The sequence below is a fragment of the Apodemus sylvaticus genome, chromosome X (genome assembly GCF_947179515.1).
Source record: "Apodemus sylvaticus chromosome X, mApoSyl1.1, whole genome shotgun sequence".
Taxonomy (NCBI): domain Eukaryota; kingdom Metazoa; phylum Chordata; class Mammalia; order Rodentia; family Muridae; genus Apodemus; species Apodemus sylvaticus.
The window spans coordinates 20,699,784-20,843,962 of record NC_067495.1 but is presented as its reverse complement, the minus strand read 5'-3'; the positions used below and the strand labels follow the sequence as shown (position 1 = coordinate 20,843,962).

The following is a 144,179-nucleotide window of genomic DNA, read 5'->3' as shown; positions in this document are numbered from 1 at the left end:
TTTCAGGTGTGTCATTAAGCTGGTAATGTATGCTCTCTCCATTTTCTTTTTGGAGGCACTCAGGGCTAAGAGTTTTCCTCTTAGCACTGCTTTCATTGTGTCCCATAGATTTGCGTATGTTGTGTCTTCATTTTCATTTTATTCTAAAAAGTCTTTAATTTCTTTCTTTATTTCTTCCTTGACCAAGATATCATTGATTGGAATATTGTTCAGTTTCCACGTGTATGTTGGTTTTCTCTTGTTTTTGTTTCTATTGAAGACCACTTTTACTCCATAGTGATCTGATAGGAGGCATGGGATTAGTTCGATCTTCTTATGTTTGTTGAGGTCTGTCTTGTGACCAATTATATGGTCGATTTTGGAGAAGGTACCATGAGGTGCTGAGAAAAAGGTATATTCGTTTGCTTTAGGATAGAATGTTTTATATATATATATATATATATATATATATATATATATATATATATATATATATATTAAATCTAATTGGTCCAAAGCTTCAATTAGTTTCATTGTGTCCATGTTTAGTTTCTGTTTTCCTGATCGGTCCATTGAGGAAAGTGCAGTGTTGAAGTCACCCACAGTTATTGTGTTAGGTGCAATGTGTGCTTTGAGCTTTAATAAAGTTTCTTTTACGAAAGAGGGTGCCCTTGCATTTGGAGCATAGATGTTCAGGATTGAGAGTTCTTCTTGTTGTATTTTTCCTTTGACCAGCAAGAAGTGTCCCTCAGAAGTCTCTTTTGATGACTTTGGGTTGAAAGTCAATTTTATCTGATATTAAAATGGCTACTCCAGCTTGTTTCCTGAGACCATTTGCTTTTGAAATTGTCTTCCAGCCTTTTACTCTAAGGTAGTGTTTGTCTTTGACCCTGAGGTGTGTTTCCTGTAAGCAGCAAAATGTAGGGTCCTGTTTATGTATCCAGTCAGTTAGTCTGTGTCTTTTTATTGGGGCATTAAGTCCCTTGATGTTAAGAGATATTAAGGAATAGTGATTGTTACTTCCTATCATTTTTGATGTTATTTTTTAAATTTGATTGCTTAACATCTTTTGGGTTTGATAAAAGGTTACTATCTTGCTTTTTCCAGTGTGAAGTTTCCCTCCTTGTATTGGTGTTGTCCTTCTATTATCCTTTGTAGGGCTGGGTTTGTGGATAGATATTGGGTAAACTTGGTTTTGTCATGAAATATCTTAGTTTCTCCATCTAAGGTGATTGAAAGTTTGCTGGATATAGTAGTTTTGGCTGGTATTTGTGTTCTCTTAGAGTCTGCATGAGATCTGCCCAGGACCTTCTAGCCTTCATAGCCTCAGGTGAAAAGTCTGCTGTGATTCTGATAGGTCTTCCTTTATATGTTACTTGGCCTTTTTCTCTTTACTGCCTTTAATATTCTTTCTTTGTTTAGAACATTTGGTGTTTTGATTATTATGTGACGGGAAGTATTTCTGTTCTGGTCCAGTCTGTTTGGAGTTCTGTAGGCTTCTTGTATATTCATGGGCATCTCTCTCTTTAGGTTAGGGAAGTTTTCTCCCATAATTTTATTGACGATATTTGCTGGCCCTTTAAGTTGTAAATCTTCACTCTCATCTATGCCTATAATCCTTACGTTTGGTCTTCTCATTTTGTCCTGGATTTCCTGGATATTTTGGGTTACAAGCTTTTTGCATTTTGCATTTTCTTTAACTGTTGAGTCCATGGTTTCTATGGAATCTTCAGCATCTGAGATTCTTTCTTCTATCTCTTGTATTCTGTTGTTATTTGCATCTCTGTCCCCTGATTTCTTCCCAAGGCTTTCTATCTCCAAAGTTGTCTCCCTTTGAGTTTTCTTAGTTGTTTCTACTTCTGATTTTAGATCCTGGATGGTTTTGCTTAGCTCCTTCACTTGCTTGTTTGTGCTTTCCTGTAATTCTTTAAGAGATTTTTGTGTTTCCTCTTTCATGACCGCAGCCTGTTGACCAAAGTTCTCCTGTATTTCTTTGTTTTTTGCGTTTCCTCATTATTGGCTTTTGTATTCTCCTGGATTTCTTTCAATGATTTTTGTGTTTCCCTTGCAAGGGCTTCTAACCTTTGATCTATGTTCTCCTGAATTTCTTTAAGTATGTCCTTCATGTGTTCCTGTACCAGCATCATGACCAGTGATTTTAAATCCAAATCTTGTTTTACTGGTGTGATGGGGTATCCAGGACATGCTGGTAGAGGAAAATTGGGTTCAGATGTTGCCATATTGCCTTGATTTCTGTTAGTGACATTCCTGCGTTTGCCTTTTGCCATCTAGTTCTCACTGGTGTTAGTTGGTCTTGTCAGTGCTGGACTCACCAGTGTAAGCTGCCCCTTCCCAGGTGGCCTCTGGCGCACTGTTTACCTCCTGCACTGCCTGGAGACAGGGTGCTGTTGCCCAGGCTGTTCAGATCTCGAAGCAGTCACCCGAAGGCTCCCGCTGGGGCCCGCTGGATTCACGGAGCACACCGACTTCTCCCAGCTGGCCACCCTGAAGCCCCTCTTGCCTCTTGCAGGACCTGGAGATGTAGTGTTGCTGCCCAGGCTAATCTGTATCTGGAAGCGGAGAGAGCTGAGGGATCCCGCCAAAGGCCTCAGGACTGGGACCCAATCTCTGGGCCACAGGAGCAAGCCCTGTTGTGAGCTCCCAGAAGGCCTCTGGGTGCACACCGGGTCTCCCACACTTCCTGGAGACTGAGCGCTGTGGCTCTAGGCGTTCAGATCCCAAAGCAGGCACCCAAAGGCTCCCGCTGGGGCCCGCTGGATTCACAGGAGCACACCGACTTCTCCCAGCTGGCCGCCTGGAAGCCCCTCTTGCCTCTTGCACGACCTGGAGATGTGGTGTTGCCGCCCAGGCTGATCTCTCTCTACCCCATTTTTAAGAGTGTTATTTTGTTTCCTGGAGTCTAACTTCTTGAACTCTTTGTATATATATATATCGGATATTAGCCCTCTATTGTGAGGTTGGTAAAGATCTTTTCCTATTCTATAACTTTGTTTTGTCCTTTGCCTTGCAAAGCCTTTTCAATATTATGAGATGCAATTTGACAGTTCCTGATCTTAGATCATGAGATACTGAGGTTCTGTTCAGGAAATTGTCCCCTGAGCCCATGTGTGCAAGGCTTTTTTCCCCACTTTCTCTTGTATTAGATTTAGTGTATCTGGTTTTATGTGGAAGTCTTTGATCCATTTGGACTTGAGCTTTGAACAGGAAGATAAGAATGGATCAATTTGCTTTCTTCTACAAATTGGACATGAGTAGAATAGCATCAATTGTTGAAAATGTCTTTTTCCCAAAAGATGGTTTTAGTTCCTTTGTCAAAGATCAAGTGACCAGAGGTGTGTTGGTTCATTTCTGGGTCTTCAATTTTATACCATTGTTATTATACCTGCCTATCACTATACCAATACCATGCAGTTTTTAATCACTATTGCTCTGTAATACAGCTTAATGTTCAGGATACTCATTCCCCCAGAAGTTCTTTTACTGTTGAGAATAGTTTTCTATATCCTGGGTTTTTTGCTATTCCAGATGTATATGAGAATTGCTCTTTCTAACTCTATGAAGAATTGAGTTGGAAATTTTCTGAGGATTGCACTAATTGTGTAGATTGCTTTTGGCAAGATGACCATTTTAACTAAATTAATCTTGCCAATTCATGAGTGTGGGAGATCTTTCCATCTTCTGAGATCTTCAATTTCTTTCTTCAGAGACTTGAAGTTCTTGTGATGCAGACCTTTAACTTGTTTGGTTTGAGTCACACCAAGATATTTTACATTATTTATGAGTAATTTAATGGGAGTTGTTTCTATAATGTCTTTCTCAGCCTGTTTATGCTTTGAGTATAGGAAGGTCACTGATTTGTTTGAGTTAATTTTTTATCCAGCCACTTTACTAAAGTTGATTACCAGGTTTTGGAGTTATCTAGTGGGAGTTTGGGGATCACTTAAGTATTCTTTCATATTATTTACAAATAGTGATATTTTGACTTCTTCCTTTCCAATTTGTATCATTATAACCTGCTTTGATGTCTAATTTCCCTAGCTAGAACTTCAAGAACTATATTGAACAGATAGGGAGAGAGGGTTAAGCCTTATCTAGTCCATGATTTCTGTGGGATTGCTTCAAGTTTCTCTCAATTTAATTTGATGTTGGCTACTGGTTTGCTGTATATTGCTTTTGCTATGTTTACATATGGGCCTTGAATTCCAGAGCTTGCCAAGACTTTTAACAGGAAGGGTTGTTGAATACTGACAAATGCTTTTTCAGCATCTAATGAAATGATGATATGGTTTTGTCCTTTGAGTTTACTTTTTTTTTTTATTCGATATATTTTTATTTACATTTCAAATGATTTCCCCTTTTCTGGCTCCCTACTCCCCGAAAGTCCCATAAGCCCCCTGCCCTCCCCCTTTTCTCCCATCCACCCCTTCCCACTTCCCTGTTCTGCTTTTGCCCTATACTGCTACACTGAGTCTTTCCAGAACCAGGGGCCACTCATCCGTTCTTGTACCCCATTTGATGTGCGGATTACATTTTGGGTATTCCAGTTTTCTAGGTTAATAACCACTTATTAGGGAGTGCATACCATGATTGATCTTTTGAAACTGGGTTACCTCACTTAGTATGATGTTCTCCAGCTCCACGCATTTGCCTAAGAATTTCATGAATTCATAGTTTCTAATGGCTGAATAGTACTCCATTGTGTATATATATACCACATTTTTTGCATCCATTCTTCTGTTGAGGGATACCTGGGTTCTTTCCAGATTCTGGCTATTATAAATAGGGATGTTATGAACATAGTGGAGCATGTATCCTTATTACATGCTGGGGAATCCTCTGGGTATGTGCCCAGGAGTGGTATAGCAGGATCTTCCGGAAGTGACATGGAGTTTTCTGAGGAACCGCCAGACTGATTTCCAGAGTAGTTGTACTAATTTGCAACCCCACCAGCAGTGGAAGAGTGTTTCTCTTTCTCACATCCTTGCCAACAACTGCTGTCTCTTAAGTTTTTAATCTTAGCCATTCTGACTGGTGTAAGGTGAAATCTCAGGTTGTTTTGATTTGCATTTCCCTAATGACTAATGAAGTTGAGCATTTTTTAAGATGCTTCTCAGCCATCCGAAGTTCTTCAGGTGAAAATTCTTTGTTCAACTCTGTACCACATTTTTTAATAGAGTTATTTGGTTTTCTGGGGTCTAAATTCTTGAGTTCTTTGTATATATTGGATATTAACCCTCTATCTGATGTAGGGTTGGTGAAGATCTTTCCCCAATTTGCTGGCTGCCAGTAGTATAGGATAGCTAAAACTATTCTCAACAACAAAAGAAATTCTGGGAATCAGTATCCCTGACCTCAAGCAATACTACAGAGCAATAGTGTTAAAAACTGCATGGTATTGGTACAGTGACAGGTAGGAAGATCAATGGAACGGGATTGAAGATCCAGAAATGAACCCACACACCTATGGCCACTTGATCCTCTACAAAGGGCCTGAAAATATCCAATGGAAAAAAGATCGCCTTTTCAACAAATGGTGGTGGTTCAACTGGAGGTCAGCATGCAGAAGAATGCGAATTGAGTTTTTTTTTTTTATGTAGTGGATTACATTGATTTATTTCCATATATTTAATTTTCCCTGCATCCCTGGTATGATGCCTACTTGATCATGATGGATGGAGGTTTTGATATGTTCTTGCATTATGTTTGCAAGAATTTTATTGTGCATTTTTGATTCGATATTCTTAAGGGAAATTGGTCTGAAGTTCTCCTTCTTTGTTGAGTCTTTGTGTGGTTTGAGTATCAGCATAATTGTGGCTTCATAGAATGAGTTAGGTAGTGTACTTTGTGTTTCTATTTGTGGACTAGATTGAAGAGCGTTGTTATTAGGTATTCTTTGAAGGTCTGATAAAATTCTGCACTAAACACATCTGGTCCTGGGCTTTTTTTCCATTGGGAAACTTTCTCTTTTCTTTTTTTATTTGATATATTCTTTACTTACATTTCAAGCGATTTTCCCTGGATCCCCCCTCCTTGAAAGTCCCATAAGACCTCTTCTCTCCCCGTGTTCCTGAATCAACCCCTTCCGACTTCCTTGTCCTGGTATTCCCCTATACTGTTGCACTGAGCCTTTCCAGTACCAGAGGCCACTTCTTCCTTCTTCTTGGGCATCATTTGATGTGTGAATTGTGTCTTGGGTATTCCAAGCTTCTAAGCTAATATCCGCTTATAAGTGAGTGCATACCATGAGTGTTCTTTTGAGACTGGGTTACCTCATTTAAGATGATGTTCTCCAGCTCCATCCATTTGTCTAAGAATTTCATGAATTCATTGTTTCTAATGGCTGAATAGTACTCCATTGTGTATATACACCACATTTTCTATATTAATTCCTCTGTTGAGGGACATCTTGGTCCTTTCCAGCTTCTGGCTATTATAAATAGTGCTGCTATGAACATAGTGGAGCATGTATCCTTATTACATGCTGGGGATTCTTCGGGGTATATGTCCAGGAGTGGTATACTGGGGTTCTCCAGAAGTATAATTCCCAGTTTTCTGAGGAATCGCCAGACTGACTTCCAGAGTGGTAGTACCAGCTTGCAACCCTACCAGCATTGGAGGAGTGTTCATCTTTCTCCACAACCTCTCCAGCACCTGTTTTCTCCTGAGTTTTTGATCTTAGCCATTCTGACTGGTGTGAGGTGAAATCTCAGGGTTGTTTTGATTTGCATTTCCCGGATGACTAAGGATGTTGAACATTTTTTAGGTGTTTTTCAGCCAATTGATATTCCTCAGGTGAAAATTCTTTCTTTAGCTCTGTACCCCATGTTTAAGGAAGATAATTGGTTTTCTGGAGTCTACCTTCTTGAGTGCTTTGTATGTCCTGGATATAAGCCCTCTGTTGGATGTAGTGTTGGTAAAGATCTTTTCCCAATTTGTTGGTTGGCATTTTGTCCTTTTGACAATGTCCTTTGCCTTACAGAAACTTTGTAGTTTAATGAGGTCCCATTTGTCAATTCTTGATCATAGAGCATAAGCTATTGGTGTTCTGTTCAGGAACTTTTCCCCTGTGCCCATGTCCTCAATGGTCTTCCCCAGTTTCTTTTCTATTAGTTTCTGTGTCTGGTTTTATGTGGAGGTTCTTGATACTTGGACTTGACCTTAATACAAGGAGATAAGAATGGATCAATTTGCATTCTTCTGCATGCTGACCTCCAGTTGAACGTTCTGAAACCAATAGAAACTTCTATTAGTTTCTGTGTGTCTGGTTTTATGTGGAGATTCTTGATACTTTGGACTTGACCTTAGTACAAGGAGATAAGAATGGATCAATTTGCATTCTTCTGTATGCTGACCTCCAGTTGAACCAGCACGATTTGTTGAAAAGGCTATCTTTTTTCCACTGGATGTTTGTAGCTCCTTTATCAAAGATCAAGTGACCATAATTCTGTGGATTCATTTCCAGGTCTTCAATTCTATTCCATTGATCTACTTTCCTGTCACTGTACCAATACCATGAAGTTTTTACCACATTTTCTTGATGTCAGGGATACTGATTCCCCCAGAATTTCTTTCACTGTTGAGAATAGTTTTAGCTATACTATTTTTTTATTTCAAATGAATTTGAGAATTGCTCTTTCTAATTCTATGAAGAACTGAGTTGGGAATTTTGATGGGGATTGCATTGAATCTGTATATTGCTTTTGCCAAGATGGCCACTTATATTAATCCTGCTGAACCAAGAGCATGGGATATTTTTCCATCTTCTGAGGTCTTCTTTGATTTCTTTCTTCAAAGACTTGAGGTTTCTGTCATACAGATCTTTCACTTGTTTGGTTAGAGTCACACCAACGTACTTTATATTGTGTGTGAATATTGTGAAGGGTGTCATTTCCCTAATTACTTTCTCAGCCTGCTTACCCTTTGAGTATAGGAAGGCTACTGATTTGCTTGAGTTACTTTTATATCCACTTTGCTGAAGTTGTTTATCAGCTGTAGGAGTTCTCTGGTGGAGTTTTTTGGGTCACTTAATTATACTCTCATATCATCTGCAAATAGTGATAGTTTGACTTCTTCTTTTCCAATTTGTATCCCTTTGACCTCCTCGTGTTGTCTAATTGATCTGGCTAGAACTTAAAGTACTATATTGAATAAATATGGAGAGAGAGGACAGCTTTGTCTAGTCCCTGATTTTAGTGGGATTGCTACAAGCTTCTCTCCATTTAGTTTGATGTTGGCTTCTGGTTTGCTGTATATTGCTTTTATTATGTTTAGGTATGGGCCTTGAATTCCTGTTCTTTCCAAGACCTTTCACATGAAAGGATGCTGAATTTTGTCAAATGTTTTTTCACCATGTAATGAAATGACCGTGTGTTTTTTTTTCTTTGAGTTTGTTTATGTATTGGATTACATTGAGGGATTTCGGTATATTGAACCATCCCTGAATCCCTGGGATAAAGCCTACTTTATTATGGTAAATGATTGTTTTGATGTATTCTTGGATTCGGTCGGCAAGAATTGTATTGAGTATTTTTGCATCGATATTCATAAGGGATATTGGTCTAAGGTTCTCTTTTTTTGTTGGATCTTTGTGTGGTTTTGTTATCAGTGAAATTGTGGCTTCATAGAAGAGTTAGGTAATGTTCCTTCTGTTTCTATTTTGTGGAATAGTTTCAAGAGTATTGGCATTAGGTCTCCTTTCAATGCCTGATAGAATTCTGTATTAAAGACATCTGGCCCAGTGCTTTTTTGGTTTGGGAGACTGTCAATGACCACTTCTATTTCTTGAGGGGTTATGAGACCATTTAGATGGTCTGTCTGATCCTGATTAAATTTTGGTAATTGGTATCTGTCTAGAAAATTGTCCATTTCATCCTTATTTTCCAGTTGTGTTTTGTGTAGGCTTTTGTAGTAGGAACCGATGATTTTTTTAATTTCCTGTGTTTCTGTTGTTATATCTCCCATTTCAGTTCTGGTTTTATTAATTTGTATACTGTCTCTATGCCCTCTGGTTAGTCTAAGATTTTGTCTTGTTTATTTTTTCAAAGAACCAGCTCCTGGTTTTATTGATTTTTTTGTATAGTTTTTTTTGTTTCTACTTGGTTGATTCCAGCCTTGAGTTTATTTCATGTCATCTATTCTTGGGAGTATATGAGTCTTTTTGTTCTACAGCTTTAAGGTATGCTGTTAAATGGCTAGTGTATGCTCTTTCCAGGTTTTTTAGAAGCTACACAGAGCTATGTGTTTTCCTCTTAGCACTGCTTTCACTGAGTCCCATAGGCTTGGCCATGTTGTACCTTCATTTCATTAAATTCTAAAAAAGTCTTTACTTTCTTTATTTCTTCCTCGACAACATTATCATTGAATAGATCATTGTTCAGGTTCCATGTGTATGTGGGCTTTCCCTGTTTTTGTTGTGTGGTTATCTTCTTTTGGGTTTGTAGAAAGAAGGCTAATTTCTTGCTTTTGATAGTGTGTAGTCTCCCTCCTTTTGTTGGTGTTTTCTATCCATTATCCTTTGAAGGGCTACACGTGTGGAGAGCTGTTGTGTAAATTTGTTTTTGTCATGGAATACCTTGATTTCTCCATCTAGGGTAATTAAGAGATTTGCTGAGTACAGCATACTCAGTTGGCATTTGTGTTCCCTTGGGGTCTGTATGACATCTGCCCAGGATCTTCTGGCTTTCAGTCTCTGGTGAGAAGTTTGGCGTAATTCTGATAGGTCTACATTTATATGTTACTTGAACATTTTCCATTACTACTTTTAATATTCTATCTTTGTTTAATGGATTTGACATTTGAATTATTATGTGACAAGAAGATTTCTTTGTTGGTCAAATCTATTTGTAGTTTTATAGGCTTCTTGTATGTTCATGGGCATCTCTTTCTTTAGGTTAGGGAAGTTTTCTTCTATAATTTCATTGAAGACATTTACTGGCCCTTTAAGTTGGAAATATTCACTTTCTTCTATACCTGTAATCCTTAGGTTTGGTCTTCTCATTTTGTCCTGGATTTCCTGGATGTTTTGGGTCAGGAGCTTTTTGCATTTTGCATTTTGTTTGACTGTTGTATCAATGCTTTCTATGCTATCTTCTGCATCTGAGATTCTCTCTTCTATCTCTTGTCTTCTGTTGTTGATGTTTGGATCAATGACTCCTGACTTCTTTCCTAGGTTTTCTATGCCCTGAGTTGTTTCCCTTTGTGATTTCTTTATTGCTTCTACCTCCACTTTTAGATCCTGGATGCTTTTGTTCATTTCCTTCACTTGTTTTGTTTTGTTTTCCTGTAGTTCTTTAAGGGCTTCTCCCTGTTTACTTGTGTTCTCTTGTATTTCTTTAAGGGAGTTATTTATGTCCTACTTGAAGCTGTCTATCAGCATCATGAGCTTTGATTTTAAATGATACCTATGGTCACTTAATCTTTGACAAAGGAGTTAAAAACATCCAGTGGAAAAATATATCCTTTTCAACAAATGGTTCTATATCAGCTGCCAGTTAGCATGCAGAAGAATGGAAAACAATCCATTCTTATCTCCTTGTACAAAGCTCAAGTCCAAGTGGGTCAAGGACCTCCACATAAAACCAAACACACTAAGGGGAGCTGTGGAAGGAGAGAAGCCCCGCGGCCATATTTGCTGCCTGCCAGGAACAGAAAAGGATCACTAGGTACTGTACCACCCTGAGCTTTAGATTTCTGGTGGTGCAAACTGCCAGGGGTCTGCCTGCACTCAGGAACTGAGCACATAGGCAGGTTTGTCTACCAGCCCACCTGGCTCAGGGCCCGTGTCCTGCCCAGGGGGCTGTGGAAGGGGAGAAGCCCCGCAACCATATTTGCTGCCTGCCTGAACAGAAAAGGATCACTAGGTAATGTACCACCCTGAGCTTTAGATTTCTGGTGGTGCAAACTGCCAGGGGTCTGCCTGCACTCAGGAACTGAGCACGTAGGCGGGTTTTGTCTGCCAGCCCTCCGGGTTTGGGGCCCGTGATCTGCCCAGGGAGCTTGGAAGGAGAGAAGCCCCGCGGCCATCTTTGCTGCCTGCCATGGACAGAAAAGGATCAATAGGTACTTTATCACCCGGAGCTTTAGATTTCTGGTGGTGCAAACTGCCAGGGGTCTGCCCACATTCAGAACTAAGCACATAGGCAGTTCATCTGCAAGCCAGTCTATCGCAGGACCTGGGTCCTATGTGAGAATCAGCAGAGGGAGTGACCCCTACCACAACATCTTCGCTCCATAATAGAGCAGAGAGAGAGCACCTGGTTAACCTTGACAACGTAAGTATAACATTGCTTGAGGCAAGACAGAGAAGGGCTCCAAAGGCACAAAAGAGGAAGGGACCATATCAGTAATCTGTGCCAGAAGAAACGCAGTCATCCAGTGTTGCAGCGATAACCTTAAAGATCCACAGTAGGTTGAAGCAGCAGCCAGTGACAATAAGACCATCTAACTCCTGGGAGAACCAGATGGCTAAAGGCAAATGCAGGAACGTTACTAACAGAAACCAAGGCGTTATGGCAGTATGTGAACCCAATTCTCCAACATTAGCAAGTCCTGGATACCCCAACACACCAGAAAAACAAGATTTGGATTTAAAATCACTGGTAATGATGCTGGTACAGGAACACATGAAGGACATACTTAAAGAAATTCAGGAGAAAATGGTTCAAAAATTAGAAGCCCTTACAAGGGAAACACAAAAATCATTGAAAGAAATTCAGGAGAATACAAAAGCCAATAAGGAGGAAATGCAAAAATCACTTAAAGAAATACAGGAGAACCTTGATCAACAGGCAGAAGTCATGAAAGAGGAAACACAAAAATCTCTTAAAGAATTAGAGGAAAACACAAACAAGCAAATGACAGAACTGAGCAAAAACTTCCAGGATCTAAAAACAGAAGAAGAAACAACTAAGAAAGCACAAAGTGAGACAACTTTGGAGATAGAAAACCTTGGGAAGAAATCGGGGACCATAAACGCAAATATCAAAAACAGAATACAAGAGATAGAAGAAAAAACTCAGATGCTGAAGATACCATAGAAGCCATGGACTCAACAGTTAAAGAAAAGGTGAAATGCAAAAAGCTTGTAACCCAAAATATCCAGGAAATCCATAACACAATGAGAAAGCCAAATCTAAGGATTATATGTATAGATGAGAGTGAAGATTTACAAATTAAAGGGCCAACAAATATCTTCAACAAAATTATGGAAGAAAACTTCCATAACCTAACGAGAGAGATGACCATGAATATACAAGAAGCCTACAGAACTCCAAACAGACTGGACCAGAACAGAAGTACCTCCCATCACATAATAATCAAAACCCCAAATGTACTAAACAAAGAAAGAATACTAAAGGCAGTAAGAGAAAAAGGGCAAGTAACATATAAAAGAAGATCTAGGGCGGTGACGCCGGCAGTGCAGCAGTGGCTGATACAGCTGAAGGGCCATCAGCAGTGGAACCAAGGCGACACAGGGTCCAGTTAGGCCCTGCGCCCACGACCACTGACCTTCGCTGACCAGCCGGGCGGCAAGCAGCTGCAGTTATGCAGCACCTTTCACTGCATGGAAGCCACTTCAGAACTCGGCCTCCCTCCAGTCAGGAGAGGCTCATCTCCATCTTGGTTTCGGACTCAAGAGACATCGGACAGACTGAGGTACATAAACATAATCCGAGGCCAACACTGCGGGGGTCTGAGCCCGACGGGCGTTGGCCTGCACCCAGGCCCTGGGCTGTTCAGGGGGCCATCGGGGTGCCAACCCAGCCAGGAGGTTTTTTGCCTGGGCCTGCGTGCGCGCCGCCATTTTGCCTGCAGGACGACAGAGAACTCTGGCAGGCAGACCCGTAACAGGCATAGCCTGAGGCTAACAAAGCAGGGGTCTAGGCCCCAAAAGGCACAGGACTGACTCCAAGAACTGGGCGGCTTGGTAGGCCATCTGTGAGTCAACCCGCCCAGGAGGTTGTTAGCACAGCAGACTCTCCCTGCGCTTTCAGGGAGCACGGGCGCGCACGTCCGCCATCCGGATCACCTGGCAGACCCAATTAACAGTCATAGCCCTAGGGGAACTTTGCTCGGACCTTGACCTCCCAGGCTTTTGCCTGGACTCAGGGCCTGGGCGGCCAGGCTAAACTTGTGTGCACCAGCCCGGCTGGGGGATCCGCTGCCCAGCAGATTGAGAGGAACACAAGGGAGGTCACAGCAGCATACACCGTTGGCGCTCCCTGGGGGTGCACACAGGCTCCATCTGGTCCACAGGCACAATCTGGGACAAGGCCTCAGGCAGAAGCCCTCAGCTCAACTCTCTCCACTTCCGAATCCAGATCAGCCTGGGCGGCCACACCACATCTCCAGGTCCTGAAAGAGGCTAGCGGGGCTTCCGGGCAGCCAGCTGGGAGAAGTCGGTGTGCTCCAGTGAATCCAGAGGGCCCCAGCGGGAGCCTTTGGGTGCCTGCTTCGGGATCTGAACAGCCTGGGCAGCAGCACCCTGTCTACAGGCAGTGCAGGGGGTAAGCTGTGCACCAGAGGCCAACGGGGAAGGGGCAGCTTGCACTGGTGAGTCCAGCACTGACAAGACCAAGTAACACCAGTGAGAACTAGATGGCAAAAGGCAAACGCAGGAACATCACTAACAGAAATCAAGGCAATATGGCAACATCTGAACCCAAATCTCCTCTACCAGCATGTCCTGGATACCCCATCACACAGGTAAAACAAGATTTGGATTTAAAATCACTGGTCATGTTGCTGGTACAGGAACACATGAAGGACATACTTAAAGAAATTCAGGAGAAAATGGATCAAAAGTTAGAAGCCCTTGCAAGGGAAACACAAAAATCATTGAAAGAAATCCAGGAGAATACAAAAGCCAACAAGGAGGAAACACAAAAAACACTTAAAGAAATACAGGAGAACTTTGATCAACAGGCTGAGGTCATGAAAGAGGAAACACAAAAATCTCTTAAAGAATTACAGGAAAGCACAAACAAGCAAATGAAGGAGCTAAGCAAAACCATCCAGGATCTAAAATCAGAAGTAGAAACAACTAAGAAAACTCAAAGGGGGACAACTTTGGAGATAGAAAGCCTTGGGAAGAAATCAGGGGACAGAGATGCAAATATCAACAACAGAATACAAGAGATAGAAGAAAGAATCTCAGATGCTGAAGATTCCATAGAAACCATGGACTCAACAGTTAAAGAAAATGCAAAATGCAAAAAGCTTGTAACCCAAAATATCCAGGAAATCCAGGACACAATGAGAAGACCAAACCTAAGGATTATAGGCATTGATGAGAGTGAAGATTTACAACTTAAAGGGCCAGCAAATATCTTCAATAAAATTATGGAAGAAAACTTCCCAAACCTAAAGAGAGAGATGCCCATGAATATACAAGAAGCCTACAGAACTCCAAACAGACTGGACCAGAACAGAAATACTTCCCGTCACATAATAATCAAAACACCAAATGTTCAAAAAAAGAAAGAAAATTAAAGGCAGTAAGAGAAAAAGGCCAAGTAACATATAAAGGAAGACCTATCAGAATCACAGCAGACTTTTCACCTGAGACTATGAAGACTAGAAGGTCCTGGGCAGATCTCATGCAGACTCTAAGAGAACACAAATGCCAACCAAAACTACTATATCCAGCAAAACTCTCAATCACCATAGATGGAGAAACAAAGATATTTCATGACAAAACCATGTTTTCCCAATATCTATCCACAAACCCAGCCCTAAAAAGGATAATAGGAGGACAACACCAATACAAGGAGGGAAACTTCACCCTGGAAAAAGCAAGATAGTAACCTTTCATCAAACCCAAAAGAAGTTAAGCAATCAAATTTTAAAATTAACGTCAAAAATGATAGGACATAACAATCACTATTGCTTAATATCTCTTAACATCAATGGACTTAATGCCCCAATAAAAAGACACAGACTAACTGACTGGATACGTAAACAGGACCCTACATTTTGCTGCTTACAGGAAACACACCTCAGGGTCAAAGACAAACACTACCTTAGAGTAAAAGGCTGGAAGACAATTTTACAAGCAAATGGTCCCAGGAAACAAGCTGGAGTAGCTATTTTAATATCAGATAAAATTGACTTTCAACCCAAAGTCATCAAAAGAGACCCTGAGGGACACTTCTTGCTGGTCAAAGGAAAAATACAAAATAAGAACTGTCAATCCTGAACATCTATGCCCCAAATGCAAGGGCACCCTCTTTCGTAAAAGAAACTTTATTAAAACTCAAAGCACACATTGCACCTAACACAATAATTGTGGGTGACTTCAACACTGCACTTTCCTCAATGGACGGATCAGGAAAACAGAAACTAATCAGGGACACAATGAAACTAATTGAAGCTTTGGACCAATTAGATTTAACAGATATATATAGAACATTCTATCCTAAAACAAAAGAATATACCTTTTTCTCAGCACCTCATGGTACCTTCTCCAAAATCGACCATATAATTGGTCACAAGACAGACCTCAACAAATATAAGAAGATCGAACTAATGCCATGCCTCCTATCTGATCACTATGGAGTAAAAGTGGTCTTCAATAGCAACAGAAACAACAGAAAACCCACATATACGTGGAAACTGAACAATACTCTACTCAATGATACCTTGGTCAAGGAAGAAATAAAGAAAGAAATTAAAGACTTTTTAGAACACAATGAAAATGAAAACACAACATACCCACATCTATGGGACACAATGAAAGCAGTGCTAAGAGGAAAACTCATAGCCCTGAGTGCCTCCAAAAAGAAAATGGAGAGAGCATGCATTACCAGCTTAATGACACACCTGAAAGCCCTAAACAAAAAGAAGCTATTTCACCCAGGAGGAGTAGAAGGCAGGAAATCATCAAACTCAGGGCCAAAATCAATCAAGTAGAAACAAAGAGAACCATACAAAAAAATCAACAAAACCAGGAGCTGGTTCTTTGAGAAAATCAACAAGATAGATAAACCCTTAGCCAGACTGACCAAAGGGCACAGAGAAAGTATCCAAATTAACAAACTTAGAAATGAATAGGGAGATATAACAACAAAAACTGAGGAAATCCAAAAAGTCATCAGATCCTACTACAAGAGCCTGTACTCAACATAACTGGAGAATCTGGAGGAAATGGACAATATCCTTGACAGATACCAAATACCAAAATTAAATCAGGACAAACCAGACCACCTAAACAGTCCCATAATGCCTAAAGTAATAGAAGGAGTCATAGAAAGTCTTCCAACCAAAAAAAGCACAGGACCAGATGGTTTCAGTGCAGAATTCTACCAGACCTTCAAAGAAGAGTTAACACCAATACTCTTCAGACTATTCCACAAAATATAAACAGAAGGAACCCTACCCAATTCCTTCTACGAAGCCACAATTACGCTGATACCAAAGCCACACAAAGATCCAACAAAGAAAGTGAACTTCAGGCCAATTTTCCTTATGAACATCGATGCAAAAATACTCAATAAAATTCTTGCCAACTGAATCCAAGAACACATCAAAACGATCATCCACCATGATCAAGTAGGCTTTATCCTGGGAATGCAGGGTTGGTTCAATATATGGAAACTCCATCAATACAATCCACTACATAAACAAACTCAAAGAACAAAACCACATGGTCATTTCATTGGATGCTGAAAAAGCATTTGACAAAATTCAGCATCCTTTCATGCTTAAAGTCTTGGCGAGAACAGGAATTCAAGGCCCATACCTAAACATAGTAAAAGCAATATACAGCAAACCGGTAGACAGCATCAAACTAAATGGAGAGAAACTTGAAGCAATCCCACTGAAATCAGGGACCAGACAAGGCTGCCCACTTTCTCCTTATCTTTTCAATATTGTACTTGAGGTACTAGCTCGGACATTTCAACAACATAAGGAGGTCAAAGGGATACAAATTGGAAAGGAAGAAGTCAAACTATCATTATTTGCAGACGACACGATAGTCTACCTAAGTGACCCAAAGAACTCCACTAGAGAGCTCCTACAGCTGATAAACAACTTCAGCAAAGTGGCAGGTTATAAAATCAACTCAAGCAAATCAGTGGCCTTCCTATACTCAAAGAATAAGCAGGCTAAGAAAGAAATTAGGGAAATGACCCCCTTCACAATAGCCACAAACAGTATAAAGTATCTTGGGGTGACTCTTACCAAACATGTGAAAGATCTGTATGACAAGAACTTCAAGACTCTGAAGAAGGAAATGGAAGCAGACCTCAAAAAATGGGAAAACCTTCCATGCTCATGGATCGGTAGAATCAATATAGTTAAAATGGCCATTTTGCCTAAAGCACTATACAGATTCAATGCAATACCCATCAAAATCCCAACTCAATTCTTCACAGAGTTAGAAAGAGCAATTATCAAATTCATCTGTTACAACAAAAAACCCAGGATAGCTAAAACTATTCTCAGCAAGAAAAGAAAATCTGGGGGAATCAGTATCCCTGACCTCAAGCAATACTACAGAGAAATAGTGTTAAAAACTGCATGATATTGGTACAGTGACAGGCAGGAGGATCAATGGAACAGGATTGAAGATCCAGAAATGAACCCACACACCTATGGCCACTTGATCCTCGATAAAGAGGCTGAAAACATCCAATTGAAAAAAGATAGCCTTTTCAACAAATGGTGCTGGTTCAACTGGAGGTCAGCATGCAGAAGAATGCGAATTGATTCATCCTTGTCTCCTTGTACTAAGCTCAAATCCAAATGGATCAAGGACCTCCACATAAAGCCAGACCCTCTGAAGCTAATAGAAAAGAAACTGGGGAAGACCCTTGAGGACATCGGTACAGGGAGAAAGTTTCTGAACAGAACACCAATAGCGTATGCTCTAAGATCAAGAATTGACAAATGGGACCTCATAAAATTACAAAGTTTCTGTAAGGCAAAGGACACCATCAAGAGGACAAATCGGCAACCAACAAATTGGGAAAAGATCTTCACCAATCCTACATCAGATAGAGGGCTTATATCCAATATATATAAAGAACTCAAGAAGTTAGACTCCAGAAAACCAAACAACCCTATTAAAAAATGGGGTACAGAGTTAAACAAAGAATTCTCACCTGAAGAACTTCGGATGGCGGAGAAGCATCTTAAAAAATGCTCAACTTCATTAGTCATTAGGGAAATGCAAATCAAAACAACCCTAAGATTTCATCTTACACCAGTCAGAATGGCTAAGATTAAAAATTCAGGAGACAGCAGGTGTTGGAGAGGGTGTGGAGAAAGAGGAACACTCCTCCACTGCTGGTGGGGTTGCAAATTGGTACAACCACTCTGGAAATCAGTCTGGTGGTTCCTCCGAAAACTGGGCACCTCACTTCCAGAAGATCCTGCTATACCACTCCTGGGCATATACCCAGAGGATTCCCCACCATGTAATAAGGATACATGCTCTACTATGTTCATAGCAGCCCTATTTATAATTGCCAGATGCTGGAAAGAACCCAGGTATCCCTCAACAGAAGAGTGGATGCAAAAATTGTGGTATATCTACACAATGGAGTACTATTCAGCCATTAGAAACAATGAATTCATGAAATTCTTAGGCAAATAGATGGAGCTAGAGAACATCATACTAAGTGAGGTAACCCAGACTCAAATGGTGAATCATGGTATGCACTCACTAATAAGTGGTTATTAGCCTAGAAAACTGGAATACCCAAAACATAATCCACACATCAAATGAGGTACAAGAAGAAAGGAGGAGTGACCCCTGGTTCTGGAAAGACTCAGTGAAACAGTATTGGGCAAAACCAGAACGGGGAAGTGGGAAGGGGTGGGTGGGAGGACAGAGGAAGAGAAGCGGGCTTAAGGGACTTTTGGGGAGTGGGGGGGCTAGAAAAGGGGAAATCATTTGAAATGTAAATAAATTATATCGAATAAAAAAAAATTTAAAAAAAAAAAGAGATACTAAGAAAAAAAAAAAAAAAAGACCTATCAGAATTACACCAGATTTCTCAGCAGAGACCATGAAAGCTACAAGATCCTGGGCAGAGCTCATGCAGACTCTAAGAGAACACAAATGCCAGTTGAGACTACTATACCCAGCAAAACTCTCAATTACTATAGATGGAGAAACCGAGATATTCCATGACAAAACCAAATTTACACAATATCTTTCTACAAACCCAGCCCTACAAAGGATAATAGGGGGAAAACACCATTACAACGAGGGAAACTATACCCTGGAAAGAGCAGGATATTAAGCTTCTTTCATCAAACCCAAAGAAGATAACCACACACATATAAGATTAAAATCAAATATGATAGGAAGCTATAACCTCTACTCCTTGATATCACTTAACATCAATGGACTCAATTCTCCAATAAAAAGACATAGACTAACAGACTGGTTATGTAAACAGGACCCTACATTTTGCTGCATACAGGAAAAACACCTCAGTGTCAAAGACAAAAACTACCTTAGAGTAAAAGGCTTGAAGACAATTCTATAAGCAAATGGCCCCAGGAATCAAGCCAGAGTTGCCATTCTAATATCAGATAAAATTGACTTCCAAGTTAATGTCATCAAAAGAGACATAGAAGGTCACTACTTGCTGGTCAAAGGAAAAATCCAACAAGAAGAACTCTCAATCCTGAACATATATGCCCCAAACATGAGGGCGCCCTCATTCATAAAAGAAACTTTACTAAAGCTCATAGTACACATTGCACTTAACACAATAATTGTGGGTGACTTCAACACTCCACTCTCACCAATGGACCTATCAGGAAAACAGAAACTAAACAGGGAGACAGTGAAACTAATTGAAGCTTTGAACTAATTGGAGTTAACAGATATATATATATATATATATATATATATATATATAGAACTTTTCATCCCAAAGCAAAAGAATATACCTTTTTCTCAGCACCTCATTGTACCTTCTCCAAAATAGATCATATAGTTGGTCACAAGACAGACTTCAACAAATATAAGAAGATTGAAATAATCCCATGCCTTCTATCAGATCACTATGGAGTAAAAGTGGTCCTTAGTAACAGTAAAAACAACAGAAAGCCCACATACACATGGAAACTGAAGAATACTCTACTCAATGATACCTTGGTCAAGGAAGAAATAAAGAAAGAAATCAAAGATTTCTTAGAATTTAATAAAAATGAAGGCACAACATCCAAAAATGTATGGGACACAATGAAAGCAGTGGTAAGAGGAAAGCTCATAGCTTTGAGTGCCTCCAAAAAGAAATTCGAGAGCGCATACACTAGAAGATTAACGGAACAACTGAAAGACCTGGAACAAGAAGAAGCTAATTCACCCAGGAGGAGAAGAAGACAGGAAATCATCAAACTCAGGGCTGAAATCAATCAAGTAGAAACCAAGAGAACCATAAAAAGAATCAACAAAACCAAAAGCTGGTTCTTTGAATAAATCAACAAGATAGATAAACCCTTAGCCAGACTAACCTAAGGGCACAGAGAAAGCATCCAAATTAACAAACTTAGAAATGAAAACGGAGATATTACAACAGAAACCAAGGACATTCAAATAATCATCAGATCCTACTACAAAAACCTGTACTCAACACAACTGGAGAATCTGGAGGAAATGGAAATATTCTTCGACAGATACGAATTACCATAATTAAACCAGGATCAAATAGACCATCTAAACAGACCCATCACCCCTAAAGAAATAGAAGGGGTCATAGATAGGCTTCCGACCAAAAAAAAAGCAGAGGACCAGATGGTTTCAGAGCAGAATTCTGTCAGACCTTCCAAGAGGACTTAACACCAATACTCTTCAAACTTTTCCACCAAATAGAAACAGAATGAACCCTACCCAACTCCTTCTTCGAAGCCACTATTACGCTGATACCAAAACCACACAAATATCCAACTAAGAAAGAGAGTTTCAGGCCAATTTCCCTTATGAATATCGATGCAAAAATACTGAATAGAATTCTTGCCCACCGAATCCAAGAACACATCAAAACGATCATCCACCATGATCAAGTAGGCTTAATCTCAGCAATGCAGGGATGGTTCAATATAAGGAAATCCATCAATGCAATCCACTACATAAACAAACTCAAAGAAAAAAACCACATGATCATTTCATTAGATGCTGAAAAAGCATTTGACAAAATTCAGCATCCTTTCATGCTAAAAGTCTTGGAAAGGACAGGAATTCAAGGCCCATATCTAAACATAGTAAAAGCAATATACAGCAAACCGGTAGCCAACATCAAACTAAATGGAGAGAAACTTGAACCAATCCCACTAAAATCAGGGACTAGACAAGGCTGCCCCCTCTCTCCATATCTTTTAAATATAGTTCTTGAAGTCCTAACTAGAGCAATTAGACAACATAAGGAAGTCAAAGGGATACAAATTGGAAAGGAAGAAGTCAAACTATCACTATTTGCAGATGATATGATTGCTTACTTAAATGACCCCAAAAACTCTACTAGAGAACTCCTACAGCAGATAAACAACTTCAGCAAAATGGCTGGCTATAAAATCAATGCAAGCAATTCAGTAGCCTTTATATATTCAAAGGATAAGCAGACTGAGAAAGAAATTAGGGAAATGACTCCCTTCACAATAGCTACAAACAGCATAAAGTATCTTGGGGTGACTCTAACCAAAAAAAGTGAAAGACCTATATGACAAGAACTTCAGATCTCTGAAGAAGAAAATCTAAGAAGATCTGAGAAAATGGAAAAATCTTCCATGCTCGTGGATTGGCAGGATTAATATAGTTAAAATGGCTATCTTGCCAAAGGCAATCTACAGATTCAATGCTATCCTCATAAAAATCCCAAACCAGCTCTTCATAGAGATAGAAAGAGCAATTCTCAAATTCATCTGGAATAACAAAAAACCCACGATAGCTAAAACTATTCTCAACAGTAAAAGAACTTCAGGGGGATTCAGTATCCCAGACTTTAAACTTTACTACAGAGCAATAGTGATAAAAACAGCATGGTATTGGTACAATATAAGGCAATCTGATCAATGGAATAGAATTGAAGACCCAGAAATGAACCAACACACCTATGGTCACTTGGTCTTCGACAAAGGAGCTGAAAGCATCCAGTGGAAAAAAGATAGTCTTTTCAACAAATGGTGCTGGTTCAATTGGAGGTCAGCATGCAGAAAAATGCAAATTGATCCATTCTTATTTCCTTGTACCAAGCTCAACTCTAAATGGATCAAGGACCTCGGCATAAAACCTGACACACTGAAATTAATCGAAAAGAAACTGGGGAAGACCCTGGAGGACATGGGCACAGGGGAAAAGTTCCTGAATACAACACCAATAGCTTATGCTCTAAGATCAAGAATTGACAAATGGGACCTCATAAAACTACAAAGTTTATGTAAGGCAAAGGACACTGTCAAAAGGACAAAATGTCAACCAACAGACTGGGAAAGGATCTTCACCAACCTTAAATCCGACAGAGGGCTAATATCTAATATATACGAAGAACTCAAGAAAGTAGAACCCAGAGAAACAAATAACCCCATTAAAAAGTGGGGCACGGAGCTAAACAAAGACTTTTCACATGAAGAACTTCAGAGGGCTGAGAAACACCTTAAGAAATGTTCAACATCATTAATCATTAGGGAAATACAAATCAAAACAACCCTGAGATTTCAGCTCACACCAGTCAGAATGGCTAAAGTCAAAAACTCAGGAGACAGCAGGTGTTGGCGAGGATGTGGAGAAAGAGGAACACTTCTCCACTGCTGGTGGGATTGCAAGATGGTGCAACCACTTTGGAAATCATTCTGGCGGGTCCTCAGAAAACTGGACATGTCACTTCCTGAGGACCCTGTTATACCACTACTGGGCATATATCCAGAGGATTCTTCAGCATGCAATAAGGACACATGCTTCACTATGTTCATAGCAGCCCTATTTGTAGTAGCCAGAAGCTGGAAAGAACCTAGGTGTCCTTCAACGGAAGAATGGATACAAAAAATGTGGTATATTTACACAATGAAGTACTATTCAGCCATTAGAAACAATGAATTCATGAAATTCTTAGACCAATGGATGGAGCTGGAGAACATCATACTAAGTGAGGTAACCCAGTCTCAAAAGATCAATCACGGTATGCACTCACTGATAAGTGGATATTAGCCTAGAAACTTTGAATACCCAGGACATAATCCACAAATTAAATGATGTCCAAAAAGAATGGAGGAGTGGCCCCTGGTTCTGGAAAGACTCAGTGCAAGAGTATAGAGGAATTCCAGAACAGGTAAATGGGAAGGGGTGGATGGAAGAACAGGGGGACAGAAGAGGGCTTAGGGACTTGCAGGGAGTGGGGACCTGGAAAAGGGGAAATCATTTGAAATGTAAATAAAAATATATCAATAAAAAAACCAGGCACACTGAAAAAATAGAAAAGCAAGTGGGGATGAGCCTTGAGGACATGGGCACAGGGGAAAAATTCCTAAACAGAACACCAATATCTTATGCTCTAAGATTAAGGATTGACAAATGAGAACTCATAAAATTAAGAAAGTATTTTCTCTTTTCTTTTTCTTTTTTTCTTTTCTATATTCTTTGTTTACATTCCAAATGATTTCCCATTTCCCAGTTCCCCCCTCCCCATAAGTCCCATAAGCCCTCTTCCTTCCATCCATTCTCCAATAAACCCTCTCCCACTTCTTGTTCATCAGTAATAAATATCCATTTTATATAATCAAATTAATTTTCTTTTTTAATTTATTGAATATCATTTTCATTTACACTGCCAATTGTAAAACCTTCCCTGATTTCCCCACTCCTGAAAGACCCCCAACGCCTCCTTCTACCCCCTGCCTCCATGTATATGCCCCTCCACCAGACACACTCCCAACCCACCCCCTTGGATTTCCCTTTGTTGGGGCATCTATTGAGCCTTCACCTGACCAAGGACCACTCCTCCCACTGATGCCCAGAAGGCATACCCTGGCACCTTTTTGATGAGAACTATGCATACCCCTTGGTTGATGGCTTAATCACTGGGAGTCAGGGGCATCTTGGTGGCCAAAATCATTGTTCTTCCCATGGTGCTGTAAACCCCTTCAGCTCCTCGAAACCACCCTCCAGCTCCTCCATTGTGGACCCCACACCCAGTCCAATAGTTGACTGCTGACATCTGCCTCTGTATTTGTAAGGCTCTGGCAGGGCTCCTCCAAAGACAAGCATGGCATGCTCCTTTTGGTATACACTTCTTGTCATCCATAGTCGTGTTGGGGTTTGGTGACTGTTTATAGGATGAATACCCAGGTAGGGCAGTCTCTGGGTGCCCTTTACTTCAGTCTCTGCTCCACACTTTGTCTCTCCTATTGCTCATGTGAGTATTTTGTTTCCTTTCTCAGAGGAACCAAAGCACCCCGACTTCAGTCGTGCTTCGTCTTGAGCGTCCTCTGCTGGGTGAATTGTAACTTGTTTATTTTGAGCTTTTGGGCTAACATCTGCTTATCAGTGGGTGCAGACCATGTGCTTTCTTTTGTGATTGGGTTACCTTGCTCAGGATAACACTTTCTAGTTCCAGCCATTTGCCTAAAAATTTCATGAATTCCTTATTTTTAATAGCTGAGTAGTACTCCATTGTGTATACATACCACTGTTTCTGTATCCATTTCTCTGTTGAAGGACATCTGGGTTCTTTCCAGCTTCTGGCTATTATAAATAAGGCAGCTATAAACATAGTGGAGCATCTGTCCTTATTACATGTAGGAGCATCTCCCGGGTATCCAGGAGTATAGCTGGATCCTCAGGCAATACTATGTCTAATTTTCTGAGGAATTGCCAAACTGATTTCCCGAGTGGTTTTAACAGCTTGCAATCCCACCAACAATGGAGAAGTGTTGCTATTTCCCCACATCCTTTCCAGCATCTGCTGGGCCTGAGGTTTTCATCTTAGTCATTCTGACTGGTTTGAAGTGGAAAGTCAGTGTTATTTTGATTTGCATTTGCCTGATAACTAAGGATGCTGAACATCTCTTTAGGTGCTTTAGAGCCATTCAAGTTTTCTCAGTTGAGAATTCCCTATTTAGCTAGTTTTCCCATTTTAAATAGTTATTTGACTCTCTAGAGACTAACTTCTTGAGAACTTTGTATATACTAGATATTATCCCTCTATCAGATGTATGGTTAGCACAGATCTTTTCCCAAATTATTGTTTGCTATTTTGTCCTATCGACAGTGTCCTTTGCCTTACAGAAGAAGCTTTGCAGTTTTATGAGGTCCCAATTGTCGAGTCTTGTTCTTAGAGCATAAGCCATTGGTGTTCTGTTCAGGAACTGTTTCCCTGTGTCCATGTGTTGAAGATTCATCCCCACTTTCTCCTCTATAAGCTTCAGTGTGTCTGGTTTTCTGTGTAGATCCTTGATGCACTTGGATTTGAGCTTTGTGCAAGGAGATAAGAATGGGTCGACTTGCATTTTTCTGCATGCAGACCTTCAGTTGATCCAGTACCATTTGTTAAAAATGCTGCCTTTTTTCCACTGGATGTTTTTAGCTCCTTTGTCAAATATCAAGTGAGCATACCTCTGTGGGTTCATTTCTGGGTCTTCAATTCTATTTCATTATTCTTCCTGCCTGCCTTCATACCAATACCAAATACTTTTTGTGACTATTGCTCTGTAGCAACGCTTGAGGTCAAGAATGGTGATTCCCACAGATCTTTTGTTGTGGAGAATGGTTTTTGCTATCCTGGGTTTTTTGTTATTCCAGATGAATTTGAGAATTACTCTTTCTAGATCTATGAAGAATGGAGTTGGAATTTTGATGGGGATTGCATTGAATCTGTAGATTGCTTTCAGCAAGATGGCCATTTTTACTATATTGATCCTGCCAATCCATGAACATGGGAGACCTTTCTATCTTCTGAGACCTTCTCTGATTTCTTTCTTCAGAGGCTTGACGTTCTTGTCATACAGATCTTTCACTTGATTTGTTAGAGTCACACCTAGGTGTGAATTATTATTTGGGGGTATTGTGAAGGGTGTCATTTCCCTAATTTCTTTCTCATCTTGTTTATCCGTTGAGTAGAGGAAGGCTACTAATTTGCTTGATTTAATTTTATATTCAACAACTTTGCTGATGTTGTTTATCAGCTTTAGGAGTTCTCTGGTGGAAGTCTTGGAGTTGCTTAAGTATACTATCATATCATCTGCAAATAGTGATATTTTGACTTCCTCTTTTCCAATTTGTATCCCTTTGTCCTCCTTTTGCTGTCTGATTGCTCTGTCTAAGACTTTGAGTACTATATTGGATAGGTAGAGAGTGGGCAGTCTTGTCTGGTCTCTGATTTTAGTAGAATTGTTTCTCTCTGTTTAACTTGATGTTGGCTAACAGTTTGCAGTATATTGCTTTCACTATTGTTACATATGTGCATTAGATTCCAGATCTTTCCAAGAGTTTTGTCATGAAGGGATGCTGGATTTTGTCAAAAGTCTTTTCATCGTCTAATGAAATGACCATGTGGGTTTTTCCTTTAGTTTGTTTATGGAGTGGATTACATTGATGTATTTCCATATATTAAGCTTTACCTGCATCCCTGGGATGAAGCCTACCTGATCATGGTGAATTATAGTTTTGATGCATTCTTGGATTTGGTTGGCCAGAATTTTGTTCAGTATTTTTGCATCAATGCTTACAAGGGAGATTGGCCTCAAGATCTTCCTTGTTTTTTTGGTTTTTGTTTTTTTGGTTTTTTTTTTGTTTGTTTGTTTGTTTGTTTTTTGTTTGGTTGACGTATAAGCATTATTATGGCTTCATAGAATGAGGTGGGTAGTGTTCCTTGAGTTTCTATTTCATGGAATAGTTTAAAAAGTATCTGTATTAGCTCTTCTTTGATTATCTGATAAAATTCCCCCACTAAACCCATCTGGTCCTGGGCTTTGTTGTTGTTGTTGTTGTTGTTGTTGTTGTTGTTGTTGTTGGAAAACGATTAAGGACTTCCACATGTTGACCCATGTTCTCCTGTATTTCTTTAAGGGATTTTTGTGTTTCCTCTTTAAGAGCTTCTAACATTTGATCCATATTTTTTTTGTATTTCTTTAAGGGATTTTTGTGTTTCCTCTTTAACGGCTATTACCTGTTGACCCATGTTCTCCTGTATTCTTTAAGAGAATTATTTATGTCCTTATTGAGGTCCTCCATCAGTAATATGAAATGTGATTTTTTTATTGATATATTTTTTATTTACATTTCAAATGATTTCCCCTTTTCTGGGTCCCCACTCACACATTCCATAAGACCTCTTCCCTCCCCATGTTCCTCCATCTACCCCTTCCCACTTCCCTGTTCCGGAATTCCCCTATACTCTTGCATTGAGTCTTTCCAGAACCAGGGGCCACTCCTCCATTCTTTTTGGACATCATTTAATTTGTGGATTATGTCCTGGGTATTCAAAGTTTCTAGGCTAATATCCACTTATCAGTGAGTGCATACCATGATTGATCTTTTGAGACTGTGTCACCTCACTTAGTATGATGTTCTCCAGCTCCATCCATTTGTCTAAGAATTTCATGAATTCATTGTTTCTAATGGCTGAATAGTACTCCATTGTGCAAATAAACCACATTTTTTTGTATCCATTCATCCATGGAAGGACACCTGAGTTCTTTCCAGCTTCGGGCTACTACAAATAGGGCTGCTATGAACATAGTGGAGCATGTGTCCTTATTGCATGCTGAAGAATCCTCTGGGTATATGCCCAGGGGTGGTATAACAGGGTCCTCAGGAAGTGCCATGCCCAGTTTTCTGAGGAACCGCCAGACTGATTCCCAAAGTGGTTGCACCATCTTGCAATCCCACCAGCAGTGGAGGAGTGTTCCTCTTTCTCCACATCCTCGCCAACACCTGCTGTCTCCTGAGTTTTTTACCTTAGCCATTCTGACTGGTGTAAGGTGAAATCTCAGGATTGTTTTGATTTGCATTTCCCTAATGATTAATGTTGAACATTTCTTAAGGTGTTTCTCAGCCCTCCGAAGTTCTTCATGTGAAAATTCTTTGTTTAGTTCCGTACCACACATTTAATGGGGTTATTTGGTTCTCTGGGTTCTACCTTCTTGAGTTCTTTGTATATATTAGATATTAGCCCTCTGTAGATTTAGGGTTGGTGAAGATCCTTTCCCAATCTGATGGTTGATGTTTTGTCCTTTTGACGGTGTCCTTTGTCTTACAGAAACTTTTTAGTTTTATGAGGTCCAATTTGTAAATTCTTGATCTTAGAGCGTAAGCTTTTGGTTTTCTATTCAGGAACTTTTCCCCTGTGCCCATGTCCTCAAGGATCTTCCCCAGTTACTTTTCTATTAGTTTCAGTGTGTCAGGTTTTATGTGGAGGTCCATGATCCATTTGGAATTGAGCTTAGTACAAGGAGATAAGAATGGATCAATTCACACTCTTCTGCATGCTGACCTCCAATTGAACCAGCACCATTTGTTGAAAAGACTATCTTTTTTCCACTGGATGCTTTTTGCTCCTTTGTCAAAGATCAAGTGACCATAGGTGTGTTGGTTCATTTCTGGGTCTAAGATCCTATTCCATTGATCTGCTTGCCTGATATTGTACCAATACCATGCAGTTTTTATCACTATTGCTCTATAGTAAAGTTTAAAGTCTGGGGTACTGAATCCCACTGAAGTTCTTTTACTATTGAGAATAGTTTTAGCTATCGTGGGTTTTTTGTTATTCCAAAGGAGTTTGAGAATTTCTCTTTCTAGCTCTATGAAGAACTGGGTTGGGATTTTTATGAGGATAGCATCGAACCTGTAGATTGCCTTTGGCAAGATCGCCATTTTAACTATATTAATCCTGCCAATCCACGAGCATGGAAGATTTTTCCATTTTCTGAGATCTTCTTGGATTTCCTTCTTCAGAGTTCTGAAGTTCTTGTCATATAGGTCTTTCACTTGTTTGGTTAGAGTCACCCCAAGATACTTTATGCTGTTTGTAGCTATTGTGAAGGGAGTCATTTCCCTAATTTCTTTCTCAGTCTGCTTATCCTTTGAATATATAAAGGCTACTGATTTGCTTGCGTTGATTTTGTAGCCAGCCACTTTGCTGAAGTTGTTTATCAGCTGTAGGAGTTCTCTAGTAGAGTTTTAGGGTCACTTTAGTATACTATCGTATCATCTGCAAATAGTGATAGTTTGACTTCTTCCTTCCCAATTTGTATCCCTTTGACTTTCTTATGTTGTCTAATTGCTCTAGCTAGGACTTCAAGAACTATATTGAAAAGATATGGAGAGAGAGGAAGCCTTGTCTAGTCCCTGATTTTAGTGGGATTGCTTCAAGTTTCTCTCCGTTTAGTTTGATGCTGGCTACCGGTTTGCTGTATATTGCTTTTACTATGTTTAGATTTGGGCCTAGAATTCCTGTCCTTTCCAAGACTTTTAGCATAAAAGGATGCTGAATTTTGTCAAATGCTTTTTCAGCATCCAATGAAATGATCATGTGTTTTTTTCTTTGAGTTTGTTTATGTAGTGGATAGCATTTATGGATTTCCTTATATTGAACCATCCCTGCATCGCTGAGATTAAGCCTACTTGATCATGGTGGCTGATCATTTTTATGTGTTCTTGGATTCGGTGGGCAAGAATTTTATTTAGTATTTTTCCATCGATATTCATAAGGAAAATTGGCCTGAAATTCTCTTTCTTAGTTGTATCTTTGTGTGGTTTTTGTATCAGTGTAATAGTGGCTTCGAAGAAGAAGTTGTGTAGTGTTTCTTCTGTTTCTATTTGGTGGAAAAGTTTGAAGAGTATTGCTGCTAAATCTTATTTGAAGGTCTGATAGAATTCTGCACTGAAACCATCTGGTCCTCTGCTTTTTTTGGTCGGAAGCCTATCTATGACCCCTTCTATTTCTTTAGGGGTTATGGGTCTGTTTAGATGGTCTATTTGATCCTGGTTTAATTTTGGTAATTGGTATCTGTCGAAGAAAATTTCCATTTCCTCCAGATACTCCAGTTGTGTTGAGTACAGGTTTTTGTAGTAGGATCTGATGATTTTTTGGATTTCCTCAATTTCTGTTGTAATATCTCCGTTTTCATTTCTAAGTTTGTTAATTTGGATGCTTTCTCTGTGCCCTTAGGTTAGTCTGGCTAAGGGTTTATCTATCTTGTTGATTAATTCAAAGAACCAGCTTTTGGTTTTGTTGATTCTTTTTATGGTCCTCTTGGTTTCTACTTGATTGATTTCAGCCCTGAGTTTGATGATTTCCTGTCTTCTTCTCCTCCTGGGTGAATTAGCTTCGTTTTGTTCCAGGGTTTTCAGTTGCTCCGTTAATCTTCTAGCGTATGCTCTCTTGAATTTCTTTTTGGAGGCACTCAAAGCTATGAGTTTTCCTCTTACCACTGCTTTCATTGTGTCCCATAGATTTGTGTACGTTGCGCCTTCATTTTCATTAAATTCTACGAAATCTTTGATTTCTTTTTTATTTCCTCCTTGACCAAGGCATCATTGAGTAGAGTATTGTTCAGTTTCCATGTGTATGTGGAATTTCTGTTGTTTTTATTGTTATTAAAGACTGCTTTTACTCCATAATGATCTGATAGGAGGCATGGGATTATTTCAATCTTCTTATATTTGTTGAGGTCTGTCTTGTGACCAACTATATGTTCTATTTTGGAGAAAGTATCATGAGGTGCTAAGAAAAAGGTATATTCTTTTGCTTTGTGATGAAAAGTTCTATATATCTGTTAACTCCAATTGGTCCAAAGCTTCAATTAGTTTCACTGTCTCCCTGTTTAGTTTCTGTTTTCCTGATCAGTCCAATGACAAGAGTGGAGTGTTGAAGTAACCCACAATTATTGTGTAAGGTGCAATGAGTGCTTTGAGCTTTAGTAAAGTTACTTTTATGAATGAAGGGGCCCTTGTATTTGGGGAATAGATGTTCAGGGGTGAGAGTTCTTCTTGTTGGATTTTTCCTTTGACCAGCAAGAAGTGACTTTCCATGTCTCTTTTGATGACATTAGGTGAAAGTCAGTTTTATCTGAAATTAGATTGGCAACTCCGGCTTGTTTCCTGGGACCATTTGCTTGTAGAATTGTCTTCCAGCCTTTTACTCTAAGGTAGTTTTTGTCTTTGACACTGAGGTGTGTTTCCTGTATGCAGCAAAATGTAGGGTCTTGTTTATGTAACCAGTCTGTTAGTCTATGTCTTTTTATTGGGGAATTGTGTCCATTCATGTTAAGAGATATTAAGGAGTAGTGGTTATGCCTTTGGAGCTCTGCTCAGTCTTGCCTCAAGCAATGTTATACTTAGGTTGTCAAGGTCAACCAGGTGTTCTCTGTCTGCTCTATTATGGAGCGAAGATGATGTGGTGGGGGTCACTCCCTCTGTTGATTTTCACATAGGACACAGGTCCCATGAAGGACTGGCTTGCAGATGAACTGCCTATGTGCTCAGTTCCTGAGTGCAGGCAGACCCCTGGAGATTTGCACCCCCAGAGATCTAAAGCTCAGGGTGATCCCGTACCTAGTGATACTTTTCTGTCCCTGCAGGGAGTGAATATGGACACAGGGAATCTCTTCTTCTGCTTCTCTCTGGGCAGGACACAGGTCCCACGCCCGGTGGGCTGGCAGAAAAACAACCTATGTGCTCAGTTTTTTGGCACAGGCAGACCCCTGGCAGTTTGCACCACCAGAGATCTAAAGCTCAGGGTGATACAGTACCTAGTGACCCTTTTCTGTCCCAGCAGGTAGCGAATATGGCTGTGGGGCTTCACTCCTTCTGTAGCTCTCTGGGCAGGACACAGGCCCCACTCCCTGTGGGATGGCAGACAAACCCACTATGTGCTTAGTTCCTTAGCACAGGCAGACCCCTGGCAGTTTGCACCACCAGAGATCTAAAGCTCAGGGTGATACAGTACCTAGTGACCCTTTTCTATCCCGGCAGGCAGTGAATATGGCCATGGGGCTTCTCTCCTTCTGCAGCTCTCTGGGCAGGACACAGGCCCCATGCCTGGTGGGCTGGCAGACAAACTGCCTATGTGCTCAGTTCCTTGGCGCAGGCAGACCCCTGGCGGTTTGCACCACCAGAGATCTAAAGCTCAGGGTGATACAGTACCTAGTGACCCTTTTCTGTCCCGGCAGGCAGTGAATATGGCTGCGGGGCTTCTCTCCTTCTCGAAATGTGATTTTAAATCTAGCTCTTGTTTATCTGACATGATGGAATATCCAGGATTTGCCATTGTGGGAGAATTGGGTTCTGATTGTGCCATGTTGCCTTGGTTTCTGTTGGTCATGATCTTGCATTTGCCTTTGTTCATCTCATCATCTCTGGTGTTAGCTGGTCTTTCTGTCTCTAAATTCTTTGTCCTGCAGACCTGTGTTTCTGTACTCCTGAGATTCCCTTTCTCTCAAATGCCTTGCAAACAGTTGGTTCTCCAGAAAGTATCAGGTTATGGGGTCTTCCCTGTGGCATACATGTCAATGGTTGGATGACCAGCAGACTACTAGTTCTCAAATATTCTGCTGCTGCAACTACTCAAATGCCCTGCTGATGCTGGTTCTCGAATGCCCTGCTACTGCCAGGTCTCTAGAAGTTATCAGGATGTAGGATCTTCCCCATGGCAGAAGTGTAATGGGTCTACCACATTTGACAGAACAGGGCAGTGGCAGGGAGGGGGGAGGGGCAGAAGGATGGAAGGGGAGTGGTGATTTGGAGGTTGCTAGATAGTCCCAGAGTGACTCTGGACCTCTGGGGGGGGGGGTTCTTGCTGAATGCCCTGCTCCTGCCAGTTCTCTAGAAAGTATCAGGAAGTAGGATCCTCTCCGTGACAGTAGTGTGCTGGTCTATCGGAATGGGTCAAATTAATTTTGCATTGAGGGATATGTTGTCATTTATTAAAATCAATATACCTGTTTTCCCCTTTGTTTTATCAAGTGAATACCTTTTCCTTCGTCTTCTGTTAAGGAGTATTCTATATAAATGGTGATATGTGTTTCTTTGAAGGAGAAATTCATGTATTCTACTATTTGATGCAATTTTTTAGTCTGTGTCTTTTATTGTAGAGGTGAAATCATGAAATTTCAAGACATATGATCAAGATATATATATTAATTACGTCTTTCTTCATGCCGATTGTGTAATGTCGCCTCAAATGTTTTAAAAAAGTTATTCTCTCTTATATTATACCCTGACTGTAGATTCTCCTCCCTTTTATTTCTCCTTACTCACAATCTCTATTCTCACCAAGGTCCCCCAACTTCTTACTTCCCTGAGAGAGATAAAGCCTCCCTGGGACATCATTCTGATATGGCATGACAAGTTACAGTAAGACTATAGGACACATACCAGGCAGAGCAGGGCAGCCCAGAAGGAGAAAAACTACACACAGAAAGACACAAGAATCATGGACAGGCCCCATTCACACTCTGATAATTCTAGCAATAACAGTAAACTACTCACTCATGACATATACGAAGACCTAGGTCAGACCATGTAATAGCTGTTCCTCGCTGTAAACTTGACTATACCTGGAAAGAACTACAGTCCAGAATTTGAAGGCTCACCTGTGATCTAGATATTGAGGCTGGGAGATACAAGTTTCTAAACTGGATCTTGGTATGTAGATCTTGAGGCATAGTGACTATGAATCCAAGGAGATAAAACAAGGAGATCTCTGAGTTCAAGGTCATCTGAGTCAAAGCAAGTCCCAGATCCAAGTATAGTGGTGCACATCTTTGATCTGGGACACACCATCTGCTGGAGACCTACATAAAGACATTGGAAGCAGGAAAATTTGCACTTCTTTGCCTGCGTGCCTTGTATAACTGAGCAATTACTAGATCCTTGGACTTCCGTTCACAGTGGACCATTGTTGCACAGTTGGAATACAGACTGTAAGTCATCATAATAAGTTCACTTACTATATAGAGACTACCCATAAGTACTATGACTCTAGAGAACCATGACTAATACAGTACCCAAGAGGCTTCATGATGTTTCCAAGTTCCTATGAGGCCCAGTCATTTGACTATGTGGGCTATGTTCTCTTATGTCCCACATGTCCCTGACCCCTCTTGTTCCTCCAATTTCACTCTCCCCATCGCCTTTGCAGATCCCATGATCTCTTGCTTTATGTTTGACTGTGATAGTCTGCATCTGCTCCCATAAGTTTCTGAATGAAATCTCTGATCTCTTTGATGAACATTATGCCAAGTGCTCATCTTGTCACACTTGGCAGACAGGAGAAGCTGTAGATTAAAGGTTTGGTGGGTAGGTTGTTGTCCAATCCATTACACTCGAGGACTTACTGGTTATATGGCTGGTTAATGCCTCATCTCCCCCATTTCTAGAGGTCTTGCAAGGGTTGCTATCATAATTGCACAAATTTTTCACCTCATCAATGTCTATGCCACCCCTCATTAAAATAAATTTCCCAGGATTTTTCAATCCTTCTCCCCACCAGGTCCCTCCTCTATGCAAGCCTTCCAGTCAACCTGAAGAATTTCTTTATCCTATCCATGGAGTTCCTTTTATCTTCGAATCTCTAGGTCTGTGGACTGTAGCATGATTGTCTTTCACTGTACAGATAATATCTACTTAAAAGTGATTATGTACTATGATTGCTTTTATGGGTCCATGGAATAGCAAACTTTGCATAGCAGGTATGCTTCTTTTTTATATTCTGTTTTTTTTTTTTTCAAGAAAGAGTTTCTCTGTATAGCCATGACTGTCCTGGTACTCAATCTGTAGATCAGGCTGGCCTCAAACTCTGAAATATGCTAGCTTCTGCCTCCCAAGTGCTGGGATTACAGATATTCACCACCACTGCCTACCTACAGGTATGCTTCAAATAAGCCTCTACTTTTGTGTTACTTGGACTTTTTCTCTTGTAGCTTTTTGTATTCTTTTATGTTGCATATGTGCAGTGTTTGTATTTACCTACTAAAGGATTAAGAAAATGTCTGAAAAATTGCCATGGATGATAAAAAGACAGTAAATATCTTCTTCCTTAGTTATAGCCCAAGGAAGACCTTGATAGAAATATTTCTGTGGATAGGCAATAGACACAAAGAATGAATATGCACTAGAAGAAGAAAATCAGTGTCAATCTTACATTTATTAATACCATTGCTTGCATAGGTATGAGTTGTTTAATGTAGGTTGATTTTTATTATGGTAGGTCATGTAAATATAATAATTCTTTCATTTCTTGGAATTTTCACTTATATATATATAAGGATTTATATATATATATGAGGATTTTTGGAATTATATGGAATCTCCCACTTCACTGTGCTTAACAGGCATAAAAAGCTGTAGATATGTGGGCTACACTGCTGAACTTCCAGGAATAATGTAAGTAGAACAGTAGAGAAAAAAAAATTTTCAAATTGCATTTGAGTTTGGGTTTATAGGATGCTGCTGATAATTGGTAAATTAAAGCTCTTTTAAAAAAATCCATGGTTTATAAAATCACATGCTCTAGTTGTTAGTTTAATAAAGGTACACAACATACATGTCAAATTAATTTGTGTGCTTGAAGATTCCAGATTAGTGTCATATTAGTTTTTGCCGTAGATAATCTCCTTCCTTATGCATCATAGAGACTCATGACTTATGAGAATAGTTAGTCAAGTGATTGTTGAATATTCATGCCTAAAATTAGGCACGTAAATCATTTCTTCCAACTTACAGGGAACATGAATAAAGAGTGGGCACAAGAACTGTGTGAAGCAGATAAAGAAATTCAATATTATGGGATTATGTCATAAGGACATGGCATAGTCACAGAACTCTTGACCTATAAACCATTCTGATGATTTGTAGAACGTCTGAACATTCATGTATATAGAAACATTTAATCATTTAAATGGAAATTGAATGAGCAACATCTTTTCTTATTACACATAACTATAAATTTAGTTACCTTATACCTGTAGATGTATAGTTACTTTATACCTGTAGTCTTTCACAAATCCACAGGCTTTAGCTTGATTTCACAAAATACACAAGGAAAATGGGATTGTTTTAGTCATCCTGGTTCACAATACATTCATTTATGTCACAAACAATATAATATATCTTGGTGTGACTCTAACCAAACGAGTGAAAGATCTATACAACAAGAACTTCAGGTCTCTGAAGAAGGAAATCAAAGAAGACCTCAGAAAATGGAAAAATCTTCCATGCTCGAGGACAGGCAGGATTAATATAGTTAAAATGTCCATCTTGCCAAAAGCAATCTACAGATTCAATGCAATCCCCATCAAAATCCCAACTCAGTTCTTCACAGAATTAGAAAAAGTAATTCTCAAATTCATCTGGAATAACAAAATCCCAGGATAGCTAAAACTATTCTCAACAGTAAAAGAACTTCTGGCGGAGTCAGTATCGCAGACCTCTAGGAATACTACAGAGCAATAATGTTAAAAACTGCATGGTATTTGCACAGTGATAGGCAAGTGGACCAATGGAATAGAATTGAAGACCCAGAAATGAACCCACCCACCTATGGTCACTTGATCTTCGACAAAGGAGAAGAAAACATCCAGTGGAAAAAAGATAGGCTTTTCAACAAATGGTGCTGGATTTACTGGAGGTCAGCATACAGAGGAATGCAAATTGATCCATTCATATCTCCTTGTACTAAGCTCAACTCCATGTGGATCAAGGACCTCCACTTAAAACCAGACACACTGAAACTAATAGAAAAGAAACTGGAGAAAACCCCTGAGGACATGGGCACAGAGGAAAAGTTCCTGAACAGAACACCAATAGCTTATGCTCTAAGATCAATAATTGATAAATGGGAACTCATAAAATTACAAAGTTTTTATAAGGCAAACGACACTATCAAAAGGACAAAATGGCAACCAACAAATTGGGAAAAGCTCTTCACCAACCCTACATCCAATAGAGGGCTAATATCCCATATATATATATATATGAAGGACTTAAGAAGTTAGACCCCAGTGAACCAAATAACCCTATTAAAAATGGGGTACAGAGATAAACAAAGAATATTCACCTGAAGAGATTTGGAAGGCCTTGAAGCACCTTAAGAAGTCCTCAACATCATTAGTCATTATGGAGATGCAAATCAAAAGGACCCTGAGATTTTACCTCATACCAGTCAGAATCACTAAGTTTAAAAGCTCAGCAGACAGCAGGTGTTGGTGAGGATGTGGAAAAAGAGGAATACTCCTCCACTGCTGGTAGGAATGTAAGATGGTCCAACCAGTATGGAAATCAGTCTGGTGGTTCCTCAGAAACCTGGACATGACACTTCCAGAGGATCCTGCTATACCTCTCCTGGGCATATACCCAGAGGATTCTCCAGCATGCAATAAGGACACATGCTCCATTATGTTCACAGCAGCCTTATTTATAATAGCCTGAAGCTGGAAAGAACCCAGATGTTCCTCAATGGAGGAATAGATACAGAAAATGTGGTATATTTACACAGTGGAATACTACTCTGCAATTAAAACCAATGAATTCATGAAATTTTTAGGCAAATGGTTGAAGCTAGAAAATAATCATCCTAAGTGAGGTAACCCCATCACAAAAGCACACACATGGAATGCAATCTCTGATAAGTGGATATTAATTAGCCCAGAAGCTCTGAATACTCAAGGCACAATTAGCATAACAAATGACTCTCAATGAAGAAGTAAGGAGGGGGCCCTGATCCTGGAAAGTCTTGATCTAGCATTGTAGGGGAGTACCAGTAGGGAGAAAACGGAGGGAGGTGATTGGAGAATGGAATGAGAGAAGAAGGCTTATGGGACATAGGGGGAGGGAGGAAATGGGAAAAAGTAAATCATTTGGAATGTAAACAAAGAATATAGAAAAATTAAAAAAAGGGCAGAGCATAGGATCCATCAGGAAGCCTCTTGCAGGAGCCTTCAGGTCGCCACCTCTGGATCAGGAGCTGCATGGGCTATGTGCCCAGTCCCCAAGCAGTGCAGAGGGCCAGCAGTGCATCTGGAGGCCAGCTGCAGGGAGGCGGCGTGCTCTGGTTAGTCAGTATACCCAGCAGAGTGGAGGATCCATCCGGAGGCCTCTGGTGGGAGCCTTTGGTGGCAACCTCTTGATCTGGAACAGCCTGTGCCAAGCACCCTGTCCCCAAGCAGTGCAGATGGCCAGAGGTGCATCTGGAGGCAGCCTGCAGGGAGGTAACTTGCATGGGTGAGTCCTGCATTGACAAGACCCACTAACACCAGTGAGATCTAGATGGCAAAAGGGAAATGTAGGAACGATACTAACAGAAATCAAGGCACTATGACTGCATCTGAACCCAATTCTACCTTAACAGCAAGTCCTGGCACCAGTAAAACTAGATTAGGATTTAAAATCACTGGTCATGATGCTGTTACAAGAACAAATGAAGGACATATATAAATCTTTTAAAGAAATTCAGGAGAAAAATGAGCAAAAGCTAGAAGCCCTTACAATGGAAACACAAAAATCACTTAAAGAAATTCAGGAGAATATCGGTAAAAAGATAGTAGTCAATAAGGAGGAAATGCAAAAATCACTTAAAGAAATACAGGAGAACTTTGATCAACAAGCAGAATTCATGAAAGAGGAAACACAAAAATCTTTTAAAGAATTACAGAAAAATACAAACAAGCAAGTGAAGGAACTGAGCAAAAACATCCAGGATCTAAAAATAGAAGTAGAAACAACTAAGAAATCACAAAGGAAGACAACTTTGGAGATAGAAAACCTTGGGAAGAAATCAGGGGACAGAGATGCAAATATCAACAACAGAATACAAGAGATACCATAGAAACCCTGGACTCAACGGTCAAATAAAATGCAAAATGCAAAAAGCTTGTAACCCAAAACATCCAGGAAATCCAGGACACAATGAGAAGGCCAAACCTAAGGATTATAGGCATAGATGAGAGTGAAGATTTACAACTTAAAGGGCCAGCAAATGTCTTCAACGAAATTACGGAAGAAAACTTCCCTAATCTAAAGAGAGAGATGCCCATGAACATACAAGAAGCCTTCAGAACTCCAAAGAGACTGGAGCAGAACAGAAATACATCCTGTCACATAATAATCAAAACCTCAAATGTACTAAACAAAGAAAGAATATTAAAGGCAGTAAGAGAAAGAGGCCAAGTAACATATAAAGGAAGACCTATCAGAATCACACCAGACTTCTCACCAGAGACTATGAAAGCTAGAAGATCTTGGGCAGATCTCATGCAGACTCTAAGAGAACACGAATGCCAGCCAGGACTACTATACCCAGCAAAACAATCAATCACCATAGATGGAGAAACCAAGATATTCCATGACAAAACAAGTTTACCCAATATCTTTCCGCAAACCCAGTCCTACAAAGTACAATAGGAGGAAAACACCAATACCAGGAGAAAAACTTCACCCTGGAAAATGCCACATAGTAACCTTCTTTCATCAAACCCAAAGAAGATAACTGATTGTACTGGCTAGTTTTGTATGTCAACTAGACACAGGGTGGAGTTATCACAGAGAAAGGAGCTTTAGTTGGGGAAGTGCCTCCAGGAGATCCAGATGTGGGGCATTTTCTCAATTAGTGATCAAATTGGGAAGGACCCTTGTTGGTGGTACTACCTTTGGGCTGGTGCTCTTGGGTTCGATAAGAGAGCAAGCTGAGCAAGCCATGGCAAGCAAGCCAGTAAGAAACATCCCTCCATGGCCTCTGCATCAGCTCCTGTTTCCTGACCTGCTTGAGTTCCAGGCCTGACTTCCTTTAGTGATGAACTGCAATGTGGAAGTATAAGCTCAATAAACCCTTTCCTCCCCAACTTGCTTCTTGGTCATGATGTTTGTACAGGAATAGAAACCCTGACTAAAACAAATTGGAACCAGCATAGTGGGGTATTGCTGTGACAACCTGACCATGTTTTGGAAAGGAATGTGGAAAGACTTTGGAACTTTGCACTAGAAAAAGTATTAGAATATTAAGAGCTTGGTGGAAAGTTCTGTAGGAGCTTGGAAGACAATGTTAAGAACAGTGCAAAGATGGAGGCCTGGCTTGTGAAATTTCAGAGTGAAAATTAAAGACTCTTACAGTGGCCATGTTTTGATTGTGAAGAGTCTGTGGTTTTGGTTAGCTGGGGCTGAAGAATCAGCTGTGAGTAACAAGATACTAGAACCACTAAAGCAAACCTTTGTGTTACTGGGAGTATTGATGCTGGTTGGTTGGTGCTAAGAAATTAGTGGTGTTTAAGAAGCAACCAGCATCACTGAGATGAAATCTTCTTGGAAGTGTTTCCTGAGAGCACAGAGAGTGTGTTCCAGAGATATACACAGTTGTATTTTGTACTGTAGCTGGACTTGGTACTGTGTAAGAGTCACCCAGCTAGTACTGGTTTTGAAGGCATGAAGTGGTCATGAAGAGCAACTGAGGTGCTTGGCACAGTGAGAGGACATGGAAGGCCATTGGTGAAGTTGCAGCCTCAGTTGCAATTGATGGCCCAGGACTTGAAGGGGTCATGCATGGGAGCAAAGGCTTGTTACCATGAAGAGAGCCTATGAGAGGCTATTCGTGAAGCCTAACTACAGTAGAAGTCAGCAGTGTTTTGGAGATTCCAGTGCCATGAGATGACCACCAAGAACAGCAGCAGCAGTGGAGTACAGGCAGCTGGAGCCTAGAAGACAAGCTGGTGCTACAAAGGGCAGAGCTGGAGAAGTGACACAAGCCCTTGGAGGAGCCTGGAAGATTGTGAGTTGGATTCCAGACATTGAACCATTGAAGTTTGAGTTTTGCTTTTGGTTGTGACTGTGCCTTATATGTTTCCCTCCTGAAAGAAGAAAGTATTTTAGTGGAGCCCACAGTTAAAAGACTTTGAATCTTTAAAAGACTTTGAATTTTAGAGATATTGGACATTTTACGGTGAATGAACTTTTAATATGTAAAGACTGTGGAACTTTTAAAGTAATTTAGATCTTGGTGATGAATAAGAAAGTAAGGGTTGAGGCTAAATAGTGATGTGTTTGTGTGTCAAGTTGACAAGGGGTCAATTGTACTGGCTAGTTTTGTGTGTCATGTTGACACTGGATGTATTTATCACAGAGAAAAGAGTTTTATTTGGGGAAGTGCCTCCAGGAGATCCAGATGTAGCGCATTTTCTCAATTAGTGAACAAGTTGGGAGGGCCCCTTGTGGGTGGTACTACCTTTGGGCTGGTGCTCTTAGGTTCTATAAGAGAGCAATCTGAGCAAGCCATGGGAAGCAAGCCAGTAAGAAACATCCCTCCATGGCCTCTGCATCAGCTCCTGCTTCCTGACCTGCTTGAGTTCCAGTCCTGACTTGTTTTAGTGATGAAATGCAATGTGGAAGTGTAAGCTCAATAAACGCTTTCCTCCCCAACTTGCTTCTTGGTCATGATCTTTGTGCAGGAATATATACCCTGACTAAGACACTAATTAAATATAAAAGATAACTTCAAAAATGACAGGAAGTAATAATCACTATTCCTTAATATCTCTTAACATCAATGGACTCAATTCCCCAATAAAAAGACATAGACTAATGGACTGGATACATAAATAGGATCTTAGATTTTGCTGCATACAGGAAACACACCTCAGTGTCAAAGACAAAAACTACCTTAGAGTAAAAGGCTGGAAGACAATTTAACAAGCAAATGGTCTCAGGAAACAAGCAGAGTAGCCATTCTAAGATCAAATAAAATTGACTTTCAAGCTAAAGTCATCAAAAGAGACACTGAGGGACACTTCTTGCTGGTCAAAGGAAAAACACACCAAGAAGAACTCTCAATCCTGAACATCTATGCTCCAAATGCAAAAGCACCCTCATTCATAAAAGGAACTTTACTAAAGCTTAAAGCAGACATGGTACCTAACACAATAATTGTGGGTGACTACAACACTTCACTTTCCTCAATGGACCAATCGGAAAAACAGAAACTAAACAGGGATACAGTGAAACTAATTGAAAATTTGGACCAATTAGATTTAACAGATATATATATATATATATATATATATATATATATATATATATATATATATATATATAGGACATTTCACCCTAATGCAAAAGAATACACCTTTTCCTCAGCACTTCATGTTACCTTCTCCAAAATTGACCATGTAATTGGTGAAAAGACAGACCTCAACAAATATAAGAAGATCAAAATAATCCCATGCCTCCTATCAGAGCACTAGGGAGTAACAGTGGTCTTCAATAGCAACAAAAACAACAGAAAGCCCACATATACATGGAAACTGAACAATAATCTACTCAATGATACCTTGGTCAAGGAAGAAATAAAGAAGGAAATCAAAGACTTTTTAGAATTTAATGAAAATGAAGACATAACATACCCAAATCTATGGGACACAAAGCTGCCCTCTATCTCCATATCTTTTCAATATAGTACCTGAAGTTCTATCTAGCGAAATTAGACAACATAAGGAGGTCAAAGGGATACAAATTGGAAAGGAAGAAGTAAAATTATCTTATATAAAAGAAGCACCTTAAGAAATGCTCAACATCACTAGTCATTAGGGAAATGCAAATCAAAACAACCCTGAGATTTCACCTCACACCACTCAGAATGGCTAAGGTTAAAAACTGAGGAGACAGCAGTGTTGGCAAGGATGTGGAGAAAGAGGAACACTCCTCCACTGCTGGTGCGATTGTCAGATAGTACAAGCACTATGGAAATCAGTCTGGTGGTTCCTATAAAAACCTGACATGACACTTCCGGAGGACTCTGCTATACCTCTCCTGGGCATATACCTAGAGAATTCCCCAGCATGCAGTAAGGACACATGCTCCACTATGTTCATAGCAGCCTTATTTATAATAGCCAGAAGCTAGAAAGAACCCAGATATCCCTCAATGGACAAATGGATACAGAAAATGTGTTATATACACAATGGAGTACTATTCAGCAATTAAAAAAAGATGAATTCATGAATGTTTTAGGCAAATGGTTGGAACTGGAAAATATCATGCTAAGTGAGGTAACACAATCACAAAAGTATACACATTGAATGCAATCATTGATAAGTGGATATTAATTATCCCTGAAACTCTGAATACTGAGGATACAATTAGCATATGAAGTGCTTCCCATGAAGAAGGAAGGAGAGGGCCCTAATCCTGGAAAGCTTGATCCAGCATTATAGGGGAGTACCAGGACAGAGAAAAGGGAGGGGGAAAGATAGGAGAATGGATGGAGAGAAGAGGACTTATGGGACATATGGGAAGGGGGAGCTGGGAAAGTGGAAAGCTTTTGGATTATAAACAAATAATATATAAAATAAAAAATAGAAAAAAAGAAAATTAAAAAAAAAAGTTTATGTCATGCAGATTGATGTTGTCTGTGTTCCAGCAACTAAATTTGGTACACAGAAGAATATTTTACCTAATTGATTTTATACTTCCTTTTGCCAAATGGTTATGCTAATTGTTCCTTGTGCCTGCTTCACTGTATACATCTTTTGCTATGTAAATGTCAACCCATCATGCTTAAAGGCTCTTGCCTCAAAACAGAAAAATACAGATTCAAACCGCCTCTTTGTGTGTGGTTGTGTCTGTCATTTTGCCTAACCTGTGCCTTTTCCTGATACCCAAAAGTTTTCACTCAGATCTAAGTCTTCCTGGCTGGGACCACCTGAGGCAACAGTTGATATTCATAAAGAGAATTTTCAAGAAGAAAAATTGGTATTTTGACCAGGATCCATAAGATTATTTTGCAAGCCAACCTTGAGTGGTTCAATTTGTTATATTCAAAAATCTATCAACTACATAATATTAGATTGGACATGGTGTAAATGTGAGTACCCAGAATATGAAAATGGGTAGACTGCCACACACAACACTTCCAACTCAGAAGTTCCCAATTACCCCTATCTCAAGGAAGGGGACATTTGTGCAGCACTCCTATAAAAAACTGGAGCCAGTATGTCTTCCAGTGGTACCAAATGATGATATACTTAGCCCAACCTGTAATATGACTCCCTCGCAGCAGAGCCCTGTTATGACAGCTTCTGTCAATCAAAGAAATAGAACTTACAGCAGCAGTGGGAGCAGTGGTGGAAGCCACCCAAATAGTCAGATCAGCAGTTGGGAGTACAGCGGAAGTGGAGTGTCGGGGTTCCCATCACTTTCCCTACTCTGTCTCCTCCCAGCATCTTTCCAGGTCATTTTGTTCAGTTCTACAGCATGAATAGGCCCGCCTCTCAGCATATGCCATACACAATAGGTGTACTCCTTCCATAATTTTACAAACAAGCCATCAGAATCAGATGAATGGAGGTCATTTTTATAACCAGAATCCAGTCTCAGACATACCATCTCCACCACCTCCTGTGGAAGAGCCAGTCTTTGATAAATCCCTACCTCCACCACCTCCTCCAGAAGATTATGAAGAGAAGGAAGCAGCTCTGGTTGAGTACAGTGACCCTGATACTGAAGAAGACCCACCATGCACACCACAGTCTTACTTGGAAAAGGTTGTGGCAATTTATGATTATACAAAAGACAAGGAAGATGAGCTGTCCTTTCAGGAAGTAGCCATTATACATGTCATCAAGAATAATGATGGTTGGTATGAGGGAGTTATGAATGGTGTGACTAGTCTCTCCCCTGGGATCTATGTTGAATCCATCATGCATTATTTGTAGTAGAGACAGGCACAGCAGTGCTTCTCTCTTGGGAGGTCAGGCTTTCCCAGATTAGCCAGAGGCCTTGGTATTTTCCTCCCAATGAGATGAATGAAGCATACAGTTGATAAAGTTAGTCCTTTATTACTGTTTTGGTTTATCCCCTAGTATCAAAGACTGAAAGCCAAGTCTGAACAAGTGGATCTTCTTGCTGTCATTTGTATTATGCTATCTGGATTGAAAATGTGACCATTTCTCAGTCATGAAAGGCATACCAATATGAACATGTAGCTAAAACACATTAGACCAAGACTGACTTGAGAAAAAAAATATCTGGGATCTTTCTTAGGAATACTGTATACCCTTGGATTGCTCATTCTGCAGAATCTGTGACTTTGGCTGCTCACTGCCTCTGCCTTGGGGCAAAACTCGTGGCCTGGTGGGCACACTTGCCATTTACTTTTAGTATATGGAGAAGGAGTATATGGAGAAGTGTTTCAATACTTTATTAAACTATTTTTCATTCCTTAAAAAGGCTGTTTTTCTTATTTGATGCTGTAAATCCTGTGTTTTCCTAGCACGGAGTGCGCTAGGTGAGTTAATACTCAACTAGCTTGCATCCAGTCCTGTTTGTAGATTATAAGGATGACAAAATTTGAAAGTCTCCAAATATTATCCGGGTTGTTAACAGTTGGATTTTAATGCACTGCTGTATGAGACTCCACTGCTGATAGCAGCCAGTGAAACTGATGGGAAATATAGTGTAGGTGCTTCTTGCACTGAGGTGAGCTTGTTGGACAGGAAGGCTCCTAAGGATCTCCAGCCTTATGTATTGTTTCAGAGTGGGGCCTAGGACATCAGAACAGCTATTACTGCTTTTTTTTTTTTGATATTCAAAACCATCTCCTCCCCCCGCCCCCTTTTTAGCAGAGTCTAGTTGTCAAGTCTCTAGTCAGTCATTGGACTAGGAATGAAAGGCTCCTACTGTGCTCTTGGACCCTTATCAATAACTGTATTAGAGCTGTTGCCAAGTCATTTTTATTCTCTCAGCTATAGAAAAATAAGTATCCTCCTGATTTAAAGTGATTAGACTCTAAAATAGCACTCCTAGTAATAGTCTGAACCTTTTAATTCAGAGTAAAGACTGTTCTGTAAAAGAGTAATAGGGTAAAATATTTACCCAGTCACACTGATGAAAATCAGTAAGTGTTTGAAATGATTGGCATCTCCCTCATATACTGAAAAGGAAGAGCAGGTAAAACTCTTGTAATCCAGATTCAGGCCTTCCTTGCACATGCTGTCTAGAGATGATAAAATGAGGGCTGTAGATGTAAAAAGAAGCAGACTGAAAGGCATTAACACTCAACTGGTAGATGTGTTGTTTGCACCTGCAGCTTCACTGTGCAACTCTGATGAAAACAGTGTCCTTCTCAAGACCTTTTGGCATTAAAATCACATAGTTTTGTTTGTTTCAGCCACTTCTAGACTCTCAAATACTAGGATTATAAGCAGGAACCACTACAACAGGAGCAGCAGGGGTTTTTTTTTGTTTTGGTTTTCATTTTATTTTAAAACCACATTGCACATCAGCTATTACACTTTTAGATTTTTTTTTCTAAATGCTTTGGTTTCTTTAACTTGCTCCTAGTACACTTTCTACTTCCTGGATTTGTTAGGTCATCTTTCCTGTCTTCAGGATATGTCTCTGAAGTCTTCTGGACTGTTATCTCCATTAGGGACACAAGTAAGACTATATATGAACGTATAACTCTGTTAGTATTGGTACATGGAAACTTTTGAAAATAGTTGCACTAATTATTTATATAAGTACCCTATTTCTGAACAAGCTTGGATTAATAAGACAGTTGGTAACTCAACAAACAACTAGCTTTTGTAGTCATAGAAACAACTGGTGGTAGACACCAGGAACACAGCTTACCCTCTGGAACCCTGCTCAATTGGGGTTTGCATAAAACACTTGTGAAATCCTTTATGCTGAAGACTTGCACTGGGGATAATCCCTGGGAAAGATGACCCCTCTTGTATTATTAAGTACTGATATGGTTTTAAAAACAAAACTCAAAATACTGTCTTTGGCCTTTTCTACCAATCTTAAATTTTTGTGATTTTGAATCCTATGAATTGTCTTGGAAGATACTCTATAACAGTGAACCAGGCCTACAGTTATTGGAGGCTTTTAATGTATGTAATATTTTATAGATTGCATGCTGTTAATATTGTGAGGTTATTTCCTGTTTTATTGCAAATTTTCCCATTTATTTGCCCATAAGCTAAAATATGGTTGATATTAGGAATTTTAAATAAATGTTGAAACTTTGCACATCAGAATGCAATCACTTTACCAAGACATAGGTATTGAGGGCTCTGGTTTATCCTGAAATCTGTGATATTCTGCATAGTTCCTTTAGCCTTAAAAAAAATTAAAAAAAAAAAAAACAGGAAAAAAAAGAGACTGGACATGTCCCTTTTTTTTTGCTTTTAGTATGGAAAGGTCTAAGGATCTGAGTGAAAATACATTCTTTTTGTTTTTTTCTTATTTCCAAGGCAAATTAGAAACCAAAATAGCACCAATATTTTAAAATTTAAACCCAAGATTTCAGCCTGCTGTGTTTGGAATAAACATGAATTTTTAGTGCCAGCTCCTACAATATTTTCCTTTTGGCTACTTCTGTCTTCCCAAGAGATACTTGCTGTTCTCATCAAGGGATTAGCACAGGGCTAATAGAGTTTGTTATTCTTAGGTCACTGGGTGACAATTTTATCCCCTCCTTTCCTTAGCAGTACTACTGCTGTTTATATTGCCTGCCTAGAGACTGGTTTATGTATCTTTACAAATGATGTCTACCATGTAGTTGTCTCATTATCAGTTTTATGTTGATCAACGATGATTCTTACATGTGGGATGTCAAAATGATAGCCTGCTTTTATCTTTCATTTTTCTTTTACTTTTGAGGTTATCTTTCCACAGTACAACTTGTTTTACTCTTTTCTCCTTATGGAAATTCCAAAAATACTATCTACTAACAAAATTATTCATGTTTACTGTGTGTTGACAACAAATACCTTCTTTGTAAACTTAGTAATTATGTTTTCTACATTCCAAGATTTATGAGTCTGTTTAGTCAATTCAAAATAAATCCTTCCTACCAGATTATTTTGAGATCCTGACTTCTATATAAGGTGCAACTGAAAATAAGTTAGTGCAATATTAAGGAGTATTATTCAAGATTTCTTTGCCTGTGAAACACTGCTAAATATAAGCCCAGGGCATATTTTAAGTAGAGAACAGTGCTGAGCCATGCAGTGTAGTGGTAGGCAGTGGCTCCAAAAATATTCTCTGTTCTCCACCATTTATATATCCTCTAGGCTCAGGTAAAAGTCCCTTTGATGAAAGTCAGCAGTCGTTTCTCCATCCAGATGTTGCTTGAATTTCTTCAGTGGGCAAACTACTTTCTTCACCTGTTTCTATGGCAGCATTACCACCTCAGTTAAGGAAGGGCTAGGGTCTACTGCATAGTACCTGGAGCTAGACCTCTACAGTACTATCACTTGAGTCAAGCTGAGTAGAAGGCAATTCTCAGCCAGCAATTTACTCAAAAGATCCCCTTATAATAAATGAATGTATTGTGAACCAGGATGACTAAAACAATCCCATTTTCCTTGTGTATTTTGTGAAATCAAGCTAAAGCATGTGGATTTGTGAAAGACTACAGGTATAAATTAACTATAAATCTACGGGTATAAGGTAACTAAATTTATAGTTATGTGTAATAAGAGAAGGATGTTGTTCATTCAATTTCCATTTAAATGATTAAATGTTTCTATATAAATGAATGTTCAGAACTTCTGCAAATCATCAGAATGGTTCATAGGTCAAGAGTTCTGTGACTATGCCATGTCCTCAAGACAAAGTCCCATTAAATTGAATCTCTTTATCTGCTTCACATAGTTCTTGTGCCCACTCTTTAACCATGTTCCCTGAAACTTGGAAGAAATGATTTATGTGCCTAATTTTAGGCATGAATATTCAACAATTACTTGACTAACTATTCTCATAAATCATGAGCTTCTATGATGCTTAAAGAAGGAGAGTATCTATGGCAAAAACTATGACACTAATTCTAGAATCTTTAAGCACACAAATTAATTTGACATGTATGTCATATACCTTTAATAAACCACCAACTATAGTTCACTAATTAGAGCATATAATTTTATAAACCATTGGTTTTTTAAGACCTATAATCTACCAACTATGAGTAGCATCCTATCAACCCAAACTCCAATGCAATTTGAAAATTTTGTGTTTCAGTACTGTTCTACTTGACATATTATTCCTGACAGGTCAGCTGTGTAGCCCACATATCTACAGCTCTTTATGCCTGTTAAGCACAGTGAAGTGGGAGATTCATAGAGCAATTACAATAGATATACATATAATTTCACAAATCCTTAGTATGGACTTTAAACACATATATATATATATATATATTATACTGAAAGTTACAAGAAATGAAACAATTATTAGATTTACATGTCCTATAATAATAAAACCAACCTACATTAAACAACTCAAACTTATGCAAGCAATGTTATTAATAAAATAAGATCGACTCTGCTTTCTTCTTTTAGTACATATTCATTCTTTGTGTCTAATGCCTATCCACAGAAAATTTTCTGCCAAGGTCTTCATTGGGCTATAACTAAGGTAGAAGATTTTTACTGTCTTTTTGTCATCCATAGCAATTTTTCAGACATTTTCTTAATCCTTTAGTAGGCAAATATAAACACTGCACATATGCAACAAAAAAAGAATACAGAAAGCTACAAGACCAATAGTCCAAGTAACACAAAAATAGAGGCTTATTAGAGGCATACCTGTAGGTAGGCAGTGGTGGTGAATGTCTGTAATCCCAGCACTTGGGAGGCAGAAGCAGGCATATTTCAGAGTCTAAGTCGAGCCTGGTCTACAGAGTGAGTTTCAAGACAGTCATGGCTATAGAGAGAAACTCTTTTTTGAGAAAAAAAAAAAAACAGAAAATAAAAAAGAAGCATACCTGCTATGCAAATGATGCTATACCCTGGACCCATAAAAGCAATCCCAGTATATAATCAGATTTAAGCAGATATTATCTGTACAATGAAAGACAATCATGCTCCAATCTACAGACCTAGAGATTCTAAGATACAAGGAACTCCATGGATAGAATAAAGAAATTCTTCGGGTTGACTGGAATGGTTGCATAGAGGAGGGATCCGGTGGGAAGAAGGAGGGAAGAATACTGGGATATTTATTTTAATGACGGGTGGCATATACATTGGTAAGGTGAAAAATTTGTGCAATTATGATAGCAACCCTTGCAAGACCTCTAGAAATGGGGGAGATGAGGCATTAACCAGCCATATAACCAGTAAGTCCTCAAGTGGAATGGTTTGGACAACAACCTAACCACCAAACATTTAACCTACAACTTATCCTGTCTGCCAAGTGTGGCAAGATGAGCACTTGGCATAATGTTCATCAAAGAGATCAGAGATTTCATTCAGAAACTTATGGGAGCAGATGCAGACTATCACAGTCAAACATTAAGCAAGAGATCAGGGGATCTGCAAAGGTGATGGGGAGAGTGAGATTGGAGGAACAGGATGGGTCAGGAACATGTGGGACATAACAAGAGAACATAGCCCACATAGTCAAATGACTGGGCCTCATAGGAACTTGGAAACATCATGTAGCCTCTTGGGGACTCTATTAGTCATGGTTCTCTAGAGTCATAGGACTTATGGGTAGTCTCTATATAGTAAGTGAACTTATTATGATGACTTACAGTCTGTATTCCAACTGTGCAACAATGGTCCACTGTGAATGGAAGTCCACAGATATAGTAGTTGCTCAGTCATACAAGGCAATCAGGCAAAGAGGTACAAATCTTCCTGCTTCCAATGGCTTTATGTAGGTCTCCAGCAGATGGTGTGGCCCAGATTCAAGGTATGTACCACCATACCTGGATCTGGGACTTGCTTTGACCCAGATGGCCTTGAACTCAGAGATCTCCTTGCATTACTGTCCTGGGATTCATAGCCACTATGCCTCAAGGTCTACAGGGCAAGATCCAGGTTAGAAACTTGTATCTCCCAGCCTTAATATCTGGATCTCAGGTGAGCCTTCAAATTCTGAACTGTCAATCTTTCCAGATATAGTCAATTTACAAGAATGAACAGCTATTATAGGTTCTGACCTAGGTCTTCGTATATGTCATGACTGAGTAGCTTAGTGTTCTTGTTGGAATTATTAGAGAGTGAATGGGGCCTGTCCATGATTTGCCAAACACTGAGGAACTCAGAGGGTGACAATGTAAAATGGTGAGTGTAAGGTGCCTTAATTATTGTTATCTTAGTACCTTGAGGCTTAAGTGAAGGGTAAGGTAAGTTCTATAGGAAATGTCTAAGAGATAAAAATACATACATGCCTCAGTAAATAGGCAACCCAAAAAATAATAAAAATTAATAATGATAATAGTAATAGGAAATGCATATTAATAGCAGGAATCTTTACTACATGATTTTCTCCTTGGCCTTGTCTATCAGACATTTATCATAGAGGTTAATCTAAGGTGGTAATCTCAGGAAGGTCACCTGCTAGTTATTACCTTGTCCTGTGATGGTTCCTGACAAAAGAGGAAGACATTCATGTTGTAGATCATCTACACTCTAATGACACATTCGCACATTGCCTGTGCTTCTTACCTGGTTATTGAGATCATGTGTGTAGTAGTTAATATTTAAAATCCCAGCAAGGGTCACTTCCCCACCTTACAGCATTTATGTTCCCAGATGAGACACACACAGCCTTTGCATTATAATTTCCCTTATGCAGCACAACAGCTGGGTAGCTGCCTACTCTTCATGCGTTTAGAGTCAACCTTCCTATCAATAACCCAAGTTATTACTATGTTTCATCTAGGCTGCTCTTAGCACCAGTTGTCCAACCTACATAGCCACATTTTTATGGCTCACCTAGCCCTTGGTGGCTCTACTTCTCCTGTTCTTATGTTCATGTCCTATTCCATGGCTTGTATTCCTCCTCTCTCTTTTCTTGTGGTCTCTACACTGGGAAATCCTTTGCTTTATACATATACAGGGGGCCATTTGCTGCTATGTAATAGTATCCTACTGCTATGGTTGCAGTTGGAAGAACTTACCACAATATTCATCCTTCAGAGAGTCAGAGAATATACTAGAAAAATATGTCAAAATAATGTAAATGCCAGAGGAAGAGGTAACATGTCATGACACTAATACTCAGAACACTGGCTAATCTGGTCCATCATAGTAATGAAAATCCAGCCTTGACTACCACAGTGATAAGCTGCCTCAAAATAATTCAAAACATAAAATCAATGAGATCAGATTGGCTAAATCTTGGGCTCTGTCAATGAAAATATAAACTTCTCAGGTCACACGTGGTGAATATGCCACAGATTTAAGCATACACAGACATAATGGATACTTGGTTTTGTTGCCTGAAGATATTAGAAACACTCATACTATGCTGCTCCAGCTGTATGAGAAGCCACACAGGTAGTAGAAATTCCAGTCCCAACTGCATGGCTTCTCCCTGGCTCCATGTCACAGCCTATAGTCCCTACAAAGGAATTCCACTATACAGGAGGGCAATGTATTACTAGGAACCCCAGGTAAGAAATGACCAGTTGCCATCTAATGCCCCTTAATGCCTGCACATTCCTCAACTACAATCCCTCTCCTAGCCTGCATATCTTTGACCCTGACAAAGACTTCTGCTTTACAGGAGGCCACATCAGTACTAGAATCCCCAAGTGACTGCAGCCGCAGACTCTGTTCCAATTTTTAAAATGATTTGGAGTCTATCTTACGATTCCTTGCTATTAAGAGACAAAATGGCCTAGGTAACTCTATTTTTAAAAAAATAATTATTTGTTATATGTAAGTACATGGTAACTTCCATTTAGACATACAAGAAGAAAGCATCAGATCTCATTACAGATGATTGTAAGCAACCATGTGGTTCCTGAGATTTGAACTCAGGCCCTTAAGAAGAGCAGTCAGTGCTCTTAACTGCTGAGCCATTTCACTTGCCCCAAAGGTAACTCTTATAAAGGACAACATTTAAGGAGCTCTGGATTACAGATTCATAGGTTCAATACATTACCATTATGGTAGGAAGCATAGCAACAAGCAGACATACATTGTGCTGAAGTAGTGACTAAGAGGTCTACATCTTGATCTAAAGGCTCCCAGGACAAGACTGGCTTCAAAGGTAACTAGGAGAAGGCACTCTCTGCCACAGTAGGCAGAACTTGAGCATAATATCATGTAGACTCCCTACATAGTGTCATACTTACTAAAACAGGGCCCACCTCCTAATAATAACACTTCCCATTGGTCAAGCATAATCACACCACCACAGGGCCATTAAATTTGAATGATAAAGAGACAATGTCTAAAACAAAAGAAAAGAAATTAAGTCACAGTCTTCTTTGTCTCTAAAATTTTCCATATTTACTTCTATGGGTTCAATGGGTTGGGAAGATTAACTCCAGTTGTAGGTGTCATCATTCCATGAGCTGTGAGCCCAGGCTGCATGAAAAAGGAAAAGTTAGATAAGAAGGAAGACCATTTATCTGTGCTCAAATCTACTATTGCACCGGCTCAAACAACTTCAGGTTGATGTTCTCTCAGGCGTAGTTTTCTGAGGAACCACCAGACTGATTTCCATAGTGGTTGTACCATCTTGAAATCCCACCAGCAGTGGAGGAGTATTTCTCTTTCTCCACATCCTGGACAACACCTGCTGTCTCCTGAGTTTTTAACCTTAGTGATTCTTACTGGTTTGCGGTGAAATCTCAGGGTTTTTCTGATTTGCATTTTCCTAACGACTAATGATGTTGAGCATTTCTTAAGGTGCTTCTTGGCCATCAGAATTTCTTCAGGTGAAAATTCTGTTTTTTAGCTCTGTACCCCAATTTTTAATAGGAGTATTTGGTTCCCTTGAATCTAACTTCTTAAATTCTTTGTATATATTGGATATTAGCCCTCTATTGGATGTAGGGTTGGTAAAGAGCTTTTCCCAGTTTGTTGGTTGCCATTTCGTCCTTTTGACATTGTCCTTTGCCTTACAAATCTTTGTAATTTTATGACGTCCCATTTGTCAATTCTTGATCTAAGAGCATAAGCTATTGGTATTCTGTTCAGGAAGTTTTCCCCTATGCCCATGTCCTCAGGGGTTTTCCCCAGTTTCTTTTCTATTAGCTTCAAGTGTGTCTGGTTTTAAGTGGAGGTCCTTGATCCACTTGGAGTTGAGTTTAGTACAACGAGATAAGAATGGATCAATTTATATTCTTTTGCATGCTGTGCCAATACCATGCAGTTTTTAACACTGTTGCTCTGTAGTATTGGTTGAGGTCTTGGATACTGCTTCCCTCAGAAGTTCTTTTACAGTTGAGAAAAGTTTTAGCTGTCCTGGGATTTTTGTTATTACAGATAAATTTGAGAATTGTTTTTTCTAACTCTGTGAAGAACTGAGTTGAGATTTTGATGGTGATTGCATTGAATATGTAGATTGCTTTGGAAAGATGGCCATTTTAACTATATCAATCCTACCAATCCATGAGCATGGAAGATTTTTCTGTTTTCTGAAGTCTTCTTTGATTTCCCTCTTCAGAGACCTGATGTTCTTGTTGTATACATCTTTCACTTGTTTGGTTAGAGTCACACCAAGATACTTTATATTGCTTGTGGCTATTGTAAAAGGTGTCATTTCCCTAACTTCTTTCTCAGCCTGCTTATCCTTTGAGTATAGAAAGACAACTGATTTGCTTGAGTTGATTTTATAACCTACCACTTTGCTGAAGTTCTTTATCAGCTGTAGGAGTTCTCTGTTGGAGTTTTTGTGACAGTGATAATTTGACTTCTTCCTTTCTAATTTGTATCCCTTTGACCTCCTTATGTTGTCTAATTGCTCTAGATAGAGCTTCAAGTATTATATTGAGAAGATATGGAGAGAGAGGACAGCCTTGTCTAGTCCGTGATTTTAGTGGGATTGCTTCAAGTTTCTCTCCATTTAGTTTGATGTTGCCTACTGGTTTGCTGTATATTGCTTTAACTATGTTTCGGTATGGGCCTTGAATTCCTGTTCTTTCCAAGACTTTAAGCATGAAAGGATGCTGAATTTTGTCAAATGCTTTTTCATCAACTAATGAAATGATCATATTTTTTCCTTGTGTTTGTTTATGTAGTGGATTGCATTGATGGATTTCCTTATATTGAACCATCCCTGCATCCCTGGGATGAAGCCTACTTGCTCGTGCTGGATGATCATCTTGACGTGTTCTTGGATTAGGATGGCAAGAATTTTATTTAGTATTTTTGCATCAATATTCATAAGGGAAATTATCCTGATGTTCTCTTTATTTGTTGGATCTTTGTGTGGTTTTGGTATCAGCATAAGTGTGGCTTCATAGAATGAGTTTGGTAGTGTTCATTCCCTTTATGTTTTAGAATACTTTGAAGAGTATCAGTGTTAGGTCTTCTTTGAAGGTCTGATAGAATTCTACACTGAATACATCTGGTCCCATGCTTATTTTTGGTTGGGAGACTTTCTATGACCCTTCATTTCTTTTGGGGTTATGGGACTGTTCAGATGATTTATTTGATCCTGATTTAATTTTGGTGTTTGATATCTGTCTAGGAATCTGTCTGTTTCTGCCAGATGCTCCAGTTGTGTTGAGTATAGACTTTTGTAGTAGGATCTGATGGTTTCTTGAATTTCTTCAGTTTCTCTTGTTATATCTCCCTTTTCATTTCTAAGTTTGTTTATCTGGATACTGTCTCTGTGCCCTTTGGTTAGTCTGGCTAAGGGTTTATCTAGCTCATTGATTTTCTCAAAGAACTAGCTCCTGGTTTCGTTGATTCTTTGTATGGTTCTCTTTATTTCTACTTGATTGATTTCAGCACTGAGTTTGATGATTTCCTGCCTTCTACTCCTCCTTGTTGTATTGGAGTCTTATTGTTCCAGGGCTTTCAGGTGTGTCTTTAAGCTGCTAGTGTATGCTCTCTCCATTTTCCTTTTGGAGGCTCTCAGGACTATGAGTTTTCCTCTTAGCACTGCTTTCATTGTGTCCCATAGATTTTGGTATCTTGTGTCTTCATTTTCATCAAAGTCTAAAAAGTCTTTGATTTCTTTCTTTATTTCTTCTTGACCAAAATATCATTGAGAAGAGTATTGTTCTATTTCTATGTGTATGTGGGCTTTCTGTTGTTTTTGTTGCTATTAAAGACCACTTTTACTCCATAGAGATCTGATAGGAAGCATGGGATTATTTTGATCTTATATTTGTTGAGGTCTGTCATGTGACCAAGTATATGAGTGATTTTAGAGAAGGTACCATGAGGTGCTAAGAAAAGGGTATATTCTTTTGCTTTAGGATGAAATGATTATATATATATATGTTAAATCAAATTGGTCCAAAGCTTCAATTACTTTCACTGTGTCCCTGTTTCGTTCTGTTTTCCTGATTGGTCCATTGAGGAATGTGCAGTGTTGAAGTCACCCACAATTATTGTGTTAGGCACAATGTCTGCTTTGAGCTTTAGTAAAGATTCTTTTATGAATGAGGGTGCCCTTGTATTTGGAGCATAGATGTTCTAAAGGACTGAGAGTTCTTCTTGGTGTATTTTACTTTGACAAGCAAGAAATGTCCCTCAGTGTCTCTCTTGATGACTTCAGGTTGAAAGTCAATATTATCTGATATAAGAATGGCTACTCTGGCTTGTTTCCTGAGACCATTTGCTTGTAAAATTGTCTACCACTCTTTTACTCTAAGGTAGTGTTTTAGTAGTCTTTGACACTGAGGTGTGTTTCCTGTATTGCAGAAAATGTAGGTTCCTGCTTCTGTGTTCAGTCTGTTAGTCTATGTCTTTTTGTTGGGGAATTGAATCCATTGATGTTAAGAGATATTAAGGGATAGTAATTATTACTTCCTGTCATTTTTGATGGTATATTTTATATTTGATTGGTTATCTTCATTTGCATTTCATGAAAGAACGTTACTATCTTGCTTTTTCCAGGGTGAAGTTTCCCTCCTTGTACTGGTGTTTTCTTCCTGTTATCCTTTGTAGGGCAGGGTTTGTGGAAAGATACTGGGTAAACTTGGTTTTGTCATGGAATATCTTGATTTCTCCATCTATGGTGATTGAGAGTTTTGCTGGGCATAACAGTCTTGGCTGGCATTTGTGTTCTCTCAGAGTCTGCATGAGATCTGCCCAGGATCTTCTAGCTTTCATAGTCTCTGGTGAGAAGTCTGGTGTGATTCTGATAGGTCTTCATTTATATGTTACTTGACCTTTTTCTCTTACTGCCTTTAATATTCTTTCTTTATTTGGTACATTTGGGGTTTTGATTATTATGTGACAGGAGGTATTTCTGTTCTGGTCCAGTCTGTTTGGAGTTCTCTAGGCTTCTTGTATATTAATGGACATCTCTCTCTTTAGGTTAAGAAAGTTTCTTCCCTAATTTTTCGAAGATATTTGCTCCCCTCCTCCTTTCAGGGAGTGGGAAGTCAGAAAACGGGAAATCATTTGAAATGTAAATCAAAAACATATCGAATAAAAATTTAAAAAAAGAAAAGAAATAAAAGCAAAAAGAAGAAAGGTGTGGAATAGAAGTAAAACATTGGACATAAAATGATTTCATTTTAAAAAATACTTAGAGGCTTGTTCAGTCATTTGTGTTTTAGTTACTTCGGACATTTTCAAAAGAGTAACCAAAACTATTCTTCACAGTGTGTAATAAATTACAGAGGATATTTAATGTGTGACTAAAGAAAAAATCTAATGATAGGGGCTTTTTCTTAGCATTTCATTTGAATCCATTGAAAACAGGTCATTGCTCAGAAGTAATTATCTAACAATTGTAGTCATGGAAACATAAGAATGTGTACAGTTACTTATTCCTCTTAATGCTGGCAGTTGATAACATTTGGACTTCCTAGAAGAGAGATAAAAAGGTAAGAATTGTATATTTTCTACGAGGTTTTCATTAATCACCTTCACTATCCTAACATAGAGAATGCCAAAGAAGGCCTCTGACATTTAGATCTGACTACTGTTACACATCCCTTCCCTTTGAGCACATTTTGCTGAATGTCCTGAGGGTCAGAGGCCCAATGTGGTAATATTGTCTCTTCAGGTTCTGCAGTGTATAACTTACTATTGTTGCATATGTGGGTTAGTGACTCTGTGTTATTTCACTATGTGTTGCTTGAGAATAATAGTGTTGTGAACAATGGGGTCTCATTAATATTCTGGAATGTTTAAAGTAGATTTTCACTATGCAAAACATATTTTTTCTTTTTTTATTGATGTATTTTTATTTACATTTCAAATGATTTCCCCTTTTTTGGGTCTCCAGTTCCCGCAAGTCCCATAAGCCCTCTTCTGTCCCACTGTTCTTCCATCCACCCCTTCCCACTTCCCTGTTCTGGAATTCTCCTATACTCTTGCACTGAGTCTTTCCAGAACCAGGGGCCACTCCTCCATTCTTTTTGGACATCATTTAATTTGTGGATTATGTCTTGGGTATTCAAAGTTTCTAGACTAATATCCACTTATCAGTGAGTGCATACCATGATTGATCTTTTGAGACTGTGTTACCTCACTTAGTATGATGTTCTCCAGCTCCACCCATTTGTCTAGTTTTTTTTAATATAATCTTCACTTGCATTTCAAATGCTAAAACCTTTCCTGGATTCCCCCCTCCCCAAAAACGCTCAAACCCCCTTCCCACCCCCTGCCTCCAAGTGTATGTCCTTCTACAAGACCCACTCCCAACTACTCATTGTAGGGGCTTACCTAATGGTTCTTCCCAAGGGGCTGTAAACTCCTTCAGTTCTTCCTGTCTGCCCTCTAACTCTTCCACTGTGGACACCATGCCCAGTCCAATGGTTGACTGTTAGCATCTGTCTCTGTATGTGTAAGGCTCTGGCAGTACCCCTCCAGAGACACACATAACAGGCTCCTTTCAGTATGCACATCTTGTGATCCATAATAGTGGTGTGTTTGGTGACTGTTTATAGGATGAATCACCAGGTAGAGCAGTCTCTGGGTGGCCTATCCTTCAGTTTCTGCTCCACACTTTGTCTACATTATTGTTCCTGTGAGTATTTTGTTTCCTTTCCCACAGGAACTATAGCACCCCTACTTCAGTCCTCCTTATTGAGCTTCCTGTGGACTATGAATAGTTTATTTTGAGCTTTTGGGCTAACCTCTACCTATCAGTGAGTGCATACCATGTGTGTTCATTTGTGATTGGGTTACCTCACTCAGGATGACACGTTCAAGTTCTGACCATTTCCCTAAGAATTTCATGAATTCATTGATTTTAATAGGTGAATAGTATCTCATTGTGTGTATATGTATATATACAATGGGATACTGTTGTGTGTGTGTATATATACATTCTATATACTATACGCTATGTGCTATATGTTATATAATATATTCACACATGGTTATACACATGTTGTATACACACACACACACACACACACACACACACACACAATGTCTGTATCCATTCCTCTGGTGAAGGCTCCTGGGTTCTTTTCAGCTCTGGCCATTAAAAATAAGACTGCTATGAACATAGTAGGGCATGTGTCCTTATTAAATGTTGGAGCCTCTTCTGAGTATATGCCCAGGAGTGCTTTAGCTGGGTCCTCAGGGAGTACTATGTCTAATTTTCTGAGGAATGGCTAAACAGATTTTAAGAGTGGTTTTACCTGCTTGCAATCTCACCAAAAATGGAGAAGTGTACCTCTTTCCCCACATCCTTTCCAGCATCTGCTGTCTCATGAGTTTATTATCTTAGCCATTCTGACTGGTGTGAGGTGGAATCTCAGTGTTGTTTTGATTTGTATTTCCATAATAACTAAGGATGCTGAACATTTTATTAGATGCTTCAGGGCCATTCTTATTTCCTCAGTTGAAAATTCTCTCTTAGCAATGCACCCCATTTTTAATGGGGTTATTTGAATCTCTGGATTCTAACTTCTTGAGTTCTTGTATACATTGGACATTAGCCCTCTTTCAGAAGTATGAATTGGTAAAGATTTTTTTCCCAATTTGTTGGTTGCCGTTTTGCCCTATAGACAGCATACTTTTTTTTTTTTTTTTTGCCTTACAGAAGCTTTGCAGTTTTATGAGGTCCCATTTATTGATTCTGGTTCTTAGAGCATAAGCCATTGGTATTATATCCAGGAACTTTGCCCTTGTACCCATGTGTTCAAGGTTCATCCCCAATCTCTCCTCTATAAGCTTCAGTGTGTCTGGTTTTATGTGTGATCCACTTGGACTGGAGCTTTGCGTGGGTTGATTTGCATTTTTCTGCATGCTAATCTCTAGTTGATTCAGCACCATTGGTTAAAAATGCTGTCTTTTTTTCCACTGGCTGTTTTTAGCTCCTTTGTCTAATATCAAGTGCCCTTAGGTGTGGGGTTTCTTTTCTGGGTCTTGATTTCTATTCCATTTATCTTCCTGCATGTCTCCATACAAATACCATATTGTTTTTACTACTATTACTCAGGAGTAGAGCTTGAAGTCTGGGAATGTGATTCTCCTATGAGGTCATTTGTTGGGGAGAATAGTTTTTTCCATCCTGTTTTTTTTTTTTTTTTATTCCATCTGAATTTGAAAATTGCTCTTTCTAGATCTATGAAGAATTCATTAGGGCTTTTGATGGGGATTGCACTGAATCTGTAGATTGCTTTTGGCAAGAGGGCCATTTTTCTATATTGATCCTGCCAATCCATGAACATGGGAGATCTTTCCATCTTCTGAGATCTTCTTAAATTTCTTTCTTCATAGGCTTGAAGTTCTTGTCATAGAGATCTTTCTGTTGCTTTGGTCGGGTCTCACCTGGGTATGAAATATTATTTGGGCCTATTGTGAAGGTTATCTTTTCCCTAATTTCTTTCTCATCTCGCTTATCCTTTGAGTAGAGGAAGGCTACTGATTTGCTTGAGTTAATTTTATATTCAGCCACTTTGCTGAAGTTGTTTATCAGCTTTAGGAGTTCTCTGGTGGAAGGCTTGTGGTCGCTTAAGTATATGTTCCTAACATCTGCAAATAGTGATATTTTGACTTCTTCCTTTCCAATTTCTATACCTTTGACCTCCATTTGTTGTATGATTGCTCTGGCTAGGAATTCAAGTACTATACTGAATATATAAGGAGAAAGTGGGCAGCCTTGTCTGGTCCCCAATTTTAGTGGGTTGCTTCAAGTTTCTCGCTATTTAGTTTGATATTGGCTACTGGTTTGCAGTATATTACTTTCACTATTTTTAGGAATGAGCCTTAGATTCTCAAGATGCTGGATTTTGTCAAAAGCCTTTTAAGCATCTAATGAAATGTCCATCTGTGTTTTTTTACCTTGAGTTTGTTGGTGTACTGAATTACATTGACCGATTTCTGTATGTTGATCCATCCCTGCATACTGTGATGTAGCCTACATGATCATGGTGAATTATCATTTTGATGCATTCTTAGATTTGGTTGGCCAGGATTTTATTTAGTAATTTTGCATGTATGTTCATAAGGGGGATTGGTTTAAAGTTCTCTTTCCTTGTCTGGTCTTTGTTTGGTTTAGGTATCAGCCTTATTGTGGTTCACAGAATGAGTTGGGTAGTATTCCTTGAGTTTCTATTTTGTGAAATAGTTTGACGAGTAATGGTATTAGCTCTTCCTGGAAGATCTGACAGAATTCCACACTAAACCCATCTGGTCCTGGGCTTTTTTTTTTTTTTGATGGGAGAGTATTAACAACTGAATCTATTTCCTCAGGATTTATGGGAATATTTAGATGGTTTATCTGATCCTGTTTTAACCTTGGCATCTGGTATGTCTCTAAAATGTTGTACCCTTGGTCCAGATTTTCAGGATTTTGTTGAGTACAAAATTTGTAGTAGTATCTGGTGATTTATTTTTTGAATTTACAGTTTCTGTTGTTTTGTCTCCCTTTTGATTTTTGATTTTATTAATTTTGGTAGTGCCTCTGTGTCTTCTGGTTAGTCTTTCCAAAGGCTTATCTATCTTGGTGATTTTCTCAAAGAACCAGCTCCTGGTTTTGTTGATTCTTTGTATAGTTCTTTCTGTTTCTGTTTGGTTGACTTTGGCCCTGAATTTGATTATTTCCTGCCATCTACTACTCTTGGGTGCCCTTGCTTCTTTTTATTCTAGAGCTTTCAAGTGCAAGTTGCTAGTGTAAGCTTTCTCCATTCTCTTTTTGGAGGCACTTAGAGCTATCAGTTTTCCTCTTTGCACTTCTTTCCTTGTATCCCATAAGTTTTGGTATGATATGCCTTCATTTTCATTAAATTCTAAAAAGTCTTTAATTACTTTCTTGATTTTCTTCCTTAACCAAGCTATCATTGAGACAGGCATTGTTCAAAGTCCATGTATATGTCTGTTTTCCATTGTATATGTTTGAATTTAAGACCAGCTTTAGGCCGTGGTGATGTGATAAGTTGCATGGAATAATTTCAATACTTCTGTATGTGTTGAGGCCTGTTTTGGTACTTATTATACGTGTCAGTTTTGGAGTAGCATGAGGTGCTGAGAAGAAGGTGTATTCTTTTGCTTTAGGATAGAATGTTCTATAAATATCTGTTAGATCCATTTGGTCAATAACTTCAGTCAGTTTCACTGTGTCTCTGTTTAGTTTCCGTTTCCATGACTTGTCCATTGTTGAGTGGGATGTTAAAGGCTTGCATTATTATTGTGTGGGGCACAATGTGTGCTTTGAACTTTAGTAAAGTTTCTTTTATGTGTGTGGGTGCCCTTGCATTTGAAGTGTAGATGTTCAGAATTGAGAGGTCATCTTGGCAGACTTTTGCATTGATAAGTATGAACTGTTATTCCATATCTTTTTTCACGACTTTTGGTTGAAAGTCAATTTTATCCAATAAATCTAATGGCTACTCCAGCTCGTTTCTTGGGGCCATTTGCTTGGAAAAATTGTTTTCCAACCTTGACTCTGAAGTAGTGACTGCCTTTGACACAAAGGTGAGTTTCTTGTATACAGCAAAATGTTGGGTCCATTTAAAGTATCCAGTCTGTTAGTGTATGCCCTTTTATTGGAGAATTAAGACCATTGATACTCAGAGATATTAAGGAAAAGTGATTGTTGCTTACAGTTATCCTGTTTGTTAGAGGTGAAATTCTGTTTGTATGGCTGTCTTCTGTAGGGTTTGTTGAAATGCCATTACTTTATTGTTGTTTCTAGGGTTAGTTTCCAGCCTTGTGCTGGTATTTTCCACCCAATATCCTTTGTAGAGCTGGACTTGTGGAAAGATGGTGTGTACATTTGCTTTTTTCATTGAATATCTTGTTTTATCTGTCTATGATGATTGAGAGTTTTGCTGGGTATAGTAAACTGGACTGACATTTATGTTCTCTTAGGGTCTGTATGACATATGACCTGGATCTTCTAGATTTTGTGAACTCTGGTGACAAATCTGGTGTAATACTGATATGTCTGTATTTATATGTCACTTGACCATTTTCTCTTACTACTTTTAATATTCTTTCTTTGTTTAGTGCATTTGTTGTTTTGATTATTATGTGATGGGAGGAATTTTGGTTCTGGTACAATGTATTTAGTGTTTTGTAGGCTTCTTGTTTGTTCATGGGAATCTCTTTCTTTAGGTTAGGGAAGTTTCCTTCTATAACTTTAAAACATGATTTATTAATGGAAAGGTTTTTGAGAGTCCAACAGTCATCAAGACTTTGTTTTGAGCAGAAACTTGTGCTTCACAGGATGTCTTTCATCAGATCCTTCACCACTACTTGTGACTCCCATTCTGATCAGCATTTCCTGTAACTTAGAAGATTGGTGCTATTGTCATACTCACAATGGTTCATTTCAAACTCATCACAAAAAGGTAAAGTATCACATATGAAGGCTTTCTACTTGTTTCTTATAAAATGTTTGTCTGTGTTCTCAGGGTTCAAAAAAGGGCAATACCATACCCTACCTACCTGGCTAATTTGTCTGGTACAAAGCCATTCTGCATCTTGCTTACATTTGTACTGTAAATCATACTTATTCTGTGGTCTACTACATGAGATAAACCTTGGAATGTCGTATCTTTTGCTGATTCCCAAGCTACCATCAATTCCAAAGTTATTTTGTTGATGGAATTTCCCAAGTGGCATGTCTACTGTTGTCACCATTTTAGAAAGGAAATTCCCTGGAAGACTGTGGAACATTGAGTATCTGGTATTTAATGCCGCTTGGCAATAAGATGCCTATTATAGACCCTTACCCATCTTCATGTGCAATGCAATGACATTCTGCAAATGCTGGTGTTACTGAAGGATTATACCTCTTTCCTTTCTAATAAAGGACACATCAGGACCTCTCAGCAAGATTTTCTCATTTTCCATTAATTACACTAATAAGTCTGCATTGACAAAAATTATAGATAAGTTGCTTCATAATATTAATATGAAGTGTATCTTTTTTGTCAAAAATCATATTGCATCAACCAAATACCTTCAGACTTTTTACATGTTGCACCTAAATAAAGTCAATGTTCATAAGTGCAATATTGAATAAATAGGAGAGACAGAATGCTCCTATCCATGATTCTTTATATTTGACATGCATTTTGTAGTCTTGATGTTCTACAGATTGAATTTAGCATACAACATATATGGTTGGTGATTAGCATCCTCTCATCAAGTGCAAGGAATGAGTACTTCATACTCTGAAAACCATGACTCAGTACTTTCTTCACATATCATGTTCCTGTTTTATCTTCAGATTTGCAGGGGTTAAGGAGTGGATCTTCCGAGTGACAGGCTTCCTTTGCAGCTTATTATCTTCAGGCCTCGGAATGATCCTTGCAAGTAGCAAATACTGGCGCCTCTGGGAATTCGACAATAAGGTCATCCAGCTTGTTTACATCGGACTATGGGAAGCTTATTACCACTGTGAAGTTAACTACTCTGGTAGTGGGACCAAAATTCTGGTACACAGACCTGTCAACTCAACCTGGACAATTTCACCTGAATTTCAATGTGCACGGAATCTGATATTCCTGACAATGCTGATAAATCCTGTTGTTGTGTTTTTTACCTCAGCAGCCATCAGGGTCAGCATAATCAAAGCGTCAGTCCCTGAGATTCAGATACTGTGCTACAAGTGTTCTATCTTAATTTTGATCCTCAACAGCATTTGTACCATTATTTCTGTGACCTGGAACCATGTAGCAGATTTTTATGGTGAAACGACCCTTGACTTTCCACCAAACTTTCCAGTTAAGAAAGAAGCCCTGATTAAAAAACACAGCACTCATGTGTTTCCACTGGGTCTCCTGACAACCACCCTGTCACTCTTTAGTATAATTATGTTCCTCTTTGAGATAAGGTCACTGAGAGTTAAGAGAAAGCTGAATGCCCAGCATGCTTACACGCAGTCTGAGAACATCACCATAAACGAGGTTTCTGGCATGTGCCCAATGTGCCAGCAGACAACCTGACAACATTTGCTGCACACACACACACAGAGTACTCCTGTAGTGGTGTACTTATTTAAAATAAAAGTATCGCATTGATGTTTTGGTATTTTTATTAAGCATTTTCCTTCTGACTGTTGAATGTGTTCTATTTTTGAAAGATATTCACATCCTAAACTCTGTATTCTAAGATGATGTGTTCAGTTCTTGCTGACTTCCTATTGCTGAAAAAGTAGTGATGATATGAAAATGCCATAAACCAAAGAACCAAACCTAAGGTGAGTGTTTTCTTCAAAACCAAGGAAGCAAGTAGGCCAGCAAGCAAGCAAACATACAAACAACCAAAACCCACTCACGAGTGGGAAAGCATATCAGGGTCAAGAATCTAAACTCTTAATGTATATTGAATATAGAGCAATATATCCAAACTTCGGCAACTCTGAAACTTATAGTTTCTTGAAGTCAGGAAGAGACATGGTTCACTGAGCAAGCTTATAGTCTCTGCAGACATTCCCAGATGCGATTCTTTTGAAATGCCCAAGTATTTTTCCATTTTGTAACAATGCAGGAAAGCAATACCTGTCCAGGGCAGAGGGACGTGAATTTTGTGTGTGGAAGCTTTCTGGAGGTTAGAAGATTATACTTGGTACTGCTAAGTCCCAAATTATTCCCTGGATACACTCAGTCCAAAGAACAAACAAGCACTCCCACAGAAACTATAAAATACCCTGTTCTAATTGGAGACACTGTGGAGGGAACACATGCTCCAAATTCAGCAGAGCAGAAAAAGCAAGAGTAGGGAGTGAGTCAGTTGCAAATTGTCATCTGGATATCTTAGCTCTGACTGAGTAGCAATCAGACTGCTTTTGAAGCTCTGACTTATTAGCAACCAGAGTGTGTCTTTATTTACACAGCTCTTTCATAGAGCAAGGACAGACTAATGATTATCAAAGAGGTACAGATTATGTGTTTGATTTCTGTTTATGTGTGCAAACTAACAAATCCAAACATAATTTGAAAAGAAAAGCAGAACAGATTTAATTTTATTATCAGTTCTATAATTCCAGTTGTAAGACTCTCAAGAATGACACCTCCATAGTATTTTGCTTCTTATGCTGGTAGTCTTTGCAGTTTTTCAGCACTCCACTCAAACAGAAACTATCTGACCCAGTCTTCTCCAGAATAGCAAATCTAATAGCTAAACACTTTATTTTACATTTCATCCTCTACAGAGGTCTTCATCAAGCTCTAGTAGTTACTGAGTTCTCTTCCAGGGGTTATGACCTGCATGTCCCCTATCTTTGAGCTATATTCTCTGAAAACTACATATCTTTTAGAAAGTGAAGACATGAGTCTGTGATGTAGTCACAAACTGGGCAGTCAGAAATTTTCAATTGTCTGTGTTAACCCTGCAGCAATTATACTGTGTGATTTTGTTCAGAGGCAGACACCCCAGGAAGAATCTGGCAGTAATAATCTCATCTAGCTTTTTCTACGCTTAATGATCTCTAATGCACAAGGAAGATTTACACATAGGGCCAGAGAAAGCTACTTTAGAATTTTCCTGGAAATACTCCAACATAATTCACCCAGGAAAAGTTCTAAAATGAAGCATAATTCAGAAAGTACCCAGGATTGCAACAAACACACTCCAAAAACCCAAAAGTGACAGATTGAATGACAGTGATTGCATCATTCAGGATTGCTTGAACTGGGTAAAACAGCTCTCCTGGCTTCATTCTCTCACTGTTTCTGCTAATTGTGGGTATATCTCCTTTGTTTAAATGTATTGTCTTACAATAACGTTCTAATCTGTGTTGCTGGGCACTGATGATTTGAACTGATATTTTTCCCTATGGTTTCAATTTATTAGTCATAAGTCTGTTAGGGTGGATACAGATGTGGGCAATATTTTTCTGCTGAGGTGGATAAAGACAAGCCATGTGTTTTTGCTTCTCTAATGCCCTGTGCATAAAATGAATAAATGTCTAGAGAGGAATGACACATAAGTCAACATTGTAGAATTATTAACACAGTCTTGGCTGACTTCCTGAGTACTTATTTCCCATTCTTGAGGAGAGTGAGCTTCCTACTGTGTGTTGTTCCATGTATACATTCACTCTCTGTAAAACTTGGTCTTTCACTGCCATTACCCCAAACCCACTGTACAAGATAATTGATTTATTATTGGAAAAACATTTACATAAGCAAGTCAAGGAATGAAATGTGTATTTTGGCTCTCAATTTGAAGGAATGCTTAACTACGCCTGAGAGAACATCAACCTGAAGTTGTTTGAGCCGGTGCAATAGTAGATTTGAGCACAGATAAATGGTCTTCCTTCTTATCTAACTTTTCCTTTTTCATGCAGCCTGGGCTCACAGCTCATGGAATGATGACACCTACAACTGGAGTCAATCTTCCCAACCCATTGAACCCATGGAAGTAAATATGGAAAATTTTAGAGACAAAGAAGACTGTGACTTAATTTCTTTTCTTTTGTTTTAGACATTGTCTCTTTATCATTCAAATTTAATGGCCCTGTGGTGGTGTGATTATGCTTGACCAATGGGAAGTGTTATTATTAGGAGGTGGGCCCTGTTTTAGTAAGTATGACACTATGTAGGGAGTCTACATGATATTATGCTCAAGTTCTGCCTACTGTGGCAGAGAGTGCCTTCTCCTAGTTACCTTTGAAGCCAGTCTTGTCCTGGGAGCCTTTAGATCAAGATGTAGACCTCTTAGTCACTACTTCAGCACAATGTATGTCTGCTTGTTGCTATGCTTCCTACCATAATGGTAATGTATTGAACCTATGAATCTGTAATCCAGAGCTCCTTAAATGTTGTCCTTTATAAGAGTTACCTTTGGGGCAAGTGAAATGGCTCAGCAGTTAAGAGCACTGACTGCTCTTCTTAAGGGCCTGAGTTCAAATCTCAGGAACCACATGGTTGCTTACAACCATCTGTAATGAGATCTGATGCTTTCTTCTTGTATCTCTAAATGGAAGTTACCATGTACTTACATATAACAAATAATTATTTTTTTAAAAATAGAGTTACCTAGGCCATTTTGTCTCTTAATAGCAAGGAATCGTAAGATAGACTCCAAATCATTTTAAAAATTGGAACAGAGTCTGCAGCTGCAGTCACTTGGGGATTCTAGTACTGATGTGGCCTCCTGTAAAGCAGAAGTCTTTGTCAGGGTCAAAGATATGCAGGCTAGGAGAGGGATTGTAGTTGAGGAATGTGCAGGCATTAAGGGGCATTAGATGGCAACTGGTCATTTCTTACCTGGGGTTCCTAGTAATACATTGCCCTCCTGTATAGTGGAATTCCTTTGTAGGGACTATAGGCTGTGACATGGAGCCAGGGAGAAGCCATGCAGTTGGGACTGGAGTTTCTACTACCTGTGTGGCTTCTCATACACCTGGAGCAGCATAGTATGAGTGTTTCTAATATCTTCAGGCAACAAAACCAAGTATCCATTATGTCTGTGTATGCTTAAATCTGTGGCATATTCACCACGTGTGACCTGAGAAGTTTATATTTTCATTGACAGAGCCCAAGATTTAGCCAATCTGATCTCATTGATTTTATGTTTTGAATTATTTTGAGGCAGCTTATCACTGTGGTAGTCAAGGCTGGATTTTCATTACTATGATGGACCAGATTAGCCAGTGTTCTGAGTATTAGTGTCATGACATGTTACCTCTTCCTCTGGCATTTACATTATTTTGACATATTTTTCTAGTATATTCTCTGACTCTCTGAAGGATGAATATTGTGGTAGGTTCTTCCAACTGCAACCATAGCAGTAGGATACTATTACATAGCAGCAAATGGCCCCCTGTATATGTATAAAGCAAAGGATTTCCCAGTGTAGAGACCACAAGAAAAGAGAGAGGAGGAATACAAGCCATGGAATAGGACATGAACATAAGAACAGGAGAAGTAGAGCCACCAAGGGCTAGGTGAGCCATAAAAATGTGGCTATGTAGGTTGGACAACTGGTGCTAAGAGCAGCCTAGATGAAACATAGTAATAACTTGGGTTATTGATAGGAAGGTTGACTCTAAACGCATGAAGAGTAGGCAGCTACCCAGCTGTTGTGCTGCATAAGGGAAATTATAATGCAAAGGCTGTGTGTGTCTCATCTGGGAACATAAATGCTGTAAGGTGGGGAAGTGACCCTTGCTGGGATTTTAAATATTAACTACTACACACATGATCTCAATAACCAGGTAAGAAGCACAGGCAATGTGCGAATGTGTCATTAGAGTGTAGATGATCTACAACATGAATGTCTTCCTCTTTTGTCAGGAACCATCACAGGACAAGGTAATAACTAGCAGGTGACCTTCCTGAGATTACCACCTTAGATTAACCTCTATGATAAATGTCTGATAGACAAGGCCAAGGAGAAAATCATGTAGTAAAGATTCCTGCTATTAATATGCATTTCCTATTACTATTATCATTATTAATTTTTATTATTTTTTGGGTTGCCTATTTACTGAGGCATGTATGTATTTTTATCTCTTAGACATTTCCTATAGAACTTACCTTACCCTTCACTTAAGCCTCAAGGTACTAAGATAACAATAATTAAGGCACCTTACACTCACCATTTTACATTGTCACCCTCTGAGTTCCTCAGTGTTTGGCAAATCATGGACAGGCCCCATTCACTCTCTAATAATTCCAACAAGAACACTAAGCTACTCAGTCATGACATATACGAAGACCTAGGTCAGAACCTATAATAGCTGTTCATTCTTGTAAATTGACTATATCTGGAAAGATTGACAGTTCAGAATTTGAAGGCTCACCTGAGATCCAGATATTAAGGCTGGGAGATACAAGTTTCTAACCTGGATCTTGCCCTGTAGACCTTGAGGCATAGTGGCTATGAATCCCAGGACAGTAATGCAAGGAGATCTCTGAGTTCAAGGCCATCTGGGTCAAAGCAAGTCCCAGATCCAGGTATGGTGGTACATACCTTGAATCTGGGCCACACCATCTGCTGGAGACCTACATAAAGCCATTGGAAGCAGGAAGATTTGTACCTCTTTGCCTGATTGCCTTGTATGACTGAGCAACTACTATATCTGTGGACTTCCATTCACAGTGGACCATTGTTGCACAGTTGGAATACAGACTGTAAGTCATCATAATAAGTTCACTTACTATATAGAGACTACCCATAAGTCCTATGACTCTAGAGAACCATGACTAATAGAGTCCCCAAGAGGCTACATGATGTTTCCAAGTTCCTATGAGGCCCAGTCATTTGACTATGTGGGCTATGTTCTCTTGTTATGTCCCACATGTTCCTGACCCATCCTGTTCCTCCAATCTCACTCTCCCCATCACCTTTGCAGATCCCCTGATCTCTTGCTTAATGTTTGACTGTGATAGTCTGCATCTGCTCCCATAAGTTTCTGAATGAAATCTCTGATCTCTTTGATGAACATTATGCCAAGTGCTCATCTTGCCACACTTGGCAGACAGGATAAGTTGTAGGTTAAATGTTTGGTGGTTAGGTTGTTGTCCAAACCATTCCACTTGAGGACTTACTGGTTATATGGCTGGTTAATGCCTCATCTCCCCCATTTCTAGAGGTCTTGCAAGGGTTGCTATCATAATTGCACAAATTTTTCACCTTACCAATGTATATGCCACCCGTCATTAAAATAAATATCCCAGTATTCTTCCCTCCTTCTTCCCACCGGATCCCTCCTCTATGCAACCATTCCAGTCAACCCGAAGAATTTCTTTATTCTATCCATGGAGTTCCTTGTATCTTAGAATCTCTAGGTCTGTAGATTGGAGCATGATTGTCTTTCATTGTACAGATAATATCTGCTTAAATCTGATTATATACTGTGATTGCTTTTATGGGTCCAGGGTATAGCATCATTTGCATAGCAGGTATGCTTCTTTTTTATTTTCTGTTTTTTTTTTTCTCAAAAAAGAGTTTCTCTCTATAGCCATGACTGTCTTGAAACTCACTCTGTAGACCAGGCTCGACTTAGACTCTGAAATATGCCTGCTTCTGCCTCCCAAGTGCTGGGATTACAGACATTCACCACCACTGCCTACCTACAGGTATGCCTCTAATAAGCATCTATTTTTGTGTTACTTGGACTATTGGTCTTGTAGCTTTCTGTATTCTTTTTTTGTTGCATATGTGCAGTGTTTATATTTGCCTACTAAAGGATTAAGAAAATGTCTGAAAAATTGCTATGGATGACAAAAAGACAGTAAAAATCTTCTACCTTAGTTATAGCCCAATGAAGACCTTGGCAGAAAATTTTCTGTGGATAGGCATTAGACACAAAGAATGAATATGTACTAAAAGAAGAAAGCAGAGTCAATCTTATTTTATTAATAACATTGCTTGCATAAGTTTGAGTTGTTTAATGTAGGTTGGTTTTATTATTATAGGACATGTAAATCTAATAATTGTTTCATTTCTTGTAACTTTCAGTATAATATATATATATATATATATATATATATATATATATATATATATATATATATATGTTTAAAGTCCATACTAAGGATTTGTGAAATTATATGTATATCTATTGTAATTGCTCTATGAATCTCCCACTTCACTGTGCTTAACAGGCATAAAGAGGAGTAGATATGTGGGCTACACAGCTGACCTGTCAGGAATAATATGTCAAGTAGAACAGTACTGAAACCCAAAATTTTCAAATCGCATTGGAGTTTGGGTTGATAGGATGCTACTCATAGTTGGTAGATTAAAGGTCTTAAAAAACCAATGGTTTATAAAATTATATGCTCTAATTAGTGAACTATAGTTGGTGGTTTATTAAAGGTATATGACATACATGTCAAATTAATTTGTGTGCTTAAAGATTCTAGAATTAGTGTCATAGTTTTTGCCATAGATACTCTCCTTCTTTAAGCATCATAGAAGCTCATGATTTATGAGAATAGTTAGTCAAGTAATTGTTGAATATTCATGCCTAAAATTAGGCACGTAAATCATTTCTTCCAAGTTTCAGGGAACATGGTTAAAGAGTGGGCACAAGAACTATGTGAAGCAGATAAAGAGATTCAATTTAATGGGACTTTGTCTTGAGGACATGGCATAGTCACAGAACTCTTGACCTATGAACCATTCTGATGATTTGCAGAAGTTCTGAACATTCATTTATATAGAAACATTTAATCATTTAAATGGAAATTGAATGAACAACATCCTTCTCTTATTACACATAACTATAAATTTAGTTACCTTATACCCGTAGATTTATAGTTAATTTATACCTGTAGTCTTTCACAAATCCACATTCTTTAGCTTGATTTCACAAAATACACAAGGAAAATGGGATTGTTTTAGTCATCCTGGTTCACAATACATTCATTTATTATAAGGGGATCTTTTGAGTAAATTGCTGGCTGAGAATTGCCTTCTACTCAGCTTGACTCAAGTGATAGTACTGTAGAGGTCTAGCTCCAGGTACTATGCAGTAGACCCTAGCCCTTCCTTAACTGAGGTGGTAATGCTGCCATAGAAACAGGTGAAGAAAGTAGTTTGCCCACTGAAGAAATTCAAGCAACATCTGGATGGAGAAACGACTGCTGACTTTCATCAAAGGGACTTTTACCTGAGCCTAGAGGATATATAAATGGTAGAGAACAGAGAATATTTTTGGAGCCACTGCCTACCACTACACTGCATGGCTCAGCACTGTTCTCTACTTAAAATATGCCCTGGTCTTATATTTAGCAGTGTTTCATAGGCAAAGAAATCTGGAATAATATTCCTTAATATTGTACTACCTTATTTTCAGTTGCACCTTATATAGAAGTCAGGATCTCAAAATAATCTGGTAGGAAAGATTTATTTTGAATTGACTAAACAGACTCATAAATCTTGGAATGTCGAAAACATAATTACTAAGTTTACAAAGAAGGTATTTGTTGTCAACACACAGTAAACATGAATAATTTTGTTAGTAGATAGTATTTTTGGAATTTCCATAAGGAGAAAAGAGTAAAACAAGTTGTACTGTGGAAAGATAACCTCAAAAGTAAAAGAAAAATGAAAGATAAAAGCAGGCTATCATTTTGACGTCCCACATGTAAGAATCATCGTTGATCAACATAAAACTGATAATGAGACAACTACATGGTAGACATCATTTGTAAAGATACATAAACCAGTCTCTAGGCAGGCAATATAAACAGCAGTAGTACTGCTAAGGAAAGGAGGGGATAAAATTGTCACCCAGTGACCTAAGAATAACAAACTCTATTAGCCCTGTGCTAATCCCTTGATGAGAACAGCAAGTATCTCTTGGGAAGACAGAAGTATCCAAAAGGAAAATATTGTAGTAGCTGGCACTAAAAATTCATGTTTATTCCAAACACAGCAGGCTGAAATCTTGGGTTTAAATTTCAAAATATTGGTGCTATTTTGGTTTCTAATTTGCCTTGGAAATAAGAAAAAAACAAAAAGAATGTATTTTCACTCAGATCCTTAGACCTTTCCGTACTAAAAGCAAAAAAAAAAAAGGGACATGTCCAGTCTCTTTTTTTTTCCTGTTTTTTTTTTTTTTAATTTTTTTTAAGGCTAAAGGAACTATGCAGAATATCACAGATTTCAGGATAAACCAGAGCCCTCAATACCTATGTCTTGGTAAAGTGATTGCATTCTGATGTGCAAAGTTTCAACATTTATTTAAAATTCCTAATATCAACCATATTTTAGCTTATGGGCAAATAAATGGGAAAATTTGCAATAAAACAGGAAATAACCTCACAATATTAACAGCATGCAATCTATAAAATATTACATACATTAAAAGCCTCCAATAACTGTAGGCCTGGTTCACTGTTATAGAGTATCTTCCAAGACAATTCATAGGATTCAAAATCACAAAAATTTAAGATTGGTAGAAAAGGCCAAAGACAGTATTTTGAGTTTTGTTTTTAAAACCATATCAGTACTTAATAATACAAGAGGGGTCATCTTTCCCAGGGATTATCCCCAGTGCAAGTCTTCAGCATAAAGGATTTCACAAGTGTTTTATGCAAACCCCAATTGAGCAGGGTTCCAGAGGGTAAGCTGTGTTCCTGGTGTCTACCACCAGTTGTTTCTATGACTACAAAAGCTAGTTGTTTGTTGAGTTACCAACTGTCTTATTAATCCAAGCTTGTTCAGAAATAGGGTACTTATATAAATAATTAGTGCAACTATTTTCAAAAGTTTCCATGTACCAATACTAACAGAGTTATACGTTCATATATAGTCTTACTTGTGTCCCTAATGGAGATAACAGTCCAGAAGACTTCAGAGACATATCCTGAAGACAGGAAAGATGACCTAACAAATCCAGGAAGTAGAAAGTGTACTAGGAGCAAGTTAAAGAAACCAAAGCATTTAGAAAAAAAATCTAAAAGTGTAATAGCTGATGTGCAATGTGGTTTTAAAATAAAATGAAAACCAAAACAAAAAAACCCCTGCTGCTCCTGTTGTAGTGGTTCCTGCTTATAATCCTAGTATTTGAGAGTCTAGAAGTGGCTGAAACAAACAAAACTATGTGATTTTAATGCCAAAAGGTCTTGAGAAGGACACTGTTTTCATCAGAGTTGCACAGTGAAGCTGCAGGTGCAAACAACACATCTACCAGTTGATTGTTAATGCCTTTCAGTCTGCTTCTTTTTACATCTACAGCCCTCATTTTATCATCTCTAGACAGCATGTGCAAGGAAGGCCTGAATCTGGATTACAAGAGTTTTACCTGCTCTTCCTTTTCAGTATATGAGGGAGATGCCAATCATTTCAAACACTTACTGATTTTCATCAGTGTGACTGGGTAAATATTTTACCCTATTACTCTTTTACAGAACAGTCTTTACTCTGAATTAAAAGGTTCAGACTATTACTAGGAGTGCTATTTTAGAGTCTAATCACTTTAAATCAGGAGGATACTTATTTTTCTATAGCTGAGAGAATAAAAATGACTTGGCAACAGCTCTAATACAGTTATTGATAAGGGTCCAAGAGCACAGTAGGAGCCTTTCATTCCTAGTCCAATGACTGACTAGAGACTTGACAACTAGACTCTGCTAAAAAGGGGGCGGGGGAAGGAGATGGTTTTGAATATCAAAAAAAAAAGCAGTAATAGCTGTTCTGATGTCCTAGGCCCCACTCTGAAACAATACATAAGGCTGGAGATCCTTAGGAGCCTTCCTGTCCAACAAGCTCACCTCAGTGCATGAAGCACCTACACTATATTTCCCATCAGTTTCACTGGCTGCTTTCAACAGTGGAGTCTCATACAGCAGTGCATTAAAATCCAACTGTTAACAACCCGGATAATATTTGGAGACTTTCAAATTTTGTCATCCTTATAATCTACAAACAGGACTGGATGCAAGCTAGTTGAGTATTAACTCACCTAGCGCACTCCGTGCTAGGAAAACACAGGATTTACAGCATCAAATAAGAAAAACAGCCTTTTTAAGGAATGAAAAATAGTTTAATAAAGTATTGAAACACTTCTCCATATACTCCTTCTCCATATACTAAAAGTAAATGGCAAGTGTGCCCACCAGGCCACGAGTTTTGCCCCAAGGCAGAGGCAGTGAGCAGCCAAAGTCACAGATTCTGCAGAATGAGCAATCCAAGGGTATACAGTATTCCTGAGAAAGATCCCAGATATTTTTTTTCTCAAGTCAGTCTTGGTCTAATGTGTTTTAGCTACATGTTCATATTGGTATGCCTTTCATGACTGAGAAATGGTCACATTTTCAATCTAGATAGCATAATACAAATGACAGTAAGAAGATCCACTTGTTCAGACTTGGCTTTCAGTCTTTGATACTAGGGGATAAACCAAAACAGTAATAAAGGACTAACTTTATCAACTGTATGCTTCATTCATCTCATTGGGAGGAAAATACCAAGGCCTCTGGCTAATCTGGGAAAACCTGTCCTCCCAAGAGAGAAGCACTGCTGTGCCTGTCTCTACTACAAATAATGCATGATGGATTCAACATAGATCCCAGGGGAGAGACTAATCACACCATTCATAACTCCCTCATACCAACCATCATTATTCTTGATGACATGTATAATGGCTACTTCCTGAAAGGACAGCTCATCTTCCTTGTCTTTTGTATAATCATAAATTGCCACAACCTTTTCCAAGTAAGACTGTGGTGTGCATGGTGGGTCTTCTTCAGTATCAGGGTCACTGTACTCAACCAGAGCTGCTTCCTTCTCTTCATAATCTTCTGGAGGAGGTGGTGGAGGTAGGGATTTATCAAAGACTGGCTCTTCCACAGGAGGTGGTGGAGATGGTATGTCTGAGACTGGATTCTGGTTATAAAAATGACCTCCATTCATCTGATTCTGATGGCTTGTTTGTAAAATTATGGAAGGAGTACACCTATTGTGTATGGCATATGCTGAGAGGCGGGCCTATTCATGCTGTAGAACTGAACAAAATGACCTGGAAAGATGCTGGGAGGAGACAGAGTAGGAAAAGTGATGGGAACCCCGACACTCCACTTCCGCTGTACTCCCAACTGCTGATCTGACTATTTGGGTTGCTTCCACCACTGCTCCCACTGCTGCTGTAAGTTCTATTTCTTTGATTGACAGAAGCTGTCATAACAGGGCTCTGCTGCGAGGGAGTCATATTACAGGTTGGGCTAAGTATATCATCATTTGGTACCACTGGAAGACATACTGGCTCCAGTTTTTTATAGGAGTGCTGCACAAATGTCCCCTTCCTTGAGATAGGGGTAATTGGGAACTTCTGAGTTGGAAGTGTTGTGTGTGGCAGTCTACCCATTTTCATATTCTGGGTACTCACATTTACACCATGTCCAATCTAATATTATGTAGTTGATAGATTTTTGAATATAACAAATTGAACCTCTCAAGGTTGGCTTGCAAAATAATCTTATGGATCCTGGTCAAAATACCAATTTTTCTTCTTGAAAATTCTCTTTATGAATATCAACTGTTGCCTCAGGTGGTCCCAGCCAGGAAGACTTAGATCTGAGTGAAAACTTTTGGGTATCAGGAAAAGGCACAGGTTAGGCAAAATGACAGACACAACCACACACAAAGAGGCGGTTTGAATCTGTATTTTTCTGTTTTGAGGCAAGAGCCTTTAAGCATGATGGGTTGACATTTACATAGCAAAAGATGTATACAGTGAAGCAGGCACAAGGAACAATTAGCATAACCATTTGGCAAAAGGAAGTATAAAATCAATTAGGTAAAATATTCTTCTGTGTACCAAATTTAGTTGCTGGAACACAGACAACATCAATCTGCATGACATAAACTTTTTTTTTTAATTTTCTTTTTTTCTATTTTTTATTTTATATATTATTTGTTTATAATCCAAAAGCTTTCCACTTTCCCACCTCCCCCTTCCCATATGTCCCATAAGTCCTCTTCTCTCCATCCATTCTCCTATCTTTCCCCCTCCTTTTTCTCTGTCCTGGTACTCCCCTATAATGCTGGATCAAGCTTTCCAGGATTAGGGCCCTCTTCTTCCTTCTTCATGGGAAGCACTTCATATGCTAATTGTATCCTCAGTATTCAGAGTTTCAGGGATAATTAATATCCACTTATCAATGATTGCATTCAATGTGTATACTTTTGTGATTGTGTTACCTTACTTAGCATGATATTTTCCAGTTCCAACCATTTGCCTAAAACATTCATGAATTCATTGTTTTTAATTGCTGAATAGTACTCCATTGTGTATATAACACATTTTCTGTATCCATTTGTCCATTGAGGGATATCTGGGTTCTTTCTAGCTTCTGGCTATTATAAATAAGGCTGCTATGAACATAGTGGAGCATGTGTCCTTACTGCATGCTGGGGAATTCTCTAGGTATATGCCCAGGAGAGGTATAGCAGAGTCCTCCGGAAGTGTCATGTCAGGTTTTTATAGGAACCACCAGACTGATTTCCATAGTGCTTGTACTATCTGACAATCGCACCAGCAGTGGAGGAGTGTTCCTCTTTCTCCACATCCTTGCCAACACTGCTGTCTCCTCAGTTTTTAACCTTAGCCATTCTGAGTGGTGTGAGGTGAAATCTCAGGGTTGTTTTGATTTGCATTTCCCTAATGACTAATGATGTTGAGCATTTCTTAAGGTGCTTCTTTTATATAAGATAATTTTACTTCTTCCTTTCCAATTTGTATCCCTTTGACCTCCTTATGTTGTCTAATTTCGCTAGATAGAACTTCAGGTACTATATTGAAAAGATATGGAGATAGAGGGCAGCTTTGTGTCCCATAGATTTGGGTATGTTATGTCTTCATTTTCATTAAATTCTAAAAAGTCTTTGATTTCCTTATTTCTTCCTTGACCAAGGTATCATTGAGTAGATTATTGTTCAGTTTCCATGTATATGTGGGCTTTCTGTTGTTTTTGTTGCTATTGAAGACCACTGTTACTCCCTAGTGCTCTGATAGGAGGCATGGGATTATTTTGATCTTCTTATATTTGTTGAGGTCTGTCTTTTCACCAATTACATGGTCAATTTTGGAGAAGGTAACATGAAGTGCTGAGGAAAAGGTGTATTCTTTTGCATTAGGGTGAAATGCCCTATATATATATATATATATATATATATATATATATATATATATATATATCTGTTAAATCTAATTGGTCCAAATTTTCAATTAGTTTCACTGTATCCCTGTTTAGTTTCTGTTTTTCCGATTGGTCCATTGAGGAAAGTGAAGTGTTGTAGTCACCCACAATTATTGTGTTAGGTACCATGTCTGCTTTAAGCTTTAGTAAAGTTCCTTTTATGAATGAGGGTGCTTTTGCATTTGGAGCATAGATGTTCAGGATTGAGAGTTCTTCTTGGTGTGTTTTTCCTTTGACCAGCAAGAAGTGTCCCTCAGTGTCTCTTTTGATGACTTTAGCTTGAAAGTCAATTTTATTTGATCTTAGAATGGCTACTCTGCTTGTTTCCTGAGACCATTTGCTTGTTAAATTGTCTTCCAGCCTTTTACTCTAAGGTAGTTTTTGTCTTTGACACTGAGGTGTGTTTCCTGTATGCAGCAAAATCTAAGATCCTATTTATGTATCCAGTCCATTAGTCTATGTCTTTTTATTGGGGAATTGAGTCCATTGATGTTAAGAGATATTAAGGAATAGTGATTATTACTTCCTGTCATTTTTGAAGTTATCTTTTATATTTAATTAGTGTCTTAGTCAGGGTATATATTCCTGCACAAAGATCATGACCAAGAAGCAAGTTGGGGAGGAAAGCGTTTATTGAGCTTACACTTCCACATTGCATTTCATCACTAAAACAAGTCAGGACTGGAACTCAAGCAGGTCAGGAAACAGGAGCTGATGCAGAGGCCATGGAGGGATGTTTCTTACTGGCTTGCTTCCCATGGCTTGCTCAGATTGCTCTCTTATAGAACCTAAGAGCACCAGCCCAAAGGTAGTACCACCCACAAGGGGCCCTCCCAACTTGTTCACTAATTGAGAAAATGCGCTACATCTGGATCTCCTGGAGGCACTTCCCCAAATAAAACTCTTTTCTCTGTGATAAATACATCCAGTGTCAACATGACACACAAAACTAGCCAGTACAATTGACCCCTTGTCAACTTGACACACAAACACATCACTATTTAGCCTCAACCCTTACTTTCTTATTCATCACCAAGATCTAAATTACTTTAAAAGTTCCACAGTCTTTACATATTAAAAGTTCATTCACCTTAAAATGTCCAATATCTCTAAAATTCAAAGTCTTTTAAAGATTCAAAGTCTTTTAACTGTGGGCTCCACTAAAATACTTTCTTCTTTCAGGAGGGAAACATATAAGGCACAGTCACAACCAAAAGCAAAACTCAAACTTCAATGGTTCAATGTCTGGAATCCAACTCACAATCTTCCAGGCTCCTCCAAGGGCTTGTGTCACTTCTCCAGCTCTGCCCTTTGTAGCACCAGCTTGTCTTCTAGGCTCCAGCTGCCTGTACTCCACTGCTGCTGCTGTTCTTGGTGGTCATCTCATGGCACTGGAATCTCCAAAACACTGCTGACTTCTACTGTTGTTAGGCTTCACGAATAGCCTCTCATAGGCTCTCTTCATGGTAACAAGCCTTTGCTCCCATGCGTGACCCCTTCAAGTCCTGGGCCATCAATTGCAACTGAGGCTGCAACTTCACCAATGGCCTTTCATGTCCTCTCACTGTGCCAAGCACCTCAGTTGCTCTTCATGACCCCTTCATGCCTTCAAAACCAGTACTAGCTGGGTGACTCTTACACAGTACCAAGTCCAGCTACAGTACAAAATACAACTGTGTATATCTCTGGAACACACTCTCTGTGCTCTCAGAAAACACTTCCAAGAAGATTTCATCTCAGTGATGCTGGTTGCTTCTTAAACACCACTAATTTCTTAGCACCAACCAACCAGCATCAATAGTCCCAGTAACACAAAGGTTTGCTTTAGTGGTTCTAGTATCTTGTTACTCACAGCTGATTCTTCAGCCCCAGCTAACCAAAACCACAGACTCTTCACAATCAAAACATGGCCACTGTAAGAGTCTTTAATTTTCACTCTGAAATTTCACAAGCCAGGCCTCCATCTTTGCACTGTTCTTAACATTGTCTTCCAAGCTCCTACAGAACTTTCCACCAAGCTCTTAATATTCTAATACTTTTTTCTAGTGCAAAGTTCCAAAGTCTTTCCACATTCCTTTCCAAAACATGGTCAGGTTGTCACAGCAATACTCCACTATGCTGGTTCCAATTTGTTTTAGTCAGGGTTTCTATTCCTGTACAAACATCATGACCAAGAAGCAAGTTGGGGAGGAAAGGGTTTATTGAGCTTATACTTCCACATTGCAGTTCATCACTAAAGGAAGTCAGGCCTGGAACTCAAGCAGGTCAGGAAACAGTAGCTGATGCAGAGGCCATGGAGGGATGTTTCTTACTGGCTTGCTTGCCATGGCTTGCTCAGCTTGCTCTCTTATCGAACCCAAGAGCACCAGCCCAAAGGTAGTACCACCAACAAGGGTCCTTCCCAATTTGATCACTAATTGAGAAAATGCCCCACATCTGGATCTCCTGGAGGCACTTCCCCAACTAAAGCTCCTTTCTCTGTGATAACTCCACCCTGTGTCTAGTTGACATACAAAACTAGCCAGTACAATCAGTTATCTTCTTTTGGGTTTGATGAAAGAAGGTTACTATGTGGCATTTTCCAGGGTGAAGTTTTTCTCCTGGTATTGGTGTTTTCCTCCTATTGTACTTTGTAGGACTGGGTTTGCGGAAAGATATTGGGTAAACTTGTTTTGTCATGGAATATCTTGGTTTCTCCATCTATGGTGATTGATTGTTTTGCTGGGTATAGTAGTCCTGGCTGGCATTTGTGTTCTCTTAGAGTCTGCATGAGATCTGCCCAAGATCTTCTAGCTTTCATAGTCTCTGGTGAGAAGTCTGATGTGATTCTGATAGGTCTTCCTTTATATGTTACTTGGCCTCTTTCTCTTACTGCCTTTAATATTATTTCTTTGTTTAGTACATTTGAGGTTTTGATTATTATGTGACAGGATGTATTTCTGTTCTGCTCCAGTCTCTTTGGAGTTCTGAAGGCTTCTTGTATGTTCATGGGCATCTCTCTCTTTAGATTAGGGAAGTTTTCTTCCGTAATTTCGTTGAAGACATTTGCTGGCCCTTTAAGTTGTAAATCTTCACTCTCATCTATGCCTATAATCCTTAGGTTTGGCCTTCTCATTGTGTCCTGGATTTCCTGGATGTTTTGGGTTACAAGCTTTTTGCATTTTGCATTTTATTTGACCGTTGAGTCCAGGGTTTCTATGGTATCTTGGGCATCTGAGCTTCTTTCTTTTATCTCTTGTATTCTGTTGTTGATATTTGCATCTCTGTCCCCTGATTTCTTCCCAAGGTTTTCTATCTCCAAAGTTGTCTTCCTTTGTGATTTCTTAGTTGTTTCTACTTCTATTTTTAGATCCTGGATGTTTTTGCTCAGTTCCTTCACTTGCTTGTTTGTGTTTTTCTGTAATTCTTTAAAAGATTTTTGTGTTTCCTCTTTCATGACTTCTGCTTGTTGATCAAAGTTCTCCTGTATTTCTTTAAGTGATTTTTGCATTTCCTCCTTATTGACTACTATCTTTTTACCCATATTCTCCTGAATTTCTTTAAGTGATTTTTGTGTTTCCATTGTAAGGGCTTCTAGCTTTTGCTCATTTTTCTCCTGAATTTCTTTAAAAGATTTATATATGTCCTTCATTTGTTCTTGTAACAGCATCATGACCAGTGATTTTAAATCCTAATCTAGTTTTACTGGTGCCAGGACTTGCTGTTAAGGTAGAATTGGGTTCAGATGCAGTCATAGTGCCTTGATTTCTGTTAGTAACGTTCCTACATTTCCCTTTTGCCATCTAGATCTCACTGGTGTTAGTTGGTCTTGTCAATGCAGGACTCACCCATGCAAGCTACCTCCCGGCAGGCTGCCTCCAGATGCACCTCTGGCCCTCTGCACTGCTTGGGGACAGGGTGCTTGGCCCAGGCTGCTCCAGATCAAGAGGTTGCCACCAGAAGGCTCCCACCAGAGGCCTCCGGATGGATCCTCCACTCTGCTGGGTATACTGACTAACCAGAGCACGCCGCCTCCCTGCAGCTGGCCTCCAGATGCACTGCTGGCCCTCTGCACTGCTTGGGGACTGGGCACATAGCCCAGGCAGCTCCTGATCCAGAGGTGGCGACCTGAAGGCTCCTGCAAGAGGCTTCCTGATGGATCCTATGCTCTGCCCTTTTTTTAATTTTTCTATATTCTTTGTTTACATTCCAAATGATTTACTTTTTCCCATTTCCTCCCTCCCCCTATGTCCCATAAGCCTTCTTCTCTCATTCCATTCTCCAATCACCTCCCTCCGTTTTCTCCCTACTGGTACTCCCCTACAATGCTAGATCAAGACTTTCCAGGATCAGGGCCCCCTCCTTACTTCTTCATTGAGAGTCATTTGTTATGCTAATTGTGCCTTGAGTATTCAGAGCTTCTGGGCTAATTAATATCCACTTATCAGAGATTGCATTCCATGTGTGTGCTTTTGTGATGGGGTTACCTCACTTAGGATGATTATTTTCTAGCTTCAACCATTTGCCTAAAAATTTCATGAATTCATTGGTTTTAATTGCAGAGTAGTATTCCACTGTGTAAATATACCACATTTTCTGTATCTATTCCTCCATTGAGGAACATCTGGGTTCTTTCCAGCTTCAGGCTATTATAAATAAGGCTGCTGTGAACATAATGGAGCATGTTTCCTTATTGCATGCTGGAGAATCCTCTGGGTATATGCCCAGGAGAGGTATAGCAGGATCCTCTGGAAGTGTCATGTCCAGGTTTCTGAGGAACCACCAGACTGATTTCCATACTGGTTGGACCATCTTACATTCCTACCAGCAGTGGAGGAGTATTCCTCTTTTTCCACATCCTCACCAACACCTGCTGTCTGCTGAGCTTTTAAACTTAGTGATTCTGACTGGTATGAGGTAAAATCTCAGGGTCCTTTTGATTTGCATCTCCATAATGACTAATGATGTTGAGGACTTCTTAAGGTGCTTCAAGGCCTTCCAAATCTCTTCAGGTGAATATTCTTTGTTTATCTCTGTACCCCATTTTTAATAGGGTTATTTGGTTCACTGGGGTCTAACTTCTTAAGTCCTTCATATATATATATATGGGATATTAGCCCTCTATTGGATGTAGGGTTGGTGAAGAGCTTTTCCCAATTTGTTGGTTGCCATTTTGTCCTTTTGATAGTGTCGTTTGCCTTATAAAAACTTTGTAATTTTATGAGTTCCCATTTATCAATTATTGATCTTAGAGCATAAGCTATTGGTGTTCTGTTCAGGAACTTTTCCTCTGTGCCCATGTCCTCAGGGGTTTTCTCCAGTTTCTTTTCTATTAGTTTCAGTGTGTCTGGTTTTAAGTGGAGGTCCTTGATCCACATGGATTTGAGCTTAGTATAAGGAGATAAGAATGGATCAATTTGCATTCCTCTGTATGCTGACCTCCAGTAAAACCAGCACCATTTGTTGAAAAGCCTATCTTTTTTCCACTGGATGTTTTCTTCTCCTTTGTCGAAGATCAAGTGACCATAGGTGGGTGGGTTCATTTCTGGGTCTTCAATTCTATTCCATTGGTCCACTTGCCTATCACTGTGCAAATACCATGCAGTTTTTAACATTATTGCTCTGTAGTATTCCTAGAGGTCTGCGATACTGACTCCGCCAGAAGTTCTTTTACTGTTGAGAATAGTTTTAGCTATCCTGGGATTTTGTTATTCCAGATGAATTTGAGAATTACTTTTTCTAATTCTATGAAGAACTGAGTTGGGATTTTGATGGGGATTGCATTGAATCTGTAGATTGCTTTTGGCAAGATGGACATTTTAACTATATTAATCCTGCCTGTCCTCGAGCATGGAAGATTTTTCCATTTTCTGAGGTCTTCTTTGATTTCCTTCTTCAGAGACCTGAAGTTCTTGTTGTATAGATCTTTCACTCGTTTGGTTAGAGTCACACCACGATATATTATATTGTTTGTGACATAAATGAATGTATTGTGAACCAGGATGACTAAAACAATCCCATTTTCCTTGTGTATTTTGTGAAATCAAGCTAAAGCATGTGGATTTGTGAAAGACTACAGGTATAAAGTAACTATACATCTACAGGTATAAGGTAACTAAATTTATAGTTATGTGTAATAAGAAAAGATGTTGCTCATTCAATTTCCATTTAAATGATTAAATGTTTCTATATACATGAATGTTCAGACGTTCTACAAATCATCAGAATGGTTTATAGGTCAAGAGTTCTGTGACTATGCCATGTCCTTAAGACATAATCCCATAATATTGAATTTCTTTATCTGCTTCACACAGTTCTTGTGCCCACTCTTTATTCATGTTCCCTGTAAGTTGGAAGAAATGATTTACGTGCCTAATTTTAGGCATGAATATTCAACAATCACTTGACTAACTATTCTCATAAGTCATGAGTCTCTATGATGCATAAGGAAGGAGATTATCTACGGCAAAAACTAATATGACACTAATCTGGAATCTTCAAGCACACAAATTAATTTGACATGTATGTTGTGTACCTTTATTAAACTAACAACTAGAGCATGTGATTTTATAAACCATGGATTTTTTTTTAAAAGAGCTTTAATTTACCAATTATCAGCAGCATCCTATAAACCCAAACTCAAATGCAATTTGAAAATTTTGTTTTCTCTACTGTTCTACTTACATTATTCCTGGAAGTTCAGCAGTGTAGCCCACATATCTACAGCTTTTTATGCCTGTTAAGCACAGTGAAGTGGGAGATTCCATATAATTCCAAAAATCCTCATATATATATATAAATCCATATATATATATATATATATATATATATATATATATATATATATATATATATAAGTGAAAATTCCAAGAAATGAAAGAATTATTATATTTACATGACCTACCATAATAAAAATCAACCTACATTAAACAACTCATACTTATGCAAGCAATGGTATTAATAAATGTAAGATTGACACTGATTTTCTTCTTCTAGTGCATATTCATTCTTTGTGTCTATTGCCTATCCACAGAAATATTTCTATCAAGGTCTTCCTTGGGCTATAACTAAGGAAGAAGATATTTACTGTCTTTTTATCATCCATGGCAATTTTTCAGACATTTTCTTAATCCTTTAGTAGGTAAATACAAACACTGCACATATGCAACATAAAAGAATACAAAAAGCTACAAGAGAAAAAGTCCAAGTAACACAAAAGTAGAGGCTTATTTGAAGCATACCTGTAGGTAGGCAGTGGTGGTGAATATCTGTAATCCCAGCACTTGGGAGGCAGAAGCTGGCATATTTCAGAGTTTGAGGCCAGCCTGATCTACAGATTGAGTACCAGGACAGTCATGGCTATACAGAGAAACTCTTTCTTGAAAAAAAAAAACAGAATATAAAAAAGAAGCATACCTGCTATGCAAAGTTTGCTATTCCATGGACCCATAAAAGCAATCATAGTACATAATCACTTTTAAGTAGATATTATCTGTACAGTGAAAGACAATCATGCTACAGTCCACAGACCTAGAGATTCGAAGATAAAAGGAACTCCATGGATAGGATAAAGAAATTCTTCAGGTTGACTGGAAGGCTTGCATAGAGGAGGGACCTGGTGGGGAGAAGGATTGAAAAATCCTGGGAAATTTATTTTAATGAGGGGTGGCATAGACATTGATGAGGTGAAAAATTTGTGCAATTATGATAGCAACCCTTGCAAGACCTCTAGAAATGGGGGAGATGAGGCATTAACCAGCCATATAACCAGTAAGTCCTCGAGTGTAATGGATTGGACAACAACCTACCCACCAAACCTTTAATCTACAGCTTCTCCTGTCTGCCAAGTGTGACAAGATGAGCACTTGGCATAATGTTCATCAAAGAGATCAGAGATTTCATTCAGAAACTTATGGGAGCAGATGCAGACTATCACAGTCAAACATAAAGCAAGAGATCAGGGGATCTGCAAAGGCGATGGGGAGAGTGAAATTGGAGGAACAAGAGGGGTCAGGGACATGTGGGACATAAGAGAACATAGCCCACATAGTCAAATGACTGGGCCTCATAGGAACTTGGAAACATCATGAAGCCTCTTGGGTACTGTATTAGTCATGGTTCTCTAGAGTCATAGTACTTATGGGTAGTCTCTATATAGTAAGTGAACTTATTATGATGACTTACAGTCTGTATTCCAACTGTGCAACAATGGTCCACTGTGAACGGAAGTCCAAGGATCTAGTAATTGCTCAGTTATACAAGGCACGCAGGCAAAGAAGTGCAAATTTTCCTGCTTCCAATGTCTTTATGTAGGTCTCCAGCAGATGGTGTGTCCCAGATCAAAGATGTGCACCACTATACTTGGATCTGGGACTTGCTTTGACTCAGATGACCTTGAACTCAGAGATCTCCTTGTTTTATCTCCTTGGATTCATAGTCACTATGCCTCAAGATCTACATACCAAGATCCAGTTTAGAAACTTGTATCTCCCAGCCTCAATATCTAGATCACAGGTGAGCCTTCAAATTCTGGACTGTAGTTCTTTCCAGGTATAGTCAAGTTTACAGCGAGGAACAGCTATTACATGGTCTGACCTAGGTCTTCGTATATGTCATGAGTGAGTAGTTTACTGTTATTGCTAGAATTATCAGAGTGTGAATGGGGCCTGTCCATGATTCTTGTGTCTTTCTGTGTGTAGTTTTTCTCCTTCTGGGCTGCCCTGCTCTGCCTGGTATGTGTCCTATAGTCTTACTGTAACTTGTCATGCCATATCAGAATGATGTCCCAGGGAGGCTTTATCTCTCTCAGGGAAGTAAGAAGTTGGGGGACCTTGGTGAGAATAGAGATTGTGAGTAAGGAGAAATAAAAGGGAGGAGAATCTACAGTCAGGGTATAATATAAGAAAGAATAACTTTTTTAAAACATTTGAGGCGACATTACACAATCGGCATGAAGAAAGACGTAATTAATATATATATCTTGATCATATGTCTTGAAATTTCATGATTTCACCTCTACAATAAAAGACACAGACTAAAAAATTGCATCAAATAGTAGAATACATGAATTTCTCCTTCAAAGAAACACATATCACCATTTATATAGAATACTCCTTAACAGAAGACGAAGGAAAAGGTATTCACTTGATAAAACAAAGGGGAAAACAGGTATATTGATTTTAATAAATGACAACATATCCCTCAATGCAAAATTAATTTGACCCATTCCGATAGACCAGCACACTACTGTCACGGAGAGGATCCTACTTCCTGATACTTTCTAGAGAACTGGCAGGAGCAGGGCATTCAGCAAGAACCCCCCCCCCCAGAGGTCCAGAGTCACTCTGGGACTATCTAGCAACCTCCAAATCACCACTCCCCTTCCATCCTTCTGCCCCTCCCCCCTCCCTGCCACTGCCCTGTTCTGTCAAATGTGGTAGACCCATTACACTTCTGCCATGGGGAAGATCCTACATCCTGATAACTTCTAGAGACCTGGCAGTAGCAGGGCTTTCGAGAACCAGCATCAGCAGGGCATTTGAGTAGCAGCAGCAGCAGAATATTTGAGAACTAGTAGTCTGCTGGTCATCCAACCATTGACATGTATGCCACAGGGAAGACCCCATAACCTGATACTTTCTGGAGAACCAACTGTTTGCAAGGCATTTGAGAGAAAGGGAATCTCAGGAGTACAGAAACACAGGTCTGCAAGACAAAGAATTTAGAGACAGAAAGACCAGCTAACACCAGAGATGATGAGATGAACAAAGGCAAATGCAAGATCATGACCAACAGAAACCAAGGCAACATGGCACAATCAGAACCCAATTCTCCCACAATGGCAAATCCTGGATATTCCATCATGTCAGATAAACAAGAGCTAGATTTAAAATCACATTTCGAGAAGGAGAGAAGCCCCGCAGCCATATTCACTGCCTGCCGGGACAGAAAAGGGTCACTAGGTACTGTATCACCCTGAGCTTTAGATCTCTGGTGGTGCAAACCGCCAGGGGTCTGCCTGCGCCAAGGAACTGAGCACATAGGCAGTTTGTCTGCCAGCCCACCAGGCATGGGGCCTGTGTCCTGCCCAGAGAGCTGCAGAAGGAGAGAAGCCCCATGGCCATATTCACTGCCTGCCGGGATAGAAAAGGGTCACTAGGTACTGTATCACCCTGAGCTTTAGATCTCTGGTGGTGCAAACCGCCAGGGGTCTGCCTGCGCCAAGGAACTGAGCACATAGGCAGTTTGTCTGCCAGCCCACCAGGCATGGGGCCTGTGTCCTGCCCAGAGAGCTGCAGAAGGAGAGAAGCCCCATGGCCATATTCACTGCCTGCCGGGATAGAAAAGGGTCACTAGGTACTGTATCACCCTGAGCTTTAGATCTCTGGTGGTGCAAACTGCCAGGGGTCTGCCTGTGCTAAGGAACTAAGCACATAGTGGGTTTGTCTGCCATCCCACAGGGAGTGGGGCCTGTGTCCTGCCCAGAGAGCTACAGAAGGAGTGAAGCCCCACAGCCATATTCGCTACCTGCTGGGACAGAAAAGGGTCACTAGGTACTGTATCACCCTGAGCTTTAGATCTCTGGTGGTGCAAACTGCCAGGGGTCTGCCTGTGCCAAAAAACTGAGCACATAGGTTGTTTTTCTGCCAGCCCACCGGGCGTGGGACCTGTGTCCTGCCCAGAGAGAAGCAGAAGAAGAGATTCCCTGTGTCCATATTCACTCCCTGCAGGGACAGAAAAGTATCACTAGGTACGGGATCACCCTGAGCTTTAGATCTCTGGGGGTGCAAATCTCCAGGGGTCTGCCTGCACTCAGGAACTGAGCACATAGGCAGTTCATCTGCAAGCCAGTCCTTCATGGGACCTGTGTCCTATGTGAAAATCAACAGAGGGAGTGACCCCCACCACATCATCTTCGCTCCATAATAGAGCAGACAGAGAACACCTGGTTGACCTTGACAACCTAAGTATAACATTGCTTGAGGCAAGACTGAGCAGAGCTCCAAAGGCATAACCACTACTCCTTAATATCTCTTAACATGAATGGACACAATTCCCCAATAAAAAGACATAGACTAACAGACTGGTTACATAAACAAGACCCTACATTTTGCTGCATACAGGAAACACACCTCAGTGTCAAAGACAAAAACTACCTTAGAGTAAAAGGCTGGAAGACAATTCTACAAGCAAATGGTCCCAGGAAACAAGCCGGAGTTGCCAATCTAATTTCAGATAAAACTGACTTTCACCTAATGTCATCAAAAGAGACATGGAAAGTCACTTCTTGCTGGTCAAAGGAAAAATCCAACAAGAAGAACTCTCACCCCTGAACATCTATTCCCCAAATACAAGGGCCCCTTCATTCATAAAAGTAACTTTACTAAAGCTCAAAGCACTCATTGCACCTTACACAATAATTGTGGGTTACTTCAACACTCCACTCTTGTCATTGGACTGATCAGGAAAACAGAAACTAAACAGGGAGACAGTGAAACTAATTGAAGCTTTGGACCAATTGGAGTTAACAGATATATAGAACTTTTCATCACAAAGCAAAAGAATATACCTTTTTCTTAGCACCTCATGATACTTTCTCCAAAATAGAACATATAGTTGGTCACAAGACAGACCTCAACAAATATAAGAAGATTGAAATAATCCCATGCCTCCTATCAGATCATTATGGAGTAAAAGCAGTCTTTAATAACAATAAAAACAACAGAAATTCCACATACACATGGAAACTGAACAATACTCTACTCAATGATGCCTTGGTCAAGGAGGAAATAAAAAAGAAATCAAAGATTTCGTAGAATTTAATGAAAATGAAGGCGCAACGTACACAAATCTATGGGACACAATGAAAGCAGTGGTAAGAGGAAAACTCATAGCTTTGAGTGCCTCCAAAAAGAAATTCAAGAGAGCATACGCTAGAAGATTAACGGAGCAACTGAAAACCCTGGAACAAAACGAAGCTAATTCACCCAGGAGGAGAAGAAGACAGGAAATCATCAAACTCAGGGCTGAAATCAATCAAGTAGAAACCAAGAGGACCATAAAAAGAATCAACAAAACCAAAAGCTGGTTCTTTGAATTAATCAACAAGATAGATAAACCCTTAGCCAGACTAACCTAAGGGCACAGAGAAAGCATCCAAATTAACAAACTTAGAAATGAAAACGGAGATATTACAACAGAAATTGAGGAAATCCAAAAAATCATCAGATCCTACTACAAAAACCTGTACTCAACACAACTGGAGTATCTGGAGGAAATGGAAATTTTCTTCGACAGATACCAATTACCAAAATTAAACCAGGATCAAATAGACCATCTAAACAGACCCATAACCCCTAAAGAAATAGAAGGGGTCATAGATAGGCTTCCGACCAAAAAAAGCAGAGGACCAGATGGTTTCAGTGCAGAATTCTATCAGACCTTCAAATAAGATTTAGCAGCAATACTCTTCAAACTTTTCCACCAAATAGAAACAGAAGAAACACTACACAACTTCTTCTTCGAAGCCACTATTACACTGATACAAAAACCACACAAAGATACAACTAAGAAAGAGAATTTCAGGCCAATTTTCCTTATGAATATCGATGGAAAAATACTAAATAAAATTCTTGCCCACCGAATCCAAGAACACATAAAAATGATCAGCCACCATGATCAAGTAGGCTTAATCTCAGCGATGCAGGGATGGTTCAATATAAGGAAATCCATAAATGCTATCCACTACATAAACAAACTCAAAGAAAAAAACACATGATCATTTCATTGGATGCTGAAAAAGCATTTGACAAAATTCAGCATCCTTTTATGCTAAAAGTCTTGGAAAGGACAGGAATTCTAGGCCCAAATCTAAACATAGTAAAAGCAATATACAGCAAACCGGTAGCCAGCATCAAACTAAACGGAGAGAAACTTGAAGCAATCCCACTAAAATCAGGGACTAGACAAGGCTTCCTCTCTCTCCATATCTTTTCAATATAGTTCTTGAAGTCCTAGCTAGAGCAATTAGACAACATAAGAAAGTCAAAGGGATACAAATTGGGAAGGAAGAAGTCAAACTATCACTATTTGCAGATGATACGATAGTATACTAAAGTGACCCTAAAACTCTACTAGAGAACTCCTACAGCTGATAAACAACTTCAGCAAAGTGGCTGGCTACAAAATCAACGCAAGCAAATCAGTAGCCTTTATATATTCAAAGGATAAGCAGACTGAGAAAGAAATTAGGGAAATGACTCCCTTCACAATAGCTACAAACAGCATAAAGTATCTTGGGGTGACTCTAACCAAACAAGTGAAAGACCTATATGACAAGAACTTCAGAACTCTGAAGAAGGAAATCCAAGAAGATCTCAGAAAATGGAAAAATCTTCCATGCTCGTGGATTGGCAGGATTAATATAGTTAAAATGGCGATCTTGCCAAAGGCAATCTACAGGTTCGATGCTATCCTCATAAAAATCCCAACCCAGTTCTTCATAGAGCTAGAAAGAGAAATTCTCAAACTCCTTTGGAATAACAAAAAACCCACGATAGCTAAAACTATTCTCAATAGTAAAAGAACTTCAGTGGGATTCAGTACCCCAGACTTTAAACTTTACTATAGAGCAATAGTGATAAAAACTGCATGGTATTGGTACAATATCAGGCAAGCAGATCAATGGAATAGGATCTTAGACCCAGAAATGAACCAACACACCTATGGTCACTTGATCTTTGACAAAGGAGCAAAAAGCATCCAGTGGAAAAAAGATAGTCTTTTCAACAAATGGTGCTGGTTCAATTGGAGGTCAGCATGCAGAAGAGTGTGAATTGATCCATTCTTATCTCCTTGTACTAAGCTCAATTCCAAATGGATCATGGACCTCCACATAAAACCTGACACACTGAAACTAATAGAAAAGTAACTGGGGAAGATCCTTGAGGACATGGGCACAGGGGAAAAGTTCCTGAATAGAAAACCAAAAGCTTACGCTCTAAGATCAAGAATTTACAAATTGGACCTCATAAAACTAAAAAGTTTCTGTAAGACAAAGGACACCGTCAAAAGGACAAAACATCAACCATCAGATTGGGAAAGGATCTTCACCAACCCTAAATCTACAGAGGGCTAATATCTAATATATACAAAGAACTCAAGAAGGTAGAACCCAGAGAACCAAATAACCCCATTAAATGTGTGGTACGGAACTAAACAAAGAATTTTCACATGAAGAACTTCGGAGGGCTGAGAAACACCTTAAGAAATGTTCAACATTAATCATTAGGGAAATGCAAATCAAAACAATCCTGAGATTTCACCTTACACCAGTCAGAATGGCTAAGGTAAAAAACTCAGGAGACAGCAGGTGTTGGCGAGGATGTGGAGAAAGAGGAACACTCCTCCACTGCTGGTGGGATTGCAAGATGGTGCAACCACTTTGGGAATCAGTCTGGCGGTTCCTCAGAAAACTGGGCATGGCACTTCCTGAGGACCCTGTTATACCACCCCTGGGCATATACCCAGAGGATTCTTCAGCATGCAATAAGGACACATGCTCCACTATGTTCATAGCAGCCCTATTTGTAGTAGCCCGAAGCTGGAAAGAACTCAGGTGTCCTTCCATGGATGAATGGATACAAAAAAATGTGGTTTATTTGCACAATGGAGTACTATTCAGCCATTAGAAACAATGAATTCATGAAATTCTTAGACAAATGGATGGAGCTGGAGAACATCATACTAAGTGAGGTGACACAGTCTCAAAAGATCAATCATGGTATGCACTCACTGATAAGTGGATATTAGCCTAGAAACTTTGAATACCCAGGACATAATCCACAAATTAAATGATGTCCAAAAAGAATGGAGGAGTGGCCCCTGGTTCTGGAAAGACTCAATGCAAGAGTATAGGGGAATTCCGGAACAGGGAAGTGGGAAGGGGTAGATGGAGGAACATGGGGAGGGAAGAGGTCTTATGGAATGTGTGAGTGGGGACCCAGAAAAGGGGAAATCATTTGAAATGTAAATAAAAAATATATCAATAAAAAAATCACATTTCATATTACTGATGGAGGACCTCAATAAGGACATAAATAATTCTCTTAAAGAATACAGGAGAACATGGGTCAACAGGTAATAGCCGTTAAAGAGGAAACACAAAAATCCCTTAAAGAAATACAAAAAAAATATGGATCAAATGTTAGAAGCTCTTAAAGAGGAAACACAAAAATCCCTTAAAGAAATACAGGAGAACATGGGTCAACATGTGGAAGTCCTTAATCGTTTTCCAACAACAACAACAACAACAACAACAACAACAACAACAACAAAGCCCAGGACCAGATGGGTTTAGTGGGGGAATTTTATCAGATAATCAAAGAAGAGCTAATACAGATACTTTTTAAACTATTCCATGAAATAGAAACTCAAGGAACACTACCCACCTCATTCTATGAAGCCATAATAATGCTTATACGTCAACCAAACAAAAAACAAACAAACAAACAAACAAAAAAAAAACCAAAAAAACAAAAACCAAAAAAACAAGGAAGATCTTGAGGCCAATCTCCCTTGTAAGCATTGATGCAAAAATACTGAACAAAATTCTGGCCAACCAAATCCAAGAATGCATCAAAACTATAATTCACCATGATCAGGTAGGCTTCATCCCAGGGATGCAGGTAAAGCTTAATATATGGAAATACATCAATGTAATCCACTCCATAAACAAACTAAAGGAAAAACCCACATGGTCATTTCATTAGACGATGAAAAGACTTTTGACAAAATCCAGCATCCCTTCATGACAAAACTCTTGGAAAGATCTGGAATCTAATGCACATATGTAACAATAGTGAAAGCAATATACTGCAAACTGTTAGCCAACATCAAGTTAAACAGAGAGAAACAATTCTACTAAAATCAGAGACCAGACAAGACTGCCCACTCTCTACCTATCCAATATAGTACTCAAAGTCTTAGACAGAGCAATCAGACAGCAAAAGGAGGACAAAGGGATACAAATTGGAAAAGAGGAAGTCAAAATATCACTATTTGCAGATGATATGATAGTATACTTAAGCAACTCCAAGACTTCCACCAGAGAACTCCTAAAGCTGATAAACAACATCAGCAAAGTTGTTGAATATAAAATTAAATCAAGCAAATTAGTAGCCTTCCTCTACTCAACGGATAAACAAGATGAGAAAGAAATTAGGGAAATGACACCCTTCACAATACCCCCAAATAATAATTCACACCTAGGTGTGACTCTAACAAATCAAGTGAAAGATCTGTATGACAAGAACGTCAAGCCTCTGAAGAAAGAAATCAGAGAAGGTCTCAGAAGATAGAAAGGTCTCCCATGTTCATGGATTGGCAGGATCAATATAGTAAAAATGGCCATCTTGCTGAAAGCAATCTACAGATTCAATGCAATCCCCATCAAAATTCCAACTCCATTCTTCATAGATCTAGAAAGAGTAATTCTCAAATTCATCTGGAATAACAAAAAACCCAGGATAGCAAAAACCATTCTCCACAACAAAAGATCTGTGGGAATCACCATTCTTGACCTCAAGCGTTGCTACAGAGCAATAGTCACAAAAAGTATTTGGTATTGGTATGAAGGCAGGCAGGAAGAATAATGAAATAGAATTGAAGACCCAGAAATGAACCCACAGAGGTATGCTCACTTGATATTTGACAAAGGAGCTAAAAACATCCAGTGGAAAAAAGGCAGCATTTTTAACAAATGGTACTGGATCAACTGAAGGTCTGCATGCAGAAAAATGCAAGTCGACCCATTCTTATCTCCTTGCACAAAGCTCAAATCCAAGTGCATCAAGGATCTACACAGAAAACCAGACACACTGAAGCTTATAGAGGAGAAAGTGGGGATGAATCTTCAACACATGGACACAGGGAAACAGTTCCTGAACAGAACACCAATGGCTTATGCTCTAAGAACAAGACTCGACAATTGGGACCTCATAAAACTGCAAAGCTTCTTCTGTAAGGCAAAGGACACTGTCGATAGGACAAAATAGCAAACAATAATTTGGGAAAAGATCTGTGCTAACCATACATCTGATAGAGGGATAATATCTAGTATATACAAAGTTCTCAAGAAGTTAGTCTCTAGAGAGTCAAATAACTATTTAAAATGGGAAAACTAGCTAAATAGGGAATTCTCAACTGAGAAAACTTGAATGGCTCTAAAGCACCTAAAGAGATGTTCAGCATCCTTAGTTATCAGGCAAATGCAAATCAAAATAACACTGACTTTCCACTTCAAACCAGTCAGAATGACTAAGATGAAAACCTCAGGCCCAGCAGATGCTGGAAAGGATGTGGGGAAATAGCAACACTTCTCCATTGTTGGTGGGATTGCAAGCTGTTAAAACCACTCGGGAAATCAGTTTGGCAATTCCTCAGAAAATTAGACATAGTATTGCCTGAGGATCCAGCTATACTCCTGGATACCCGGGAGATGCTCCTACATGTAATAAGGACAGATGCTCCACTATGTTTATAGCTGCCTTATTTATAATAGCCAGAAGCTGGAAAGAACCCAGATGTCCTTCAACAGAGAAATGGATACAGAAACAGTGGTATGTATACACAATGGAGTACTACTCAGCTATTAAAAATAAGGAATTCATGAAATTTTTAGGCAAATGGCTGGAACTAGAAAGTGTTATCCTGAGCAAGGTAACCCAATCACAAAAGAAAGCACATGGTCTGCACCCACTGATAAGCAGATGTTAGCCCAAAAGCTCAAAATAAACAAGTTACAATTCACCCAGCAGAGGACGCTCAAGACGAAGCACGACTGAAGTCGGGGTGCTTTGGTTCCTCTGAGAAAGGAAACAAAATACTCACATGAGCAATAGGAGAGACAAAGTGTGGAGCAGAGACTGAAGTAAAGGGCACCCAGAGACTGCCCTACCTGGGTATTCATCCTATAAACAGTCACCAAACCCCAACACGACTATGGATGACAAGAAGTGTATACCAAAAGGAGCATGCCATGCTTGTCTTTGGAGGAGCCCTGCCAGAGCCTTACAAATACAGAGGCAGATGTCAGCAGTCAACTATTGGACTGGGTGTGGGGTCCACAATGGAGGAGCTGGAGGGTGGTTTCGAGGAGCTGAAGGGGTTTACAGCACCATGGGAAGAACAATGATTTTGGCCACCAAGATGCCCCTGACTCCCAGTGATTAAGCCATCAACCAAGGGGTATGCATAGTTCTCATCAAAAAGGTGCCAGGGTATGCCTTCTGGGCATCAGTGGGAGGAGTGGTCCTTGGTCAGGTGAAGGCTCAATAGATGCCCCAACAAAGGGAAATCCAAGGGGGTGGGTTGGGAGTGTGTCTGGTGGAGGGGCATATACATGGAGGCAGGGGGTAGAAGGAGGCGTTGGGGGTCTTTCAGGAGTGGGGAAATCAGGGAAGGTTTTACAATTGGCAGTGTAAATGAAAATGATATTCAATAAATTAAAAAAGAAAATTAATTTGATTATATAAAATGGATATTTATTACTGATGAACAAGAAGTGGGAGAGGGTTTATTGGAGAATGGATGGAAGGAAGAGGGCTTATGGGACTTATGGGGAGGGGGGAACTGGGAAATGGGAAATCATTTGGAATGTAAACAAAGAATATAGAAAAGAAAAAAAGAAAAAGAAAAGAGAAAATACTTTCTTAATTTTATGAGTTCTCATTTGTCAATCCTTAATCTTAGAGCATAAGATATTGGTGTTCTGTTTAGGAATTTTTCCCCTGTGCCCATGTCCTCAAGGCTCATCCCCACTTGCTTTTCTATTTTTTCAGTGTGCCTGGTTTTTTTATTGATATATTTTTATTTACATTTCAAATGATTTCCCCTTTTCCAGGTCCCCACTCCCTGCAAGTCCCTAAGCCCTCTTCTGTCCCCCTGTTCTTCCATCCACCCCTTCCCATTTACCTGTTCTGGAATTCCTCTATACTCTTGCACTGAGTCTTTCCAGAACCAGGGGCCACTCCTCCATTCTTTTTGGACATCATTTAATTTGTGGATTATGTCCTGGGTATTCAAAGTTTCTAGGCTAATATCCACTTATCAGTGAGTGCATACCGTGATTGATCTTTTGAGACTGGGTTACCTCACTTAGTATGATGTTCTCCAGCTCCATCCATTGGTCTAAGAATTTCATGAATTCATTGTTTCTAATGGCTGAATAGTACTTCATTGTGTAAATATACCACATTTTTTGTATCCATTCTTCCGTTGAAGGACACCTAGGTTCTTTCCAGCTTCTGGCTACTACAAATAGGGCTGCTATGAACATAGTGAAGCATGTGTCCTTATTGCATGCTGAAGAATCCTCTGGATATATGCCCAGTAGTGGTATAACAGGGTCCTCAGGAAGTGACATGTCCAGTTTTCTGAGGACCCGCCAGAATGATTTCCAAAGTGGTTGCACCATCTTGCAATCCCACCAGCAGTGGAGAAGTGTTCCTCTTTCTCCACATCCTCGCCAACACCTGCTGTCTCCTGAGTTTTTGACTTTAGCCATTCTGACTGGTGTGAGCTGAAATCTCAGGGTTGTTTTGATTTGTATTTCCCTAATGATTAATGATGTTGAACATTTCTTAAGGTGTTTCTCAGCCCTCTGAAGTTCTTCATGTGAAAAGTCTTTGTTTAGCTCCGTGCCCCACTTTTTAATGGGGTTATTTGTTTCTCTGGGTTCTACTTTCTTGAGTTCTTCGTATATATTAGATATTAGCCCTCTGTCGGATTTAAGGTTGGTGAAGATCCTTTCCCAGTCTGTTGGTTGACATTTTGTCCTTTTGACAGTGTCCTTTGCCTTACATAAACTTTGTAGTTTTATGAGGTCCCATTTGTCAATTCTTGATCTTAGAGCATAAGCTATTGGTGTTGTATTCAGGAACTTTTCCCCTGTGCCCATGTCCTCCAGGGTCTTCCCCAGTTTCTTTTCGATTAATTTCAGTGTGTCAGGTTTTATGCCGAGGTCCTTGATCCATTTAGAGTTGAGCTTGGTACAAGGAAATAAGAATGGATCAATTTGCATTTTTCTGCATGCTGACCTCCAATTGAACCAGCACCATTTGTTGAAAAGACTATCTTTTTTCCACTGGATGCTTTCAGCTCCTTTGTCGAAGACCAAGTGACCATAGGTGTGTTGGTTCATTTCTGGGTCTTCAATTCTATTCCATTGATCAGATTGCCTTATATTGTACCAATACCATGCTGTTTTTATCACTATTGCTCTGTAGTAAAGTTTAAAGTCTGGGATACTGAATCCCCCTGAAGTTCTTTTACTGTTGAGAATAGTTTTAGCTATCGTGGGTTTTTTGTTATTCCAGATGAATTTGAGAATTGCTCTTTCTATCTCTATGAAGAGCTGGTTTGGGATTTTTATGAGGATAGCATTGAATCTGTAGATTGCCTTTGGCAAGATAGCCATTTTAACTATATTAATCCTGCCAATCCACGAGCATGGAAGATTTTTCCATTTTCTCAGATCTTCTTAGATTTTCTTCTTCAGAGATCTGAAGTTCTTGTCATATAGGTCTTTCACTTTTTTGGTTAGAGTCACCCCAAGATACTTTATGCTGTTTGTAGCTATTGTGAAGGGAGTCATTTCCCTAATTTCTTTCTCAGTCTGCTTATCCTTTGAATATATAAAGGCTACTGAATTGCTTGCATTGATTTTATAGCCAGCCATTTTGCTGAAGTTGTTTATCTGCTGTAGGAGTTCTCTAGTAGAGTTTTTGGGGTCATTTAAGTAAGCAATCATATCATCTGCAAATAGTGATAGTTTGACTTCTTCCTTCCCAATTTGTATCCCTTTGACTTCCTTATGTTGTCTAATTGCTCTAGTTAGGACTTCAAGAACTATATTTAAAAGATATGGAGAGAGGGGGCAGCCTTGTCTAGTCCCTGATTTTAGTGGGATTGGTTCAAGTTTCTCTCCATTTAGTTTGATGTTGGCTACCGGTTTGCTGTATATTGCTTTTACTATGTTTAGATATGGGCCTTGAATTCCTGTCCTTTCCAAGACTTTTAGCATGAAAGGATGCTGAATTTTGTCAAATGCTTTTTCAGCATCTAATGAAATGATCATGTGGTTTTTTTCTTTGAGTTTGTTTATGTAGTGGATTGCATTGATGGATTTCCTTATATTGAACCATCCCTGCATTGCTGAGATTAAGCCTACTTGATCATGGTGGATGATCGTTTTGATGTGTTCTTGGATTCGGTGGGCAAGAATTCTATTCAGTATTTTTGCATCGATATTCATAAGGGAAATTGGCCTGAAACTCTCTTTCTTAGTTGGATATTTGTGTGGTTTTGGTATCAGCGTAATAGTGGCTTCGAAGAAGGAGTTGGGTAGGGTTCATTCTGTTTCTATTTGGTGGAAAAGTTTGAAGAGTATTGGTGTTAAGTCCTCTTGGAAGGTCTGACAGAATTCTGCTCTGAAACCATCTGGTCCTCTGCTTTTTTTTTGGTCGGAAGCCTATCTATGACCCCTTCTATTTCTTTAGGGGTGATGGGTCTGTTTAGATGGTCTATTTGATCCTGGTTTAATTATGGTAATTCGTATCTGTCGAAGAATATTTCCATTTCCTCCAGATTCTCCAGTTGTGTTGAGTACAGGTTTTTGTAGTAGGATCTGATGATTATTTGAATGTCCTTGGTTTCTGTTGTAATATCTCCGTTTTCATTTCTAAGTTTGTTAATTTGGATGCTTTCTCTGTGCCCTTAGGTTAGTCTGGCTAAAGGTTTATCTATCTTGTTGATTTATTCAAAGAACCAGCTTTTGGTTTTGTTGATTCTTTTTATGGTTCTCTTGGTTTCTACTTGATTGATTTCAGCCCTGAGTTTGATGATTTCCTGTCTTCTTCTCCTCCTGGGTGAATTAGCTTCTTCTTGTTCCAGGTCTTTCAGTTGTTCCGTTAATCTTCTAGTGTATGCGCTCTCGAATTTCTTTTTGGAGGCACTCAAAGCTATGAGCTTTCCTCTTACCACTGCTTTCATTGTGTCCCATACATTTTTGGATGTTGTGCCTTCATTTTTATTAAATTCTAAGAAATCTTTGATTTCTTACTTTATTTCTTCCTTGACCAAGGTATCATTGAGTAGAGTATTCTTCAGTTTCCATGTGTATGTGGGCTTTCTGTTGTTTTTACTGTTACTAAGGACCACTTTTACTCCATAGTGATCTGATAGAAGGCATGGGATTATTTCAATCTTCTTATATTTGTTGAAGTCTGTCTTGTGACCAACTATATGATCTATTTTGGAGAAGGTACAATGAGGTGCTGAGAAAAAGGTATATTCTTTTGCTTTGGGATGAAAAGTTCTATATATATATATCTGTTAACTCCAATTGGTTCAAAGCTTCAATTAGTTTCACTGTCTCCCTGTTTAGTTTCTGTTTTCCTGATAGGTCCATTGGTGAGAGTGGAGTGTTGAAGTCACCCACAATTATTGTGTTAAGTGCAATGTGTACTATGAGCTTTAGTAAAGTTTCTTTTATGAATGAGGGCGCCCTCATGTTTGGGGCATATATGTTCAGGATTGAGAGTTCTTCTTGTTGGATTTTTCCTTTGACCAGCAAGTAGTGACCTTCTATGTCTATTTTGATGACATTAACTTGGAAGTCAATTTTATCTGATATTAGAATGGCAACTCTGGCTTGATTCCTGGGGCCATTTGCTTATAGAATTGTCTTCAAGCCTTTTACTCTAAGGTAGTTTTTGTCTTTGACACTGAGGTGTTTTTCCTGTATGCAGCAAAATGTAGGGTCCTGTTTACATAACCAGTCTGTTAGTCTATGTCTTTTTATTGGGGAATTGAGTCCATTGATGTTAAGTGATATCAAGGAGTAGAGGTTATAGCTTCCTATCATATTTGATTTTAATCTTATATGTGTGTGGTTATCTTCTTTGGGTTTGATGAAAGAAGCTTAATATCCTGCTCTTTCCAGGGTATAGTTTCCCTCGTTGTAATGGTGTTTTCCCCCTATTATCCTTTGTAGGGCTGGGTTTGTAGAAAGATATTGTGTAAATTTGGTTTTGTCATGGAATATCTCGGTTTCTCCATCTATAGTAATTGAGAGTTTTGCTGGGTATAGTAGTCTCAGCTGGCATTTGTGTTCTCTTAGAGTCTGCATGAGCTCTGCCCAGGATCTTGTAGCTTTCATGGTCTCTGCTGAGAAATCTGGTGTAATTCTGATAGGTCTTTTTTTTTTTTTTCTTAGTATCTCTTTTTTTTTTAATTTTTTTATTCGATATAATTTATTTACATTTCAAATGATTTCCCCTTTTCTAGCCCCCCCACTCCCCAAAAGTCCCTTAAGCCCGCTTCTCTTCCTCTGTCCTCCCACCCACCCCTTCCCACTTCCCCGTTCTGGTTTTGCCCAATACTGTTTCACTGAGTCTTTCCAGAACCAGGGGTCACTCCTCCTTTCTTCTTGTACCTCATTTGATGTGTGGATTATGTTTTGGGTATTCCAGTTTTCTAGGTTAATAACCACTTATTAGTGAGTGCATACCATGATTCACCTTTTGAGTCTGGGTTACCTCACTTAGTATGATGTTCTCTAGCTCCATCTATTTGCCTAAGAATTTCATGAATTCATTGTTTCTAATGGCTGAATAGTACTCCATTGTGTAGATATACCACAATTTTTGCATCCACTCTTCTGTTGAGGGATACCTGGGTTCTTTCCAGCATCTGGCAATTATAAATAGGGCTGCTATGAACATAGTAGAGCATGTATCCTTATTACATGGTGGGGAATCCTCTGGGTATATGCCCAGGAGTGGTATAGCAGGATCTTCTGGAAGTGAGGTGCCCAGTTTTCGGAGGAACCACCAGACTGATTTCCAGAGTGGTTGTACCAATTTGCAACTCCAACAGCAGTAGAGGAGTGTTCCTCTTTCTCCACATCCTCTCCAACACGTGCTGTCTCCTGAATTTTTAATCTTAGCCATTCTGACTGGTGTAAGATGAAATCTTAGGGTTGTTTTGATTTGCATTTCCCTAATGACTAATGAAGTTGAGCATTTTTTAAGATGCTTCTCCGCCATCCGAAGTTCCTCAGGTGAGAATTCTTTGTTTAACTCTGTACCCCATTTTTTAATAGGGTTGTTTGGTTTTCTGGAGTCTAACTTCTTGAGTTCTTTATATATATTGGATATAAGCCCTCTATCTGATGTAGGATTGGTGAAGATCTTTTCCCAATTTGTTGGTTGCCGATTTGTCCTCTTGATGGTGTCCTTTGCCTTACAGAAACTTTGTAATTTTATGAGGTCCCATTTGTCAATTCTTGATCTTAGAGCATACGCTATTGGTGTTCTGTTCAGAAACTTTCTCCCTGTACCGATGTCCTCAAGGGTCTTCCCCAGTTTCTTTTCTATTAGCTTCAGAGTGTCTGGCTTTATGTGGAGGTCCTTGATCCATTTGGATTTGAGCTTAGTACAAGGAGACAAGGATGAATCAATTCGCATTCTTCTGCATGCTGACCTCCAGTTGAACCAGCACCATTTGTTGAAAAGGCTATCTTTTTTCCATTGGATGTTTTCAGCCTCATTATCGAGGATCAAGTGGCCATAGGTGTGTGGGTTCATTTCTGGATCTTCAATCCTGTTCCATTGATCCTCCTGCCTGTCACTGTACCAATACCATGCAGTTTTTAACACTATTGCTCTGTAGTGTTGCTTGAGGTCAGGGATACTGATTCCCCCAGATTTTCTTTTGTTGCTGAGAATAGTTTTAGCTATCCTGGGTTTTTTGTTGTAACAGATGAATTTGATAATTGCTCTTTCTAACTCTGTGAAGAATTGAGTTGGGATTTTGATGGGTATTGCATTGAATCTGTATAGTGCTTTAGGCAAAATGGCCATTTTAACTATATTGATTCTACGGATCCATGAGCATGGAAGGTTTTCCCATTTTTTGAGGTCCGCTTCCATTTCCTTCTTCAGAGTCTTGAAGTTCTTGTCATACAGATCTTTCACATGTTTGGGAAGAGTCACCCCAAGATACTTTATACTGTTTGTGGCTATTGTGAAGGGGGTCATTTCCCTAATTTCTTTCTCAGCCTGCTTATCCTTTGAGTATAGGAAGGCCACTGATTTGCTTGAGTTGATTTTATAACCTGCCACTTTGCTGAAGTTGTTTATCAGCTGTAGGAGCTCTCTAGTGGAGTTCTTTGGGTCACTTAGGTAGACTATCGTGTCGTCTGCAAATACTGATAGTTTGACTTCTTCCTTTCCAATTTGTATCCCTTTGACCTCCTTATGTTGTTGAATTGTCCGAGCTAGTACCTCAAGTACAATATTGAAAAGATAAGGAGAAAGAGGTCAGCCTTGTCTGGTCCCTGATTTCAGTGGGATTGCTTCAAGTTTCTCTCCATTTAGTTTGATGCTGTCTACCGGTTTGCTGTATATTGCTTTTACTATGTTTAGGTATGGGCCTTGAATTCCTGTTCTTGCCAAGACTTTAAGCATGAAAGGATGCTGAATTTTGTCAAATGCTTTTTCAGCATCCAATGAAATGACCATGTGGTTTTGTTCTTTGAGTTTGTTTATGTAGTGGATTGTATTGATGGAGTTTCCATATATTGAACCAACCCTGCATTCCCAGGATAAAGCCTACTTGATCATGGTGGATGATCGTTTTGATGTGTTCTTGGATTCGGTTGGCAAGAATTTTATTGAGTATTTTTGCATCGATGTTCATAAGGAAAATTGGCCTGAAGTTCTCTTTCTTAGTTGGATCTTTGTGTGGCTTTGGTATCAGCATAATTGTGGCTTCGTAGAAGGAATTGGGTAGGGTTCCTTCTGTTTCTATTTTGTGGAATAGTCTGAAGAGTATTGGTGTTAACTCTTCTTTGAAGGTCTGGTAGAATTCTGCACTGAAACCATCTGGTCCTGTGCTTTTTTTTTTGGTTGGAAGACTTTCTATGACTCCTTCTATTACTTTGGGCATTATGGGACTGTTTAGGTGGTCTGGTTTGTCCTGATTTAATTTTGGTATTTGGTATCTGTCAAGGATATTGTCCATTTCCTCCAGATTCTCCAGTTATGTTGAGTACAGGCTCTTGTAGTAGGATCTGATGACTTTTTGGATTTCCTCAGTTTCCGTTGTTATATCTCCCTATTCATTTCTAAGTTTGTTAATTTGGATACTTTCTCTGTGCCCTTTGGTCAGTCTGGCTAAGGGTTTATCTATCTTGTTGATTTTCTCAAAGAACCAGCTCCTGGTTTTGTTGATTTTTTTGTATGGTTCTCTTTGTTTCTACTTGATTGATTTTGGCCCTGAGTTTGATGATTTCCTGCCTTCTACTCCTCCTGGGTGAAATAGCTTCTTTTTGTTCTAGGGCTTTCAGGTGTGTCATTAAGCTGATAATGCATGCTCTCTCCATTTTCTTTTTGGAGGCACTCAGGGCTATGAGTTTTCCTCTTAGCACTGCTTTCATTGTGTCCCATAGATGTGGGTATGTTGTGTTTTCATTTTCATTGTGTTCTAAAAAGTCTTTAATTTCTTTCTTTATTTCTTCCTTGACCAAGGTATCATTGAGTACAGTATTGTTCAGTTTCCACGTATATGTGGGTTTTCTGTTGTTTCTGTTGCTATTGAAGACCACTTTTACTCCATAGTGATCAGATAGGAGGCATGGCATTAGTTCGATCTTCTTATATTTGTTGAGGTCTGTCTTGTGACCAATTATATGGTCGATTTTGGAGAAGGTACCATGAGGTGCTGAGAAAAAGGTATATTCTTTTGTTTTAGGATAGAATGTTCTATATATATCTGTTAAATCTAATTGGTCCAAAGCTTCAATTAGTTTCATTGTGTCCCTGATTAGTTTCTGTTTTCCTGATCCGTCCATTGAGGAAAGTGCAGTGTTGAAGTCACCCACAATTATTGTGTTAGGTGCAATGTGTGCTTTGAGTTTTAATAAAGTTTCTTTTATGAAAGAGGGTGCCCTTGCATTTGGGGCATAGATGTTCTGGATTGACAGTTCTTTTTTTGTATTTTTCCTTTGACCAGCAAGAAGTGTCCCTCAGGGTCTCTTTTGATGACTTTGGGTTGAAAGTCAATTTTATCTGATATTAAAATAGCTACTCCAGCTTGTTTCCTGGGACCATTTGCTTGTAAAATTGTCTTCCAGCCTTTTACTCTAAGGTAGTGTTTGTCTTTGACCCTGAGGTGTGTTTCCTGTAAGCAGCAAAATGTAGGGTCCTGTTTACGTATCCAGTCAGTTAGTCTGTGTCTTTTTATTGGGGCATTAAGTCCATTGATGTTAAGAGATATTAAGCAATAGTGATTGTTATGTCCTATCATTTTTGACGTTAATTTTAAAATTTGATTGCTTAACTTCTTTTGGGTTTGATGAAAGGTTACTATCTTGCTTTTTCCAGGGTGAAGTTTCCCTCCTTGTATTGGTGTTGTCCTCCTATTATCCTTTTTAGGGCTGGGTTTGTGGATAGATATTGGGAAAACATGGTTTTGTCATGAAATATCTTTGTTTCTCCATCTATGGTGATTGACAGTTTTGCTGGATATAGTAGTTTTGGTTGGCATTTGTGTTCTCTTAGAGTCTGCATGAGATCTGCCCAGGACCTTCTAGTCTTCATAGTCTCAGGTGAAAAGTCTGCTGTGATTCTGAAAGGTCTTCCTTTATATGTTACTTGGCCTTTTTCTCTTACTGCCTTTAATTTTCTTTCTTTTTTTGAACATTTGGTGTTTTGATTATTATGTGACGGGAAGTATTTCTGTTCTGGTCCAGTCTGTTTGGAGTTCTGTAGGCTTCTTGTATATTCATGGGCATCTCTCTCTTTAGGTTTGGGAAGTTTTCTTCCATAATTTTATTGAAGATATTTGCTGGCCCTTTAAGTTGTAAATCTTCACTCTCATCAATGCCTATAATCCTTAGGTTTGGTCTTCTCATTGTGTCCTGGATTTCCTGGATATTTTGGGTTACAAGCTTTTTGCATTTTGCATTTTCTTTAACTGTTGAGTCCAGGGTTTCTATGGAATCTTCAGCATCTGAGATTCTTTCTTCTATCTCTTGTATTCTGTTGTTGATATTTACATCTCTGTCCCCTGATTTCTTCCCAAGGCTTTCTATCTCCAAAGTTGTCCCCCTTTGAGTTTTCTTAGTTGTTTCTACTTCTGATTTTAGATCCTGGATGGTTTTGCTTAGCTCCTTCATTTGCTTGTTTGTGCTTTCCTGTAATTCTTTAAGAGATTTTTGTGTTTCCTCTTTCATGACCTCAGCCTGTTGATCAAAGTTCTCCTGTATTTCTTTAAGTGTTTTTTGTGTTTCCTCCTTGTTGGCTTTTGTATTCTCCTGGATTTCTTTCAATGATTTTTGTGTTTCCCTTGCAAGGGCTTCTAACTTTTGATCCATTTTCTCCTGAATTTCTTTAAGTATGTCCTTCATGTGTTCCTGTACCAGCAACATGACCAGTGATTTTAAATCCAAATCTTGTTTTACCTGTGTGATGGGGTATCCAGGACATGCTGGTAGAGGAGATTTGGGTTCAGATGTTGCCATATTGCCTTGATTTCTGTTAGTGATGTTCCTGCGTTTGCCTTTTGCAATCTAGTTCTCACTGGTGTTACTTGGTCTTGTCAGTGCTGGACTCACCAGTGCAAGCTGCCCCTTCCCCGTTGGCCTCTGGTGCACAGCTTACCCCCTGCACTGCCTGTAGACAGGGTGCTGCTGCCCAGGCTGTTCAGATCCCGAAGCAGGCACCCGAAGGCTCCCGCTGGGGCCCTCTGGATTCACTGGAGCACACCGACTTCTCCCAGCTGGCTGCCCGGAAGCCCCGCTAGCCTCTTTCAGGACCTGGAGATGTGGTGTGGCCGCCCAGGCTGATCTGGATTCGGAAGTGGAGAGAGTTGAGCTGAGGGCTTCTGCCTGAGGCCTTGTCCCAGATTGTGCCTGTGGACCAGATGGAGCCTGTGTGCACCCCCAGGGAGCGCCAACGGTGTATGCTGCTGTGACCTCCCTTGTGTTCCTCTCAATCTGCTGGGCAGCGGATCCCCCAGCCGGGCTGGTGCACACAAGTTTAGCCTGGTCGCCCAGGCCCTGAGTCCAGGCAAAAGCCTGGGAGGTCAAGGTCCGAGCAAAGTTCCCCTAGGGCTATGACTGTTAATTGGGTCTGCCAGGTGATCCGGATGGCGGACGTGCGCGCCCGTGCTCCCTGAAAGCGCAGGGAGAGTCTGCTGTGCTAACAACCTCCTGGGCGGGTTGACTCACAGATGGCCTACCAAGCCGCCCAGTTCTTGGAGTCAGTCCTGTGCCTTTTGGGGCCTAGACCCCTGCTTTGTTAGCCTCAGGCTATGCCTGTTACGGGTCTGCCCGCCAGAGTTCTCTGTCTTCCTGCAGGCAAAATGGCGGCGCGCACGCAGGCCCAGGCAAAAAACCTCCTGGCTGGGTTGGCACCCCGATGGCCCCCTGAACAGCCCAGGGCCTGGGTGCAGGCCAACGCCTGTCGGGCTCAGACCCCCCGCGGTGTTGGCCTAGGATTATGTTTATGTACCTCAGTCTGTCCCATGTCTCTTGAGTCCGAAACCAAGATGGAGATGAGCCTCTCCTGACTGGAGGGAGGCCGAGTTCTGAAGTGGCTTCCATGCAGTGAAAGGTGCTGCATAACTGCAGCTGCTTGCCGCCCGGCTGGTCAGCGAAGGTCAGTGGTCGTGGGCGCAGGGCCTAACTGGACCCTGTGTCGCCTTGGTTCCACTGCTGATGGCCCTTCAGCTGTACCAGCCACTGCTGCACTGCTGGCGTCACCGCCCTAGATTTTCTTTTATATGTTACTTGCCCTTTTTCTCTTACTGCCTTTAGTATTCTTTCTTTGTTTAGTACATTTGGGGTTTTGATTATTATGTGATGGGAGGTACTTCTGTTCTGGTCCAGTCTGTTTGGAGTTCTGTAGGCTTCTTGTATATTCATGGTCATCTCTCTCGTTAGGTTATGGAAGTTTTCTTCCATAATTTTGTTGAAGATATTTGCTGGCCCTTTAATTTGTAAATCTTCACTCTCATCTATACATATAATCCTTAGATTTGGCTTTCTCATTGTGTTATGGATTTCCTGGATATTTTGGGTTACAAGCTTTTTGCATTTCACCTTTTCTTTAACTGTTGAGTCCATGGCTTCTATGGTATCTTCAGCATCTGAGTTTTTTCTTCTATCTCTTGTATTCTGTTTTTGATATTTGCGTTTATGGTCCCCGATTTCTTCCCAAGGTTTTCTATCTCCAAAGTTGTCTCACTTTGTGCTTTCTTAGTTGTTTCTACTTCTGTTTTTAGATCCTGGAAGTTTTTGCTCAGTTCTGTCATTTGCTTGTTTGTGTTTTCCTCTAATTCTTTAAGAGATTTTTGTGTTTCCTCTTTCATGACTTCTGCCTGTTGATCAAGGTTCTCCTGTATTTCTTTAAGTGATTTTTGCATTTCCTCCTTATTGGCTTTTGTATTCTCCTGAATTTCTTTCAATGATTTTTGTGTTTCCCTTGTAAGGGCTTCTAATTTTTGATCCATTTTCTCCTGAATTTCTTTAAGTATGTCCTTCATGTGTTCCTGTACCAGCATCATTACCAGTGATTTTAAATCCAAATCTTGTTTTTCTGGTGTGTTGGGGTATCCAGGACTTGCTAATGTTGGAGAATTGGGTTCACATACTGCCATAACACCTTGGTTTCTGTTAGTAACATTCCTGCATTTGCCTTTAGCCATCTGGTTCTCCCAGGAGTTAGATGGTCTTATTGTCACTGGCTGTTGCTTCAACCTACTGTGGATCTTTAAGGTTATCGCTGCAACACTGGATGACTGCGTTTCTTCTGGCACAGATTACTGATATGGTCCCTTCCTCTTTTGTGCCTTTGGAGCCCTTCTCTGTCTTGCCTCAAGCAATGTTATACGTACATTGTCAAGGTTAACCAGGTGCTCTCTGTCTGCTCTATTATGGAGCGAAGATGTTGTGGTAGGGGTCACTCCCTCTGTTGATTCTCACATAGGACCCAGGTCCTGCGATAGACTGGCTTGCAGATGAACTGCCTATGTGCTTAGTTCTGAGTGTGGGCAGACCCCTGGCAGTTTGCACCACCAGAAATCTAAAGCTCCGGGTGATAAAGTACCTATTGATCCTTTTCTGTCCATGGCAGGCAGCAAAGATGGCCGCGGGGCTTCTCTCCTTCCAAGCTCCCTGGGCAGATCGCGGGCCCGAAACCCGGAGGGCTGGCAGACAAAACCCGCCTACGTGCTCAGTTCCTGAGTGCAGGCAGACCCCTGGCAGTTTGCACCACCAGAAATCTAAAGCTCAGGGTGGTACATTACCTAGTGATCCTTTTCTGTTCAGGCAGGCAGCAAATATGGTTGCGGGGCTTCTCCCCTTCCACAGCCCCCTGGGCAGGACACGGGCCCTGAGCCAGGTGGGCTGGTAGACAAACCTGCCTATGTGCTCAGTTCCTGAGTGCAGGCAGACCCCTGGCAGTTTGCACCACCAGAAATCTAAAGCTCAGGGTGGTACAGTACCTAGTGATCCTTTTCTGTTCCCGGCAGGCAGCAAATATGGCCGCTGGGCTTCTCTCCTTCCACAGCTCCCCTTAGTGTGTCTGGTTTTATGTGGAGGTCCTTGACCCACTTGGACTTGAGCTTTGTACAAGGAGATAAGAATGGATTGTTTTCCATTCTTCTGCATGCTAACTGGCAGCTGATATAGAACCATTTGTTGAAAAGGATATATTTTTTCCACTGGATGTTTTTAACTCCTTTGTCAAAGATTAAGTGACCATAGGTATCATTTAAAATCAAAGCTCATGATGCTTATAGACAGCTTCAAGTAGGACATAAATAACTCCCTTAAAGAAATACAAGAGAACACAAGTAAACAGGGAGAAGCCCTTAAAGAACTACAGGAAAACAAAACAAAACAAGTGAAGGAAATGAACAAAAGCATCCAGGATCTAAAAGTGGAGGTAGAAGCAATAAAGAAATCACAAAGGGAAACAACTCAGGGCATAGAAAACCTAGGAAAGAAGTCAGGAGTCATTGATCCAAACATCAACAACAGAAGACAAGAGATAGAAGAGAGAATCTCAGATGCAGAAGATAGCATAGAAAGCATTGATACAACAGTCAAACAAAATGCAAAATGCAAAAAGCTCCTGACATAAAACATCCAGGAAATCCAGGACAAAATGAGAAGACCAAACCTAAGGATTACAGGTATAGAAGAAAGTGAATATTTCCAACTTAAAGGGCCAGTAAATGTCTTCAACGAAATTATAGAAGAAAACTTCCCTAACCTAAAGAAAGAGATGCCCATGAACATACAAGAAGCCTATAAAACTACAAATAGATTTGACCAACAAAGAAATCTTCTTGTCACATAATAATTCAAATGTCAAATCCATTAAACAAAGATAGAATATTAAAAGTAGTAATGGAAAATGTTCAAGTAACATATAAATGTAGACCTATCAGAATTACGCCAAACTTCTCACCAGAGACTGAAAGCCAGAAGATCCTGGGCAGATGTCATACAGACCCCAAGGGAACACAAATGCCAACTGAGTATGCTGTACTCAGCAAATCTCTTAATTACCATAGATGGAGAAATCAAGGTATTCCATGACAAAAACAAATTTACACAACAGCTCTCCACACGTGCAGCCCTTCAAAGGATAATGGATAGAAAACACCAACAAAAGGAGGGAGACTACACACTATCAAAAGCAAGAAATTAGCCTTCTTTCTACAAACCCAAAAGAAGATAACCACACAACAAAAACAGGGAAAGCCCACATACACATGGAACCTGAACAATGATCTATTCAATGATAATGTTGTCGAGGAAGAAATAAAGAAAGTAAAGACTTTTTTAGAATTTAATGAAATGAAGGTACAACATGGCCAAGCCTATGGGACTCAGTGAAAGCAGTGCTAAGAGGAAAACACATAGCTCTGTGTAGCTTCCAAAAAAACCTGGAAAGAGCATACACTAGCCATTTAACAGCATACCTTAAAGCTGTAGAACAAAAAGACGCATATACTCCCAAGAATAGATGACATGAAATAAACTCAAGGCTGGAATCAACCAAGTAGAAACAAAAAAAAAAAAAACTATACAAAAAAATCAATAAAACCAGGAGCTGGTTCTTTGAAAAAATAAACAAGATAAAATCTTAGACTAACCAGAGGGCATAGAGACAGTATAAAAATTAATAAAACCAGAACTGAAATGGGAGATATAACAACAGAAACACAGGAAATTAAAAAAATCATCGGTTCCTACTACAAAAGCCTACACAAAACACAACTGGAAAATAAGGATGAAATGGACAATTTTCTAGACAGATACCAATTACCAAAATTTAATCAGGATCAGACAGACCATCTAAATGGTCTCATAACCCCTCAAGAAATAGAAGTGGTCATTGACAGTCTCCCAAACCAAAAAAGCACTGGGCCAGATGTCTTTAATACAGAATTCTATCAGGCATTCAAAGGAGACCTAATGCCAATACTCTTGAAACTATTCCACAAAATAGAAACAGAAGGAACATTACCTAACTCTTCTATGAAGCAACAATTTCACTGATAACAAAACCACACAAAGATCCAACAAAAAAAGAGAACCTTAGACCAATATCCCTTATGAATATCGATGCAAAAATACTCAATACAATTCTTGCCGACCGAATCCAAGAATACATCAAAACAATCATTTACCATAATAAAGTAGGCTTTATCCCAGGGATTCAGGGATGGTTCAATATACCGAAATCCCTCAATGTAATCCAATACATAAACAAACTCAAAGAAAAAAAAACACACGGTCATTTCATTACATGGTGAAAAAACTTTTGACAAAATTCAGCATCCTTTCATGTGAAAGGTCTTGGAAAGAACAGGAATTCAAGGCCCATACCTAAACATAATAAAAGCAATATACAGCAAACCAGAAGCCAACATCAAACTAAATGGAGAGAAGCTTGTAGCAATCCCACTAAAATCAGGGACTAGACAAAGCTGTCCTCTCTCTCCATATTTATTCAATATAGTACTTTAAGTTCTAGCCAGATCAATTAGACAACACGAGGAGGTCAAAGGGATACAAATTGGAAAAGAAGAAGTCAAACTATCACTATTTGCAGATGATATGAGAGTATAATTAAGTGACCCAAAAAACTCCACCAGAGAACTCCTACAGCTGATAAACAACTTCAGCAAAGTGGATATAAAATTAACTCAAGCAAATCAGTAGCCTTCCTATACTCAAAGGGTAAGCAGGCTGAGAAAGTAATTAGGGAAATGACACCCTTCACAATATTCACACACAATATAAAGTACGTTGGTGTGACTCTAACCAAACAAGTGAAAGATCTGTATGACAGAAACCTCAAGTCTTTGAAGAAAGAAATCAAAGAAGACCTCAGAAGATGGAAAAATATCCCATGCTCTTGGATCAGCAGGATTAATATAATAAAAGTGGCCATCTTGGCAAAAGCAATATACAGATTCAATGCAATCCCCATCAAAATCCCAACTCAGTTCTTCATAGAATTAGAAAGAGCAATTCTCAAATTCATTTGAAATAAAAAAAATAGTATAGCTAAAACTATTCTCAACAGTGAAAGAAATTCTGGGGGAATCAGTATCCCTGACATCAAGAAAATGTGGTAAAAACTTCATGGTATTGGTACAGTGACAGGCGAGTAGATCAATGGAATAGAATTGAAGACCTGGAAATGAATCCACAGAATTATGGTCACTTGATCTTTGATAAAGGAGCTACAAACATCCAGTGGAAAAAAGATAGCCTTTTCAACAAATCGTGCTGGTTCAACTGGAGGTCAGCATACAGAAGAATGCAAATTGATCCATTCTTATCTCCTTGTACTAAGGTCAAGTCCAAAGTATCAAGAATCTCCACATAAAACCAGACACACAGAAACTAATAGAAGTTTCTATTGGTTTCAGAAGGTTCAACTGGAGGTCAGCATGCAGAAGAATGCAAATTGATCCATTCTTATCTCCTTGTATTAAGGTCAAGTCCAAGTATCAAGAACCTCCACATAAAACCAGACACAGAAACTAATAGAAAAGAAACTGGGGAAGACCATTGAAGACATGGGCACAGGGGAAAAGTTCCTGAACAGAACACCAATAGCTTATGCTCTATGATCAAGAATTGACAAATGGGACCTCATTAAACTACAAAGTTTCTGTAAGGCAAAGGACATTGTCAAAAGGACAAAATGCCAACCAACAAATTGGGAAAAGATCTTTACCAACACTACATCCAACAGAGGGCTTATATCCAGGACATACAAAGCACTCAAGAAGGTAGACTCCAGAAAACCAATTATCTTCCTTAAACATGGGGTACAGAGCTAAAGAAAGAATTTTCACCTGAGGAATATCAATTGGCTGAAAAACACCTAAAAAATGTTCAACATCCTTAGTCATCCGGGAAATGCAAATCAAAACAACCCTGAGATTTCACCTCACACCAGTCAGAATGGCTAAGATCAAAAACTCAGGAGAAAACAGGTGCTGGAGAGGTTGTGGAGAAAGATGAACACTCCTCCAATGCTGGTAGGGTTGCAAGCTGGTACTACCACTCTGGAAGTCAGTCTGGCGATTCCTCAGAAAACTGGGAATTATACTTCTGGAGAACCCCAGTATACCACTCCTGGACATATACCCCGAAGAATCCCCAGCATGTAATAAGGATACATGCTCCACTATGTTCATAGCAGCACTATTTATAATAGCCAGAAGCTGGAAAGGACCAAGATGTCCCTCAACAGAGGAATTAATATAGAAAATGTGGTGTATATACACAATGGAGTACTATTCAGCCATTAGAAACAATGAATTCATGAAATTCTTAGACAAATGGATGGAGCTGGAGAACATCATCTTAAAGGAGGTAACCCAGTCTCAAAAGAACACTCATGGTATGCACTCACTGATAAGCGGATATTAGCTTAGAAGCTTGGAATACCCAAGACACAATTCACACATCAAATGATGCCCAAGAAGAAGGAAGAAGTGGCCTCTGGTACTGGAAAGGCTCAGTGCAACAGTATAGGGGAATACCAGGACAAGGAAGTCGGAAGGGGTTGATTCAGGAACACGGGGAAAGAAGAGGTCTTATGGGACTTTCAAGGAGGGGGGATCCAGGGAAAATCGCTTGAAATGTAAGTAAAGAATATATCAAATAAAAAAAGAAAAGAGAAAGTTTCCCAATGGAAAAAAAGCCCAGGACCAGATGTGTTTAGTGCAGAATTTTATCAGACCTTCAAAGAATACCTAATAACAACGCTCTTCAATCTAGTCCACAAATAGAAACACAAAGTACACTACCTAACTCATTCTATGAAGCCACAATTATGCTGATACTCAAACCACACAAAGATTCAACAAAGAAGGAGAACTTCAGACCAATTTCCCTTAAGAATATCGAATCAAAAATGCACAATAAAATTCTTGCAAACATAATGCAAGAACATATCAAAACCTCCATCCATCATGATCAAGTAGGCATCATACCAGGGATGCAGGGAAAGTTAAATATATGGAAATAAATCAATTTAATCCACTACATAAAAAAAAAAAACTCAATTCGCATTCTTCTGCATGCTGACCTCCAGTTGAACCACCACCATTTGTTGAAAAGGCTATCTTTTTTCCATTGGATATTTTCAGGCCCTTTGTAGAGGATCAAGTGGCCATAGGTGTGTGGGTTCATTTCTGGATCTTCAATCCCGTTCCATTGATCTGCCTACCTGTCACTGTACCAATACCATGCAGTTTTTAACACTTTTGCTCTGTAGTATTGCTTGAGGTCAGGGATACTGATTCCCAGAATTTCTTTTGTTGTTGAGAATAGTTTTAGCTATCCTATACTACTGGCAGCCAGCAAATTGGGGAAAGATCTTCACCAACCCTACATCAGATAGAGGGTTAATATCCAATATATACAAAGAACTCAAGAATTTAGACCCCAGAAAACCAAATAACTCTATTAAAAAATGTGGTACAGAGTTGAACAAAGAATTTTCACCTGAAGAACTTCGGATGGCTGAGAAGCATCTTAAAAAATGCTCAACTTCATTAGTTATTAGGGAAATGCAAATCAAAACAACCTGAGATTTCACCTTACACCAGTCAGAATGGCTAAGATTAAAAACTTAAGAGAGTTGTTGGCAAGGATGTGAGAAAGAGAAACACTCTTCCACTGCTGGTGGGGTTGCAAATTAGTACAACTACTCTGGAAATCAGTCTGGCGGTTCCTCAGAAAACTCCATGTCACTTCCGGAAGATCCTGCTATACCACTCCTGGGCACATACCCGGAGGATTCCCCAGCATGTAATAAGGATACATGCTCCACTATGTTCATAACATCCCTATTTATAATAGCCAGAATCTGGAAAGAACCCAGGTATCCCTCAACAGAAGAATGGATGCAAAAAATGTGGTATATATATACTCAATGGAGTACTATTCAGCCATTAGAAACTATGAATTCATGAAATTCTTAGGCAAATGTGTGGAGCTGGAGAACATCATACTAAGTGAGGTAACCCAGTCTCAAAAGATCAATCATGGTATGCACTCCCTAATAAGTGGTTATTAACCTAGAAAACTGGAATACCCAAAATGTAATCCGCACATCAAATGAGGTACAAGAACGGATGAGTGGCCCCTGGTTCTGGAAAGACTCAGTGTAGCAGTATAGGGCAAAAGCAGTACAGGGAAGTGGGAAGGGGTGGATGGGAGAAAAGGGGGAGGGCAGGGGGCTTATGGGACTTTCGGGGAGTAGGGAGCCAGAAAAGGGGAAATCATTTGAAATGTAAATAAAAATATATCGAATAAAAAAAAAAGTAAACTCAAAGGACAAAACCATATCATCATTTCATTAGATGCTGAAAAAGCATTTGTCAGTATTCAACAACCCTTCCTGTTAAAAGTCTTGGCAAGCTCTGGAATTCAAGGCCCATATGTAAACATAGCAAAAGCAATATACAGCAAACCAGTAGCCAACATCAAATTAAATTGAGAGAAACTTGAAGCAATCCCACAGAAATCATGGACTAGATAAGGCTTAACCCTCTCTCCCTATCTGTTCAATATAGTTCTTGAAGTTCTAGCTAGGGAAATTAGACATCAAAGCAGGTTATAATGATACAAATTGGAAAGGAAGAAGTCAAAATATCACTATTTGTAAATAATATGAAAGAATACTTAAGTGATCCCCAAACTCCCACTAGATAACTCCAAAACCTGGTAATCAACTTTAGTAAAGTGGCTGGATAAAAAATTAACTCAAACAAATCAGTGACCTTCCTATACTCAAAGCATAAACAGGCTGAGAAAGACATTATAGAAACAACTCCCATTAAATTACTCATAAATAATGTAAAATATCTTGGTGTGACTCAAACCAAACAAGTTAAAGGTCTGCATCACAAGAACTTCAAGTCTCTGAAGAAAGAAATTGAAGATCTCAGAAGATGGAAAGATCTCCCACACTCATGAATTGGCAAGATTAATTTAGTTAAAATGGTCATCTTGCCAAAAGCAATCTACACAATTAGTGCAATCCTCAGAAAATTTCCAACTCAATTCTTCATAGAGTTAGAAAGAGCAATTCTCATATACATCTGGAATAGCAAAAAACCCAGGATATAGAAAACTATTCTCAACAGTAAAAGAACTTCTGGGGGAATGAGTATCCTGAACATTAAGCTGTATTACAGAGCAATAGTGATTAAAAACTGCATGGTATTGGTATAGTGATAGGCAGGTATAATAACAATGGTATAAAATTGAAGACCCAGAAATGAACCAACACACCTCTGGTCACTTGATCTTTGACAAAGGAACTAAAACCATCTTTTGGGAAAAAGACATTTTCAACAATTGATGCTATTCTACTCATGTCCAATTTGTAGAAGAAAGCAAATTGATCCATTCTTATCTTCCTGTTCAAAGCTCAAGTCCAAATGGATCAAAGACCTCCACATAAAACCAGATACACTAAATCTAATACAAGAGAAAGTGGGGAAAAAAGCCTTGCACACATGGGCTCAGGGGACAATTTCCTGAACAGAACCTCAGTATCTCATGATCTAAGATCAGGAACTGTCAAATTGCATCTCATAATATTGAAAAGGCTTTGCAAGGCAAAGGACAAAACAAAGTTATAGAATAGGAAAAGATCTTTACCAACCTCACAATAGAGGGCTAATATCCGATATATATATATACAAAGAGTTCAAGAAGTTAGACTCCAGGAAACAAAATAACACTCTTAAAAATGGGGTAGAGAGAGATCAGCCTGGGCGGCAACACCACATCTCCAGGTCGTGCAAGAGGCAAGAGGGGCTTCCAGGCGGCCAGCTGGGAGAAGTCGGTGTGCTCCTGTGAATCCAGCGGGCCCCAGCGGGAGCCTTTGGGTGCCTGCTTTGGGATCTGAACGCCTAGAGCCACAGCGCTCAGTCTCCAGGAAGTGTGGGAGACCCGGTGTGCACCCAGAGGCCTTCTGGGAGCTCACAACAGGGCTTGCTCCTGTGGCCCAGAGATTGGGTCCCAGTCCTGAGGCCTTTGGCGGGATCCCTCAGCTCTCTCCGCTTCCAGATACAGATTAGCCTGGGCAGCAACACTACATCTCCAGGTCCTGCAAGAGGCAAGAGGGGCTTCAGGGTGGCCAGCTGGGAGAAGTCGGTGTGCTCCGTGAATCCAGCGGGCCCCAGCGGGAGCCTTCGGGTGACTGCTTCGAGATCTGAACAGCCTGGGCAACAGCACCCTGTCTCCAGGCAGTGCAGGAGGTAAACAGTGCGCCAGAGGCCACCTGGGAAGGGGCAGCTTACACTGGTGAGTCCAGCACTGACAAGACCAAATAACACCAGTGAGAACTAGATGGCAAAAGGCAAACGCAGGAATGTCACTAACAGAAATCAAGGCAATATGGCAACATCTGAACCCAATTTTCCTCTACCAGCATGTCCTGGATACCCCATCACACCAGTAAAACAAGATTTGGATTTAAAATCACTGGTCATGATGCTGGTACAGGAACACATGAAGGACATACTTAAAGAAATTCAGGAGAACATAGATCAAAGGTTAGAAGCCCTTGCAAGGGAAACACAAAAATCATTGAAAGAAATCCAGGAGAATACAAAAGCCAATAATGAGGAAACGCAAAAAACACTTAAAGAAATACAGGAGAACTTTGGTCAACAGGCTGCGGTCATGAAAGAGGAAACACAAAAATCTCTTAAAGAATTACAGGAAAGCACAAACAAGCAAGTGAAGGAGCTAAGCAAAACCATCCAGGATCTAAAATCAGAAGTAGAAACAACTAAGAAAACTCAAAGGGAGACAACTTTGGAGATAGAAAGCCTTGGGAAGAAATCAGGGGACAGAGATGCAAATAACAACAGAATACAAGAGATAGAAGAAAGAATCTCAGATGCTGAAGATTCCATAGAAACCATGGACTCAACAGTTAAAGAAAATGCAAAATGCAAAAAGCTTGTAACCCAAAATATCCAGGAAATCCAGGACAAAATGAGAAGACCAAACGTAAGGATTATAGGCATAGATGAGAGTGAAGATTTACAACTTAAAGGGCCAGCAAATATCGTCAATAAAATTATGGGAGAAAACTTCCCTAACCTAAAGAGAGAGATGCCCATGAATATACAAGAAGCCTACAGAACTCCAAACAGACTGGACCAGAACAGAAATACTTCCCGTCACATAATAATCAAAACACCAAATGTTCTAAACAAAGAAAGAATATTAAAGGCAGTAAAGAGAAAAAGGCCAAGTAACATATAAAGGAAGACCTATCAGAATCACAGCAGACTTTTCACCTGAGACTATGAAGGCTAGAAGGTCCTGGGCAGATCTCATGCAGACTCTAAGAGAACACAAATACCAGCCAAAACTACTATATCCAGCAAACTTTCAATCACCTTAGATGGAGAAACTAAGATATTTCATGACAAAACCAAGTTTACCCAATATCTATCCACAAACCCAGCCCTACAAAGGATAATAGAAGGACAACACCAATACAAGGAGGGAAACTTCACCCTGGAAAAAGCAAGATAGTAACCTTTTATCAAACCCAAAAGATGTTAAGCAATCAAATTTAAAAAATAACATCAAAAATGATAGGAAGTAACAATCACTATTCCTTAATATCTCTTAACATCAAGGGACTTAATGCCCCAATAAAAAGACACAGACTAACTGACTGGATACATAAACAGGACCCTACATTTTGCTGCTTACAGGAAACACACCTCAGGGTCAAAGACAAACACTACCTTAGAGTAAAAGGCTGGAAGACAATTTCAAAAGCAAATGGTCTCAGGAAACAAGCTGGAGTAGCCATTTTAATATCAGATAAAATTGACTTTCAACCCAAAGTCATCAAAAGAGACTTCTGAGGGACACTTCTTGCTGGTCAAAGGAAAAATACAACAAGAAGAACTCTCAATCCTGAACATCTATGCTCCAAATGCAAGGGCACCCTCTTTCGTAAAAGAAACTTTATTAAAGCTCAAAGCACACATTGCACCTAACACAATAACTGTGGGTGACTTCAACACTGCACTTTCCTCAATGGACCGATCAGGAAAACAGAAACTAAACATGGACACAATGAAACTAATTGAAGCTTTGGACCAATTAGATTTAATATATATATATATATATATATATATATATATATATATATATATATATATATATATATAAAACATTCTATCCTAAAGCAAACAAATATACCTTTTTCTCAGCACCTCATGGTACCTTCTCCAAAATCGACCATATAATTGGTCACAAGACAGACCTCAACAAACATAAGAAGATCGAACTAATCCCATGCCTCCTATCAGATCACTATGGAGTAAAAGTGGTCTTCAATAGAAACAAAAACAAGAGAAAACCAACATACACGTGGAAACTGAACAATATTCCAATCAATGATATCTTGGTCAAGGAAGAAATAAAGAAAGAAATTAAAGACTTTTTAGAATAAAATGAAAATGAAGACACAACATACGCAAATCTATGGGACACAATGAAAGCAGTGCTAAGAGGAAAACTCTTAGCCCTGAGTGCCTCCAAAAAGAAAATGGAGAGAGCATACATTACCAGCTTAATGACACACCTGAAAGCCCTGGAACAAAAAGAAGCTATTTCACCCAGGAGGAGTAGAAGGCAGGAAATCATCAAACTCAGGGCCAAAATCAATCAAGTAGAAAAAAATAGAACCATACAAAAAATCAACAAAACCAGGAGCTGGTTCTTTGAGAAAATCAACAAGATAGATAAACCCTTAGCCAGACTGATCAAAGAGCACAGAGAAAGTATCCAAATTAACAAACTTAGAAATGAAAAGGGAGATATAACAACTGAAACTGAGGAAATCCAAAAAATCATCAGATCCTACTACAAGAGCCTGTACTCAACACAACTGGAGAATCTAGAGGAAATGGACAATATCCTTGACAGATACCAAATACCAAAATTAAATCAGGACCAACTAGACCATCTAAACAGTCCCATAATGTCTAAAGAAATAGAAGGAGTCATAGAAAGTCTTCCAACCAAAAAAAAGCACAGGACCAGATGGTTTCAGTGCAGAATTCAACCAGACCTTCAAAGAAGAGTTAACACCAATACTCTTCAAACTATTCCACAAGATAGAAACAGAAGGAAAACTACCCAATTCCTTCTACGAAGCCACAATTACGCTGATACCAAAACCACACAAAGATCCAACAAAGAAAGAGAACTTCAGACCAATTTCCCTTATGAACATCGATGCAAAAATACTCAATAAAATTCTTGCCAACCGAATCCAAGAACACATCAAAACGATCATCCACCATGATCAAGTAAGTTTTATCCCGGGAATGCAGGGTTGGTTCAATATACGGAAATCCATCAATGCAATCCACTACATAAACAAACTCAAAGAAAAAAACCACATGGTCATTTCATTGGATGCTGAAAAAGCATTTGACAAAATTCAGCATCCTTTCATGCTTAAAGTCTTGGAGAGAACAGGAATTCAAGGCCCATACTTAAACATAGTAAAAGCAATATACAGCAAACCGGTAGCCAGCATCAAACTAAGTGGAGAGAAACTTGAAGCAATCCCACTGAAATCAGGGACCAGACAAGGCTGCCTCCTTTCTCCTTATCTTTTCAATATTGTACTTGATGTACTAGCTCGGGCCATTCGACAACATAAGGCGGTCAAAGGGATACAAATTGGAAAGGAAGAAGTCAAACAATCATTATTTGCAGACAACACGATAGTCTACCTAAGTGACCCAAAAAACTCCACTAGAGAGCTCCTACAGCTGATAAACAACTTTAGCAAAGTGGCAGGTTATAAAATCAACTCAAGAAAATCAGTGGCCTTCCTATACTCAAAGGATAAGCAGGCTGAAAAAGAAATTAGGGAAATGACCCCCTTCACAATAGCCACAAACAGTATAAAGTATCTTGGGGTGACTCTTACCAAACATGTGAAAGATCTGTATGACAAGAACTTCAAGACTCTGAAGAAGGAAATGGAAGAAGACCTCAAAAAATGGGAAAATCTCCCATGCTCATGGATCGGTAGAATCAATATAGTTAAAATGGCCATTTTGCCAAAAGCAATATGCAGATTCAATGCAATACCCATCAAAATCCCAACTCAATTCTTCACAGAGTTAGAAAGAGCAATTATCAAATTCATCTCGAACAACAAAAACCCAGGATAGCTAAAACTATTCTCAGCAACAAAAGAAAGTCTGAGGGAATCAGTATCCCTGACCTCAAGCAATACTACAGAGCAATAGTGTTAAAAACTGCCTGGTATTGGTACAGTGACAGGCAGGGGGATCAATGGAACAGGATGGAAGATCCAGAAATGAACCCACACACCTATGGCCACTTGATCCTCGACAAAGTGGCTGAAAACATCCAATGGAAAAAGATAGCTTTTTCAACAAATGTTGCTGGTTCAACTGGAGGTCAGCATGCAGAAGAATGCGAATTGATCCATCCTTGTCTCCTTGTACTAAGCTCAAATCCAAATGGATCAAGGACCTCCACATAAAGCCAGACACTCTGAAGCTAATAGAAAAGAAACTGGGGAAGACCCTTGAGGACATCAGTACAGGAAGAAAGTTTCTGAACAGAACACCAATAGCGTATGCTCTAAGATCAAGAATTGACAAATGGGACCTCATAAAATTACAAAGTTTCTGTAAGGCAAAGGACACCATCAAGAGGACAAATCGGCAACCAACAAATTGGGAGAAGATCTTCACCAATCCTACATCAGATAGAGGACTAATATCCAATATGTATAAAGAACTCAAGAAGTTAGACTCCAGAAAACCGAACAACCCTATTAAAAAATGGTGTACAGAGTTAAACAAAGAATTCTCACCTGAAGAACTTCAGATGGCGGAGAGGCATCTTAAAAAAATGCTCAACTTCACTAGTCATTAGGGAAATGCAAATCAAAAAACCCTGAGATTTCATCTTACACCAGTCAGAATGGCTAAGATTAAAAATTCAGGAGACAGCAGGTGTTGGAGAGGGTGTGGAGAAAGAGGAACACTCCTCCACTGCTGGTGGGGTTGCAAATGGTACAACCACTCTGGAAATCAGTCTGGCGGTTCCCCCGAAAACTGGGCACCTCACTTCCAGAAGATCCTGCTATACCACTCCTGGGCATATACCCAGAGGATTCCCTACCATGTAATAAGGATACTTGCTCTACTATGTTCATAGCAGCCCTATTTATAATTGCCAGATGCTAGAAAGAACCCAGGCATCCCTCACCAGAAGAGTGGATGCAAAAAATGTGGTATATCTACACAATGGAGTACTATTCTGCCATTAGAAACAATGACTTCATGAAATTCTTAGGCAAATGGATGGAGCTAGAGAACATCATACTAAGTGAGGTAACCCAGATTCAAAAGATTAATCATGGTATGCACTCACTAATAAGTGTATATTAACCTAGAAAACTGGAATACCCAAAACATAATCCACACATCAAATGAGGTACAAGAAGAAAGGAGGAGGGGCCCCTGGTTCTGGAAAGACTCAGTGAAGCAGTATTCGGCAAAACCAGAAAGGGGAAGTGGGAAGGGGTGGGTGGGAGGACAGGGGAAGAGAAGGGGGCTTACGGGACTTTCGGGGAGTGGGGGGCTAGAAAAGGGGAAATCATTTGAAATATAAATAAAAAATTATATCAAATAAAAAATAAAAAAAATTCGAAAAAAATGGGGTAGAGAGCTAAACAAAGAATTTTCCCCTGAAGAATTTCTAATGGCCGAGAAGCACCTTAAGAAATGTTCAGCATCATTAATCATTAGCAAAATGCCAATCAAAACAACCCTGAGATTTCACCTCACACCAGTCAAAATGGCTAAGGTTAAAAACTCAGGAGACAGCAGGTATTGGCGAGGATGTGGAGAAAGAGTAACACTCTTCTACTGCAAGTAGGATTGCAAGCTGGTCCAACCACTCTGGAAATCAGTCTGGTGCTTCCTCAGAAAACTGGATATGAGACTTCCGGAGGACCCTGGTATACCTCTCCTGGGCATATACCTAGAGGATTCCTTGGCATGCAATAAAGACACATGCCCCAGTATGTTCATAGCAGCCTTATTTATATTAGCCAGAAGCTGGAAAGAACCCAGATGTTCCTCAATGGAAGAATGGATACAGAAAATGTGGTTATTTACACAATGGAATACTACTGAGCAATTAAAAACAATGAAATCATGAATTTCTTAGGCAAATGGTTGGAACTGGAAAAATATCATTCTAAGTGAGGTAACCCATTTACGAAAGAACACATATGGAATGCAGTCACCGATAAGTGGATATTAGCCTAGAAACTCTGCATACCCAAGACACAATTTACATTTCAAATCATTCCCAAGAAGCAGGAAGGAGAGGGTCCTGGTCCTGGAAAGGCTTGATGCAGCAATGTAGGGGATTACCAGGACAGAGTAGTGGGAGGGGGTTGATTGGGGAATAGGCAGAGGGAAGAGGGCTTATGGGACTTATGAAGGGGGGGGGGACTGGGAAAGGGGAAATCCTTTGGAATGTAAACAAAGAATATAGAAAATTAAAAAAACATAGGTTATAGGGTTAAACAAAGAATTTTCAACTGAGGATTATCAAATGGCTGAGAAGCACCTAAAGAAATGTTCAACATCCTTAGTCGTCTTGGAAATGCAAATCAAAACGACCCTGAGATGTCACTTCATACCTGTCAGCATGGCTAAGGTCAGAAACTGAAATTACAGGAGATGCTGGAAGGATGTTGAGCGAGCCAAACACTCCTCTACTGCTGGTGGGATTGCAAGCTGATATAACCACTCTGGAAATCAGTTCGGTGGTTCATCAGAAAATTGGACAAAGTAGTACTTGAGGACCCAGTTAAAGAACTCCTGTACATATACCAAGAAGATGCCCCAACATATAGCTAGTACATATGCACCACTATGTTTGCAACAACCTCATTTATAATATCCAGAAGCATGAAACAACCCAAATGTCCCTCAACAGAGAAATGGATACTGAAAATGTGGTACATATACATAATGGAGCACTACTGAGCTATTAAAATCAATGACTTCATGAAATTCTCAGACAAATGTATGAAACTACAAAACATCATCCTGTGTGAGGTAACTCACTCACAAAAGAACACAAATAGTATATATTCCCTGATAAGTTCATATTAGACAAAAAGTTCTGAATACCCATGATACAACTCACAGACCATATGAACTTGAAGAAGGAAGACCAAAAGGTGGATGCTTGGATGCCAACAAGTGCTTGCTGACAGGAGCCTGACATTGCTATCTCCTGAAAGGCTCTGCAAGTGCCTGACAAATACAGAAGTGAATGCTCACAGCCAAGCAATGAACTGAGCACAGGGTCCCAAATGGAGGAACTAAGAAAGGACCCAAGAAGCTGAAGGGGTTTGCAGTCCCATAGGAGAAACAACATGACCCAACAAGTACCCCAGACCTCCCAGGGAATAAGCCACCAACTAAAGAGTACACATGGATGGACCCATGGATCCAGCCTCATATGTAGCAGAGGATGGCCTTGTAGGATATCAGTGAGAGAAGAGGCCCTTGATTCTGTGAAAACTTGATGTCCCAGTATAGGGAATTCCAGGACAGGGAAGAGGGAGTGGGTGTGTTAGTGAGCAGCAGTATGGGAAAATGGGAGAGGGAGTTTCTGGAGGGGAAATGAGGAAAGGATCTTACATTTGAAATGTAAATATAGAAAACACCTAATCAAAAAAAGATAAATAAAAACAGAAGTCAAATGATAAAAAAAAAGAATGGGAAAGGAAATAATTGGGGGAGGGAGAAGGACGGACCTGGGAGGAAGAGGGAGAGGGAGAGAAAGAAGGGGGCACAATAAGGGGTTGGGAGGAGATGGGAAGAAATACAAAAGGTCATGAAATTGGCCAGAAGTGTGTAGCAATTGGGAATTGTGCATAGCCACTAGAAAGATGCCAGGAAAGCAAAAGGATCCTGAGATCCAATGGGCATAACATTAGCTGAAATACCCATCAAAGGGGAGAGACAGCCTGTAGAGACCATATCCAGCAGTTATGTGTGCCCCTACATTGAAGGTTGGGGCCATCCACCCATTTTAATAAAATTAACACAGAATTGTCCCTCTATAAAGGAACTGCAAGGGCAAAGAGTAGAGCAGAGACTGAAGGAAAGGTCACCTTGAGATTGCCATACCTAGAGATGCATCCCTTCTGCAGACCCCAAACCCTGTTACTATTGCTGATGCCAAGAAGTGCTTGAAGACCGGAGACTGGTATGGCCATCCCCCTGAGAGGCTCTTCCAGAGCCTGACCAATAGAAATGTGGTTACTCATATCCAATAATTAGACTGAGCTTGGAGACTTCAAAGGAGGAGATAGGGGAAGGACTAAAGGGTCTGAAGGTGTTTGTAACCCCATGGGAAGAACAACATTATCAACCAAACTGGAGCTCCCAGGGACTAAACCACCAACTAACTCTTTACACATGGAGGGAGCCATGGCTCCAGAGACATATGTAGCATAGGATGGCTTTATTTGGTATAAATGGGAGGGGAGTCCCTTGATCCAGTGGAGACTTGATGCTCCAACATAGGGGATACTTGGGTAGTGAGGCGTGAGTGAGTGGGTGGGAGGGGAGTTCCCTCGTAGAAGCAGGAAGGAGAGGGGAGGGAATAGGGGGTTTGAAGTAGGAAAACTGGGAAGGAGGATAACATTTGAAATATAAATATATAAGGTAACCAATAAAAGAATAAATTAAAAATAGAGGATAGAATTATATTTTTGACTATCATATTCTCATACCTAGATAGGGAAGTTGGAGGTATAGTCCCTCCCTGTTTGGACAGTGTTGTTTAAAATATTAGAACCCAGAGAAAGGAAAAGTCTTTTCAGGTTATGAAATGAGTTTTGCATAACATTTGAGAGTAGTTACTGGTCTCCCCTGGAAATCAAAAGTAAGACTCCTGAATGAAGATATAGAATGCATAAAATTCTATGCTAGTAAAACTAAATTAAAGTACTCAAACTATTTTGATAGCCATTATGTTATTTTTTTTCCTTTTTTTAATTGAGTATCTTCATTTACATTGCCAATTTTCCCCCTCTCAAAAGACCCCCTTCCCAATGATTCTCTACTCATCCTCCCACCCCCTGCCTCCATGTATATGCCCCTCTACCTGACACAGTCCCACCTTCCTCCCAACTCCCCACCCTGTCCATTTCCCTTTGTTGTGGCCTCTATTGAGCCTTTACCTGACCAAAGAACACTCCTCCCACTGAGGCCCAACAAGGCATTCCTCTGCCACATATTTGGCTGGAACCATGTACACACCTTGTTTAAAGGTTCAGTACCTGGGAGTCTTGGGGTGTCTGGGTGTCCGAAGTAATTGTTTTCCCATGGGGATATATACCCCATTCAGCTCCTCTGGACCACCTTCCAGATCCTCCGTTGGGGACCCCAAGCTCAGTCCAATTGTTGGTTGCTAGTTTCTGCCTCTGTATTTGCAAGGCTCTGGCAGGGCCCCTCTGGAGACAGCCATGGCATGCTCCTTTTGGTACATGGTTCTTCTCTTAGTGTCGGGGTTTGATGACTGTTTATAGGATGAATCCCCAGGTAGGGCAGTCTGTGGGTGGCGTTTACTTCAGACTCTGGTCCACCCATTGCCTCCCTTGTTGCTCCTGTGAGTATTTTGTTCCCTTTCTCAGAGGAACCATAGCACCCTCACTTTAGTCCTCCTTCTTCTTGAGCTTCCTGTGCTGGGTGAATTGTAACTTGTTTACTTTGAGCTTTTGGACTAGCATCCACTTATTAGTGAGTGCATACCATGTGTGTTCTTTTGTGACTGGGTTACCTTGCTCAGGATGACACTTTCTAGTTCAATCCATTTGCCTAAAATTTCATGAATTCATTGTTTTTAATAGTTGAATAGTACTCTATTGTGTATATATAACACCGTTTCTGTATCCATTCCTCTGTTGAGGGACATCTGGGTTCTTTCCAGCTTCTGGCTATTATAAATAAGGCAGCTATTAACATAGTGGAGCATATGTCCTTATGACATGTAGGAGCACTTTCTGAGTATATGCCTAGGAGTGGTATAGCTGAGTCGACAGGTAGTACTATGTCTAATTTTCTGAGGAATCACCAAACTGATTTCCAGAGTGGTTTTACCAGCTTGCAATCCCACCAACAATGGAGAAGTGTTCCTCTTTTCCCACATCCTCTCCTGCATCTGCTGTCCCCTGAGTTTTTCATCTTAGAGATTCTTACTGGTATAAGGTGGAATCTCAGTGTTGTTTTGATTTGCATTTCCCTGATAACTAAGGATGCTGAACATTTCTTTAGGTGCTTTAGAGCCATTTGAGTTTCCTCAGTTGAGAATTCCCTGTTTAGCACTGTACCCCATTTTTAATAGGGTTATTTGATTCTCTGGAGACTAACTTCTTGAGTTCTTTATATATATTGGATATTAGGCCTCTATCGCATGTAGGGTTAGAAAACATCTTTTCCCAATTTGTTGGTTGCTGTTTTGTCCTATTGAATATGTCCTTTGCCTTACAGAAGCTTTGCATTTTTATGAGGTCCCATTTGTTGATTCTTGTTCTTAGAGCATAAGCCATTGGTTTTCTGTTCAGAAACTTTTCCCCTGTGCCCATGTGTTCAAGGCTTGTCCCCAGTTTCTCCTCTATAAGCTTCAGTGTGTCTGATTTTATGTACAGATCTTTGATCCACTTGGACTTGAGCTTTGTACAAGGAGATAAGAATGGGTCTATTTGCATTTTTCTGCATGTAGACGTCCAGTTAATCCAGCACACTTGTTAAAAATGCTGCCTATTTTTACACTGTTTTTTATTTAAGCTCTGTTGTCAAATATCAAGTGACCATACGTGTGTGGGTTTTTTTCTGGGTCTTCAATTCTATTCTATTGATCTTCCTGCCTGTCTGCATACCTATACCAAACAGGTTTCATCGCTCAGTAGTAGAGCTTGAGATCAGGGATGGTGATTCCCCTGGAATATTTTTTGTTGTAGAGAATAGTTTTTGCTATCCTGGGTTTTTGTCTTATTCCAGATGAATTTGAGAATTGGTCTTTCTAGATCTATGAAGAATTTATTTGGAATTTTGATGGGCATTGCATTGAAGCTGTAGATTGCTTTTTGGCAAATGGCCATTTTTACTATATTGATCCTGCCAATCCATGAACATGGGAGATCTTTCCATCTTCTGAGACTTTCTTTGATTTCTTTCTTCAGAGGCTTAATGTTCTTGTCATATAGACCCTTCACTTGCTTTGTCAGGATCACACCTATATATGAAATATTATTTGGGACTATTGTGAAGGGTGTCATTTCCCTAATTTCTTTCTCAGTTTCTGTATCCTTTGAGTAGAGGAAGTCTACTGATTTGCTTGAGTTAATTTTATATCCAGCCACTTTGCTGAAGTTGTTCATCAGCATTAGGTGTTCTTTGGTGGAAGTCTTGGGGTTGCTTAAGTATACTATCATATCATCTGCAAATAGTGATATTTTGACTTCTTCCTTTCCAATGTGTATTCCTTTGACCTCTTTTTGGTGCCTGATTGCTCTGGTTAGGACTTCAAGTACTGTATTGAATAGATAGTGAGAGAGTGGGCAGCCTTGTCTGGTCCCTGATTTTAGTGGGATTACCTCAAGTTTCTCTCCATTTAGTTTGATGTTGGCTACTGGTTTGCAATATATTGTTTTCACTATCTTTAGGTATGGGCTTTGGATTCCCGATCTCTCCAAGACTTTTATCATGAAGGGATGCTGAATTTTGTCAAAAGCTTTTTCAGCACCTAATGAAATGACCATGTGGTTTTTTTTCTTTTGGTTTGTTTATATAATGAATTACATTGACAGATTTCCATATGTTGAACCATCCCTGAATCCCTGGGATGAAGCCTACCTGATCATGGTGAATTATAGCTCTTGGATTCTGTTGGCCAGAATTTTGTTCAGTATTTTTGCATCAATGTTCATGAGGGAGATTGGTCTGAAGTTCTCCTTCCTTGTTTGGCCTTTGTTTGGTTTAGGTATAAGCATGATTGTGGCTTCATAGAATGAGTTGGGTAGTGTTCCTTGACTTTCTATTTTGTGGAAAAGTTTGAAGATTATCAGTATTAACTCTTATTTGAAGATCTGATAGAATTCCCCACTAAACCCATCTGGTCCTGAGCTTTTTTTTTCCTGAAGGGATACTATTAATGCCTGCTTCTATTTCTTCTGGGCTTATGGGACTATTTAGATGGTTTTTCTGTTGTAACATTGGCACCTGGTATGTATCTAGAAAGTTATATATTTCATCCAGGTTTTCAAACTTTGTAGAGTATAAACTCTTGTAGTAGGATCTGATGTAGTTTCCGTTGTTATGTCTCCCTTTTCATTTCTGATTTTATTAATTTGGAGACTGTCTCTGTGCACCCTGGTTAGTCTGGCTAAGGGTTTATGTATCTTGTTGATTTTTTTTTCAAAGATCCAGCTCCTTGTTTTGTTGATTCTTTGTATAGCTCTTTTTGTTTCTACTTGGTTGATTTCAGCTCTATGTTTGATTATTTCCTGCTGTCTACTCATCTTAGGGTATTTGCTTTTTTCTTCTAGAGCCTTCAATTGCACTATCAAGCTGTTAGTGTAAGCTTTCTCCATTGTCTTTTTGGAGGCACACAGAGCTATGAGTTTTTCTCTTAGCACTGCTTTCATTGTGTCCCATAAATTTTGGTATGATGTGTCTTCATTTTCATTGAATTCTAAAAAGTCTTTAATTTCTTTCTTTATTTCTTCCTTGACCAAGCCATCATTGAGAAGACCATTGTTCAAAGTCCATGTGTATGTGTGTTTTGTATTACTTTTGTTTGAGCTTAAAACCAGCCTTATGCCATGGTGATCTGAGAAGATACATGGAATAATTTCAACATTTCTATATCTATTGAGGCCTGTTTTGTGACAAATTATATGGTCAATTATGGAGAAGGTACCATGAGGTGCTGAGAAGAAGGTATATTCTTTTGCTTTAGGGTGGAATGTTCTATAAATATCTGTTATTTCCAGTTGGTCCATAACTTCAGTTTGTTTCACTGTATCTCTGTTTTGTTTCTGGTTCCATGACTTGTCCATTTTTGACAGTGGTTTGTTTAAGTCTCCCACTATTATTGTGTGGGGTGCAATGTATGCCTTGAGCATTAGTAAAGTTTCTTTTATGAATGTGGGTGCCCTTGCATTCGGAGCATAGATGTTCAGAATTGAGAGTTCATCTTGGTAGACTTTTCCTTTGACCACTATGAAGTGTCCCTTATCTTTTTTGACAACTTTTGGTTGAAAGTCAATTTTATCTGATAGAAGAATGGCCACTCTGGCTTGTTTCTTGGGACCATTTGCTTCGAAAACTGGTTTCCATCTTTTGACTCTTAAATAGTACCTGTCTTTGTCATTGAGGTGGGTTTCTTGTTTGCATCAAAAGTTTGGGTCCTGTTTACGTATCCAGTCCATTAGTCTATGTCTTTTTATAGGGGAATTGAGACCATTGATATTAAGAGATATTAAGGAAAAATGATTGTTGCTTACTGTTATCTTCTTAGTTAAAGGTGACATTCTGGTTGTTTAGCTATGTTCTATTAGGTTTGATGAAAGATTACCTTATTGATTTTTCTAGTGTGGTTCACTGTCTTGTGTTGGTATTTTCCACCCATTATCCTTTGCAGAGCTGGATTGGTGGAAAGATACTGTGTAAATTTGCTTTTGTCATGGAATGTCTTGTTTTCACCATCTATGGTAGTTGAAAGCTTTGCTGGGTATAGTAGTCTGGACTGACATTTATGTTCTCTTAGAGTCTGTATGATATCTGCCCAGGCTCTTCTGGCTTTCATAGTCTCTGGTGAGAAGTGTGGTGAAGTTCTGATTTGTCTGCCTTTATATGTTACTTGACCTTTTTTCTCTCACTGCTTTCAATATTCTTTCTATCTTTAGTGCATTTGGTGTTTTGATTATTATATTATAGCAGGAGTTTCTGCTCTGGCCCAATCTGTCTGGTGTTCTGTAGGCTTCCTGTATGTTCATGGGCATCTCTTTCTTTAGGTTAGAGAAGTTTTCTTCTATAATTTTGTTGAAGATATTTATTGGGCCTTTAAGATGTAAATCATCACTTTCTTCTATTCCTATAATCCTTAGGTTTGGTCTTCTCATTGTGTCCTGGAGTTCCTGGATGTTTTGGGTTACAAGCTTTTTGCATTTTGCATTTTCTTTGACTGTTGAGTCAATGATTTCTATGGAATCTTCAGCATCTGAGATTTTTTCTTCTATCTCTTGTATTCTGTTGTTGATGCTTGCATCTATGACTCCTGAATTCTTTCCAAGGTTTTCTCTTTTCAGAGATGTCTCACTTTGTGATTTCTTTGTTGATCCTATTGCCAGGTTTAGATCCAGGATAGTTTTGTTCAGTTCCTTCACTTGATTGTTTTTTCCTGAAATTATTTAAGGAATTTTTGTGCTACCTCTTTAAGGGCATCTACCTGTTGATCCATGTTCTCCTGTGTTGCTTTTAGTGATTTTGGTGATTCCTCTTTAAGGATTTCTGCATGTTGACCCATGTTCTCTCATAATTCACTATGGGATTTTTGTGTTGCCTCTTTAAGGGCTTCATCCTGTTGACCCATATTCTCCCGTATTTCTTTACGAGATTTTTCTGTTTCCTCTTTAAGGGCTTCGATCTTTTGATCCATATTCTCTTGTCTTTCTTTAAGGGATTTTTGTGCTTCTACCTGTTGACCCATGTTCTCTTGTATTTCTTTAAAGGAGTTATTTAAGTCCTTCTTATTGTCCTCCATCAGTGATATCAGATGTGATTTCTAATCTGGTTCTTGTTTTTCTGATGTGATGGAGTATGCAGGATTTGCCATTGTGGGAGAGCTGGGTTTTGATGGTGCCATGTTGCCTTGGTTTCTGGTGGTAATGATCTTGCGTTTGCCTTTGGCCATCTTGTTATCTCTGGTGTTAGCTGGTCTTGCTGACTCTATCTTCTCTATCCTGCAGGCCTGTGTTTCTGTACTCCTGGGATTCTCTTTCTGTCCAATGCCCTGCAAACAGCTGATTCTCCAGGAAGTATCAGGCGATGGGTTCTTTCCTGTGGCAGACTTGGCAAGGGTTGAATGCCCTGCTCCTGCCAATTCTAGAATGCCTTGATCCTGTCGGTTCTCTAATACCCTTATCCCCTTGGTTCTCTAGAGTGTAACAGTAAGTGGTGTCCTCTCTGTGCCAGATGTAGCACTGGTCTCCCAGCCCTGACCACAAGGGGCGGTGACAGGGAAGGAGGGAGGGCTAGAAGGTGAGGAAGGGGATAGGCAAACTGGAGGTTGCTGGGTAGTGAGTCCCTGAGCAGAGGGGCTCTGCGACTCTCTGTGTTGGGTGGTGATGCTTACCTAATAACCTGCTCCTGTCTGTTCTCTAGAGAGTATCAGGAAGTGGTGTCCTCTCTGTGCCAGATGTGGTGAGGTCTCCTACCTCTGATGGCAAGGGGCAGCCACAGGAGAGGAGGGAGGGGTAGAAGGGGCAGAAGGGGATAGGCAAACTAATACCCTGCTCCTGTCAGTTCTCTAGAGAGCATCAGGAAGCAGGGTCCTCTTCATGCCAGATGTGGTCTCCCATCCCAGATGGCAAGGGGCGGTGATAGGGGAGGAGGGAGGGTTAGAAGGGGCAGAAGGGGAGTGGCGAACTGGAGGTTTCTGTGTAGTGAGTCCCTGAGCAGAGGGGGTCCATGACTCTCTGTGTTGGGCCGTGATGCTTACCTAATAACCTGCTCCCATCTGTTCTCTAGAGAGTATCAGGAAGTGGTGTCCTCTCCGTGCCAGATGTGGAGCAGGTCTCCCACCCCCAACAGCAAGGGGTGGTGACAGGGGAGGAGGGAGGGTTAGAAGGGACAGAAGGGGAGTGGTGAACTGGAGGTTGCTGTGTAGTGAGTCCCTGAGCAGAGGGGCTTTGTGACTCTCTGTGTTGGGTGGTGATGCTTACCTAATACCCTGCTTCTGTCTGTTCTCTAGAGTGTATCAGGAAGTGGTGTTCTCTCTGTGCCAGATGTGGCACAGGTCTCCCACCCCCAACTGCAAGGGGCAGTGACGGGGGGGGGGTGAGGAGAGAGGGGTAGAAGGGGCAGAAGGGGATAGGTGAATTAATACCCTGCTCCTGTAGGTTCTCTAGAGAGCATCAGGAGGAGGTATCCTTTCCATGCCATATGTGGTGCAGGTCTCCCATATCCAACAGCAAGGGGCAGTGAAGGGGTCATTATGTTCAAAGTACAGAAATAGAGCATACAAATTGCTGAGTTAAGGATTAACCTGATTTTTCCTAACCACTGTTTGGCACTTCTGCCTATGTCATGTATTGATAACAGAGGTTCACAGGAAAACCATACATTGCTGACCTCAGAGCTTTGAGCTCTGAAGTTAGAACCTCACAGGAAAAACATTTCTGACCTCAGAGCTTTGTGCTCTGAAGTATAAGTATAAAGTTAAAGTTATGTTAATCTCGCAAATTTTATTTTGGTCATGGGCCTGAGAAATGTGGAAGCTTGAATCTTTGTGGGACAATCTTAATTCTTAATACATATGATATGTGGTCGCTTGCAAAACTGGTAATGGTTATACCATGTCTCTTTTTCTACTTCCTTCTTCCAGTGACAGTAAAAGACAATAAAACATTAGTCAGAAGTGAGAGTATGAAACATCAAGCCCAAGACTGCCCGTCAACTTATACCCATTAAAAGGTGTCTGTGTATTTCTTACATGTCCTCCAGATATCCCTGCTCCTACTTGAGACCCTGATCCTGTGTTGAGGTTAGACCCTGGCAGGCAGGATCAGGTGTGTAGTGGCTATATCTGGTTGTTAACTTGTCTATATCTAGAATGAACAATCCAGAATTGGAAGGCTCACCTATGATCCTAATCTGGAGGCTGAGAGATACAAGTTTCTGACCTGGATCTTGGCACCGAGATCTTGAAGCATAGTGACTATGAATTCCAGAAGATTAAGACAGGGGGGTCTCTGAGTTTAAAGTCATCTGGGATTAAAGGGGTGGTGGCACATGCCTTTAATATGGGCCACACCATCTGCTGGAGACGTACATAAAGACATTGGAAGAAGGAAGACTCACTCTTCTTTGCCTGCTTGCCTCATGGGCCTGAGCAACTGCTAGATCCTTGGACTTCCATCCACAGTTGCTGTTGACCATTGTTGGGGAGTTGGACTACAGACTGTAAGTCATCAACAAATTCCCTAACTATATAGAGACTATGCATACATTCTGTGACTCTAGAGAACCATGACTAATACTAGGTGTTGGGGGAAACAGGAGAGAATCCCAGATGACAAGGAGAATGAATGGATATATGGAGCTTCTGGAGGTTGGGGTGTGGAAAACCTCAAAGAAGGCCAAAAGACAAAGGATATGAGAGGCTTTCAGGACACAATAGGAGTAACCTTAGCTGACATGCCCAGCAATGGGAAGAAGTAACCTGAAGAGACTACCTCTAGTAGATAGCTAATACCCTCAGTAGTGAATGGGCTCATCAACACACCTTCAAAATTTCGGATCCAGAATTATTCTTTTCTAAAAGAAATGCAGGGATAATAATGGGACAGAAACTGAAGAAAAGGCTATCCAGTGATTGGCATAACTGGCATAACTGGCATCCATCCCATGGTTGAGCACTATACTTTAACATGATTACTGATGCTATATTGTGCTTGTATACAGAAGCCTAGCATTACTGCCTTTCGAGAAACTCTACCAGCAGATGATTGAGACAGATGTAGATACTTACAGCCAACCATTAGACTTATGTTAGGGTTTTCTATGAAAGAGATAGGGGAACGAGCTGAAGGAAATGGCATCCCACAGCAAGGCCAACAATGTTAACTAACCTGGACCTTTAGGATCTCCCAGGGACTAAACCATCAACCAAAGAGCATCCATTGGCTAGTCTGAGGCATCCCACCAGCATATATGTAGGAAAGGACTGCCTTGTCTGGCCTCAGTTTGAGAGGATATGCCTAATCTTGTAGATGCTTTCAGAGGCAAAGGGGATGGGGGAATGAAATGAAGAATTCCAGGAGGGAAGACAAAGAGTGGGGGCAATATCTGGATTACAAATATATAATATAACCAATAGTGAAAAATAGTCCAGTGCTTTGTACATCAAAAGTCCCAAAATCCACATTTCTCCAAACAAATACAGTCATGCCTTTCACAGTAATACCACTGTCCCTGGTACAACTTCCATCTTAGTTTGAGTTTTATTACTGTGAAGATACACCTACACAACTCTTAAAAATGCAAATATTTCATTGGGGCTACAGTTTCTGAGGTTCAGTCATTATCATCATGGTGGGAAGCATGACAGCATGCAGGCATCCTTTCTACTGGAGCAGAGAAGAGTTCTCCATCTTGATCTGAAGGAATCCAGGAGGAGATTGATTTCTATGGGTGAATCAGGAGGAGGCTCTGGATCACTCTGTCCAGACATGAACATGTGTGAGACATAAAGCCCTGCCTCCACAGTGACATATTTTTTTTCTACCAAAGGTATACCTCCTCCAATAAAGGGCATACCTCCTTATAGTGCCACAACCAACGAACCAAGCATATTCAAACCACTATACTTGAGAAATACAGATTTTGAATTACAGATACCAATGCCCTCCCCCATCTCTCAAGTGTTATTGAAAAATATATTGCCTTGTTTCAACTGGTACAATTGATTTCAAAATAGGCTGTGAGAAGCCAGGGGCGTGATTCTGGGCTAGTCACATTCTTTAAAATCTTCATATCCTCAGAGGGCTCCACCAAACATGATTTTACCCATATTCTGTGATGTGGTTCTTCACAGTTCTCTCTTTCCAGAGCACATTGGAAAAACCTGATTATTTGACATAGTAACAATCAGGGAGAGAGAATTCAGGCACTGGCTTCTAGTTGGATTGGAATCATAATGCTCTAAGCATCATCGATACATAGATTGACCTTGGTATCTGAAGAAAACACTCCTAAGTTAGAGAAGTGACAAAATTAAGAAGTCCTGTTCTACTCTACTGAAAACAAACACTTAACAATATAAACATGATTGCCTCCTTGCGTGAATGTGTTTCTTTGTTGGATTTGGTTTGATTGTTTGATTATGTTTGTTTGTTTTCAGTTTGACTTCACACCTCTCACCTTAAGGGTTGGTTCTTTTGTCTGACACCAGTTTTTTTATCACTAGTAACCTTACCTGGCCTCTATTTTACACAGTACTTGGCCCAACAGAGCATATTGGAACTTGCTGAGCTTTTGTTACATGGTTAACCAGGGGAATACTAGATGGCTACTGACTTCTAGTAGAGACAAGATGGAGATTGCACTAGCATCCTCAGTGCACAGAATCACATTCCTACTACAAGACAACATCCCTCACTGTCAGCAATGCCAAAGCTAACAGATACAGCACAACTCTTCAAAGCCAGGAATAGTAAAGTGTTTCCATAGAAGAAGGTGGTAGCTTTGCCCTGGTGAAGTTTCCATTAACATACAAGCTTTCTTACACGTGGGGCTCATTATGTTTATTTTGGCAACATTAATGCTGCACTCTTGCCTGCTATTGCTTGTTGGCAGTATCTGAAGACATGACCATAACCTGAAGCTATTAAAAGGAAAAAAACTCTTTAAAAGATGGTATTTGGCAATTATGGAGGATATGAAATTTAGAAATCCAGAGTCCAGTTGATATTTTATTTGGAATGAATTGAAAAGTACACCTGTATTGTGTAAATTAAAAAAAAATGAGAAATTTCATCAAGGACACTCTAAGCATATGTTGCAAACTCAAAAGCCCTCACTTCAGACAGTTTGGTCATCCATTTTGGGAACACACTGATCCTGCAACTGACTCTGTATTTTCTTTCTATTTTTAATTAGATAATTTCTATATTTACATTTCAAATGTTTCCCCTTTTCCTCCTTTCCCCTCTGAAAACCCCCTATCCCATACCGTGTCCTCATGCTCACCAACCTACCCACTCCTGCTTCCCTGTCCTGGTATTCCCTTACAGTAGAGCATCAAGCCTTCACAGGACCAAGGAAATCTCCTTCCACTGATGACCTACAAGACCACCCTCTGCTACATATGGGTCTGGAGCATGGGTCCCTCCATATGTACTCTTTTGTTGGTGGTTTAGTACCTGAGAACTCTGGGGTACTTGTTGGTTCACACTGTTGTTCCTCATGGTGATGCAAGCCCCTTCAGCTCCTTGGGTCCTTTCTCTAGCTCTTCCATTGGAGACCTTTTGCTCGTTACAGTTGGTGACTGAGAGCATTCACCTATGTATATGTCAAGTACTGGCAGAGCCTCTCATGAGACTGCTATATCAGGCTTCTGTCAGCAAGCACTTGCTGGCACCCACAATAGTGTCTCAGTTTGGTAACTGTATATGGGATAGATCCCAGATGGGGAAGTCTCTTGATGGGCTTTCTTTCACTCTGTGCACCACAATTTGTCTCTGGATCTTCTCCCATGGGTATTTTGTACCCCGTCTAAAAAGGACCAGAGAAGCCATACTTTGTTCTTCCTTCTTCTTGAGCTTCATGTGGTCTCTGAATTGTATCATGGGGATTCCAAGATTCTGGGCTAATCCATTTATCAGTGAGTGCATACCATGTGTGTTCTTTTATGATTGAGTTACCTCACTCAGAATGAAATTTTCTAGTTCCATCCATTTGCCTAATAATTTCATGAATTTATTGTTTTTAATAGCTGAGTAGTAATCCGTTGTATAAATGTACCCACATTCTCTGTATCCATTCCTCTGTTGGGGGACATCTGGGTCCTTTACAGCTTCAGGCTATTATAAATAAGGCTGCTATGAACATAGTGGAGCATGTGCCCTTATTTCATGTTGGAGCATCTTTTGGGTATATGCTCAGGAGTGGTATAGCTGGGTCCTCAGGTAGTACAATGTCCAATGTTCTGAAGCACCAATAAACTGATTTCCAGAGTGGTTGAATCAGTTTGCAATGTCACCAGCAGTGGAGGAGGGTTCCTCCTTCTCCACATCCTCACATGCATCTGCTCTAACTTGTGTTTTCTATCTTAGCCATTCTGACTGTTCTGAGGTAGAATCTCAGGATTGTTTTGATTGCATTTCCCTGATGAATAAATGTTGAGCATTTATTTAGGTGCTTATCATCCATTTGGTATTCCTCAGTTGATAATTCTTTGTTTAGCTCTGTACCCCATTTTTAACAAGTTTTTTTTTTTTTAATTTTTTATTCGATATATTTTTTACTTACATTTCAAATGATTTCGCATTTTCTGGTCCCCCACTCCCCGAAAGTCACATAAGTCCCCTTCCCTCCCCCTGTTCTCCCACCCACCACTTCCCACTTCCTGTTCTGGTTTTGCCTTATACTGCTACATTGAGTCTTTCCAGAACCAGGGGCCACTCCTCCATTCTTCTTGTACCTCATTTGATGTGTGGATTATGTTTTGGGTATTCCAGTATTCCAGGCTAATATCCACTTATTAGTGAGTGCATACCATGATTGATCTTTTGAGACTAGGTCACCTCACTTAAGATGATGTTCTCCAGCTCCATCCATTTGCCTAAGAATTTCATGAATTCATTGTTTCTAATGGCTGAATAGTACTCCATTTTGTATATATACCACATTTTTTGCATCCATTCTTCTGTTGAGGGATACCTGGGTTCTTTCCAGCTTCTGGCTATTATAAATAGGACTGCTATGAATATAGTGGAACATGTATCCTTATTACAGGCTGGGGAATCCTCTGGGTATATGCCCAGGAGTAGTATAGCAGGATCGTTCAGAAGTGACTTGCCCAGTTTTCTGAGGAACCGCCAGACTGATTTCCAGAGTGGTTGTACCAATTTGCAACCCCACCCACAGTGGAGGAATGTTCCTTTTTCTCCACATCCTTGCCAACACCTGCTGTCTCCTGAATTTTTAATCTTAGCCATTCTGACTGGCATAAGGTGAAATCTTAAGGTTGTTTTGATTTGCATTTCCCTGATGACTAATGAATTTGAGCATTTTTTAAGATGTTTATCCACCATCTAAAGTTCTTCAGGTGAGAATTCTTTGTTTAACTCTGTACCACAGTTTTTAATAGGGTTATTTGGTTTTCTGGAGTCTAACTCCTTGATTTCTTTGTATATATTGGATAATAGCCCTCTATCTGATGTATGGTTGCAAAGATCTTTTCCCAATTTGTTGGTTGCTGATTAGTCTTTTTGATGGCGTCCTTTGCTTTACAGAAACTTTGTAATTTTATGAAGTCCCATTTGTCAATTCTTGATCTTAGAGCATACGCTATTGGTGATGTGTTCAGAAACTTTCCCCCTGTACTGATGTCCTAAAGGGTCTTCCCCAGTTTCTTTTCTATTAGCTTCAGTGTGGCTTTATTTTGAGGTCCTTGATCCTTTTGGAGTTGAGCTTAGTACAAGGAGAAAAGGATGGATCAATTTACATTCTTCTGCATGCTGACCTCCAGTTGAACCAGCACCATTTGTTGAAAAGGCTATCTTTTTTCCATTGAATGTTTTCAGCCCCTTTGTAGAGGATAAAGTGGCCATAGGTGTGTGGGTTCATTTCTGGGTCTTCAATCCTGTTCCATTGATCCGCTTGCCTGACATTGTACCAATAACATGTAGTTTTTATCACTATTGCTCTGCAGTAAAGTTTGAGGTCTGGGATACTGAATCCCCCTGAAGTTCTTTTACTGTTGAGAATAGTTTTAGCTATCCTGGGTTTTTTGTTATTCCAGATGAATTTGAGAATTGCTCTTTCTAGCTCTATGGAGAACTGGGTTGGGATTTTTATGGGAGATAGCATTGAATCTGTAGACTGCCTTGGGCAAGATCACCATTTTAACTATATTAATCCTGCCAATTCATGAGCATGGAAGATTTTTCCATTTTCTGAGATCTTCTTTGATTTCCTTCTTCAGAGATCTGAAGTTCTTGTCATATAGGTCTTTCACTTGTTTGGTTAGAGTTACCCCAATATGCTTTATGCTGTTTGTGGCTATTGTGAAGTGTGCCATGTCCCTAATTTCTTTCTCAGTCTGCCTATCCTTTGAGTATATGAAGGCTACTGATTTGATTAAGTTGATTTTGTAGCCATACACTTTGCTGAAGTTGTTTATCAGCTGTAGGAGTTCTCTAGTAGAGTTTTTGGGGTCACTTATGTATACTATCATATCATCTGCAAATAGTGATACTTTGACTTCTTCCTTTCCAATTTGTATCCCTTTGACCTTCTTATATTGTCTAACTGCTCTAGGGAGGACTTCAAGTACTATATTGAAAATATATGGAGAGAAGGGGCAGCCTTCTCTAGTCCCTGATTTTAGTGCGATTGCTTCAAGTTTCTCTCCATTTAGTTTGATGTTGGCTACTGGGTTTGCTGTATATTGCTTTTATGATGTTTAGACATGGGCCTTGAATTCCTGTTCTTTCTAAGACTTTTAGCATGAATGGATGCTGAATTCTGTCAAATGTTTTTTTCAGCATCCAATGAAATGACCATGTGGTTTTTTTCTTTGAGTTTGTTTATGTAGTGGATTGCATTGATGGATTTACTTATATTGAACCAACCCTGCATCCCTGGAATAAAGCCTACTTGATCATGGTGGATGATAATTTTTATGTGTTCTTGGATTCGGTTGGCAAGAATTTTATTGAGTATTTTTGCCTTGATATTCATAAGGGAAATTGGCCTGAAATTCTCTTTCTTAGTTGGATCTTTCTGTGGTTTTGGTGTCAGCATAATAGTGGGTTTGTCGAAAGAGTTCGGTAGTGTTCCTTCTGTTTCTATTTGGTGGAATTGTTTGAAGAGTATTGGTGTTAGGTCTTCTTTGAAGGTCTGATAGAATTCTGCACTGAAACCATCTGGTCCTGTGCTTTTTTTGGTCGGAAGGCTATCTATGACCCCTTCTATTTCTTTAGGGGTTATGTGTCTGTTTAGGTGGTCTATTTGATCGTGGTTTAATTTTGGTAATTGGTATCTGTCTAAGAAAATGTCCATTTCCTCCAGATACTCTAGTTGTGTTGAGTACAGGTTTTTGTAGTAGGATCTGATGATTTTTTGAATTTCCTCGGTTTCTGTTGTAATATCCCCGTTTTCATTTCTAATTTTGTTAATTTGGATACTTTCTCTGTGCCCTTTGGTTAGTCTGGCTAAGGGTTTCTGTTTGTGTTTTAAACCCATGGAGTAGATACATGTGATTTGTAAGGACTACATTTGACAGCCCTCCACGTAACTTAAGTTTTTACCTTTGTGTAGTCTGGATAAGGAGATCCATTTGGAAGGTGGCAAAATCATAAATGCTTTTCCCCATGATAGGGGATATTGTACATGGTGGTTTCAGGAGAAGGGGAAATGCCTTCAGTAAAAGAAATTCTGTTGGGAAGTCATGGAGGAATAAGGACAGCAACTCACAAATACTTCAACCCAAAATGTGCCCTGCCTATAAAATGTGCAGGGACAAAGATGGAGCAGAGGTGGAGGGAATGGCAAACCAATGACTGGACAAACTGAAACTCATCCCATGTGCTGACACTATAATGACACTTTGTTATGCTTGCCAACAGGATCCTAGCATAATGTTCTCTGAGAGGCTACACACAGCTGCTGACTAAAACAGATACAGAGAACCACAGACAAAAATTATATGGAACACAGGGAGTATGGTGAAAGAGTTGGGGGAAGGATTTAGGGACCCAAAGATGATAGGGACTCCATAGGAAGTGGAAAAAAGTTAAATGCCCTGCAGCCCTGGGGGCTTCTACAGACAGAACCACTAAACAAAGATCAAGCATGGACTGGGCCTTGCCCACCTGTACTTGTGTAGCAGATGAGTAGTTTTATTGATATGCAGATCCAACAACTGGATCTGGGGCTGTCCCTGAATCAGTTGTCTGCCTGTGGATCCTGTTCCCATAACCGTGTTGGCTTATCTGCACTCATTAGGAGAGGGTGTGTCTAGTCCTGCAGTAGTTTGATGTTCCAGAGTGGGGTAATACAAAGGGGTCTTCACCTTCTCAGAGGGGAATAGGTAGAAGGAGCTGTGTGAGCGTGTATATGGAAGAAGGTGGGGTGATGATATCAGGATATGAAGTGAATAAATACACAAATTAATGAAAAAGGAATAGAAAGTATTTATTTTAATTATGACTTTTATTTTAAATGTCTTAGAAAAATCTTAAGAGAATTCAGGAAGAAACTACTCCAAAGTCCAAAGCAGGTAGTAAGCATGTGTTCTGTCTGTCTCCTGTTTTCTCCATACAGCCATTCAAGGTAGGGCCTCCATGTTGCATTAAATCAGCACATATTTGGATGGAATCTCTGAAGGCATATATCTGGTTACTCTAAACTCACATCGATTTCTGTAATACCATTGTGTGATCACTTATTTTATGGACACAAGAACTATTTTTCTTGGTAGGAAAAATAAGTTCAGTGTTGAGAAATATATTGTCTGTTCCTCTAATGAAAATGTAATAAGGATACATGCTCTACTATGTTCATAGCAGCCCTATTTATAATTGCCAGATGCTGGAAAGAACCCAGGTATCCCTCAACAGAAGAGTG

The 144,179-nt window shown here is 39.6% G+C and overlaps 1 protein-coding gene and 2 pseudogenes across 1 annotated transcript; 2 read left to right on the top strand and 1 right to left on the bottom strand.

Moving 5' to 3' along the window:
* Nucleotides 1-44,643, top strand: part of LOC127675595 (abl interactor 2-like) — a 94,756-nt pseudogene extending 50,113 nt beyond the window's left edge.
* Nucleotides 44,644-62,032: 17,389 nt separating this feature from the next.
* On the top strand, nucleotides 62,033-65,219 carry LOC127675593 (uncharacterized). The gene is made up of 2 exons (XM_052171655.1): nucleotides 62,033-62,061; nucleotides 64,502-65,219. The coding sequence occupies exons 1-2, from the start codon at nucleotides 62,033-62,035 to the stop codon at nucleotides 65,217-65,219; spliced, it is 747 nt and encodes a 248-aa protein (XP_052027615.1).
* Nucleotides 65,220-76,212: 10,993 nt separating this feature from the next.
* On the bottom strand, nucleotides 76,213-138,793 carry LOC127675592 (abl interactor 2-like; annotated as a pseudogene).
* Nucleotides 138,794-144,179: the final 5,386 nt, after the last annotated feature.

Excerpts from the sequence above, each read along its gene's own strand:
- LOC127675593 (XM_052171655.1), top strand. The coding sequence starts at position 62,033 with ATGCCTTCATTTTCATTAAATTCTAAAAA. Across the intron at positions 62,062-64,501 it reads TTTTCATTAAATTCTAAAAA|ATTTGCAGGGGTTAAGGAGT; the intron begins GTCTTTAATTAC and ends TTTTATCTTCAG.